This window comes from Anoplolepis gracilipes, chromosome 2, assembly GCF_047496725.1.
Source record: "Anoplolepis gracilipes chromosome 2, ASM4749672v1, whole genome shotgun sequence".
In the NCBI taxonomy this organism is placed as follows: Eukaryota; Metazoa; Arthropoda; class Insecta; order Hymenoptera; family Formicidae; genus Anoplolepis; species Anoplolepis gracilipes.
This window is the reverse complement of record NC_132971.1, coordinates 18,294,131-18,438,309: the sequence shown is the minus strand read 5'-3', so window position 1 is coordinate 18,438,309 and position 144,179 is coordinate 18,294,131. Positions and strand designations below refer to the sequence as shown.

Below are 144,179 nucleotides of genomic sequence, written 5' to 3'. Positions count from 1 at the left end.
CTTTCCTGATATTCTTGTTCACAAATAATAGATCAATGATTTTTCAATTACTAACAGCTTATTACAAATGGAAGTGATTTAATAATTGTCGGCGGATACCGATAAAAGCAAAAGGTTGAACGGATGTTATATGTCTTGAGAAAAGCTCGGTGAAATTGGCTATCTGCCAAAGAAATGAGACTACTGATTGTGAGAAAAATTTTTCATAAATCTTCGTTAACGAATACTAAATCGACATTTTATTAATTTTGAACATATTTTTCAAAAAGCGACCTAACAACCGTCATTAATAGATATGAATAAAAAAGGAAAAAAACGCATTCAAAAAACAATGTTATTTCTTTTTGAGAAATTTTGGATAAATCTTTTCTATTTTGCTGCAGAAACATATTAGTCATCTTTCCGATAAATATCATTTAATATTCTTGTTTTTCTAATTAATTCAGATATTAACAATCAGATTTTGTTATGTTATTATATTTTGTTACGTTACGTTATTATTTTATTGCTATACACTTATCAAATTACGTGAACATGACATTGTCATACAGTTGTCAAATTATGTGAACATGACATAATTGCGAAACATTTTCAAAATTATTGTAGACATCTAGGGCCTTCAAAAATTCAGAGCACATGCATTCGGATTTCTTCTCGAAGTTGCGACATTTTGAGCACGTAGTGTCACAGTTACGTGGATCGGCGATTTTTAGCAAGCTCTGCCCGACTTTGTATACCTCTCTATGTCATATACCATGCATATATGTACAATGTATAAACATTTACGAGCTTTCTAACAACATATGGTTTTATATATTTATATTTATGTTTTTCATATACAGAGAATATTGCAAAATCGTTTTTTATTTATATTTTTAATAATATTTTAGTAATAACTTTTGATAAATTTATAATTAGTTTTTCTCTTTAAAACAATTTTAAATACAAAAATATCTTATAAAAGGAAACTCGATATAATCTTTCGATAGTATTTTCAACGAATTTAGTCTGAGAGAAAAATCTTTTTTCGTAAACATTTAAATTGAAAAATAATTATGATCATCTCTAACAATGCTATATATTGGATTAATTAATATCATAAGTTACAATACAAAAAATAAAATGTAACGAAAATTAAATTAGATAATCGAGAAAATATTTAGAATTGCGAAATCTCAGTCTTCAAAGAAAACACATACACGCACTTTTGAAATTGACAAATTCCCTAATCTATTATAGAAATGATATATTCCCGATAATCGAATTAACCAAGCTATCGTCGCGCGCTCGATATATGCATATCTCAAACTTAGTGCCGGGTTAATACCGGAAATCTCTAGACATGGTTTATGCATGCTAGTAATAAATTCCGAATCTGGCGATTTGATGCCCAGCTAAGTTTCAGCCGTTTATTAAACGTACACTTGGTCGCGAGGTCCGTAAACACGGAAACGTAGTCGTTTACATATACGTAGGCAATTCAGGCCGGGGGATGTTAGACATCTCCCGAGGTCTCCATTAGCATACATCCGTAACACCGGTGCTCACCCCTGACTTCGCACATCTCCACTGCGCGTTGCGTCGTCCCCGCACCCCCCAGAGAGTTAAATTAACCCCCCTTCCCTTTAGGAGTCTAACACACCTGCATGCGTCCTTATTCTCTTGATTCAGACGGCAATATATATATATATATATATACATATGCACAGTGTTAACTCGATTTAGAAATCCCGAAGTGACGACAGATTCAACGCGTGTGCGCGCATCTATCGTGTCAATTAAATTCAGAATGACCAGAGATCTATCTTTCGTTCACGCGCGTCGATACGTACCTTGTGAATCTATGCAGCTTGCACCTTGTCGGAGAATATCTAATTCAGTTTCTGCAGTCAATAGTACTTTAATACAGATTCACTGCTACATCGTGAAACTCAGAAATGACAACGAGATTGCGAGCGTGCGCGAGGCATGAAGAGAATTCTGAAACCTAAAAAGAAAACATGAGACGCAGTTATTATGAATTGCAGAGTAAAATGTACTAACGATAAAATAAAATAAAGGCTGTATTAAAGATATTAAGATAACAGAGAACGACATGTATAATTCTTATAATACAATTTTCACAAGAAAATCATTTCTCGTTTAAAAATAAATTTAAACTGTAAAATAAAATCTCTTTTTTTTCGAGGCTTAGCTTTTAAAAAGTAAATATGCTGTAACATTAAATGTTTTAAAAAATTAATATTTCTACATTTGGAGCTTAAATCTATGTCATATAATATTTATATCGGGATTAAAACATAAAAGCTATTGCATCAGCACTTGTTAAAAAAACGTGATTTAATATTGTATACATAACTTTCTCAGTTTCTCAATTATTGTAAGGTATCTTTTAAAAGTAGAGTGGATTTTATATTTTCTTTTATTTGTATTATGGCAATTGCTATCAAGACAAATTTGATGATTCTTGAAGATAATCTAATTTTAAAAATGGGAGAAGATATTATTTTTCAATCTCCAATATCTTTCTAAAAGTTCAGCCTGAAGCAAAGAAAACTTTTTCTACATTTTCGATCTGTGTATTTTTATACAACAAGCATTGATTTTTCATTTGTATTACGTATTATGTTTATCGTACTAAAATATTTTAAGATATACATTAAAATACAATAATTTTTTTATTAATATTAAAAAAAAAACAAATAACTTTTATTAAAATATAAAATTATACTGTCTCTAAAGTTCAAATAATACTTTTAATTAAAAATATATTTATAATTAAAAGCATCACATCTTATATGCATTACATAGATTTAATCTCTTTATGTATATTTCTCGTAGCGTAGTATTTATAATTATATGTATATAAAATTAACAAATATCTGTAAATAGGATCTTCCTGTAATATTCTTTGATAGTCAGCTTTTAAGTATCAGCAATTTTTATCCGCAGTCATTTATCTTGTACAGGCGTTCTATTACATCGGAATCACGGCGTTTAATTTAATTAAGTTGTATCCATTAACGAATTCCGATACTTTGGACAACTTTGTCAATCGTTTTCGGCCACTGACGAGGTCAGGGCGACTGGCAATAGCTCAAGAATTTGGATCGCGTATTTTCTTTGCGCTCGGACAGTTATTGAAGTTCAGTAATGCAATAACGTTGTTCTCGATACCGCCGTTGTCCTTTTTGTTCAAGCGCGATATCCAATTTTTTTATTGTTTGAACGCCGCCGACAAAAGAAATCTTTGCGTAACCGCACGGTTGGTCAATATAAGCATCTAATGCACGGGGTGAAAAGGGGGAATGGGAGAGAGCATCGGGAACGACGAGTGGATAGCGAGTACCGAGATGAGAGAGCGTCCTCGCCAACCGCGCACCCTTTTCATCCTTTACCTATACGATGGCAGCCGGTAATGAAATTGCAAATCCGACGACATTACATGCCTCTTGGCAACTTGTGATTTCGCGCCCGGTTCTCCGCCAACACACGCCCCGTTACGTTCCCCATTCCTTTCCCTCTCTGGTCGTCATGTCGAGCGCGCGCGTCGTCCTTGTCGCTTCACCTTCCAATGCAAGAGTATCCGCTCGACCTCGCGTTTCTACCACTCTAATTTCTCTCTAGTCTTTCTATTTCTTTTCATTTCTCTTTCTTTCTCTCATTCGCGTACTTTCCTCTCTTACGTTTTTCTAGCCGGTTTTTATTAACTTTGTTATATATTTTTTTTATCTTCTGTTTCTCCTTCAATGTTTGTGACATTTTTCTTCTAATTTTTTTTCTTTCTCGTGCATTTCGTATTCTACTTGGTTTTTTTGCAATTCTTTCTTGATCACTTCTGTGATTTTTTAACGGTATTTTCCAAACACTTCGCCCTTTCTCTTTATTTCTTCCCCCCTTCGCAATTAGATAACTTTCCTTTTGTTTCTCTTACTCTTCTCTTTAATTTCATCGTTCTATGTTTGTCTTCACTCTATTATTCGACGAGGACTTGAATTAACTGTTCTCGAATCTTCGAACTAGGTGTGACTCAAGAGCCGGAAGAAAAAGACAAGATATTCATCGGACCTATCAAGCTTATTGCCCACTTGCATAAATGATCCTTTGTCATGGTCCTTTGGCACGCGGGGCATTTCAAGAATTGCAAGCAGGTTGCACATGGATGCGCGTATTCTGTTCATACTAAGTGTTGAATTTCCTTTGAGCGGTGCGAAGCTATAAGAATTCTTTAACAATTGAATAGATTCCTGTAGAATTACATTGTACTGTCGTCTCTGTCTGACAATCAGTTCTGGTTCCCTAACATTACATTGAAGGAAGCTAAACTATTCAGGGCAGGTCATTTTCACATACCCCCCCCCCCCTGAATTTCTCACTTTATGCCAAAATTTTACATCCTTATTGTTCGCGGACCTTATCATAAGCTAAATTATTTTATAATCATAATAGACCTACATGTTGAATTTTAAACCGTCGCAATTTTCTCCTACAATCTCTCGAAAATTATGATATTTCGCTCGGAATAAATGTAATCTTTATGACAAAATTACTTCCTTTCTCCCTTCTTCTCGTCTTGATTAGTGTCGGGCCGAAAATTTCCGGCGCAAATTGCTGACACATTTACAAGTAAAAAGATTAGTGCAATTTTATCGTTTCATTCTACGCATGATTTTATCCCGTTAAATTAAATTATCGCCGTTTCTATCTATATATTTGACCAAATTAGATAGCACGTATATAATGCTAAAGAGTGCTCGTGTTCACTTCGTACCAAGGGTTAAGTCAAGCATAACTGCACTGACCGCGCGCATAAGTTTATCACAGTCGTCTTCCGTATTACACACTCCATATTTATATAAGTTAACGAACCGTGTTATTGCTCCGTATTCAGAATCATAGGAGAAACTGGACAAGCAGTTCCACTATTCGGATAGGACCAGCACGTTCAAAATGGCTGCTTTGTGTTCACCCTCATCCGATTAGTTGTATCTTGATGATAAGAGCATATACGAGCAAGATATTCTATATATGTTCATCTAGGATCCTTCACATAATTACTGGAGATGCATTCTGCTCAGATAGTTTATAATGAAGATCAAATAATTGGAATTTGCCTGAAGTCGGTCTGTATAAAAATAAAAGAGAAATCTTTAATCAAAGATGGTTTTTAATTACGTTGTTTTTAGTTGAAATATTAAATAAGTGAATCTTAAGTTAAAATTTCGTTAAAATAAGAAAAACGAAATAATATTTTTAATATTTAATAATAACTCTAATAACTCTTTCTTTATAAACTAGTATATTATTTTTTACGCATCAATTGAAGCAGAGAAGTACAGTTGATAATTTTCAGAAAAATCTTAATTTTTTTTCACGTAATTTATATTGGAACTGTTGGGAGGATATTCACGCGTGCACCCTTCGAATTATGTTATCTCCGTACAACGGCTAATAATACAGGGGATGCAACAAATGCGCCGAGAACCAAGAGGATTACAGAGGTTACGATAAATCTGGTCACACGGTAACACCGTAAGATTTACAATCTACCTCGAACTCCGCGCAGAAATGATTTAGATTTCAGCCAAATTCGTGCAACGGGCATTATTCAATGACATTGTTACGACTTATCTTTCGCCGCCTGTTGCGCAGTAACACTCGCTGTTTTTCATACTACTAGTAAAAATTGCGTCAATGTCATGCTCTGAAATTTATGGCGCCTCGTGTGTCAGCTGCACGTAACATTTCAATGACATCGATGTACCAAAAATATACATTTCTGTGGACCTTTTCACACATTTAAATTTTTTATTACACATTTAAATTTCAAATTTTTCAAATTTTTAGCATATTATTTTACCTGATTGAGATAATTTTTTTTCTAGGCGTGTGTCAAACAATTTAAAACATTTATCCAGCTTTTAATGAAAAACATAGCACAAACTTTCTTGGTTATCTTTCTTGGATAACACAAATTCTTAACTCTTCTTTCAGTGTTCAGATTTTTTTTAAGTAGGTTTTTTGTAATATTTCTTTGTAAAAAAAATAAGATAAATAGTGTTTATTTATGTGCCATAATATTATTTATTTATTTTATTTTTATTTTTTTTAATAAGTACGTTTCTATTTGTTTTTTATTATTTATTATATATATATATATATATATATATATATATATATATACAGGGTGTCCTGAAACACCCTTAACAACGCTCGTGAGCAGGTAGGGCACAGTAAACTGAGCAAAAAAGTCTTATACCATTTTGCGATTTTCGCAATAATTATTAAAATATTAATTATAAACGCTTAGCGAACAATATTATACATATCTACAAGATGTCCGGTAATAATCGCCTCAACTCTCTAGGGCAGATAGAGCAGGTCAAACTGAACATAAAAGTTCCGTATCATTTTGCAATTAGCGCAATAATTATTGAACTATTAATTAAAAACGCTCAGGGTATGCTAAGCACTATATGCGGCGCGCGCTTATACGCGTTTTTAATTAATATTTTAATAATTATTGTGAAAATCGCAAAATGATACAGGACTTTTATGTTCAGTTTGACTTGGTCTATCTGCCCTAGAGAGTTGGAGCGATTATTACCGGATATCTTGTAGATATGTATAATATTGTTTGCTAAACATTTTTAATTAATATTTTAATAATTATTGCGAAAATCGCAAAATGGTATAAAAATTTTTTGCTCAGTTTACTGTGTCCTACCTGCTCACGAGCGTTGTTAAGGGTGTTTCGGGACACCCGGTATATAGAAGTAGTTCAGATCAAGTGGTACAAATTCACCCAAACTTTATTTTGAATTATTAAAAGATTTGAAGTACCTACAGGCAATGCGATTTATTATTAACCACTATAACAGACTAAATTTGTCTGTTTTCAAGATCAATCAGATTACATACAGTTAACTCATTTATATATGTCCTCATGGTAAAAGCAAAAGTTCTTATCTCTCAAACTTTTTTTTTTGTGTATGTACCACTTGACATGTGAGCCACTCATATATTTATTTATCTTTTTTATTTTCTCGATTTTTCTTTTTCTGTTTTTATTTTATTTCTAAATCTAAAGTAAAAAAAGTAAAAAAAGCATTTAAAATAAAATTAAAATTTAATTTCTAGGACGTATTTTCTCTCTGTATATGAAAAGTTTATCGTAAATAATCGCGCGACTAAAGTCGGGAACTCAGGAAACTGTGCGTGCTTTTCAGCTGAAAACCTCCACGGAATTCAACTCTTGTCCCTATAACAATTGGAAACGTTTATTGCTTCGTTTCGTATGGACGATGCCCCGGGGGCTCGTTAGTAGCGTGCCGCGGCATTTCTATATTAAAGTGGCTTGTTAGTCCGTTAAGCCCAGTGTGACTTGGTAGCTCGATCCGATATCTGGCCATTCCCCATATCTCATCCTATGGAGATAATTCATTCTCGCGAAAACATTGGAAAGATTATTATCGCTGTCACATAGAGTACGGTGAATGCAAATAATGAAACTACTTTGCTCGATCAATAACGGAAATTATGCAAAAACATCATACTCTAAAGTACTTTTGTTTGAGATATTTTTTTTCTTTTATAGCCAAATATCTGCATAATGATGTACGCTCGAATAACGTTTCTATTTTTACAATAGAGGCCTACGAAATATTTATCAATTATTATGGCAAAATTAAATTTAAACAATATCTTTATTTTAATTCAAGTTGTATTTGACATTTCTTATTAATTTGTTATTAATTTTGTGCATTAAAAATTTGAACTTAATTTTTAGTAGGTAGAGAGTAAATATTATTTATCGCTTGCTATATTTTTATACAAATTTTCCAAAGATAAAATGATCAATTATGCCTTTCATTAAAAATTTATTATCAAATAAATTTCAAGATTTTCGCAATAAAAAATGTATTAAAAATTTAATTAGCAAATTTAATCTGTACATATAAACAATATATATATTTACAGATATTTTACGGGGAGAAAATTGTATAGGATGAGATACTCATCTTCTTACTATTTTTAACAAATGTTTATCTCTCGCGTGCTCGTCTCTTGAGTGCAATTTATGCGCGATATTAAAGTCACAAATAGCACAACGTGCGTTTTCATAACAATCATTAAGTTCAAATTTTTAATGCACAATATTAACAACAAACAGGCGACAATATCACTTACGCACATTTGCAACAAACGCTCTAATAATTCTTTATGAATGGTTTTTTCATCACTGCTAACAAAGACAAGTTTGCACGATGTTACGAATAGAGGGTAAGTCGCCCTCTTCTAAGCGGCATATAACGAGAAAAAAATAAGACCTCCCGCAGCGTGAAAAGGAAAAAGTGCGGAGGGAGAAGAACGATAATAAAGCCAGGAAAAATAGTAGCCGCTATGGTATCTAAAGCTAAATGTTAACGCGAATAAATTCCTTCCTTGTTTTCTGTCACATTTGAGGTCGGTCGTCGAAAATTTATATCAGCGCCAGTAACGTGATCTTGTAAACAATATAAAAGGGGATTACCATCGTAATAAAGTCCGGTACACGCGTCAGGAATTTGAATTCTCAACTTAATACACGAGCAGGAGGGAATAACGATGCTCGCACGTAACGGATAGTTAGCATAATGTTTGTAATATGCAAATGTGGTTACGTCAAATTCAAATTGTTAGTAGCGCGCGCAATATGCGTGGTCATATCATATAGCGTTTGAATAGCATTCAACAAATAATAATAATGAGATACGTATATATAAACTCATATAATATCACATACGTGTACAGATGGCTTATTGAATATTCAATAGTACTAATCATGTCTTATAGCTATTGAATTAGCAGTTAGTTTCAATAGATGTGCAATTAAAATATAGACCGCGAAGATGTAGATTAAAATTAATAACAAGAAATTAAATATTAAATTATAAATACTATAAATACTATGTTAATAATACACGTTAATAAATACTACGTTAAATAATAATATATGACTAATGTTTTATTTAATTTTAATTTTTGTGAAAAGTACTAGAACAATAAAATTATAATTATATAAAACATAAAAAAATTACTATTAAAAATGGTATATTAAATATAATATTAATAAAAAATATCGGCAGAAACCGTCTGTATAAAATAGTGATATCTTCTCTCTTTCTTTATGACATTCAGAATCCAATTACTTAAGCAGTTTGTCACTTCACAATGTGCCTAAGGACGAATATTATATTTTTATTCAAATAAGATGATGCAAAAATTTTGATATAATAAAACTGTTGGATAAGTATAAAAAATATAAAAGTGACATCTAGAAAAACAGAAAAATTATATAAAGAATATATTTTATTCGTAAAATATTTTATTTGTGAAAATATTTCCTTTTTTTTGTAAATCAAAACAAAGCTAAAATAAGAATAAGACCGGTATTCATAGCTCGTTCTTATATTTAAGTCGTGTTTTATGTCGTCTTCAGACTCCGTTTAGTCAATGAAATAGCCGAATAAAATCTTAAGATCTTACTTAAGAAAACTTTAATATAAGAAGAATTATGAATACTGACTTAAATGTATTATATTTGTAACGAATAATTTATTGATTCTTTACAATATGCCAGCATTTATATTACATTTAAATTATTTTTGATAAATGGAGACAATACAAGTTACAAGAATATCAGATCATTCACACACACACATACACACACACACACACACACACACACACACACACACACACACACACATACATACACGAACTTTCTTGTTTTTGTGCAATATAAAATTCATATATTTTTTATATTACTAGCAAACAGCACACGTGAAGCGCGCTTTTTTTTATTTGGGATCAATTTTTTTCAATTTATTTATTAGTTTTTTCAATATATTTATTAAACAAAGAAAGAAAAAAATATATATTTAAAGTTACTTTACCAATAATCTAAATATCTATATACATATTTATTGAGAAATCTATATATTTAAAATTACTACTCTCTATTGCCGTTTATAATTTATTTCTTATTTTATATTTAAGAGAGCATTGTTTTATTAATTTTTATTTAAAATTACTTTAATTACTTTATTTTTTATTTTATATGTAATATTTGTATATATATTTTTTTATTTTTTTTATATAGTGTAAAAAGATAAGGTATTTTTGCACTCACTTATATAAAAGTATATTGTTTACATAAAAGTATAAAATAAAAAGAATTGATCAAAAAATTAATGATTTTTGAGATATATTATTGTTGCGCTTTTTAATTGATTTTAATCGATTTTGATATTCATTTTCGCAATGTCGCTCATTTACAAGCATTTACGCACAGAAAATGGCACTCTTTTAAAAAGTAATATATACATGTTAACTTTAATATGTTAACTTGAACTAACAATAAGAATACAAAACACAAGGAATAATTAATTAATAGAATGATTATAACCGTTTGAAAGATGAGTCCACAAAGCATTTTAGCAATTATAAGACGTTACAAAATTAGCTCTTTATATAAGTTGTTAATAAATAACTTGACAATGTGCTAAGAGATGGGTACATTAAGTTGACTTGTCACTTCGATACGGAACATAAAAAGGAGCGCAACATTGTCTTTCCTTTTCAAGTAAACGTAAAGTATAAACTGTCAAGAAATTGTCAACAAATTGAACTCGTCGAAATTAAGTATTTACTTCTCAACGTCATCGCCAGACACACAGAAAAAAGTGCAACAATATAAATCTCGAAATTCGACTTGAACACGCTTTATAGGTTTTTATCACTTTTTTTCTTATGGACTCATTAATTAATACAATCATACTTGGAAATTTTTATAATAATATTCTAATCAAATAGTTTAGAATATTATATGCGATAAATACGCGGATTGCATTTTTTTGTACAATTACACTTATATTTAGGTCTTGTTTTATTTTAAAATTTTAGTTTATAATCACACAATTAATACATTTATTCCACGTATATTTCACATTTATTTCTTCATTATATCTATTATATAACAAATAAAATACAATAGTCGTTCATTTTTCATTTGTAACTGAGCATTCAGAGCGTGTCACGATTTATTTTGTTCAGATTAACGAGTTAATTTTTAATACCTCGCTATAATTTACGAACTCATCTCTTAATGTTTATTATATGATGTTTGTTATAATGTCAAACTTAGAATATTAATTGATGAGTCTAATAATTTTTATCGAAATGAAATGTTGTTCTTGTTACAGATTTGCGAAAAATTTGTTGCCAATCGATAAAAGTAAAATACAAAAAATAGCCGACTAAATAAAAAAGTCGATGCTCTAATTTTTATATAACGTTTTAAAATAAATAACTGAGAAAAAAATCTATATATCGCAGTTATATTATACATAATTTTTCTCTTTGTAGTCCGTCTCTTTTGAAGTCGAGTTGCAAACAATATTTTACATTTTTGATATGCACAGCAGTTACACAAAATACATACCAGAAATATCTCGTCTATGATTCACAGCGGTGATTCATAACCGCGAGAGCGTTCGGTCAGCTGTTTGGCGCTTATTATCACGACACGTCATTTAGGAAACGGAATTATTGTTTATTACCCAGCCTCTCTCGCCGGATGCGGTGTAAATTCGTGACACTTGGCCAAGCCGCTTTGTGTGTGCCGCCTACACGAGCACTTGCTGCGCGCGCTATTTCGATATCATTGTCAGAAACGTCAATTACACGTTATCGCGTTGTTAACATTGACGTTATAGCCAGGCAGTACGCGCGCATTCTTGTCTTTATGAGATGTTATGTGAAATAATCCATGGTGGGATGAAACTCATTACTTCAATACGAGACTTGTAATTCGCGAGCTAAGAAAGTGGAAAATGCATCTTTTTCACGGTATCTAAAAGTTAGAATAAGTAAAAACTACTAGTAACCTGCTCGAAACTCGACAGTTTTTGCACTTCAAATAGTTTGATCGTACGGAAATATATATAAATCTATCAGAAAATTCGACTGGCAAACTTTTAAGAGAGATGAAAAGCGCAATAAAATAGATATATCTGGTAATTATAATTTTATATGTTGATCGTATTTATTTTGCATATTAAATCTGGTTAATGAGTAAACTGTGAGCAAAATTTTGAATGTTACAAAAATAAATAATTATTGTTAATTTAATATAAAAATCTGATTCATAGTCTCGCTCTTTCTCTCTAACCGTAATCCATGACACCTTTACCTTAATTTTGAAAAGTTTGTCAGACAAGCAAATTATGTAAAATAACGAAATTTTTAATAATTAATTTTTTAAAATTAAGAAAAATATAAATAAATAATTTGTTTATATATTTAATGATTAGTTTTTAATTAATTATCTATTTGAAATACTAGCTTTTTTAAAAATTTATCAATTTGTAAAATCGTATGTTTTTAACAACTATTTACGCGTGTAAAGTCAATATCTATCTTAAAGTACTTGTGTTAATTATTTTTAATTTTTTATGCAATAAAACATTTCTCTGTCTGAACTTGATATTTTATGTTAAGTTCAACAATTACAATTTTTTCCAAAATTATTGAAATAAAATATAGCAAATGTTATTGTAAACATTATTTAAATTAAAGATAAAATTTTCATGATTCAGACAAATCGATTAATTTTTGTATTTTATGATAGATCGTGTCTTGATTTTTGAGCTATTCTACATGTTTGAACAAGTTTGTTTATAGTGCCCATATGAAAGTTTAAGAATTAGAATATGAATTTTTATGTGATAAAGAGAAAGAAAGAGTTCTTTCTGTTTCTCTTTCGTTTTATCAATTTTGATCAAATAGGATCGAATATACATGCTGGCTGAAATTTTGCTATTTGGGAAATAGCTGTTGTCATATTCGTGCATTTTCCGTTCTCTTCTCGTCTCTATGCCATCGTCACACGAGATACACTCGGAAGAAAATTACCCGATGTCGTAGAAACGGACGAGTATGAGAGACTCGATACGATACAGATATCGAATCATCGAGCATCGGCCTTCTGTTGTGAAGCCAATCGGTTCCAACACTGTTATATCGCATCACGATTACTGAACCACTCATTGCATTGTGCATTGCCAATCACCACTATTCGTGTCATACTCTAGTTTTGATATGGTTTATTGTACAATTCGCATTGTAAGCGTTTTATATTCAGATTTTTAGATATTTTTTTAACCATTTATTTTTGAAAACAATAAAATTGAAGAGTTTAAATTGCAGCTCAAATTTTCATCTATTTTAATTTTAACAGAGAAAGCCATATATTATTTTCAAGATTTTTATGAATAAAATGGTACATATTTTCGGCTTGTCATAAGACTCAATTTTATTTATAAATGATTTTCCATAAATGGCATTGTTTACTATGTATATTATATTATTGGCTTATATTATATTGTTTGGCTTGTCTTATTGTTAGCTTTATTATTCATAGATACAATTTTCTTTTAATGTGTCTTTTATTTCATCATATTTTAATTCGAAAACTGATCCTTTATCCAAAAATTACGGTATCAATATCAAAAGCGTACATTGAAATATATTGTGTTATTGCATACATTTAAAATTTAATCTAACATTTTTTTCTGTGGCCACGCTGCGGCATTTGAGGAGAATGGGACCATATCTGCAATTTGAAATTCCAATGAAGCCTTTTTAATCGTTGTTCCGCAAATATATGAATATTTACGCATGCAATATACTCGATACGCTAAAAATATTATTTTTGTCAGCTTTCGCGCGCGATAACAAACGATCGCATTACGATTTGCTTCGTGGTCGGAAGTTGATTCCGGCTGCGTTCGCGGATATTCGGTGGTTTGTTATAACGCGGCTATTGTATCGGGCATAACGTATATCAATGCATTGTACACGTATTAACATAAATACAGCCAAAGGTACATACACGGTAACTTTTATCGCGACACTGGCCAATATTGATTATATTCCCGTCGACTGTATTGAATACGCCGAGTGATATTAAATCTGGATTATACATATCGCGTAATTCCGATATTCCGTTTATAGTGTAAATAACCTGTATTAACATGGTAAACTTATATTAATATTCATACCGTTTTCCAAAAATGTATGATTGAATGTAAAGAAAATTATTTAATGAGAATTATAGCTGATGACGAATGTTTGCTTAGGCACTTTGTCCGTAGCGTTTATTAAAAAACATGCGCTAATATGTGTAACTATAATCGTGTGATTGACATTAACTATTATTCAATACTCAAAATTTATATCTACAAAATATCACATCTTAAATCAAAATATGTATAATTTATAATAATATTACATATTAGCTGATAATTATGTAGTAAAATTTTTTTATAATTAACAGATTTATCAAATTATGAAGTCTTGATAATAAATCATCAAGATTAAATTTTAATACAATAATGCGTCGTTGCAAAACAGTGGAAGATTGGACGAAAAATGAATCTGAAAGGAGATCTTTGGCCTTGTTATATTTTCAAACAACGCGCGCGGAAATTAATTAGACGTAGAATTAATCGAACAAAGTCATGGTTGAATAGTCACGTTTGAATTACGTAAATTAGATTACCCAGGACAAGGGATAGTGTAAATGGAACTTAATTAGGAAGAGAGTTTCCAGGCTTAAGATATAAATTAATTGCCGCGCACCCAGGAAGTATTTGGAAATATGGAACGCTACAAAGTTGGTTATTATGAACGTGCCGTAATAGCACCGCTATTAGCTATAATAGCATATTGTTATTATTAATTATTTTGCCATTTGTATGCATAAATAATTTGTGTACAAAAACCATGGAAGAGAGGATATTATTCGTTTCTTTAATCTAATACTGGATCGGACAATTTTCACAAAATTAAAAGGTATATTAATGTCTTATTTTAAATAAATATGTACGTAATATAATATTATAAAAACGGAGTTTATAAATCAAATTTAAAGATCTTAGTATTAAATAAATTTTTTGTATAATAAAATCTTAGCGTATATAATATTTAATACGTTCATTGTCTTACTTCTTCACATTGTGAAGCGTGCAAAATGTATTATGTACACTTCAAGCTTAGTTGAATTAAAAGTAACTAGATTGAATGAGAAAATTGCTCGAATAAAACGTAGGTAATTACTTTCTTCCGGATTTACGTTCTTCCTTCGACTCTAAATAAAACTAAATAGCATTTCTAATTTATTAGAAAGCACATTTATTTTCATCAACTTCCGACCGTAAAATTTCCTTAGAAACATTGAGTTTATTGTATTTTAATAAGCTGTCAAAGCTAGAAGAGCACAGGCGACTGTTGACATTTAACTTGAGGCAGAAATTTAATTAATTAGTCAAAGTTGGTGATTTAAATAACTTCGCAAATTTAGGAGTTTTGGCTTACTGCCTAGTTTTTCCGTTCAAAAAGTAGTTAACTGAAATAATTATACAGCTCGGTTCCATTGTCTCAAGTAATAAGAAATATATAAACTTATTAAAATGCAATAAATTGTAATATCTATGCAAATATCTAGAATTAAATCGAGTCTTTCTTGAATTAAAAATTATATTGATCCGCACTTTTGGACGTTGTACCACACAAACATTCATGTATCTAACACATACATTTTACAAGTGGTCATTGAAATGCGTTGTGTTTGTATTTTACGTTCAAAGGGGCTAAGATGCATTTAATCGCCGCGGTTTACACGAGTAAATGCAATGCAATCTCTTTCAGAAAGACAGAAATTGCAATGCAGCATCTTATAATTATTTTCTTATGCAATTCAAAAACTTGTTGGAGTATTTATTAATTCGCGCTTTTGTGCATAACGTTTACACAAATAAATGTATAAATGATCCATACTGGTTTTAATTAATTAAGAAGTTGCTTTGAAGAATTAGTTTGTTATAACGATAGAGAACGGGAGATGAAGAACGGGAGATGAAGAACGGGTTTTTGAAATGGGCTCGTCTCGGCTTTGAAAAGAGACTCTTCTAAAGGACGTCACAAGGGTCGGGACGTAAAATTAATCTTACGTTACTCGGATAACGTATATTAAATATAGTTCTCAAGAAGACTTCTTCTCTCGATTAAATCGTCTCTGGGCTTTCAACGGAAAAGTGCAGCTATCTGTTATCACCATTGTTCGTTGCAACAACGATATCGTAAATACCGGATGTAATTCCATTCTTTAATTGACTTGATAATCTTATATTGTCTTCATATTAATTAATTTTTTTTTATAAAAAAGATATTAAAATCTATGTCATTTTTAGTTTAAAATTCTTCGTATAATTCAGATTTGATCTCTATTTTAAAAATATCATATGGTAAATATTCGAATTTTTATATATTATTATTAAATTTTTATGTTAAATATTTAATTAAAAAAGTTTAAAATTAAATTTCTGTCAATTCTTTGTTGATTAAATTATTTTTTGAGGATTTTAAAAACTTTTTTAATATAAATAAAAAATAGATTTTAATAGAAATAAGTGTAAAAAAAGTTATGTAATAAAGAGAGAGAGAGAGAGACAGAGAAAGAGAGAGGAAGAGAGAATATATATCTATCTTTTTAAACACAAAATTTTATATAATTTATATATTAATATTATAATTCTGTTACAAAGTTTACAGATAGAAAAAAATATTGACAAGAAATAAAATAATAAAATTACGTTAGTTAAACAAACAGAGAATTAAAATAAGTTGTTTTTTATCACACAATTAGATTTTATATTAAGCAAGAAATATAAATATTTATTTATCTTTATTGTTTATAAACAATGTTTTTAAGAAAAAGTTGATTGTAGGTGATTTAAAAAATTTAAGATAAAAAAAACTGCGCAACATTTAAGATAGTTTTCATATTTACTAATATAGCATTAGTTAGTATTTTATTTGTAATAAGATAAAAACTTATTTTATACTAACAATCATGTTAAAATTTGCATCTAAAAGTTTTATATTGATATTAATTTAATTTTCAATACTTCATGAATTACAATACGTATTTGGCTTCATCAAAAATCGGTTTTCATTATGACCTTTATATCGATATAAAAACATCATTGACGAGAGATGTTTTGCGCATGTGATGTAATTGTTTATTTAATTCAATTTTAATATCCTGTTTAATATGGCACAAGGTTTGCTAGGTATTAATAAATATGATACAAAATAAGCTACGTAATTAAGCACATGATATAGAAAATACATAAATCTGATCTTGATTAAATATTCTCTGCGCAAATATCTGATCAGTTCGCAGCGCCTAATTTAATTAATCAATTAATTTATCGCCGATGGAGCGCTGTTTGTCGATTTGACGGACGACGCGACGACAACGCGCGCCTGAATCTTTTCTGGGTGCGGATGTTAGGTGACCCGTAAATTTCTCCTTCGGGGATCGCCGTGTTGGAACGCTTCCACCGGCAAAGTACATTCGCAAAAAAGCCTCAACATTGGTAACGTAATTGGCTGTCGAATCGCTTCGCCGAGGACCGAAGATTTATGCGTACTTTTTATTCAGAGTCGCGTCTCTCCCGGCGACGATGAAGATTCGCTCCTGAATTGAGAATTTTCCATGGAAATTACAATCGCAATTAGGATCTAATATGCATAGATTGAAATCCGATCGCAATTGGGGCAGGGTCTGCCAATGTGTAAGTAACGAGAGATGACAAAGGAAGAGAGAGAGAGAGAGAGAGAGAGAGAGAGAGAGAGAGAAAGAGAGAAAAAAGAGAAAGATTGAATTCTCACAAAGGTCTTTAAAACTTTAAATAGTTGTTACAACAAGTGCAATTTTTTTGTAAACAATCTTTGCTAATGAGAAATTGGCACTTCAATAACTATGGCTATGAGATTTAACAATTGTTTTTAATTATGTTTCTGTTGCAAAAAATATTACAAAATATCAGATTGCGATAACTATTAGTTTCTGAATTATGAATAAAAAAAATACTGCGTTCGCGCGCATGCACATATACACATATTGTTATGTGTATTGCATCGAAAAAATTATATTCTTATCTTAAAAATATTTCACTATCTTTATAATATCTTTCTCTAAGATAAATGCCAAAAGAATCCTTTTAATTAAGAGAGAAATCTTCTAAAGAGTAGAGTAGTCAGATATTTTTAACATGTATGTAAGAATATATTGAATGAGATATTTTCTTATCATTATATTATTTAATATTTGGGATTATTAATCCTAATGATATCAAAGGCAATTTTACAAATAGACATTTGCTATTTTTAATTTACAAATAAAGTATTTCAAAAAAATATCACATTAGAGAGAAAATATATATTTATTAAGAATATCTATTAAGAGGGCTTTTAGAGTATATATTTTAAGAATACAATTTTTTTATATGTTTATTAAAATAAGAAAAAAATTAATATTTATTACAATTAAGATTATTTAGCACTTTTGTTCACGTAGATTTTTCTTACCATTATTTTTGTGATCTGTTTTATGTTTTAATGCGGTCTTTTATAATCTTGAATTTTTGTTTTATTATTATATGTTTATTAATATTTTTGTAAATATTATTATATTACCGATATCACTATAATAGAGATTGTTTAATCTCTTTGTAAACGTTTGTGAAAATCCTGAAGTATTTCTGTTGTCATGCAAATCATCTTCAAATGGATCCTCGTATACGATGCTAACGACTCTGCATAATATGCGACGCGATAATTAAGAGTTTTTTTGCATACCGTAAAATGTATTCAGTCGGAGAAAATCACGAATGAAACTGTCGGTAGAACTCTGATGACGATGGGACGGAATCGTAAGGTGAAAAGATTTCCGTGGAAAGGATTGTAGAGCGAACGAAGGACCGCAAAGGAAGCGATTTCGACAAAGGAAGTAGAAAACAAAAGAGCCTTTTCGACCGCACTCTTCATGTTGTGATCAGCGAGACGAGAGAAATAATGATTCGGTACCATTCGACGCGAAAAGTCCTATGATCTCGAGTTGGAAAATATATCTGTAGAAGAACGCCATAGCTGTCTGCGTGCCCGCCTTGATGTCGATTGATCTTGATAGCAAGAGAAATTTGATGGATTGCCTCATCGGTAAAATTTCTTACGCCACGTCGAACATTCAGATTTCTCAAAGTACCTTGAACGTTCTATTAGTTTCCACGCGATCTTCGATTTGTATTGGCAGAGCACTTTTAACAACCTATTCAATACCATCAGCTGATTGTGAGAAGGATTCTAAACTAAAAAAAAGACTCACAAAATAAAAAGGCAAAATGTCGTAACTCTCCCTCTCTACGATTTTTAGTTCTGAAATCTGAGTGTATTGGCAAAAAGGCACATACACGTACACATGAACACATATATATATATATATATATATCCATACATATAAGACATTTCCTTCATATTTTACTCCTTTCTCACTTTTCACAAAGAAATGACATAGCAAAGAGTTGTTTAGAACGGAACTGCCGCCTCGAAACCGTGAGACGAGCATACGACGAATTTTTTTTTCCATCACACTTCTTGTTCAAGATATGCAAGTTACATCAGACTTTTACGGGCGATGTCGCACAAAGGCACGTCACTTCAATCAACAGTTTTTGTGATATTACTTTCTAAAATTCCATTTTAGAAACTTGACTCGTTTATTAAATTTTAAATCATACTAAATTTTATTTACTACGTCTACTATTGTCAGTCTGTCTCATGCAAAATGCTTCTCGTTAAATCATGGACAAAATGAGATCTAAGATGACAGAGAGAAGAGAGCAGCTTATTTCAGTGCCAATTAGAATTTATTGGCTGTTCTCGTTACTCTTTTGCAAGTCGCGTAATTAGCATAAGAAAATGCCGAAGAATGTAATTTTACCTTGCACATCAGTAGATATTCTTAAAAGGACTTCCTTCCCTTTTAACTATGCTGTTTTTTTAAAAAAATTACTAATACTATGTTTCTAAATTAGCACAACTTTTTATTTAACTTATGATTATTTACATTATCTAAAATATACAAACACACACACGAGTGCATTAGTTTTATTAGCTACATTAATAAATTTTGATTAAATATGCTTGTATAATATATTTATTAATTTAATAGAAATATTTTATAAATTAAAAAGAAATCTAATTATGTTTCTGTAACATCTCATCGTTTTGTAATATTCTTAGCATAATTTTCTACATCTAAGTAAGTATCCTTTTTTTTATTTATTTATATTACCAGAATATATTTAACAGAATAAAGTTACTATTGCTGTAAAAACTATATTATATACTTAAAGTTTTGTCTTATTATTTTTTATATAAGTTTTTATTAATAGTATCATATTTATAAAATGTTAAAAACACAATTAAAATATAACAGATTTTTGAAAATTGTATTTTGTTGAATTTTTTAAAGATAAGAGATAGTTAATAGATAAAAACATGTTGAATATAAGAATAAAAAAAATAAATTATGTTAGTTTTTGATGACTAAAAAATGAACCCTATTTATATAAATAATGCACAAAATATTCTAGAAATATACTTTCATTTATATTAACACTGATAATCTGACATGATTATTAATGACGACGTCTATATAAATTCTCGAGTGATTTTACTCCAATGCGAAGCGTTCGCGCGATGGCACGGTATTACGCTGATTGAAACAATGGAAACCAAGAGTGGCGTATTAAACGACGAAGAGAAATAGGAGAGTAGAGCATAAATTCACTGGCGAAACATGTCGGACAACACACGGGATGCAATACTTGTTTGTTGCAGCCTACGTGGATATAACGTTGCGTTTGCTTGTACGCTTGTTTCCTAAAGCGACCGATTGGTCGAAATTGAAACGTGATATTTGTTTTTCAATTGGACTAATATTTTTTTCATTGTTTTCCCTGTACAACGTTAGGAAGAGAAAAAAGTTTTTTTACATACAATTCTTGTAAAAAAAATGTTCTCAAAGTAATATAAAAGCTTACATAAAAAACCACTTATTGTAAAAACAATATACTAAGATAAATATTTTAATTAACTCAAAATATCAGAGTGCATATAATATCTACCTATTATTTTTTTATTTAATTATAATATTCTCTCTCTCTTTAATTTATTTTTCAAAAAAAAAGAATATTGCTATAAGTCATCTTAATCAACAATATATATCTTTATACTTTTAAAAGTGCAAAATTTGAAAACTAGATAATATATATATATATATATCTCTTATTATGTACAGCAATAACATTATTACAGTTAAAATCAAATACTAATATTTTAAGAATTTTTTTAAATGCAAGATGAGGTAATTTTGTATTTTATTATAATTATATTTATGATAAAATATCAAATGTGATAAAATCGAGCAAATAACTTCAGATATTATACGGAGTTTCAATAACGCTCGGAATATTACGTTTCTGATTTGCCATTCTCATACATACGGTGCGGCATAAAATTCCAGAAGACAGCGCTTACTTCCGGAGCGAGTACGTTGTGGTCGCTACGAAAATATTTTATACGTCACGATAAGGTAACGATTCTCTTTCGGGGTTTTCCAGCCAAGACTAACGAAGTTCTCCGACAGTCCGGAAAATCGAGTGCCCAAATAGCTTTTCGTCGTCTTTCATCGACCTGAATTTGCGTCGTCGCAGGATTGAAATTCAAAAAGAAACAACGCGAAGTGCGAGGATTTGCGAGACCGGCTCAAATGTCTCCAGGACTAATGATTTCTCCCCTTCACTTAGATTGGTTTCGTTATTTCGTTTCAACGGTAACAAAATACTTACTTTGCTTTTACTTCTGTTTTGTCGTATTGACAAAATGCTTTTACGTTTGTGCATTTTAAGTTACAAACTCCAGATTAAAGATCTGGAAATTCTTCTTTATTAGCTCGTTCTTTACTATAATTGAAGAATCGGAAACCATTTTATTTGTTTCAAAGCACAGTACTCGCGACTTTCTATTTCGTACATTTTCTTTATACAATTTATAAATTTTAAAATTATCAAATTTAACATTCTTTTAAGAATCGATTCTCTGGCCAATTTAGAGATAATTTTTCTTTAAAATGTTGAAGAATTAACAATTTATGATTTATAAGTGATTAAAAAAGAAGAGTTTTTCAAAATTAAACTTTATAGACAAAAAGAAAGAGAGGAGAGAGGAGAGAGAAAGAGAGAGAGAGAGAGAGAGAGAGAGAGAGAGAGAGAGAGAGAGAGAGAAACTTAGAAGGTTAATAAAATTACATTCTTCAGTAAATTTCAGATGAAATTTACTTTAATAGAATTTTAATTTGAGGCTTTGATGTATAATAGAAAAATTTTGATATACTTTTACGAAGGAAATAATTTTCCTCGACATTTTAACGCTAAGAAAAAATTCTTTCTAAAATAATCACAAAATCTATTATTAGAAAACATCTGGTAACTCGGAATATCTTATATCGAAGAAATTTATATTATAATGTTTGTTAAAAATTTTTTTCGATTAAATTTGATGTTTCTAGACTTTATTAATTTTACTAAATTATTTTGTATTATTTCTTTTATATTTTATTTTGTTTTATTCACTTTTCAATTCAGTATTGCAAGAATTAATTTGTTCTATATTCACTCTGGAGTTGAATTTGTCAGTACCAGTTTGTTCCATCTCCATAGAGCTATCAGAGTATACTATATAGATAGTATGACCCAGTTCTTAAGCTAATTGCCTATAATGAAGTCAAATGTTATAAGAAACGCTAGAAGATTGATTTATACTGAAGATAGCTCGCACAGCTTTTATTTTACATTTTTTACTTTTTGTAGTGCAATCTTTAAAATTGATATTTAAATTAATTATGAAAATATTTTTATATTAAATAAAAGTATACCTATATTCTAAATAGTTTAAGAATTTAAAAAAAGTTTAAAGAAGAATTTATATAGATCAGCGTCAAAAGTTAATAATATATTTAATATATTTCGAAGTTTATGAATTTGAAATTGTGTGCAAAGCATATTTTTTTAGTCTTTTAAAAGATTTGCCCTGTAGAATATAATTTAACCTCAAAATCGTAAATATTATATTATATTGAATAACTTTTTTATAGTAACTATATGATGAAAATTTTATAATAATTATACATAAAAATGAAAATTTTAATTTTACAGCATAACTTTTTATTTTAATTTATAAATTAATTAATAATTTTATATTTTAAAAAGTGTTTTACGCAATGTCAACTTCATGAATCTTGAAATATATTAAATATATTAATTTAATGTATGATATAACTGATCTGTCTAGTTCTTCCTTAAAACAAAAATTATAATTAATATTTATTTTTTACAAACAAGCAAATTAGAAAACTGAGCTATTAATCGCTTAGTTTTCTAATTTGCTTGTTTGTAAACATTAAAGAGTTTTATTTTCTCAGTAATTGATTTTTTAATTCTAAATTCTTCTGTTAAAACATTTTTTTAAATAATATCTAATAATTAATTCTTGTAAAAAAAAACTTCTTAGGTATAAAAAGCGAGTCCATAAAATTACAAAACAAAGTTTGTCATTATGTGATTAGTATATAATTCGCCAAACTTTTTCATTTCAAACCAACTTCTTTTTTCATAAACTTGTAGAAAATTCTTGTATCAAGAGGAATCATCTACGATACTTTATATCTTGAATTGAAGTTATTTTTGCCACGTTATTCATAGCCAGATCGATTTCGCACATCAATGTATGAGAAAATTATAATTATATCCGATCAAAATAAAAATAGCATTTTAATCAGAGAGCATCGCGAGATATTGAATCGATTTGACAGCTATTTTAATTAGATCAACTTATTCTCTGGTAATTCTGTATTCATCATTCATTTTCATGAACGTGCGTGTTCGCCCGTTAAACATTTTTTGATTAATTATCCGCAAAGATCGCGTGAGAAATACGGCCTGTTATCTAAATTATCTTTCCACTAATGAAACACTCGCCAACGATGAGAACTGCAATGGTCGAAGCAGGAAAGGGGCGAGCATTTCGGTTTCAACTGTGGTATTGTTTCACTAAGTTGCCAAAAGCTTGCTTACTATTTCCCCCGCAGTTTGTCTCGCTCTTTTTTAAAGCGCTTTTTTTTTAGAGAAAAGAGTTTCGAATCTTAAAATGTAGGGCAAATTTATCAAGTGAAGCCACAAGCGTTTCGAGCTGAGCTTTCGAAAATAGGATTGAACTTTCTTTTCGATGAATGGACAATCTGTGAAACATATTGTGTCTAAAAATTTTCTTTTTTTCAACTTATCTTTTTTATTTTTTTGATACAAAGTTAATTTTTTCGTAACTGTATTTAAAAAATTATTACGTAGTTTATGAATTATAAATGGAAACATTTTTCTTTTATAATTAAAAAAAAATAGTTTAACTATATTTAAAACAGAAGAAAGGAATTACCTTATAAATATTTTGACAAATTAAAACTAATGAAAACTAATGTTCTCAAATGATAATTCTACAAATGGCAGACGTTATATGATTAACGCAGAGCGCACACGTACTTGGAGGATTTACGATGTGACAACATACGAATCTGAGTTTATATCAACGGCGGCAGCACCTCGACAACGTGTGTCTATGCAAACAGCAAAGTTCGCTCTCTTGCGGGTTACCCAATTCCATTAAGCACCAAAAATATTGCACTTACAAATCTAAAAATAATATCACGTTTTTACAGTAATTTTTACTCCAACGAGTTGATTTTTATTTTTGATTATTTTAGTTTATGTATGTAAAAGAGAAAAAAGTTTAATTGTTAAAATCTCTACTCGCAAATTTTTAGTCACGCAATGTAAAATATCTCAAATTGAGACTTCGACCATTTATACGCTTGAATAAACTCTTCGTGGGATTTCGATAAAGTACTTTCCGATTCACATAAGAAACCGTGGCGTGCAACTGTTCCATATCGCATCGATAAAGCCTAAAGTAGAGGGAAGTAAGTAAAAGACGATAAAAAATAAAGTAAATTCTGCATATTTCCATTATGTCAAGAAAAAGAAACACGCATGACGGTTAACATTAGCGAAACACCGACGACATATTGTGAAGCAAGTGACGATAAAATTATACGGGTCACAAAAACAGGGGTTAGAGGGGAGGGTTGATATCGCGTCGTCTCGGAAAATGCACGATGTCCACTTTGCACGTCTATTACATCCTGTTATCGCTGACATTTCCGTTGTCCTCACAATGCAAAGCTGGGGCCGCTGCCATCACGATAGAGTTTAATTTCGTTACTCGTCATTTCATTCGCAGTTATTTCCCGTCGGCGTCGACTATGGATGCGCGAGCGTATACGTTGACGGGATAAAATGGAGAAAACACCGACGAGTCTCTTTGGCGGATTGAACGTTAACGTTAATTCGCTGCAACAGTTATCGCGGACTTCAAACGAATCCAGTCCACGGGTTTACATCCGCGAGCTCGGTTTATCCTCGAGCTATGTGTCGTGTAAGGCGCAATCCAAACCGCGCCCGCCATAGCACTACCGCTTCTATTAAGGCCGATGCAAACGTTGCCTTAACGGAGTTAAGGATAAAATTGGATTTTCTGTTTCTCTCCGGCAACGTTAAGACTGGCTCAAGATAAATTTATGGCCTATTAAGTCTTCTACTTAGTTCATCTGATTTTGATAATAAATAAAAAAATTACATTAATTATTAAGTAATATATTAATAATTTTATTAAGTAATATTAATATTAATGATTATTAAATAATAAACACGTAAAAAATAAGAGTCTTTGACGAGTCTTTGATGATTTCTTCTACATATTAATTTTAAATGTATTTTGCTCGCAATATTAATGGTTCTTGAAAATAAAGCATTTTTAATTTACGTTTGTTTTTGAATCGCGCTATGCATTTCTTGCTTATACATGTATTTCGCTCATAATTTGTTTCCTCTTTCTCTTTCTCTCTCTCATTTTTTTTCTCTTTCTATTCTTCTGTCTCGCGAATTTCTCTGCTGAAATGATTGTTCTTTTCTCTATTGTACATATGACCCCGTCAAGATTCATCTTTCTTATAGCTAATTTTTCTAACAAAAACACCGTTGATGCCATTCTCGCATGAAGCTCGGATAGTCCTATTCCATTTGACGAATGACTCTGATGAGATTGTTTGCGTTCAATCGAACGGAAATGGAAAAATGCAGCTTGTAGGTCTGATAAATATTTAAATGCGACAAGTTGATTCCATTTTTCTTGTTATAAAAAGTTTTATTAAAAAATAACATTTTATTTTGTGTAATTATATTATTTTTGCTCACTTATTTAAGTTTATTCAAATCCAAAACTAAGGTTTTAATTAGAAACATAAGCATAAAATTGTTTTTTTTTTTTCTTTTAGTTTTTAGCGAAATTTACTTATGAATCTTTTATTTTTAATAGAATATCTTAGAAAATTAATCAAAAAATGCAAAAATGAATAGAATAAATAGAAAAACTGTTAATTAATCGATAAACAAAATAAGTATACAATTACAGAAGCACTTATTTTGATAAGTAAATATTAATTTGCACTTATTCTGTTCGCAATATCGATCACATCGATATGATATGCAACACATGCATTATTAGTTTCTTTCGTTATTTCTATCTATTAAAAGATATACACTTAATATTTGTTGCTTATTAAGTATATTAAAATATTTTATTTTTTAACTTATGAATAACTATTTTCACTATTGTGTTCATTTTTCAATGTATGTGTAGATGCTCCCATATCTTGCACGAAATTTGTAACGAAATTGCCTCGCAAACAAAAATTTAATTCGCGTTTATACCTGCAGTTGAAAACCAAAAATAAAATTGAACGGAGAGGCGATACATACGGGAAATTAAAGCACCACGAAACATCAGGGGACGTCTCACATGTATATATTACGTGTGTGTGTGTGTGTGTGTGTGTGTGTGTGTATTCACATGCATGCATTTAACAATATTGGCACGGGCATAAAAATAATAAAAACCAAGCACTTTAGAAGAGAAAAGTATTTCTAACACTAAGGTCGAGCTATCAAGAGACACAGTCGCTCCAATTGTCTCGTATCAAGTCACACGAGCAACAGCAACTCGAACCATATATGCGAGAAATCCAGTTATATCTTAGATAAATATCAGATCTTATAAAACATGAGCCATAGGATTAAATAATTAAACAAAAAATCACTCTTTCATTTACTAATTGTTATATAATTAATTATAATAATTTTTAATTTGTAATTTAAGAAATATAGAATAATATATTCCATATATATGTATATATATATTGTATATACATATATTTTAGTACGCGTAAAATATTTTAATAAATTAATAATAACACAGTATTCAGCCTTAATAGTATATAATATTCTTCTCTTTATTTACTTTATTATTATTTGTGTGAGCAGTAAATTAGTGATACGAAACGCTTTGTATATTGCTAAATTTCTTTTCAAAATTTGATTGTAACAAGTATCAGAAAATTTTACTTTAATCATGCTAATTAGTTTGATGATTAATTATCGATAAATTAAACGTAACTGCGATGAGAGATATTTATCAAAGTGCATATTTTGCTTATTATTTTAAATAGTCAAAAGCAACAGAGATAAAAGTTATAAATTATTGTGTTATTAGGATTATTAAATTATTGTGTTATCTTCACGAATAATATTTATAATGCATTTAACTCTGGAGAAGGTCAAAGATATAGTTAGTTCATTCAGGATCATTGTTCTTCTGAAATTCTACCTTGTTAGATGATCTGAGGTAAGATGGTAATTCCGTCAAAACTTCAAACTAACAAGTCGGTTGAGGTTGTGATAAACTAAAGATAACAATAGATGGCATTTAACTTTTAACAATAAACACACAGCAGTGCATTGTATACACATTGTACAAACAATTAGTTAAAGATTATTATACAATCTGTCCTGCATATATTATCAGAGAATAAAATGCAGTTTGTCTTACTTTTTTACGCAACAAAAGTATTACAATAACTAAATTTACAATGTAACACAATTGTAATACAATAACAAATACTACCATAATAAAAAAATAACAATAATTTAAATTGCAATATAAAAATTATAAGTAAAGATAAAAATTCTAGAAGAAGAATAATTGATCAGATAAGTGTTTTATTTTTTATCTTTACGAGTTATTAGACAGAGAGAGTGCGCAACATGTCCGTATAATCATTTAAATAACTTTGTGTATACAAAAGTAAACTTATACTGGTGAGGTTGCATACGAAAAGAAACAGAGAGAAGAGAGAACAACAAAGCGAGTTCTTTTTGTGTGCATGTTTATCCGTCATAATGCACGCGTAGCGATAGATAATCTATAAAAAATTACCCATTTAAAAAAAAAGATGCCAAGTCCAGACGTTTGTTGTAATAAAATTGTTTTGTAGGACAAAAGATTATTTTAATTGAAATAAAAATTATAAGAAATAATATTGTTGCAAAAAAATTTTCTACAAAAAATAATGTTATTTTTATAAAAGTAATAATATTAAACATGAGTAAAATTACTATATTATTATAAATTAAGAATAAAAATATTTTTCTAACTTTTTTAAAAAGATAATTTTCTTACAAATTGTTTAGACGCAGGTCAAATAGTATTATAGTTATTTTATTTTTTTGTTCCTTCAGTTTATTGTTTGTCGTTTCATCTTCAGAAAGCAACAATGGAAACGTTTTAATTTAGTTTACCATACGTCAAGCGGAAGCATACTCGAAGAATATGAAAAATGATGCGCAGAGAGCAAGAGAGAGAGAGAGAGAGAGAGAGAGAGAGAGAGAGAGAGAGAGAGAGAGAGAGAGAGCACAACATATCTGACGGAACTGCGTTTCATTACTTAACTCTGTATTTCCATATTGAAAACATTCATTCATTTCATAGCATTCGAACAAACCGGTTTAAACTTTGATGTTAAAATTTTATGAACGTGCTGATGCATATTAATAATGCAGCGTCCAGCTTCCGGAACTTTTAGTGATAACATTCCGTTGTTGACTCATTCGTGTTGTACCGTTAATTGATGGTATCTCGCGGAATTGCACGCACGTTATGGGAAAGCAATGAAAAGTTTTTGACCCGAATCCGCTTTCAGATGGTTTATCGGTTCGGAAGGCTTCTCGAACAACGGCACCCTGGAGAATGGGTCAGCAATGGCAGGGATGCCATCCCTCGTCCCTCTTGTTATCGCCAGGCTTGTCTAGCGAGGCAAAAGATGCGAGTGTACCCACGAGACACTAGGTAAGTTCTCAATGAGCCAAAGTCAGCACATCAGGGAAGATTAAGCTTCCTAAAACCTCGAAAGTCTGCCGCACGAAAGACAGTAATCGACTAAAATGAACGAAATTGGCCCGAGAATAATTTTTGGAAAAGTAAGCGGGAAGACCCTTTTAATCTTAAAGCTTTTATTTCATTGTAAGAAGTGCCTGCCGAATGCGGTTGCTAATCCGTAATATCAAGAAACAACATTTATTACATTAACAATTAACAATAAGTTTTTAATCGACTATAGAAATATTTTGTTTAGATCTTAGATTACTAGGATATAAATTGTAAAAAAGTTCAATTTAGGCAATTATTTCTTTTAAGAATTGTAATTTAGAATTTTTACTATCGTAAATATTACAATTATCTCTTACAATTTTAACCATAGACTTTTCTAAATTTTATGCAAAATTAGCAAAGATTATTTTAATTATCATTATAAACCGAAATATTCATACAGCGTTTTTTTTTTTTAATAAAACGGAAGTATAATTAAAGCAAATATTAAAACAAGACAAGTTGGTCAGTCGGACTTGCAACACTAGTACCAACAAAAATCAGTGAGAAAAAGCGTGAGTATTGAATTCATAAATTATATTGGCGACGACGGGTGCGACGTTTGGTGTGTTGCCGGATACTGTTCACACAAATAAGAAAATAAGAAAGTGAATAACATTCCGCGAAGTTTTCGAGCTCGTATGTTATCCACCGATTTGTCTGTCCGATTACCCACCACAACCGTGGCTTACCGGAACCAACTTTCTTTCGACGAGAAGGATACTTTGATACTTTGAAAGACAGTTGGTAGTTGCATGCTTGTTGGCTTACTTGCTACATTACACATTATGGAAAAGTTTAAATAGAATATTTTCATTTTATATAATATCTCTAGTTTTTAAATTAAAAGATATAATTTTATTATAACGAAAGCTTGTGGAAAAGTTATGATAAAAGAAAATTCATTTAGAAAAATTTATTAGATACTTTGCGAAGTATAATGTAAGTTTAGCTTAAGAAAAAATCAGAATTTTATCTACAACATAAAAAATAGCACAGACAAAAGTAAATAATCTTCTGTGCAAATCACAGTTATAAATTTAATAATAAGAAAATGTTAATTAAAAATATATAATTTCTGTCTGTTAAAATTTATTAATTAATTGCACACAATATGTGATGTAATATATTGCTACATTTCTTATTTCAAGTGCGGTAGAAAATGACCGAATAAAAAAAAAAAGGCTTTGATCGCAAAGAGGGCTGAAGGAGAGGATTTACGAGAAAGAGAGTGAAACGTGCATAAGACACTGGCGGAATTTTGAAAGTTTTGCGTTACGACCCACTTTCTTAGTCGGAACTTCTAAAGCGGAGCACCGCGGAGTACGACGTGCAAGGTTTTTAAAAGTACAAGAATATTTTTCTTTCATGATTTTTCTGCGCAAATTATTACCGCGATTCAGGAGAAAGGGCAATTTTGTATATCGACTTCTACGAAAACGTAATTTATGGGACGGAGTAGAAGAGAAGAGGATCGGAACGATATGTAATAGTAGTGAAATATATGTATATGCATGCCGCAATTGCGCAACGTGGTCTATAATCGTAAAATTCAACATGCCGCTATCTTCCACTCTGGAAAACAATTTGTTTTGGGAATCACTTGATTTTTTTTTTATTCCTTTCTAAACTCGCAGTTGGACGCGCGCGATGGATTAGCTCTGTGTGTGCGCGCGTGTATCACATTGATAAAAGAGAAAGAGAGGACAGTTTAGAAACGATCCGTGAAATAAAAACTATCAATAATATTTATCAATCCCATTGTCATTATTTTAACTGACAATGTGCTTCGTTTTTCTCGTGCAGTTGGATCATATGGACATTTCGCGTTTGTTACACGTACAAAAATATAAAAAAGAAAACACCAGATATATCTTTTACAAAATAATGAATTTTGTCATAATTGCATTTGGGATTTATAAAGGTAAAATATGACAAGATATAAAAATGTATGAAATGCAAGAGCAAATAAAATGCAAATGATAGTATAATGCAAAGAGCATGAATTTGAAAATGAAGAAATTATGTCATTAACAAGATGCAAAACTTAACAATGAACAAAAAGTGGAAGTAATATCAGTTTAGTGCAGAAAATATTAAAAAATCATTCAAAACACACATTGTTTTTCACAAAAATTTCAATATTTTTCAAGTATTTCATTATAGAAATTTTTAAAGAATTAAAAATTCAAAAAGAGAATACGCTTATTAAAAAATATTATAGAGACATATTTCTTATGAGAGTGTATAAATGCTTTTCATAAATAAAATATACCGGGATCAAGTTTGACCTAATTCTAGTAGTGATAGAATATTATAATGCTCAAGGGATAAATAGTTTAGTTTAGAATCTCGTTTATTTCGTAGGAGCAACGAGAAGTCGCCATGTGCACGAGCTGATAAGCTACTAAGTTTATATTTATTTCTTCAAACAACGGCATAAACGCTTTATTATTGAAGAAGATATGATGAAGCGCTACGAATATGACTGTAGCGCTACATTATTTTCCATTGTATCACTGGTCTGATTAAACGCCACAACTCAACTGGATTTCGGGCAAAACATGATATGGAATATAATTCACAGTTTAATTAAAAGTATGCGATTTTTTGCGTGTGTAATTATCACAGAAACATTCGCGTATGAATATCCACTTATAATAATAAAGCATTATAAAATTAAAATTTAGTTATATAATATTATTTTCACTCTATATATAATTAATATTATTATATAATATTATTTACTAAAAATATAAAAAAAATATATTTCAAAAGTTTAACGTATTTATATTTAATATAATATCAATAGTTTTTTTTACATATTTTGTTTTGTTATATTTTTTAGCCTTTTGTTTCTTTTTGACAATAATTTGATATTTTATTAGAGATCCTTAAGTAGTCAAACATAGCATATGTACAGACGCAAATAAGCATCTTATGTTCGAGCTGCTTTTATATGTGTGTGTCGTATCAAAGTAGACATTAATGTCCTCTTACGGACGATTTAGTGCATATTGTACGATCAGAATAATATATGCATGTCGGTCAAAATAGCCGAAATATCGCAACATATTTGAATGCACGAAATATAATCTTTTGAAAATTTAGAAACTTTATTGTCGATTTAAAAACCTTCTGTTTCTTTTTTCTCATGATACTCTGCTTACATAATAATTAAGAAACATATAGCGTATATATTTTCTTAAAAATTGAAAATTTGAAACAAAATATCATTAGTTGATATTTTAGAATAATGTATTTCTAGAGAATAATTTTTTCTATTTAAAATAATAACCGTTATTTTTGATATACATGTATCATAAATATTGCGAATATTGCAAACTTTGAATATTTTTATCGGTTATTTTTATTTTTCATTTAACAAACAGAAGATATCAAAGAAGATTTATTAACTTTTTATATTATAAATTTTTAGTAGTAATATTTTGATACATATAATAAATCACTTATAATCATTTTCAAAGCGCCAGAAATCGCGCAAAAGTATTTAAAAAAAGTACTTTTGTTTCGCATTATTTTTTATATATCTATAACAACAATCGGCAAACATTCAAATTAATTGAATCAAATGATTTTATTATGTTACACAATTGAATTTCATGATTGAAAAATATTTGGCGATTAAATATGATTTTTATTTTACATATAATATATAATTTCATTATAAAAAATATTTGAATTTCACAATATTTGATCAGATTGTGAAAGGTATTTTGAGAGTCGCGCGTATTCAATTACATGTTTAACAGCTTGAAAACGAAATTAGCCTCATGAGAGCGACCGCGCCCAACGGAATTCGGCTCGTTGAAATGCATTCAAAACTCGTCCACATCGCGCCATGTATTTTGGCCTGCACTTTGATATCGTTAGCCCCCAGGCGCGTTAAACATTTCAGGAATGTTGGCAATACGTATATATCTATGGCTGTGACACATGTTTCTAATGATTTTCGTATGTATTGAGGCCCGCATATTGGCGAATCATATACGCGAGAAACGGATTTCTGTCACTAACGATACATTATTTATACGGTCAAAAGACTGTACGATATTTCAATATATAGTTCAATTTTAGATTGAAAATAGTTTCGTTTTTGTTAGTAAAATTAAAACTCTATTTTCATAATAAAAAGTAACCGTACTTTTATATAAAAAAATAATTGATGTGATATACATTACAAAATAAAAAAATTATACATATGAGTTAAAGATCTATATTGTATTCCATAAATTAATTCTTACATACGTTCTTTCCTCATTTTTTCATTATTCTAGTCTCCATTATTTTATGCAAATTTTTTGAAAGTGATATCTAAAAAAGAAAACTAAAAAAATATCTAAAAAAAAAAACTGCAAATTACCTTATAAAATCGAATTGTTTAATTATGAAAAATTAAGATAAAAAATAAGATAAAAAAGGAAAAATATAGGGGAACGTGGGGTAGAACGGCCAACCTAAGCATTGAGCAAGTTTTCAACATATCAAGAAAAAAATAAATTGATCTTTTTTTTACTAAAAATATTCTTTGGAATATCCACTATAAGAAAAAACACAGGTTTATTATAAAATAATAGTTTAAATAGACGAGATTATTGATTTAGTAAAAGCCTAGATTTTCGTGATATGCTTTCCATGCGGGGTATAATAGACTATCTCCAAAACTTGTTTATTTCATTAACATTGATGTCTAAAACTTCTTAAAAGTTGTTTATTATAACATGATATATAGAACATAAGAATATAGATTTATATTTTTAAATGATAACTATAAATTAATAAATAAAAACAATTGTCTTGTTGTAATAAATATTTTTCTCTTTAAAACATGGAAAAATATCCTTTAATGTAATAATTTTTGGTATTAATTTTGAAAGACAGCATCTATGTATACTCTCTTTCTTTCTCTAGTATAAAAATAAAAAGTACAACATTTCGTGGGCTAATATTTCATTAAGCCTCAAAAAGTATTTTTACTTTTGATCATATAAAAAATTATAATTAATCAATATTTACATAGACATAGTATGAAATTAATAAGAAAAGATCATTTTAAAATATAAATATATTTACGGTAATAAAAAATAGAATTTTATCATTGTTTACCTTATGTAAATATATCGAAGAATTACAACTCAGTCGCAGAGAGCACAGCAAGTGCATTAAATAATTTATAACAAGTTTCAACTAAATATTGCGACCACTGATAACAGCACGCAGAAAGAGACACCTAATAGCAATAATTGCAACATATTTCATGACATGGTAGCATCTCTGTAAAAAGATATCGACACTGTACCATTGTACCCTGCGGTGCCGTTCTACCTCACGTTAGAGAAAATATAGCGTTAAATATTTTATAACTAGCATATTGAATAAATGCATCTTAATGAATGTATATAACGCAAGAAACCTCAGATCTGTTTAATAATCTAAAAGAAGAGCAGGATTTCTTGTGTTTCCATAATGGTTTAATAAAGAAAAGTCTCTTCTAGCTCTTTTTAATTATTCACCACGTTTGTCCGCATTTCATGTATAATTAGAAGTTAAAAGGAAACTCTTTTACGATCTTTATGCTTCTTTAATTTATTTGTAAAGCTGTACAAAAAAAAGACAGAGCTGTATAGGACTGTCAAGTCGTTTGTAAACCAATGAATCTAAAAATATTCCGACGTCGGGGGAGTCAGAGACTCATAAATTCGGAGCCGGTACGATAAAATTCGCTGACACGACAGAGGCCGTAATTGCTCCGAGAGAGAGAGAGAGAGAGAGAGAGAGAGAGAGAGAGAGAGAGAGAGAGCCTCGTAAAGCGCGCATTTATAACAAGCATATACATATTCCGTGAACGTCGGTATGTCATTGTATTCAACTGAGCAAGCGGAGTTTTTCGCTAAATTTGTCGCCGCGTGTAAAGGCTTTGCATGAAAACAGCCGAGTTTATGACATAGCGCAGAGATCTTTCACGCAGAGGCGTTTAAGATACTCAACAACCATCTACACAATATTAACTATATAATATTAAATTTCTCGAAGTTTCTAATTTAAATTTATCATCTTGATCATTTATACTCGAAATTCCTTAATTTAAACTATATAAATTCTTCTTATTCGAGAATAAAGATATCATTATACTTTGAATTAAATAAAAAATTTCCTACAACATCATCTTTCTTTTCTCCGATTTCATAATTGTATGAAAAATAAAAATCTTAATCAACGTATTTGAAATTATTTTATTAGAAAATTATTTTATTAAAAAACACACAATCATATTAATTTTAATAAATTAAAGTTATGAATCAAATTTGCTACTTACTTTATATCGTGATCAATTGATATTAGGGTAATAACTTATTTTCTGTTTTATGTATAATATATAATATTTCATCTAATAAATATATTTTATATGTAATAATATAATATTATATCTAATAAATTTATTTGATAAATATTAGAACACACACAAATGTTAGTTTGATGCAGACTTATCTGCGAGATTTATTCCAAAAAATATTCGATATTTATTCAGTGATATAATCTTTCATACAAGGATGATTGTGTTGTGGATCACAACTACATTTTAGTTGGATATTGTTAATCCATAAAGCATTTAATAGTACCTAGTAACACTAGGTATATTTGGACTAATCACAAGATGGACGCAAATGGTGATCGTTGCGTTTTATCGTGAGAGATACTGTTATATTTCAATAACTATACTCGCAAAAACAATTTTCGTCAGACGTAGTCAAAAGTGGTTTACGCGTTTTATTTGTCTGCAAAATAAAACGTATTACTCGTACAATTCATGGATCAACGTTTTCAAACCAAACTTTTGTTAGATATCGTAAAAATATTATTATTTAATCGTAAAATAATAATTCTTCAATTTTTAATTGTTAAAATAATTATTTTGATATTTTTTAAATATATATATTTAAAATTTAAGAATCTTAAATATATCTCAAATATATGTACATATATACATATATCATCTTGATACTTGTACATTTGACATCTCGACCGATCTAGTTTATTTAATAAATAAATATTCTAATAATTTTTACACGTAGAATCCTTTTTGGAAATTAAAAGTGATTACAGACTGACACAAAATCTCATTGAAGTCGATAGTATATAGTAATATGTATATATATTCTAAATACAAATTTAAACTTACAATTATTTTATAACTACTGGATTTTACAAGTATCTATAATAAAATATTATTCAGTAAAAAATTGCATAATATTAAACTTAATCTATATAATATAAAAATTACTATGTGTGTCGAAACTTATCAAGCTTAATTTAAATTTACATATAACTGTAAGCCATTTGTATCCTCTGCAGCTCTCTAATTAATGGCTATATAGAGCATATTGAATACATTTCCAGTGGATAGATCCAGGTATGAGATAAGGTACATTAAATCCACGCTTAGGCTTGCTTAAGCTTGCATTTGACCTCGATCGTAATGTGGACAGATCTAAGATATTGTCAGCATATTGATTACGACCTAATCATGACAATGTAATTTCAATGCAAAGTACTTCCGTCATTGAGGATATTACAAATCAGTATTATCAGATTCCCGCATTATGCATCAAATTATGAAAAAAAGATATCGATTAAAATTTAAATAAAAATATAAAAAATAATATAAAAGGGAATCTCTCTTAACAATTTTAGTGATTTTTATGTAGAATAGGTAAGTAAAGATTTATTCACCAAGCATTATTCAACCTAGGAAAATGACTTGCCAAAAATACATGCAAATATAATTAATGAAAAACATTATTACGTTGCGGAAAGAAAAAATGTGAAATAAAAAATATATATATGTATATGTGTATATGCATGTAAAGTACATCGCCATTAATATCGATACGAGCAATGGCGGGTAAAGAGAATGAATCAGCGTAACAGACAACTGTCAAAACAGTGCCATTTCTCACGCAGTTATGCTCAGTCCGTTTAAGAGCCCGCACCCCTATACATTTTGCCTCATCTCGTTTCGCACCACTTCTCGCACCATTTTATATCCGTGATCCTTTATCGCTTTGAATTGGGACAACATCGTTTTGTGAACAAATAAAATAATCCGTCTTTCCTCGTCTATATTTTCCGTCACTCAATCAGTAGTTAGTTAATACCTTTGAACAAGCAAAATACTTTGAATGAATGCTAATTTATTACAGTTAAATCTCGTAAAAAATTATCGTAAAAAATATATAGAATAAATTTTTTAAATCTGTGATTAATTATTCTTTATTAATGACAGCAATTATATTTAACAAATTGCATCAATTTTATCAATTATATTAAATTAAAATTATGTCAATTATATTAAAAAATTTTATATCAATTATATTAAAAACTGATTACATGTGTTTAACGTTTTCTTAATGAGTTAGATTAGGTCATTTTCATAATTGACTTCATAATTTCAAACGCAAGTAGTGAAACGAGGACAAATTTACGAAGGCATAAAGTGCCATACTCCAACGCGCAAGACTAACATTTTCCCGTTGATCTATATGTATCCCATTAAATTTTCATCACGCTTTCAATAACACTACTTGTATAACAATCAATCTGCGAAGACGGGCATCCAATCAAGTGCGTCGGATTATCCGACAACGATGTCGATAGCTATGAAGAACATAGATGACCGTGCTTCTATATTCATCAGTTTCTGTATCCTTTCCATTTGAACGCAAAATTGAAGCTACCTCAGCAACATAGGATCTCGCTTACGTATTCTGCACAGTCGACAGTCCTAATTACGCGGAAGTGTTACAACCGAGGGTTAGGATTGCGCACAATGCGCTTATGACGATTTGCTAGTCGGATGGAAACGTGCGCGGAGCCAAGTCACGAAGTTGTATAAAAAGATATCGCTATACTTTCTTAGAAGAAATACGCGTTTACAGGATGTCTACTCCCTAGAAAAACATGGAAAATCTAAAATCCGCAAGAATTTCTTTTGTACCTGAGAAAATCAGGAAAGTCTTACGGAATTTTATTGGAATTCAGAGAATTTTTTCGAAAATTCTCTTTCTGATCATTTTCTCTCATATTGTAAACAATGCGCCGTATGTGTGAAACTGGCATCTTATTTCGTGGAACCTCATTAATTATTGAGAGTTCTGACTTTATGTTTAATAATTTTAAAGTTCTTGATATAGATTAAACAAATAGTTTTAGCTATTAAACAAAAAAAGATAGCTCGAAAAAAATTGAGACGCCAAGTTCACGCTGTCTTATTTTAATTTTTTTAATATTTCTTATCAGATTTTAAGCTTGACAGTTTCACAATAGTTTTATTTCTACAAAAGTTTTATACGTAAAAAATATTAGAATATTAATTCAAATTTCCAAACACTGTCATATTTCAATAGTTCTATCGGTTAATGAGCTTTTATGATATTTTGCAATAACTTTTTAATTTCTAAAGAGAAAGAAAGAGTTCTATACATAAAAATTATTAAAATATTTATTAAACAAATTACATATCGTCCAAAACACCAAACGTACAAATACCAAGATGATATACTGATCATATTTCGATAGTTCTATTGACTTTAATGATATTTCGTGTTAGTTTATAATCACTTTTAATTGTCAAAAAGGGATTTATGCGTAAAAATTATTAGAAATATTTATTAACTAAATTAGGTTGGCTGAGACACCAAACGTATAAATACGATAAGACGATGGTCATATTTTATTGCTCTATCCACTTTAAATGAAATTTTGTGTTACTTTTTTTGGGTTTCATACACATCCAATTTTCTCGAAATATGCTATGCAATATTCGCGATAAAAAAATTAATTTCGCAAATAATATATAATAAATTATCTTATATGTAATTAATTATCTGATTGTTTCCACAAAACCCAATGTCATCCTAGGCCTGCTCATCTTCTCTTAATCCTTCGTTGATACATCTTCAAAAGCATTCACAAAACACTCGCGTGACATTTTGCATGACATTCCCGATTTCGATACTATGTTTATTGATACACGAAATCAATGTCGGTATCTTTCCGCTTACGTGTCACCGCACGAATGATAACAAAATCAGCGCGTTACATACAAAAAATTTGATGTGTACTTTTTCACAGATTAATAGATATATATAATGAAATGAACCTTTCAATTTAGCAATCCCGTTTTTGCCGACATTCGTTCGCGCGCGTTGTTCACTCCTTCTTTCCACCCTCAAAATCTGAATTATCGTTTCCCATGAATTCGCGATTGTTAGACACATTCCTGCTGCGTCTCTTTGTCCTTTGACAATTTTTTTAGCATTCTTGCCATTTTAAGCTTAAGAGTGTTGCAATAGTTTGACAAGAAGTTCTACATATGTGTAAAAATTATTAGAGTATTAATTATACAAATTGGATCGACCGAAACGCTGAATGTAAATGAGATTTCGTGTTATACCGACGCCGGCGTCTTGATATTTAATTTATTTAATAAATATTCTAATAATTTTTACGCACACTTAAAATTCTCAAAAAGACTAAATGATTGCAGAATAACACAAAAAAATGACACAAAATTTCACTTAAAATGGATAGAACAATCAAAATATGACCATCGTCTTATCTCGGTACTTGTATATTTAGCGTCTCGGTCAATCTAATTTATTTAATAAATATTCTAATAATTTTACGCATACATAGAATTCTTAGAAAGTATAAATGATTACAGGATAACACAAAAGAATAATACAAAATTTCATTTAAAGTGGATAGAACAATCGAAATATGACCCTTACCTTACCTCCGTACTTGTACATTCGGTGTCTCAGCCAATCTAATAAATTTATATTTAATAAATTTATTTAATTTATTAAATAAATATTTAATAAATATTTACTAAATATTTCTATTAATTGTTAATAGAACTCTTTCTGGAAATTAAAAATGATTTCAAACTGACACGAAATCTCATTAAAGTCGATAGAAAAGTCTATCAAAATATAATCAGTGTCTCATCTTGATATTTGTACGTTTGATGTTTTGGACAATATCTAATTTGTTCAATAAATATTTAATAATATTTATGTACAAAGCTTTTTCTCTGGAAATTAAAATTGATTGCAGATAATATAAATCTCATTAATTAGTAAAACTATCAAAATATGACCAGCGCTTAATTTAGTATTTTAATTTGTATAATTAATATTCTAATATTTTTTACGCGTAGAATTTTTTGTAGAATTATTGTAAAACTCTCAAACGCTTAAAATCTTGCAAGAAATGCTTAAAAAATCTTCAGATAAAGTAAGACGCAGCGTGAATTTGGTATCTCACAAGTTTGTTCTGAACAATTTTTTTTTTATTTAATGGCTAGAACTATTTGTTTAATTTGTGAAGAACTCTACAACTAGTAAAAATAACACCAAAATTTTGACAATTAGTGAGTTTTCACGAAGTAAGACGCATACATCAATTAGCCAAACAAATTGTGCGTTTAAAATATATTATATACATAATATGTATATATTTCTTTTTATATGTTCAATATCTTAATATAATATTAAATATGAAATACTACATTCTTTGTAATTTTTAGATAAAGAAATAAAAATTTTATGTACGTAAAAAATGTTTCATCTTATGAAAGTTATTCAGTTTTTATTAGTACACTTCTAGTGTACTTGTGAAACATAAAAGATTCTATGTTTTTCCTTTATATGAATGAAAAACATTAAAAAACACGTAATAAAAATTTATTGTAGAGAAAATTGTGTTAAAAATCTTGAAAATATTCTCTTTACTTGAAATTTTGAACCATAAAAACCATAAAAATAAAACATAGAACAACCATAAAATTAAGCTATAACAAAAATATGTAAAATGTTGTAGATATGTATGATCATGGATATGTCATTCTATTTCAATATTGAAATAATCAACTGCATTAATATTTCAACAGGAGCGATCATTCACGCACACACATATACACAATCTAGTATTTCTATTAAATGACGTGTCTCGCATAACGTATCCATCGTTTGTGTCAATGGCGAAGATCTAAGCGCAATTTCAGGATTGTCGGGTCGAAATGTCGACTTCGCGAAATTATTATCTGCAGAACGTGGCGCGATTGGAAAACAAACCCTTGAAACTGTCTGAATGATATATCGGCGTCAATGAATTCGCAAGCAATTTCCCATTTATTTCCTATGATTTTCTTATCTCCAAGAAGAGGAGATGAGAATATTACAAAATGAAACTTACATAACTTGTGTCTCCATATATAAAAGGATCTAGAGTGTGGAAAGTGTCTGTCAAAATAAGATAAATAAACCATTTTAACTGAATCTTTCGCCCAGTTTAACTCCACTTCTAAAGAATAGAAATATAATGAAAAACTTTAAGAAACTTGAAAATACATTTTACCTGTAAAGAATAAATTATAGAAGAATTGGTAGAAAAATCTGACAATGAGTAAAAATGACTTAAAAAATCTATTGTCAAAATAATTAATTAAATATAACCAGCAAAATTTGGTGTTTATGTGATAAATCATGATTTATCGCAATGTACAAATGTTAGCAAAATTAGATTGTTTTTAATTTTTGAAGAGAGTTGAAATCGACCCATTTTCAAGTATTCTGGCGGATTTCACGTTAATCTCTTCCTATCTCATAACGCGCCGTTAGAACTCAGTAATTAAATTTCAGTCCCAGGCCAATTGCTCGTGATTGATTTGAATCGTTAAGTGGATACGGTTATCATATTACATGCACATTTGTTCTCTTTCCCTTCCTAACATTTTCGCGCTCGTATATATCAAATATGTATAAATAATTTATAATAATCGCGCAAATTTATATGTACTTTGCTTTTATTTCTTTCTTTTTACAAAGCAATTTTTCATAAGCTTTTAAAGAATTTAAATAAGGCATTTATTGTATTCGATACTTTTATTACAGTATAAAATAGTGATAAAATTATTTATCGAAAAGATAACTATTCTAATGAAAGTTTTGATTTTCTTAAAGAAATTTTATGTAGCTGTTCTATACTAATTTCACTCTAGATTTATAAAAATGAATATTTCTAACAATAAGTTAAATAAAAATACGTAATGTTAAATATATGAATATACATATATGTATAATTTAAATTACTATAATCATATTAATTATCAACATATCTCTCTCTCTATTTTTTGCTTCCATGACAGATATTGTCAGAATTAAAAAATTATATATATGAACTAACATATATATAAACAATAAGTATTTATTAAGTGTTCATTTTTAAAATGTGTAAAATATAATTTAATTCGTTGATTGTCAGAAAATAATCTTATGATTTAAAGAAGATATTCGCTCAACTCGACAAAGACGTATATAGTTAGTTTCTGTCGGGTAACATCTGCTGCTAATTACTACCGGTCTAATTATCATCTGACTCGAAACAGCTCCTGCAATTAGTCAACACACGCATCTTTGCATACCAGACAATCTCATTAGACTCTTAGGTCTTTCTTTTATTAGATTAAATTTACATAAAATTATATAGGTATACTAATAATGTTAATAATATAATAAATACTTATTTAAAAAATATTGGTCAAAAAAATTAGGGTCAAAAATTTTGCAAAATATATTATTTATTAAAGGAATAAAAATGTAAAAATATTTACATTTATTTGCAGTACAAAAAAAATTGTTTACAAATTAAAGAAAAAAAATAAAAACTAATTACCTATTTTTCATTGAATTTATTTATATATATTTTACGATATTCTGGAAGCGTAACAAAATCAGCTGCATATAATAACTGTCATTTAAATTGAAGACAGTCAAACATATTTGCCAATTAATTTATTTCATCAGCAAAATGCATTCATAGAAACTCTCTTGACAGCTTCCTTTTATATTTATTAATTCGTTTTTCTATATAAATTGTTTTAATGTGCAATAATCAATATTCAACAACAATATCCATAATATTTGATTAGTTTATTAATATTACTGACAATAATATGTAGTCTCGGTTAATAATTTCTCATTACACAAAATATGATAAAATAATAATTCATTATGGAGAGAAATAATTCGCAAGTTTTGAAATAATTTTTTTAATACAAAACTTTTTTTTTATCTGCGCGATTGACGGTGACATTTGTCACCAATGCGTCTATGCTATCGCGAGTACATAGAAGCAAGTATAAACGAAAGTTTGCGTCGCACGGGAGAAGAGCGAGATGGTATCAATCGTCAAACTGTTTTCGAATTTGAAAGCTAATCCCGGGTAACCGACGATGAAAGAAAGTATCTCGAACGAAAGTATCTCCGACCTGCTTTCGCGGAGCCGGATCGATGACACCGAACTTGTCGCTGCTACGTATATAGCGAACCGGGCTACAGACTCGTTTATCCCTGCCAAGGACATTCAGACGTCCATTTACATGGTAACATGGCACGACGTCGACGTCGTGTAACTGGGCGAGTTCCATCCGGCTGCCCGACAAAAGGTTATTAGGTCCTGATCTCACTCTCTCCCCCTTCTCTCTCTGTTTGTCTCTCTCTCTTTATCTCGTGGCTCACTTACACGCGACGTTATGGCTCCTCGGTCGACTCGTCGAAACAAACTTCTGTCATGTATTCGGAGACTTGGAGACGCAACCGTCGTCGCGGCGCATGTCATCAGGAAGAATCCCGCAACGTGCCGTCACCAACCAGTACAACGACATGCCGGAAGTTATCGAGAAACATGGAATGTATAGGGAGTATGGTTTACCTCGGTATATATATCTTGCATTTGCGCTAGAACAAAGAAATGTTGACAGCTTGAGACAATGCATCACGCGGAAGCAAGACAATCGCACCTGTGTACTTGTCTCATCGTCATCTCGTGATTCTTTTTAGAAAGTGTTAAAACACTTGTTTTTTTAGTACATATATCTGAGAATGAAAAATTGAGAGTTAGAGCGAGATATTGCGCATTGATTTTAATTTCCTGCGACAAATGTGTCGTAAATCATTCATAATCCGATTTCAAATTGAAAAAGTAGAGATTAAGTAAAGATTACTATAATTTTTCCTTTTTTTCACTTTTATCTATTGCAATCTCCTTATCCTATTAAACGCGCTTATCATATCACTTTTTCAATATAAGTAAAGCACGAGAAACTGATGTGTGAGATATCGCATGATTCTCTATCGGACATATCGAATATAATAACTGCATAAATTGTTCATGCATATTTGCAAATATGTGAGAATTATTACACTACACATACACGCATATGCGTATAATCGAAAGCTGATCAAGACGGTCGAGCTATACATAACGATGAATATATCCTGTCCACGATCCGATTCGAGACTGAGTATAACATCTCGTAATCAATGACAAAGTGCGTATTCGTAGCTATTAGCAATGACGAATTGATTGTTGTCGAAACAACATCGTACCATTTCCTCTCGGTAAATCAAGCTTTAGAGTGATTGCCGCCCATCTCTCTTCCTCTCTTCCTCTAATCATCCTCGATGTTCCCGAAGTGACGTATGTGAAAAGATGATATCTATCCTCGTCTAAGTTTGTACCAAAACTTTGTTTTCATCGGATTGCCTAAGGGCTCGTAAGCTTGCTCCGTAATCGGCTCCGCAAGCGAAGTCGTCAGAATCTAATAACCTTTTGTTCGGAGAAACTACATAGCGGCCTTACATAGCGTGCCGTTACACCATAAACGATCGCTCTATTGTGATTATTCGTTCAGAGGCAGGTAAGCCAATATATGTAGTACCTACAATTTGAATTCATTGTCTTATTTATATAAGAAAAGTGAAAGAGTGAAGTAATGTTGTTTCTCTACACAACGATTATTATAATTTGCAATTAAAAATACTGATAAGCGAAGCATACTCACCGATTTCTCATGCAACTCGTTGTAACGTTGTAACGTATCTCTTATTGGCTGGAATTATATATGTATATGTGTTATACAATAGAATTACAGAAATTAAGATATAATGAATTGTATTATTATTGAATTAAAATAAAAAATTTCTCAATGGCAGTCATTGATATAATCGTTCGCGATAATAATTTGTTGTCAAGATTCAAGTTAAAAACTTCAATCTAACATCTTGATCCGAATCAGATACGTGATTTCAAGACGTTGAATCGATACACCTTTAGCGTAGCCTTTGCGAATCCACCGGCTTTACTATTGCCCATTTATCTTGATCCTATCACTTACTTACTTATTTATGACCTGTTCTATCAGTAATTTCGCGAAAGTAAAGCGTGCGATATAAAAATACGTAAACGTTAATCTATGAAATATATTGGCGGTATATATCAAGAAATATATTGATTTAGCGGTCGGGATATAAACGGTACTGTGTGATATTGGCTCTACGTTCTGTTTAGATGCGATTACTGTTATATATGCCGTTGTTTTTATTTTGTGTTACAGGTCAAACTTTATTATTATAACATTTTTTGCGCTTTCTAAATAGAATTTTATTTTAACTGTAGCAAAAGAGATATTAAAATCGAATAAAACAAAATTTGCACGAATAACATAATTCGAGAAATAAAACTTTGGTAGAATATGCATTTGAAATAAAGTTTATTATAAATTTAACACAAATGCTATGAAATATTAATCTGCTAAAAGAATGGTAAAAATTGCTACACATTCAAGTATTAAAAAATTGTATATTTATATTTAAATTGTTATATTCTGCAAAAGTATAAAATGTGTTTTCTCTCTCTCTCTCTCTCTCTCTCTCTCTCTCTCTCTCTCTCTCTCTCTCTCTCTCTCTCTCTGTTTTTACAAATGCCAAAAAGATGAGATATTATCAAATTATGTAAATTATTTAATAATATTTTTTTTTGTTCAACATTTAAATAGAATAACATGCGTGCTTTCTGGCCATGTTGTTTTATACTTTCGCATATTTGCTATTATATAAAAAAGAAATGCATACGGGCGTACATACATAATATATCACGATTGTAGGGGAAGAAGTATTGCGATTATGGCAATTAAGTTAAGTGGCACTAGATTAAACGAAGAAGTTACACATCCAAGATACCGGAAGAGAATTGAAATGATTTCAACGGTTTCTCGCACAAGAGAACTTATGCAAGCGCAGCACTGCATTCGGGTTAATGAAGTGGAGGTCTTGGGGACTAAAGTTTCCTCGTGAACGGCCTAATCAGCTTGCGATCATATCGCGGCGGATTTTCCCGTCCCGCTTCCCTAATCGCCACGCGATGTTCCTCCGTAAAGTGTGGTGATTTTATCGCGACAGATCTTACGGCCACTCGTTGTCGAGCAGAGGACAAACTGTCACAGCTTATCCCGTTGCGTGTCACAGACCTCGGCCCTCAGAAATCGTACTTATACCATTCCCTCGCCATGAGCATGTTTACCGGAGTGTTAGAAACGGATTTTAATGGAAAAAGTGTATCTGCACAACGGGTGTCTGAACCGCAAGAGTAGTGCCGAACATAGTTTCTCTATCTTGTTTATTTCTTTCCCTACGTTCCGGACTATCTAGCTCGGGCTATAAAACGCTGCTCACCCCGTCCACCCTTTCTCCCTCACCTCTTTTAACCTTCTCTCTCTATCTCTCTCTATTTTTGTTTTTACATCTCTCTCTCTCTCTCTCTCTCTCTCTCTCTCTCTCTCTCTCTCTCTCTCTCTCTCTCTCTCTCTCTCTATCTCTCTGCCCGTGCATCTCTAATATAAACGTACCGTTTTACAGCGACGTTAGTAACCTTCTCTCTGTTTGACTCTTTCCTCCCCTCTCGATGTCCTTAGCGTTCGACCGTTTCACTCGGGAGCCGTAAAGTCCGAAGCACAAATAGCGAAATATTCGAGGCATGTACGCGGAAGAGCGGCGCAGTTGAACTGATATTTGTAGTAGTTAACCGCAAAACAGGACTGAGTGTTTCTCGTTCTTAACGGCCGCGCTGCAAAGCGATAAAGTCACTTGGATAAAAAGGGTTATACGGAAATGTACGTGTATAATCGTGCTGCACGTCGAGCGCTATTTCCGACATGTTATTCCGACTGAAATTAAAGTTTTTTGTATCATCCCCGTCATCCGAGAGGACGAAAGAGATAGTTCTATGCAGCGGAACGCAAATTGTCGACGACGTATCCGCATTTGTGCGAAAACTGATTCACCGCGCGCCTCAGAGTTTCTCTTTTGAAAAGAGAACTAGAAAAATGAGAAAAATCGGAGATCTCTTTTGCAAGAGAAATTGAGAAATGTTATTATTTTATATCAGAAGTGTTCTTAATTTTAAAGCATTGCTATAAAATTCATCAATTAAATTAACAATAATTATGTAATTATTATTACTATTGTTTTACACATATTATTATATACAATAAGATTTTATTATTTTACACATTATTATTATGCATCACAAAATATTTTTATTGTTTTATTGCATCTCGTTAAGAATCAAGCCGCGTTTTCTTGCTGATCAAGTAGATTTATTTACCCTCTTGTATAGTCGGTATCGATTTTTGCAAAGTTAATTTCATTAATTCTCCCCTGCCGTATAAATTATGCGGATTTCGAGAAGCTGTCTCTTAGAGAGCTTTAAGGATAAAATCGTTGATACGACGAGTTAATGAGCCGATAAGTCGAGCGATTCAGCAGCTTAAAATAATGTCATAACTTAGAAGGCTAATATAACAATGAAATAATATTAAAACATATATTAAAGTGGATAATTAGATATGTATAAGTAATGTATAAGACATTAAAGTTTTGTTTACTTGCCAAACATAACTGCTTCAAAACTTCTCATAATAGTGCTAGTATATATTTACTCTTATATATTTACTCATCAATTAAAGAAAATATGATTATGTATTAAAAAATTATCAAGTCAAGAATAATTAGTTTCCCGATGTATGTATTTACATATATTGTCACTATAAAAAAGTATGACATATTTTATTCTAATCGTAACTGATTAAATAATTTTTTTAAGATAACTTGCTTATCGTAAATTTGATAGGTTTATAAAGATCGCTCTTTTTTGAGGTGTAAAAATTTATTATCAGAATTAATTAGCAATTAGAAATAGCATGCTTATTATTTTTATTTCGCCTTTGGTCTCTTGTACTCACTTGTACTAATTGTCTTCTAAAATTATCTGCGCCATCCCATGTTTGCTTTGTCTCGCTGTCAGTCGTAGCTGGCCGTGCAACGATTTTCGCGGTTGTACTTCGTGTTACATCCGCGCCTCGTCGGAGTTCGTCATGTACCTTTGTAGCACATACTCAAGGATTGTCATGTCCTTCTTCTAACCGTGTACAAAGCATGACACTTTACTGCGGAATCCACAAAACCGCGCGGCATCTCGCGAACCTGCTTCTTAGGTATTTCATGGAGAAGAAGCGTCCATCACTTTGGCTGCTGCAAACGTTGAAACTCGACACGCTGTTAGGGAGCTTTGGCCGGATGCTCGTTAACTGTAGAGGGATATTGCGTTACGTTTCGTCGAGTCGAGTCGAGTCGAGCATTTGTAAGTGGATGAATGCGAAGTGATTGATCGCAGTCGATTTAGATGTCTCTCACAAATTGGGAGAGAAATTGAGGGTGCTTGCGCGAAAGATAAAGCAATGAGACAGGCAGAACTGAGATGCTAATGAATACTGAGAAAACATATGGAATAGCAGATGAAATATGATATTATGTAATAGAAAAGGAAAAGTAAAATTATAGAATGTTATTTTATTTTTAATATTTCAACGTTTGAACGCTAAATTAATCTCTAAAATTTAATAGTTTATATAAAATGGTACAATATGCAGATTCAAAATTTTATTTTTTTTTTCTTGTATAAATGTGTATAAAGAAATAATGCGTCATGTGTACAAGTTAAAGTCAAATCTGTATGTTATTTTATTTTATGTATTTTTATATAATTTCTAATAAAAATAAACTAATTCTAATTTCTAATAAAAATAAAATAATTGAGTTTTTAATATCCACGATTGCACATATGCAACTTCATTCTTGCAGTAATTTTCTACTAGTGGAATGACATTGGTACAACTGCAGCATTTGCTACTCACGTTTTTATCTTTTTTTTTCTTTGATGAAGGGAAGTACGCTGAAATTTTTAGTGTAACGAAAACTTTTTAGGAAGATGTTTCACCAGTAGCCAGTTACCCTTAATTTGGAACAACGCCAGTGCGCCGTTATTAAAAGTTGATGAGCCACGCGTATTGTGGTAGTTAAATATTCAATTTTCGTAATCTTACAGTCTCATACCGATTCTGTTTGCAAAAATAGTAGAAGAAAGACAACGATTGTGTCAGTATTTTATGTAAACTATATATATGTATATATATTTTTGTTTGTTTGTTTGTAACTTATTTAGTCACTCGCTTTCTTAAGAACAAACTAAAAAAAAACTTATAGAATAAAATTTCTTGATAAACTCAAAATTAAAAAAGACAAGTTATATTTAATATATTTAGCTTTACATATTTATCTTTTTTTTTAAATATTCTTTCTTTTATATATTTGTTAAAAGTAGTGATATAATTACTTTTCAACGCGACGTTTAAAAAATTGATGAATCTTCTGTTCAGGAACGAAATTTGTTAATTTTAGTTAACAATAAGTAAAATATGCCTTTGTTTAAAAACAAAAATAATTGTTTACAAAGGAATTACGTAACGTATGCATTTGTTTGACTGTATGCTTTTCTTCAAACAATTTTAATTAACAGAGAGTAAATATTTCGTGTTCACCTAAACATTTTTTTCATCAATAGTACCTAAGTAAATAGATAAAATATAAAAGAGGATATTATTTTTTATTTAATATTTTAATATTTATGAATATGCTTTTTCGTGTCACGATATATTCTTATGTTATATTGTATATTAAATTCAATGAATCTTATATATCAGACTCTATTGTAAAACAAATACAAAGAATTAGCTTTTTACGTATTTGACATCACATATATGTATGAACAGTAGACACATGAAAGTGTGCTTTACTTTTTTGAGTCTTCTTTTAATTCATCGTTCCGTATTTCAAATACAATCATGCGATAGAGTGTCAGAAATACCGCTCGACAATGTTCTCTGAAAGTCGTTAGTTACTTATCGTTGGCAAAAGGAGCGTTCTCGATAAAAGACTGTCGGGACAGGGAAGACGCAGGTCTTAAGAAGTAAAAGGATTTCTTCGAGAATCTAGTCGTTTCCACGACTGCGAGATGTCTCTCAAAGGTGGAGATTGTAACAAAGGAAATACTCTCAAGCCGATCGTCTAAAGGTGTTACGATGTCACCTTTGTAACGAACTTTTTCCATTTCTTTATCGCATATTTATGTGAAAAACAAGTAAAATCAACCTTGCGAATCAATTATATATGTAAATATGATAACAAAAAATATTATTAATATAATATATTTTGTTGTGTTTATTAAATATGTTTATTAAATATCACATATAATTTGTATTATACATAACACTAATAAAAATAAATTGAATAAGAAAAATTTATTTTTTCTGAAGAGACGCTGTTTATAAATACATAATTTTCAGTCTCTGGGTTTGATGATCCTGAAAATTTCTTTCGGACATATCAGATTATGAATCAATAACAGAAAGAGATTAAACATTATGTTAACAAAAAAAAGCAATAAATTTTATATGTACAGTACTATGAAATAGAATCATTATATTATTGATAGTGAAAAGATCGATGGAGACTTATCAGGGAGCATTTATTTTTTTTAGGATACGTTATGTACATGCGGCTCTACATGCTCCATCCGAAAGAGCAGGCCACTCCACTTCTTCTCTTTTAACATTTTTATTTAGTAAACATCGTAATATCATAGTATGTACAATAATATACCTATCTATTTCTAACGATATCACTGCGATTACGGATTTCTTTTGTGTCCACTTTTTTTTTTCTTCTTATCTCATACGCTTGCATTGTTAGCGAAATCGTCAATTAGGATCTACGGCTCGTCGAATTCCAGTCCGTCGCATTTCCATTTCGTCGGAGCAAACTCTCCAAACAATTAATTCACGATCTAGTTAATGATTAGTTTCTCACTCGGCGCTTATCACCTGTCGCTGTTGCGAAATTTCGCGAGCGTTTTCGTGTCCGCAATCAAATGCGTGGCGCGCACAAATTGGACGCATTTTCGTAATGCGAGCATGCGGATGAGTCGAGAGAGGATGAGCGATGCTTCAAAATCTTTCTGAATTTTCTTTTACAAAGAGCGCTCGCACTTTGTGCAGCTCTGCAAATCTTCGCACCACAAGCACTTTTTTTCTGTAAATGTCTTTCCTGTACAAATAGTGTACACAAAAATACAAGTATAACCGCAAGTGCAAGTATAATCGCAAGATTTAGATGTCACAACTCCAGAATTTACGCGAGAACATGTTCCCGATATATATATATATATATATATATATATATATATATATATATATATATATGTGTGTGTATGTGTGTGTATATGAAAAAAATTCGTGCACGCCAATGCTAAGGGAAAAGATAGTCTGGAAGTGAAGACACTGAAAGGAAAACGATCGTATTGAAGTTCGGAGATCAGGATGAGGATGTGAGAGAGTTTTCGCGGACAAACTAACCACGGACTTTGAATTGGATTCCGTTCGCGCCTGGAATTCAATTCTCGACACGGTCGGCCACGTGGAATGAACAAAATTCGAATTCGTTTCATCTTTCCGAGCTCGGGCAACGTGCCGCGTTTACCTCATTTCGCGGCTCGCGGAGTCGAGAATTCGGAACGTGTCCGCTTCTATTCTACGCACTGTATAAGGTAAAACCCTTGCTATCACGAGAAACGCTTTAATTTATTTCGAGAGAATTTGTTTTTTTCCAGGCATCTATAAGTTGCAAATAATTAATGATGAAAAATAAGAAATTACTAACAAAGTTTAAAGAAGAAAAATGAAGGCCATGACTTTTCGGTTATTTTAAAATAAATTTTATTTGCATAGAATTGTAATTTGTAGTTTTGTTTTGTTAAAATTATATATACGTAGCGTTAAAAATTGAGAAAATGTGAAATAGGCTCTTGAGATATTTTTGGAACATGAAAAAATTATTTCCAATTGAAGATTCCAAAATCAATGAATAAAATGGCATTCTAGTGATTTTACACATATCGTATGTATATAATTATAAGAAATTGATAAAAATTACTACTCAGAACTATTCTGCAGTTATCATTCCTTGACAGCAAACGACATGATGCTTAAGTTGCTTCCGTTTCCATGTATAGGCGAACCCTAGTGCAAAACCACGCGATGCCTGGTACGATATTCAGTCACGACACTCACGGTCGGTAGGATTTCGTTCGCGTGATATACACGTCGCGTAATAAAACGGGTGTTCCATCCAATAATTCGTATTATTAGGAAGTAATATTACGCGAGAGAAGGAGAGAAGAATTAATCTTCGAATGTGTGTGTATATGTGTATATATATGTGTACGTGTATGAAGCAGTTGCCGATAGTTTCGTTTAGATCGGACAATAATTTCTCCCGCGTTGCATTCGAAGGATGATGAATGCCTCTTAATGGCTCACGCGAAATTGCGTCTGATTTTGAATTCGCTCCGAATGGCCCTGTTAATCGTTGCGCTAAAGGAATCGAAGTTTATCAAAGAATATTGGAAAGTAATGGACCGAATATATTCTCGCAATTAAAGTTACAAGAGTACCAACTGCGTTACCGCTACATTTAGCATGATTCCTTTGTACAACTAACAAAATTGACATTTTTACGCATCACAGATATTTTAGAAAAAAATCTCTCTCATATTTATCGTATAAATTGTATTATAATAAAGGATGAAAAAAGAGAGAGAAGAGAGAAAATTTGATATTAATATTATAAGTTACAAAATCACAGCCAAATTGTATGTCCTTAACTCTAATTTATATTGACATTTTATAAATTATAATCAAGCTTAAATTAATATATATGAAATGTATTATATATATTGTAATTATTAAAATGGAAAACAATGCATATTTTATACATTTTAGAAATATTTATGTTAAAACTAAATATGTATATACATATACGGTATATATAACAAGGATAATTTTATCTACAAATTATTGATTATTTCAACTAATATAAATAGAAAAAATAATTTATTTATTTTTAATCAATTGCGATTTCAGAATATCAGAATATCCATTTGCGATAGGACATTAGTTTAAATAGCATTATCAACGAACAGTGAGTTATATAATAGGATTAGCGTAACATAACATTGAATTTCAGAGAAACGGGTAAATGCTGTATTACATTCCGGTTCATGTAAATCCAAATTAGGTAACACGTTCATTTCATTTTCGGATTTACTCGATGTTGATAGTGTTTGCTAATCGTAGAAATGCCGAATGCTATAAAATTCCAAGACACGAAATTAACTAATTTATTTACATTCTGGTAACTGTTTTTATAATTCAGATGCTATTTATATGTTTATATATATAAACATATATTTGCATTAAAAAAAAATTAACAATAAATTGTGTGAAAGTTAAGGGTTGAAAGTGGAAGGATGTGTTTAACGATTATTAATAATATATATATTTATAAGCATTCTGAGTTTAATCGGAATAACTAGGACCATTGATACGCCTTCCAAACATCCCCACAGTAACGGGAAAATCGATGCGACACGCATTGCGGACCCGGTTCCGCGACTCAACGGCGCGCTTCCTATCTCTTACACCCAGTTTCCGTCGAAAAGAAAGAAAAATGCCTGCAAACTTTTGTCTCGGCCTCTGACGCTCTCGTACCCGCCCGAGCAATTATTTTTCTCCCAATTTCTCATTGTATTCGAGCATCGTATATTCCACCGCCGAACCACACGTATAAGCGTGACTCTAGCAAGTTCGGTCTCTTGAGAGAACTTTCGAAATATTATCTTTCTTATTCTTGCACAATTTCGGAATTATGTGCTTTTTCTATAGACACGTGGCAAGATGCCGACAGATTCTGCTTCGAGATTTCTTTATGAGCCTCATTTTTCTCTGCTTTTTATTTCTTTTTTTTTCCTTTCAAAACATAATACATTTAGGAGGATGTCAAGAAAGCATATGAATAACTTCGAAAGCAGTTCTGCGACAGAGAGATAATATTATTGTTACTGTAATGGTTCTAAATATATCTATTTTTTTCTGAATATTAGATAATTAATGTAAACATTTGTGAAATTTTTTAAATCTTTTTATTTGCACAATTCAGTGAGCTTAGTTTTCTTGATTAAAATAGAAAACTAAGAGGAAAATTTTGTTTATACTTTATTAAGCGATATAACATATATACGAAAATAATTGCGCATACCTTTCGACTCGCGACTCTATAAATATTAATCTTTCTAGCTATCAATTTAAAAAGCGTAAAATCTCAGAAAAATTTCTTTAGTAAACAAATTAAAGAAATTTTGAAAATTTTTTTGCAATCAAATATCTAATACTTTCATTATATATATATATATATATATATATATATATATATATATATATATATACACACAATTCTATTTTCTGGAGTCATGACAACACATATTTCCACCTTTTTTCATCGCTCTCTCGGCTCATCGCGTTACATAAATCGCCTCTGACAAACAACCATCGGTACCATGCTAGAGAGTTTCTTTTCAGGCAGCCTTGTATTCGCGTAGGAACGCAAAGATGCAAGCGACTTTGTTTCATCAGGCGCGGATGACCCGAACGATACTTTCGATACTGTCTGATTGCACTGGCGAGCAAATGACAATTTCTTTTATCGGCTTTCCATTTTCTTGTGACTTCCATTTCCTGCGGATGCGCAAGCGGCAAAGAAATGACGTGTCTTATTCATGCATTGTTGCACTTATTAAAATCCGTCTTATCAATATAAAAATTCTCAATGTTACAGCTAAAAATAAGACAGATATTTTTTTAGATTTATTTTAAACATATATATATATATGTATAATAAATTAAAGATTTTTCTGAACATTAAAAAATTTTTTTATTTTATTAATTAATAAAGGTGGACGTGAATTTTAACTTTTTAAATGGATAAAAGTCAAAAACTCTATTTTATATTAGCACTTAATATATATATGATATTTTATAAATTATAAGTGATAAAGAGAATATTTATATATTTTTTGTGAAAGCTTCAATTAGTGCATTTATGCTTAGAAACTTTTCTTTTATCCAAATATATCCTAGAAAAAATTTCTTCTACTTAAAAATTATATATTAAATAAATGTTAATTATGGTATTAAAAAGCCATATTGTTATATTTTTTTAAATTAATAAGGCTAATTATATATAGAATCTTAGTATAGAAAGAGATATTGTATTCAATTATTAATTATATTCATACTTGTGATGATAAACTATTCTACATATAACAGAACAAAATTTAAGAAACTTGTAGAAAATGATAATGAAAAATAAATGATTATAGATTATTCTTTTCATAGAAAGTAAAGCTTCTTCTCGTCAGACAGATCGATCGTCGCTCGTCAGCGCTATCCGGCAGAATGTCACATCGAAATATACACAATAGAAAGTGAAGTCCTTCTTTCTCTCTTTCTCCCTCTCTCTCTCTCTCTCTCTCTCTCTCTCTCTCTCTCTCTCTCTCTCTCTCTCTCTCTCTCTCTCTATCTCTCTCGTTCGCGCGATTAAAGAATGATTTTTCCGCAAAAATTCGCGATTGTCTGGACGCGTCCGAGAGTGAGGGGAGAGATCGGCTTGCGTCTAAAATTTCCAAGATGTGTCAATGTGATGTCGCACAAGTTATGATACAGACATTATGTACAAATTCGCGATTTCGTATGCTGATGCTAACGCCGGCAGAACGTTCACTGAACGGCAAAACAGGTCGGTCCGACGCATTCGTCGCATTGCTGATTAGGGCATCGCCATTAGGTTTAATCCGTATGTAGATGCGCACGAAATACGTGCCAGCGAGACATTGGTAGGTTTGGTGCGTGCGTGTTATCACGGAACGAGAGTTTAACACGTGTCCAGTAAACGAGCTAACACGCGTGTTTCTACAAGCTTGTCTTTTAATCCCCATCTCACCAACTATTTCAGTTCATCTGTCCATGTCACTATATGGTTCATTTTGTCTGTACGGTTACGTATAGATCGTTGGGTTAACAACGGTGACGGAAGTGCTCGACGTTTGATTTGTTACTTCTCGTTTTGACAGTAATAAACTAATGCATTCAAAATTATGCAAAATTATGCCGATATCATTGCATTGATACTTTGATCTCAAGATCTTTACGTAATCCTCGCTCTACTATAGTATTGTGTAAATTTAATTATTAGGGTAACAATTTACACGGTATGCTTTAAGCATAGCGTGTAATTAAATATGCGCTATAAAACAACATTTACTATATCTATTTAATAATTTATAGTAGAATCATTATTTTGATAGGATAATTGTTACAAAAATAACATGTTAATAAATACTATTATATTATAATCAACATTTTGCATTTAGTGCATTTGTCAGAAATTGAATAACAATAATGGTTCGCTATCGTCAAGTTGTGTTCTTCTAACAGGTAATTCAATTCTGTATTGTTTTATTCATAACCATGATATAATAGAACTTAACACGATATTACGATCATTGAATATGTGAAATGGTCATAACTAAATGCGAAATAGAAACAAAAATACATAGAGAAATAATCGTGCAATGTATAAAGTTTTTTATGGCTAACCAATGATCGATCTACACAGAGGTAAAATTTAAAGCGCGCTTCGTTATTATTTCCACCAATAGCATGCTTATTTATGCGTAACCCGCAATAATCGCTAGCGATTATTGTATCAAACTGTCGCGCACACACGGTGAACTTCGATTCGATTATTCAACCGTTTCATTCGCGTTTATTTGCGATTATAAGATTAACTTCCATGCGCGTATGCCGTGTTTATTGTTATCTGTCCACGCTAATTGCTTTTTACTGGTTCTTGATCATGTGCCGTTAAAACAAGAGTATTGTATTATTTCTTTTAATTTTGCTTATTGTCTTAAAATAAGTGTGATTATTATTAACGCTCCTACCATTGCATTACAATTATGTAAATTTTGATGTATGTATTATCGCTGATTTTTAAACTTGCTTTTTTATATACAAAATATTTGTTTATATATTGTATATGTATATCTAACCAATTTATTTTTCCATTGTGTGTTTCTAACGAATTACATAGATTAATACATAAAAATTATTAAATTATAAAAGAGAGAGAAATAATTTTAAAAAATTAAATATTTTTTTATATAATTTCTTTTCCGTTATTCTAATTTTTTATGAGTGTATATATTTATTATTCTTCTTTATAAAAATCGGAAAAAATTACATATTTCTTTAATGCATTTTATCTTCATATTTGTTTAAAATCTTACAATTAATGATTATTAATCTTGTATGTATTTCAATAAGACACTTCGAAATATTACGTGTGTCCAGATAATTTATGTTCATGCTATTCAACATTGTTGAAGCCTTTAATTAACGGCTAATCGTGGACGATAGAAAATTAGAGCATAATTAAAGCCTTTACAATGAGCTACTTAAGCTGATTGTGAGTTTATGCTGATTGCATTCAATTAGTGATTCTCCATGTTGCGAGTTCAATCATGAATTGAACGAACACAAATTTAGATACGATTTCATGTGTGAATCAATGTATACCGTCTCGTACTAAAACGTGTCTTATCAGGTATCAGTATCTCATTACATTGTAAACATTTGCTAAAATTTATTTGAATGAAAACATTTTTACTATCATATCAATGGCTAATTGTTCAAATTGATGATTTTAGAGTGTGTATAATTATAAATAATACGATTGATTTGCAGAGCGGCTACATAATACAAAGATGTATGCGTATATTTGCAGCAAACAATAATCTAAAATCAATATTTTCTTCTATACTTACTTACGTACTGTGTACGTTAAGATTTATGTACTGTTATCAGTATCATTTTTTAAACTTTTTATTATATGCGTAGAAAAATAAATAATATACTCAACGATCAATACCTTTTGATATAGCAGTACTTTCGAATTATTTGATTATTGGCAATGACATATTTTCTATATAAATGTTCATTATTTGCAGCTTCTGCTTGATAAAAGAAATAGGGACAAATTTATCAATGCATTGATCTATGCAATGATAAATATCAGAAAAAAAGAAAACCGAACGTCAAGTTGATTACAAAAACTCTTCTACAAACGTTGTAAATGTAAAATTTATTGTATAATGAAATTATCCATTAATATCTTATTTTGAAAAATCTTATTTTAGGACGGTTGTAACATTTATAAATTTATATTTTAAAGCAGGGACTTCTTTTCTTATTTATTTTTTAATGTTAAAATTCGAAAATTTCTAAATGTGATAATTAATCTCTCGTAGAAAAAACATCGTGCAAAGATAACTGCACTATGAATTGTAATAAAATTACGAGTAACGTCATCGAACTAAAGAATAGTATTGCAAAGAGTACATTGAGGGTTTTATAAGAGTGTAAGCCCGAAATTGTAACTTTAATGGAATGAAAAAAAAAATGATTCAAAATTCGCTTTGATATTAAGAAATACGTCTAAATATTTCTGTATTTATTTCCATATTTATTAGGTCAATTAATATGTAGTGTTGTTATAAGATGCAAAATATATATATATACACACGCACACACACACATACATATATATATATATATATATATATATATATATACATTATATCGAGCTTTTATACCTTATTATTTCTTATTATTAAAAAAAATCTCATTATTTAAAAAATTATAAATGGCCTCTATGTTATAAAACCCTCGATATGAATGTATCGCATCGATTATCGCATGATAATTTTATGAAATATGGAAAATTATTGGGTCGAGCACTCCAGTCACGTTTTATTTTCCATTGAATTCACGTAGCATGCATTTCCAAGATTCGACCGCTCGTAAAACGTATCGTAAAGGCAATTGCTTCTCGCCTTTACGTTTCTCGTAAATCGGTTTCTCCCCGATACGGATTATCTAGATTATCGAGAAAGTCCAGCGGCGGCGACGACGGCAGCGGCTGGCGACCCTTTTCTCTATCGTTAGGTGAGGAAGGGGGCTTTTTATACACCGGATTTGCCACGAAGCGCTCGCGCTTCCGGTATTAGCATCGACGTTTACTTAACTAAATGCCTTTCCGCTGAGAAATACACACACGTACACACGTGCATACACACACATTCTCTCTCTCTCTCTCTCTCTCTCTCTCTCTCTCTCTCTTTCTTTCTCTCTCTCCTTCCGTCGCGACCGCGTTCACATCGATAACACGCACGATTCCATCGCGGCCGATCGAAATGCGTGCGACAAAAGTACACGCATTCCTGCAGTCTCCATTTTGATTTCTCTATGATGTCAGTACGAGGTTGTTATTAATTAGTGATGCATGGAGAAAGTGACGTTTCTCCTTGCGCGATAGGAAGAAATCAATCAATTCGGCAGTAACTCGATGTGTATCATTGTTCCTTTTGAGATCAGAAAAGAGAAGGAATAGATTCGCGTGATAGCGTTTATGTTTCGCGCATTCTTGCTTTACGGCATGCATCTTGTAATCTGATATATCGCTAATAAATTGTTATTCACAATGCTTTTGTAAGAGACGCAATAATCAGCTGAAAACTGCGGTTTACGGGGAGAAAATTGCTTTTTTTATTGGCAGTTTTTTTTTTCTTTCTAAAAACATCGTGAATTACAATGCAACGTATTAACTAAACATACTCTCTCTTAATCATTTTATTTTTCGGAAACTCTTTACATCTCATACAAAAAAAATACAGTATCGTCCCGCGATCACATTTATTAAATGGAATACGTAGAAACGCATTGAGGAACGTACCGCGACGGATGTGAACTCCGAGTCGTGATGCCATTTCCATTTCCATTTACACCGAGGATATGTACAAAATGATGAGGGACACCAATAAACAACTCGAGGACAGTATCGGTCCCGCGGTCCCGGTCTGCATCGCTTCCGGTCGCTCGCCTGTAACACGAAGAGCAACCTTACTTGAGATCGCTGATCTCTTACATATAATTGCTGATGACATTTTATTTTAATATTTTTATCTCACAATCAATATCTAACATAAACATATATACAGGGTGTCCGGTAATTGGTGAAAAACCTGTTAATGGCATTCTTGAGATTATTTGGAGTCGATTTTTCCTCGGCAAAAATGTCGAGAGACATCATCATTTTTTGCAATTTTTATCTTTGTAATTAAGGCTTAAATTAAAATTTTATTGGAGTAAGCTCTATCTAAAATTAATTGAAGACTATAGTTTTGGTAATTTTTAACTTCGAAAAGTTTAGTTTGCGAAAAGCGCTTTTTTTCAATCGCTTATAACTCGGAAATTATTGATGTCTCGATATTTACGCTGAGGAAAAATCGTCTTCAAATGACCTCAAGAATCTGCCATTAGCAGGTTTTTCACCAATTACCGGACACCCTGTATGTATACATATAAGAAAAAATATTCTCTCTATTTTCTCGCGCGGTTCCGTCTTTTATCGTGTCACGTTGGCGTTGAATTATCCTTCCAACTGGAACTCGGCTAACCGGCTATACATTTTTATTACGTCACTCCTGCTTCTGTTACGCGGTAAACCCATTATTACGAGAGGTTCTCGGGGGTTTATGCCAGGAATAAATAAACCATCCATCAATCTATCAAGTCTCATTCAGTGAATATAATCTACTTCACGCGAACCGGAAGCAGTGAAGAAGGGAAAGAGGGAGGGGGCGGGGGGGGGAGAGAGGGACAAGAAAGAGAAGGAGGGACTGAAACGACCGGGATTGCGGGTGTGATCCGGATAACGAGGGCTTACTATACAGCACGTGCCACGGATTGGATTTTTGCATGGAAAGTTATTGAAATACTAGTGACGTGTACACTGCGCGAGGAAAGTTTCTCCGGCCAATGTGACTGGTTGAAATTAATTGAATAGCGCGCGCGCGCGTTCGTTCCGCGACGCGAAACTTTTTAATGAATTTCAACTGCGAGCGCGCGATACATTCGGGATAAATGATCCCATTTTCTGGCGGGCGCAATTTGCCGGACTATGGCCGGCGCGAGATCGCCACCACGGTTGTTTGTGTGTTTGGAATGTTGATCGCGGCCGATTTCGCCGCTATTGTAAAAGTTCCGGTCGTGGAGGGTATATACGAGCAGCGTGTATTATTAGGCCCGTCCTTCCTATATCCGACGTTCCATCGGATATCGGTCACTTCGTAAAGCGAATCGAAGTACAATTTCCGGAGATGCGCGCTCGTCTCGCCCCTCCGCTTTATCCGTATAACGCCGGACGCGAAATTTTCCAGACTCGGTCCTCGTAAATTTCCCAAGTTTCGTGCCCACGCGAAACTAACTTTGCTACGTTCGCGGCGCTATCCGCGTTTCTTATCACAACGCAAGAGATTTCGGAAAGACATTCCTTCCGACGGAATTGGGGAAGAAGCGGGGCGGGGGGAGGGGGGGGGGGGTAGGGAGGGAAGAAGGTAGGAGACAAACTTTCTCTGAAATTGTTTTTAACGCATTGTAACCGGAAACTCGGAGGAATTATTCTGGAATACGGCTAATAGCAAAGTTTTCACGCCAAGTCGGAGACCTATATATTTCTTTCGACATGGAATATCGGTCGCACCAGCCGTATGAGCGCGCCGCTTGTACGCATGTACGAATCGAAGAGTAATTTCCGCTCCGTTCAAGCCGTATCAAGCTAGGTAGTTGTAAATTTCTGCGAGCTTTTAAGATGTCGTATTCTACGGATGGGTCGGGATTTTTCGACAGTAAAATTTTTAAGAGCGTGTACTCGAGAAATATTTTTAGCCGTTGCAGTTTGTATTTTCTGCGACAATACAAGCATCAATCGGTGTTGCAATATCAAATCGCTGCGATAGATTCCGAAGCAACATTCCGGAAAGAGTTTGGGAGATTAAAGATTACGGAAACTTACTCACGGATTTATATTGTACTTAATATATTTTAACTCTCATGATTCATATTAAAATTATATCAATATAATATAATATAAAATAAATACACTTTTAGCATGAAATGTAAATGTTTAAAAAAATGCACTGAAATTGGCAGACATTCTATTTCTTTAGACCCTAATTGAAAGTGCAAAATAAAAATTGATACTTCAAGATTTATTATAGAGATTGCTCCCTATCGAATTGTACCAGTTTTGATAAAAAAAGTATTTTAAATAACTCTTTTTTGTGAAGCAGAAAAAGTAACGGAAATTTTTATAAATATTCAGTTAGTTTTTTATATTTTTATTAATGGAATTTCATTAATAGAGAATTATTGGATAAATGGCTTTTCTTCGTATATCGGAATATATCCAAATATATAAACTACCTGTATATAAAAAAAATGCTTTTTTTATAACGTTTTGCAAATGGTTGCTTGTTATATACGATAAAACACGTATATTAAAATATGTTCGGATTATTTTTGTGTTCCATGTGATGTCCCACTTCACGATTTACAAATTCCGATAACCATAATACGAATATTGGCGAACTGAAATTTGTTTTCGCGCGATGTTGTAGCACGAAAAACAGATCGGGATATATATATAACGAATGTATAATTCATGTTTTCCGCACGCGTTTCATTAATAAATTATTCAAGCTGGATCATCGTTCGCCAACTCCTTCGCTCTTCGCGAATGACGAACTGCCTTATTATACGAAACTGGCGCATTCGTGTATTCGTGCAGACACTCGCGTATTTGTACGCGCCAACTTCGCGACTGCATAATTACTAGGAGTTGATTAGAGCGGCAAGTTTCGAAACCCAAAGCTGGGAAGGGACAGCTGCGAAAATATACCTCGGACTGATATTATTTTTTCGGGATACTGGTACACCTGAGATCACACGATGAAAGTAATAAGAATGCGAGAAAATATTTTTATCTTTATATATATATATATATATATATCTCAGCATTATTATCGTTCGATTTCTATTCAGCGGATTTGTGAATAACAAAGCCATTGTGCGTTCCGGAAAACTTTTTCGATCTACATCGGATGCGAGAAGAGATTTTAACGATCGTGGTCACGAAATATCTCGAGTTTACGAACTGGCTGTAAATAGTTAATGCTTAGAGGCCCCGCGAAATCCCCGAACACAGCGGCGACCAATAGAATTATTCTGCACGCTGCAAAACGGGGACCGACGACAACTTTGGGAATTTGTGGTCCGGAAATTACAACTTACGGAATGAATAGTCCATTCGGAGTTCCGGCATCTCCTCTTGCGCGTTTCGAAACGACATGATGCAGTCATTGCACGACGAGACAGAATTACCTTAACTCTATGGAATTACATGCACAAAGTAGAATGCATTTGTCAGTTTGATAAAAGTACATTTTTATTATTTACTAATTGTCTTAATAGTTTCACAAAAATTCGTCAGAACGGAGCAAGATACGAAATTTTTATATATTGTAATATATATATATATATATATATATTATTATTCGATAAATGCAATTAAAAAATTCATATTTATTAATTTATTAGATTTTACTTAATAATTATTCGCATTATTTGGGACTTATTAAAAAAAATGTTAGTAAAGGCTGTACGCATATAATTTGACAAAACAAATCCGAGTTTTTAAACTTTGTAATTTGAAGATACTTCGGTAGGTTTGACTGAACGAGAAGAACCAAAATTTCTACGCGAGTGTCTGCTCAGTGCACGTGACCTTTCGCGACCGTTGTACTCGCGTCGCTCGTAAAACATCGCCGAGAAGACAAAGCTGGCGGGGACTCACAGGAGCAAAGACTCACCATTTAGAACATGAACCCTGATGGACGCCGTATTGGCGTTGCTGGGCTTGCAGCTGTACTCCCCGGAGTCCGAGGGCTGCGCTGTCTGAATAAGGAGCCAGGAGGTGGTGACGTCGCCACCCTTCTCGGTTATCACTGAGACGCCGCCCCTGGGACTGTCGTAGCTCAGGACGTTGTCATTGTAGTACCAGAAGATGTAGGCTGGTGGTTCCGAACTAAAGTGTATGGCGCACGTCAGGTTTATCGTGCTGCCAGCACCGACGTACAGCTCGGGTCCGCCCAGTATCGTCGCCGTAGGTACTGTGATAAAGAAGAATTTTCTTTCGCTTTCCTCTTTCTCTTTGTCTCTTTCTTTCCTTTTTCTTTTTGCCGCCCGTTCCTCCACCTCCTTACTTCATCCACTATTTCTTACCACATTCCTCTCTCGCTCGCTCGACCCGAATAACTCCAGAGATCGTGAAAGCTCTTCGCATGAAAGCCTTTCGGGAATAGTACTTAGCGAACGAGGGAAATGAAAGATCTTTAAAGTCGTCTCGTGATCTGTGAGAAGTAACGAGGTGGAGCTTCTTAACAAACGCAAGGTCGGTTTAATTGAAATAATGAGCGGGCCATCGACGTTATATTTCCTACCGGTGTCGAAAACCTTGAGAGCTTCACGTTTAACGTTTAACGTTTTTAATCGTCAAGCATATCTGTTTTTATTGAATAGATATACAGGGTGTCTCAGAACACCCTTAAAAACGCTCGTGAGCAGGTAGGGCACAGTAAACTGAGCAAAAAAGTTTTATACCATTTTGCGATTTTTGCAATAATTGTTAAAATATTAATTAAAAACGCTTAGCAAAGAATATTATACATATCTACAAGATGTCCGGTAATAATCGCCCCACCTCTCTAGGGCTGATGGAGCAGGTCAAACTGAACATAAAAGTCCTGTATCATTTTGCGATTTTCGCAATAATTATTAAAATATTAATTAAAAACGCTCAGCGTATAAGCGCGCGCCGCATATAGCGCTCAGCATACCCTGAGCGTTTTTAATTAATATTTTAATAATTATTGCGAAAATCGCAAAATGATACAGGACTTTTATGTTCAGTTTGACCTGCTCTATCTGCCCTAGAGAGTTGGGACGATTATTACCGGACATCTTGTAGATATGTATAATATTGTTTGTTAAGCGTTTTTAATTAATATTTTAATAATTATTGCGAAATGGTATAAGACTTTTTTGCTCAGTTTACTGTGCCCTACCTGCTCATGAGCGTTGTTAAGGGTGTTCCGGGACACCCTGTATATACATATATTGTTTCAATTTTAAAATGAATATTTTTTATTTATTTACATTCAAAATAATTTTTTAACAATATGACTCAAAATTTTTATCCACAATCTATAACGCATATTTTATAAATCTTGGTATAGCTATTCTCAAGTGAATATCTAATTTTTTATGATTATGCATCCCCTTCTTTGTTGATCATGCAATACGCATTTACTAATTAATTATTAACTTTACTATAAATATATAAATAAAATTAAAAAAAGAAAATAAAAGAAAGAACACTGATCTTCTGGACCGATAGATAGAGATGTTATGCGAATTGAGAGTTAAATACATTACAATATTTTTAAAAATATTATTAATGAGAAGATACAAGAACGACGTAAGATTAAATGTGCGAGAATATGTGTAAAACTTACCAACGACGTTTAAATGAAACTGATACGACTTGATAGGTATGGTGGAAATCTGACATTCGTAGATTCCCTGGTCTCGCTCCTGTGCCCATTTTATGCAGAGAGTCCACTCGGACCATTCGCTATTGTGACCCGTGTTTTGTCTATGTAGTGCTTGAAATCGCTGATCGCTCGTGTATGTGTATGCTCCCGCCGTTAGAATGTGGATATCTCTGTGCCTGACCCAGGATACCTTTACAAACAAAAAAGGCAGTAAAGATGATAAATGGTGATTAAACAAACAATTAATATATTACACACAACACTCGTAAAATATCTTGTATGTCTTCGTTTGTGTTGTGAGTCTTCACAGTTGTGAATTTATTTCAGAAAACAAAAGTAATTTTGATATTTTGTATTATTATTATAATAAATAGTATTATTAATATAATACTATCATTTACATTAACAAAATTTTATTCTGCACATTTTCAACTTATTTTTAATCATCCCTTTTATAGTTATACAACACAAACATCTAATAAATACTAAAACGCAAATTTAAAAGAATGTTATAAATTTTCGTATCTTTATAAAAGATAAATCTTATAAAATGCTCTCACCTATGCTTCCGACATTTTAAAAATTTAAATTATTCTTTAAATTTTGTCTTTTAAAGCGAACGCATGTACAAATGGGAAAGTTATTTCTGTGACTTATAAATTTTATACGTCACCTTAAGTGATTTTTTGCAATAAGAGAAATTCGCACTTTTGTAAGAATATATACTCTCGCACTGGAAGCCTCAATAACTTTGAATCTAACCCGCTCGACTGTAGCACAGTCTAGCATCACGAAGTGCTTCGTATATAGTATCTGATTTTATTGCGATTCCGCAATGGAAGGATTGAACGGGAGAATCTATTCGTCTATTTCCGCACTCGCGAGGATCGCCGAAAAGCAGCGATCCGTGCGTGAGATGGTAAGGAAAGTTGTGAAGAAAAGTTTCCCGGAGATATTTTAGCGTTCCCTTCTTCTCTTAGCGCACGCAAAGCATCAGATTCACAAACGCGTGGTGGTGTCAGTGTGAAACTACGAGGGTCTCCGACGATTTTCAGGGAAAGCCTTCGAACGGAAAATAAAAGGATTTCCGCGGAACGAAACGATCCAGCAGGCGTTCTCTTACATTCGAAACCCTTCTTCAGAATTCTTTAAAAATAATATTATCCTAGAAGCCGCACCCTTTATACGAATCTTTTTGCATTTCTTTTACGCGACTGACTTTCTATCTACTGTCTTTTATCTTAATTCTGCATCAACGATCTTATCTTGAAGACAAAGTTAACAAAGTTGCAATACAAAAAACAAAATCAATACAATTATTGACTTGGATTAACAAGTCAAGTATAAAGTTAGAAAATAGCACAGATTTCCATAAAGAATCGATTTGTATGGAATAGAATTCTGCTTTTTGTCATAGATAATTTAACATATAAATTAATCAAGTTAATACATTATTTATTCAAGTAAGATATCAAGTAAGAAACTGTAAGAAAATCTTGAATAGTTTTCGATCATAAATTGTAATGAAAACTATTCAACAGGAAGACAGCCCCGTCTGTTTAAAGAAATTTTAATTATCATTTTAATTACATGAAAGGAACAATAAAGGCCTAATTTAATCGCAATTTTCTTCCTTGCGTGGAATAATAATACATCGTGGTGATAAGTGGACAGGAACAAGAAATTAAATCTTTCTAATGAGGAAAGTTCGGTCACTTAAAAGTTAGACCGTAAGAAAAGGCACTTCTGTACGCTCGTCGAGGCATACCGACTGTTTTAATATTTTCAAAGACTACTCCTCAAGCTCTCAATAAAGTGTATACATTTCTATTCCGACAAAGCAAATATTTTTATTCTTTCATAATTTCGAAATATGCAACATTGATGAGGAAGAAAGAAAAACCTACAAATTTCCATAGCGAGAAAATAATTTTGTAATAATAATCAAAATTCATCTAATAAATAAAACAACAACATTCTGTACGAAATAGTCAAATAACATTATTTATATTCATATTTTTATATTAAATTCACAATATCAACTAAAAAGATTATTATTTTCTCAGATGTATGCATCGCTAAGTTATATTAATACCGTTAAATCATAGGGTCCAAAGAATCGTATGTGCGAAATAATATTCGTGTAGGGATAATTTATCGCTGCCATCTGTCAGCCATCCATCCCGAAAGCAATCGCAGAGCAACGAGCAAACATTGGAATTCGCGGTGTAAGTTCGACGCGTATTAACGTCGGGTCTTCGCGCGAAGCGTACATCCCCCAATGCGGGGAAATTTCAGAAATACATCCCTCTGTGGGTGGTCTTTAGCAGAGTGAGGTCGGAACTTGGCTGTTCGTCGATATTTTCACAGTGTCCGACCTCGTACATAAACCAAACGTGGAGGGATGATTGTGGGTCGGTGCACACGTATGTACATACTACTGTCGTCGACATATACATATATGCATGTCCCGCCGTTGGCATCACTTAGCGTATTTACTCGACGAAGTTTGCGTCTCTCGCGACGTCTGGCTAGCTGGGCAGCTATCGCACGGGAACAAAAGCAGTTTAGCGCTTCCTAACTTAACCATCGGGACGAATGGGGCGACTCGCAGACGGAGGCGAAGCACCGGCACCCGCGTGAAACTACAAGGAGACGTCGGGAATGATGTATGTCGAACGTTAAGTGAAACTCGTGCGAACATAACAGGAATGTGGCAAATAGTTTCTCATATTGTCTGCAATGTGAGTTTTAGCATGTACATTTCTGTAAATAACGGTATAAAGAGATCCACTCTTTCAATCGCGATTTATTAAAAAAATAACTCATGCTCATATAACGCGCACAGATACATTTAGTGTATAAGAATTTTCTAATCCTACTAGTGTTTATATTTGAATATATATATACACTTTCTCTCTCTCTCTCTCTCTTTCTTTCTTTAACAAATTTATTTTAATAACAATATATTTTAAAAGTATTATAAAAAGTGTCTTATAATTACAATTAATACCTGATCTCTCCTAACTATACTATGTGTATAATATTATTTCTTTAAACATGTCTCTTCTAAAATTTCTCTTATTTTGATTATTTTAAACAATATATCATAATATTTATCTTTTTTTAAATATCAGCTTTGAGTAAAATTTTTAGTAAAAATTTCAAAACAACTTTTTTTAAATCTTTACATTAAGAGTTAGTAGTCTAAGAATTTATAAAAGTCATTCGTTTATATTAGTTTAATCAAAAAGTAATGTTCTTTTGACAATGGATAACGTTTTATGTTTTTCAATATAAAGCACTGTTCCTAAGCTATAAAATATATATATAATGTGTATATTTTATTTTTTAACTTAAGAACAATGTTTTATATTGAAAAACACAAAAACGCCATCTATTGCAAAAAAGACATTTTTTTGGCCAACCCAATAATAAAAAAATAATTTATATATGAATATCAAATACTTACAAGAGATACTAGCCACATTGTAATAAAATATAATACTTTTTCGGTTTAGCAATCAATATTTTTATATAGTCGAAATATTACTAGCAATATTAGTAATCATTATGTAAATGTTACATGTTAATTTGAAGTATTACGTATCTTTATTGCAATTTCGATAATAAAAAAGGCATAATTGTTAGTGGAGTAAAGTTTCTAGTTAAAACAAAGATAACTACTTCTACATTAATACCACTTTGTCTAAATTGTCTTGTATAAACGCGTCGCAAATAAACTTTATATTTAATTATTTTATTTGCAATCGTTCTTTTTTCACGAGCGTCCTTGCTCTCAATCAAGCACACGAAATATCGATCCTGTTAGATGATGATCTTTCCAGTATTCGTCCCGAATGGTGTTTGATCGTTTTATTTACCATAAAATATTTTTTTCGTCATGTATAAATGTTAAATGTCAACTCGTTGCGACATCTGTGTAGTGATTGGTAATGCATGTGCGTCAATAGGATATGTAGTGTGACATGTGTCAAAATATATTTTCAGTTTCGATAACGTCGAGAAGGTCCTTTATCTTCATAGTATATTTTATTCGAAATTATTCGAAATTTGTTATGAATTTAAAAAGTTTATTCGTCACAACAATTGTGAGAATAAAATATATAGTGCAATCTCATGACACCAATATTTACATTCTTTTTTTGTTAAAAAATACATATTTTTATTTATAGTTTGTATTATTTCAAAGTATATATCTTTTAAACTTTTTTTTAACCCTTGTCATTTGCTATTCAAAATACCATGCCAAAATTGACAATTAAAATTTATATTGTAAATATATGATATATAAAAATTTATATTGTAATATATAATATGTAAATATATATATAATAATATATAAATTAAAATTTATACACATATATTATACATGTATCGAGGGTTTCATAATATCAAGGCGTCAATCCAAAATCTATTTTTACATGAGAAAAGAAAAAGCGGTTTAAAATTCGTATTTGATACATTAAGAGAATAAATATTTTCTACATTTATTTCCATAATTATTAGGTCAATTAGTACGCAGCTCTGCGCGCGTGTGTAGAGCTTTTATATATTAGTATCTCATTTTTCAAAAAATTAGAAATATGTCCTTATGTTATAAAATCCTCGATATATATTATAATAAAATTTAAATATTAATACTTTTTAAAATCCAAATTATTTTGTCAGTTATACATAAGTTATACATAAGTTTATCAAACTTTGATAAATAAGATCTAAAATTTTATTGCTTTCTTGATCTTTAGATTGTTATCATAATTGTTGATGAAGGAGAATGAAAGACCAACGGCAATTTCCGTGTTACTATGCGGCACTGATTTATTCAGAAGAATTTTTTATGATCTTCCAAGCTTTTGTACAGAATTTTAAAAAGTGAAAGAGACTAATCGCCGTGTATTAATTCTAAGTATGCCGCTACATATATATATATATATATACTAATGTACGATCACTAATGGAGTTTCTATTAATAATAGAAAATTTCTTGTTTAAAAATTCCAACATCTAAACGATTAGTAGCTTTTTGATATTTTTTATTATCTTGATGACGTGCATTATCGTAGTAATAGCAAGTTTCGTTCATTCCGAGCAGTCAAACACAGACGTGAACGTAATAGTTAAGTAATTTAGGGGTCTCAAGTATTCTGTTTCTAACAGGGATCTTGCCACAAAATCAATCCATATTTGCTGAAACTATCGATTTCTATCCTTTCTCTATTAAAATTAGTATTCCGTTTACCCGTATATATGAGGCAACCTATTCTGTTATAGATGCGGAAATTACAATGAGAATCTGTTCATGTTGTGATTTGGAATGCGACCGTATTATTCGAACAATAATCATCTTGGATAACGCGATAATTAAGGAAATGACGAATAATTTCGTTACCTTTTTCATTGTTACCGAGTTTATAATAAAAACTATATTTGTTTTTCTTTTTTATTAAAAAATATAAAATATTTAAATGTCCGAGACTTATTTCTTTTTCTAATTTATTTTATATAATATTTACAGTTTAATATTTAATATTTAATATTTAACTTGTCTATTTTATCTATTTCATATATTTTATCTAATCTTTTATATTCTAGACTAAAAATCAATGTCATTATTATACAATAATGATATAAAACACGAATATCTCAATTGAAATAACATAATCTGTTATTTAAAGTGACAATGTTTATAGATTTGAATAATAAATGTGAATATGATTTCAAGCTCGAAATTTTTATCATGTATAGATTTATTGGCAAAAAGATTTGTAACGCAATATGAATTTCTGTATTAATAATACATACAAGTTTGACTAGTTTTCATAACGCTTCCATTGCTTTAATATTTTGCGGAATATTGTATTTCATTTTTGTAATATTTCCCCATTTTATTTTTTTTAATATCTATGACCGGTATTGCGTGGAATTTTGTGTTATTTTTCTCTCGATAATTCTGCTATCGCACTAATCAGACGGGCGTTTGTGTCATGAAATATGATTAAAAACTCTCTCTTTTAATATGCGTGCCACATGAAGTATGTATTGAAATTTAATCCATTGACGTTAAATGAAGATAATTCCAGTATTATGAGTTTCCTGAAATATTCAATTGTACGGTTGCCTGTAGTTACAGAACATATAAAGTATGATAATATATTTTGCGTATCTATGAAAATATACAGAATATAAACTCTATAAATATATTGTATATGTTATATAAAATTTGTGATAAGCTGTTATAAGTTGTTCAGATTATTTTACAAGGAAAATCGTTAAAATCATAACATTTTTATGTGATAGAATATGGTCTCTAACCACTTAAAAATGGTAATTTATATTTTATATTATTTTAATTTTTTTTAATTACGCATAAATATTCTTTTACATTTTTACAATAATTATTAATTACAAGCAATATTTTTTTGTATTTATTAGTATATAATTAATTAGTATATAATTAAAGAAATATAAAACAGATATTATTTTTTATTAAAAATACTTTAAAAGGACTCAAACGTGAAATGCATCAATCAAGACTAATACATATTGCAAATTCAAATCATTATTTTATCGAACAGTTAAAATATTAAATGTGTTATATATAACAAAATATTTATAATAATCATTTGCAAACATTATTTCTAACATGAAAATAACATCCCTGCAATTATTAATGTAAAGGTGATACAAGTTTTTACTTTCTCTTCTATTGTAACGGTAATTTAGCCATTTAATATTTTGTAATTCCATAAAACAAAATCCACACAGACTAGTATTATGTCTGGTTTTATGTAAATTTCAAAATTTGTTTATTTCTCTCTCCCTCTCTCCCTCTCTCTCTCTCTCTCTCTCTCTCTCTCTCTCTCCGTCTGTTTTTAAATTTTATACATTTATTATATTGCGTATAAAAATATAATATAAATCTTAAAATCTTAACGAAATTAGAATATTATAAAAAAATATTTTTTTCTTACATATTCTCATGTAATACAAACAACAAGATATGAGTCTTAATTTTATATAGTTCTGTTATATTCGGGCTCAACTGGCGCGCTATTGATGTAGACAGATTGAATTTTTATAACGCTATGAGCAGAACGCCAAATTATAGCAGTATGCAAATCAGTGAATAAATCAGTAGAATTAATTCCAGAAGAATTATATATCAGAAATAATATTAAATTTCATAGGGATAAATTTTTGAGAAAATCATTAAAACATGATACTTTGTTCGTAAATGTATAATATATTGCATCTCCGTTAATGAGTTTATTTGAAGCATATTTTTTTGATAATCACTTGTGATATTCCATTTAATCTAACTTATTTATATTATTGCTTTCATTAAATTTTATAGAATGTTTACTAATCGAGTTTAAATTGAAAAATTGTTTAATTTAATTTTATTTTATTTGACAAAATTCATAAATAGTAGTTTAATAAAGTTGTTTGTATTTTTTCATCAAATTAATTTTTTTAATCACATATAATTGTGTTGATAACCCGTGAAATTTAGGGAATAGGGAAGAAAGTTATTATATCAATTTAAAATGATATGTTAATCTAAGATTTTCAATGATTTAATAATACTTACAGTTATTTCAATAATATTTACTTATATAACTATATTGTATATTAGCTTTGCAACAAGCAGCCTCAGGCGACTAACCAACTCGGTTCCGCGTGAGACAGCTTAACCACTAGTGCACGAATAATTAAATTGCTTTGTGAGAAAGCAGAATCGCGGAAAAATTTTCGAGCAAAACCCTGATCTATTATTAAACGCAATTACCACGTAACGCCGTGAAACAACTATAAAGGGGTGCAAAATCAATTTTCAATGTTTCTTTCATCATGTAATATTACATCCGACGTTTTTGCAGATGTTACAATAGCTTAAATTAAGTTTTTGTAGAATTTTAATTATTCTGTTATGGTTAAAATAAAAGATATATTTTCAAGTAAAACAAATTTTGTGTACAATATTGTATTTGTTGCTTGCATTTATAATATACATATATATATACATAATATTATATTGATTTCTTTTAATATAAAAATTTAGTTAAATGTTCTCTGTTTCTTGTTTCAAATTCTTAAATTTAATATTAAAAATTTCAGTGATTTCTTTGAAAGGTGAGAAACACACATACACATTTTCTAAATTACTCTATATAATAAAATCTATTTATATAACTTTTGTTATTTTTTATATTATTAAAAAGAGAAAAATTTAAGTTATGAGAAACAACTTTTTATGTATTTCTAAATTTTCAAATATTTTCAATATTTTTTAAAAATTATTAGAGCGACTTTTTTATGTGAAAAAAATTAAGTTTAGCTTAGAAAAAAATGTATCAGAATTTATCGAGAAAAAAGTGCGGTAGGCAACATTTTATGTAACATAACTGATTTCGTCAAGTACTTTTCTCGATCTTTTTAATTACTTCATAAAGTCTGACATGGAGTTAAATTACCATTGTTGTTGCAAGAATCTTTATTGTCATCGTTAGAATAGAGTAACTGAATCTCTCCTTGTATCAAGGAAAATACTAACCGCGAAAGCGACAAGACTATCGTTTATGATATTCAATATGAGCTATTAAAAATAATCAAACCGGTAAAATTACATATATTTTAAAGAATGTTTATGTATTCTCATAAAGAATTATATTCAATAAAAATCTACACAAGATGAATTTAATTATTCAACAACTCTGAAAATTTCTTTTGAAAGAGATGTAATACTACATCTGCGATAATATTGAGTTTCCAGTTACTTCTAAAATCAATTAATGTCCAATCAACTTTGTACAATTCGATTATATCCTGCAAATTGTTTTTCTTAAGATGGATCTTTTAATAAAAAGTGAGAGAGAGATGTTTGTTTTTAGTTTAACGCGCGCGCGTCTTTAGGTATAAATTGACTGTATATAAAAATAAATAATATCTTATAATAAAAACATGATATTATTGATCTAATATTATCATATGTATATTAAAAGTTTCGTATTATTAATGCCTCCTTAAAAATGTAATATTATTAATATAACCAGATTAAGTGCAGAATGATGTTTCTATATTCAAATTGTTTATTTATGCAATGCTGAAATATAATTATTTTTACTATACCTATTATTATAAAGCTAATAATAAATTTATAAAAATTGTTAATTTCAAGTATTATTATCAAATAATAATTCTAAATGCCAAATTTATTGATGCATGTATTTTAGAATAAAATATATAATTATATATATAATTATACATGTATGGGTGCGTATGTGTAAAACTAAAACTTTCGCATTCTTTATTTAGGAAAATAAAAATACTATAGAGATGTTATCAAATAATTATTATAATTTACAATTGTAACATTTTAAATAGTAAGAGTATATTATTTTCAGATGACATTTATATTTTATATTTTTTTACAAACAAGCAAATTAGAAAACTGAGCGATTAAAAGTCAAACGCGGATGTTAAGTACGTCGATTTTACAGAAAATAATTTTTCTGCAAAATTGATAAGTGCACAGGGCACATATTTTACACGGTGTATTTATCAAGATTTAAATTCTCATTTTTGAGAATTTTATAAACCCCTCCTTACCCCTCTAAAGAGACGGGCGAGAAAAATTCCCGATTCAGCGACTTCGCCCCGATATTTTTCTCGCCTACGTCTCTTTTGAGGGGGAGGGGGGGGGGGTAAGGAGGGGTTTATAAAATTCTGAAAAATGAGAATTTAAATCTTGGTAAATACACCAAGTAAAATATGTGCCCTGTGTACCTATCAACTTCGCAGAAAAATTATTTTCTGTGAAATCAACGCACTAACATCCAACTAACGTTTGGCTCTTAATCGCTCAGTTTTTTAATTTACTTGTTTGTAAACATTAAAGAGCCTTATTTTCTCACAATCAGTAATTTATTATACTTTTTTATTTATAATGATTATATGGACAATGTATTATGAAAAAAACTCTTACGATCTTGTTGCCCAAATTGCGAACTCGGCATGTGAGGTATGCTGTTTTTCCAATCAGAGCCGTTACGTTAGCATTCTGCGAGAAGTCGAAGGAAGGTTCCTTCGTGTCCAGTGCGGGAGGATCCAGCATTTGTTGTCGTGGTTTAGTTTGAATCGCATGTCTGTCCATGTTATCTATCGTCCGATCTCCTAGGCTCAGCGTATCTGAAACAAAGAAAAATTCGCTGATTGAGTATTCAAAAGTTACAACGTCGAGTGATCAATATCAATTGCAGTCCATGATAATAAATTTTACGTACTATTCTCTCTTATTAAATAATTCTTATGTATAATATTTAATAAAGAGATTTCAAAAGCTAAGTTTTAAGCTGCTATTGAAAGTGCTAACAAATATTTGAATTTTTTATTATTGTTTTAAATAAAAGTCATGAAATATATTTGTGATTGACATTTCCAATTATAGAATTTCAATTTGTACTAGGCTATATGAATGGAATATTTTATCTATATCATTTAATTTACGATTGATAAGGCAGCTTTTAAAACCAGACAAGCGATTAGTGAGATTTTCAATTAATTGAAATCTCCAATGGCAGCTATTAAATGCATGAGCGAGAAATAACGAAGTTCTGAAATGCCAACGTCCAAAAACGTTTACAACTTTTTGAAAAAGTACGCAATATTCTCCACAACATATTTTTTCTAGAATTATTCGTTCCAAGTTCCAATAAAAACTATCAGATCTTTTTGTAACTTCAAAATCGATTTTTTATCAATTCTCTCTCTGTTTCAATAACTCGGAGAAGCTAAACGCAGCTAGCGATAGTTTCATACGCAGGCGACGATCGTAGTATTCATCGAAATAGAGAGCGATTGGCGTTTCACTCGACAAATCGAGGCTATTGATTCCGTCTATTCACTTTTGCCGCATTCGCCACTATCGCATGCATTTGTATCTTTTCTTGCACGTCATTCGCTCATGCGCGCGCAATAATTTTTGTTATATTTTACTGATTCTTTCGGTGTGTATATGCGTGTATGTACGGAAGCTTTATTACAGTAAAAGCTTTAGATTTCGGTTAGAATTGCAGCATAATCGACTTAGGGATGAATCTATGTGAAAGCTAATGACATCTGAACTTTAAATGTTTCTAATTATCAATAGATACGGTGTAGTAACCAACAAAATAATTGTTTTTTTAATAAATAAATAATAATTAAAACATGTAATTATTTATTAACTTTCTTCTGATCTATTCACAGCTATAAATAATTTTAACAATATTAATAACTTTTTATATTAATAATTTGAATAACTGTTTTACTTTTTATTACACACTGCATTAAGATATAAAATATTTAAAAAAATATTTTTATTAATAAAATATTTTTTGTAAAATAAGATATAAAATATCTTTATTCTAATATTTTTTTGTTCAATCATACGATTGTGTTATAACTTCCAGTTTTCATATTTTGTCGAAAATCATTATCTGCACTTCTAGTCAATTGCGGACCATTGATTTTCGCATGGTGAATAATAATACATAAATATCAATTTAGGAAACAATCGCATGATAACACAAATATCGTTAAAACACAACAAAATGAAACGATCCAATTATATCTAAAAAAAAAAAACATTCTTTATAAAGCAAAGAAAATATAATTTGCATCATAAAATTGCATTATAAAAGTACACTAATATAATTTTATCAATAGTATAAATACAATACGTATATTGAGTAGAAATTTAATATTATAAAAATCACGCGTAAGAAAATTTTAATATCTGATTTTTTGTTAACTTCTATGATTCTCATAAACGTAATTTATTGTAAAGAAATGTAATGTATTGTCGTTTGATTGTTTTGTTCTCTGTCAAGACTTCGCTAAGAATGTTACAAATAGTAAATTTACATTCTCTTTTCTTTTACTCTTCTTTTTGACATTCTTTTTCCTGAAATTATAAAACATAATAATTGTAACGTACTGTGTATAACAAGTAGTTTGAAATTGTGAATTATTAAACTATTCACCTCAAAAGTTTTAACGTTCTAAGTAATATGTGCATGTTAACTTTTAATTAAAGTTATAAAAGTTATAAAATGCACTCATTTACGTTGCGATATTTGAAGTAATGTAATTACAGTCAAAAGAGCAATAGCACAAAGTACACTTTAAACATTTGAAATATGTATAAAAATAATAATTTTTATATAATTTAATTAATAAAATGTAATCAACTATTGAGAAAATTTAATGGGATTATTCAAGACCTGTGTAGAGTTGTGTGTTGAGATGCTGCAAAATGGTCTGTAGCACTCGTGCACTTTGTGCACTGTAAGTTGTTGAGTTAGAAATGCACTCAGGAACAGTCGATATATGTTTCGAAGTAGCAGAAGTGTTTGCTTAGTGTTTGAAACTAACTCTGCTGCATATTCCGGATTTAATGGCGAAAGATATATCTTACACTATCGTACAAACTCCATATTTAAAACATTTTAATTGTTTTTGACATTTTGGCTTTATTCTAATTATAATATGCTAATGTGTGTGTAAAATATTGATATCTTTTAATTATGACGCGATAATCAAATAACTACATAATAGCCGTTAAAATATTTTATCTGAATATTTTATCTTTACATATCTCTTTGTATATTATTGATATTCTATTTTATCTTATTACAGTACGAAAGAAATTTCTTAATCAATATGACCATTGAAAATAATAGACAAAATAATAGAAAATGAGAATTCTGAGAAAATCTACGATTAATTGCGTTTTTTTTTTTTAACGTATAAATAGTAGAGATGAGTAACTATAACAGTCAAATGAATTCAAAAGTATCTATAGTTTAGTAATCAGAGAACTATAATAGCTGTGGGATGTAGCTATAGCCGAAGGAAGATTGGATAGAATTAGATTAGATCAGAGCTCATTACGCTTCAGCTTAAGAGTGAATTAGGTAAAGAATGGATAAAGGACTCTACTTCAAGCCAAGATAAATCTTTCTTCCTTATTGTTTTTCCTATAATACATCACGTGGATGATAATGGCACTGCCATCTTGAAGACAATGCGATGAGCCGCAATGTAGTAGTATCTTGTCTTTCGCTGAACATGAATGCTGGACTTCAAGACGCCGATATAAAGCTCTTCAGCTTTGGCATCTTTGCAAGATCTGATAGATAGCAAAGTAGCACATTCTTCGTATTTGTAATTTTCTTCGATTTTAGCATTAATCTGTGTGTGTGTGTGAAGTTGGCGAAAACTTATTAATGGTTGAGAGTTCTTATTTTATTTTTAATATTTTTAAAGTCTTGAATAAATAAATATTTATGGCAATTAAACAAAAAAAAATAGCTCGAGACAAACTAAGACGTTAAGTTCACGTTGGGTTTTTTACGTTTGTAGCATTTCTTACCAAATTTTAAACGTTTGAGAGTTTTACAATAGTTTTACAAAAAACGTTTTACATGTATAAATTAGAATATTAATTAAACAAATTAGATCGCTCGAAATACCGGATGTATAAGTACCGAGGTGGGATGCTGATCGATACTGCGCTGATGAATCGCTGGACGTATTTCGATAGTTTTATCGACTTTAAATGAGATTTAGCGTTATTTTATATATATAAGATATACAAGAATTCCGCTCGTCTGTAATAAATTAATTGTGTATTATACATATTCATCTACAAAAGCTATAAATTATGTATAATATTTTAGTGTCTATCCTCTGGAAAAACATGGAAAACTTGGAACTCTCAGAGATTTCTTTTGTATTTGGAAAAAATCAGGGAAGTCTCATGGACTTTTTTAGGATTCAGGAAATGTTTTCAAAAATTTTTATTTTGATTTTAATTTTGCTCTTAATTGTAAACAGTGTACATAGGGAGTAGATCGAGGTTTAGAAACGAGCCATAGTCTCAAGACAAATTTGTTCCGCCCCATTTATCGCGATCTTTGAGATTATTCGATCCTGCAACTTCGTCGTTTCGCCGCCATGTTCTTATATACATTGTTTCATTTGCGCGTATTTCGGCTATTTGGTTAACCAACGAACGTCGCGAGTTCTGTAACATTTCAAAGTGTCGATGGATACCAGCGAGTATCAAGGATTATGTCTAATAATTATAAATTCGTTGGACGCGGTGATTTGGATTGTGGGAAGAGGAGGACAGGAAGAGGAGAGTAAACATTACGCGCAAACAAGTGTCGAAAGTCGAAGTGTTGAATTGAAAAAACGGACGTTCGTTTCATTGTACATATTTATTAATCCGAAAAAGTATACGAATTTTTTGTATATAATGCACGGTGATTTTGTTGTCATTCGTGCGGTGATACGTAAGCGGGAAAAGACCGGTCTGACATAGATTTTGTGCATCAATGAACATAATATATATCGGGAGTGTCATGCAAATGAAGGATTAGGAGAAAATAAGCAAGCCTAGGATGGCACCGGGATTTGTGAAAGCAAAGATAATTTATTATATATGAGGTAATTTATTACTTATAAGCGAAATTATTTTTTTTGGCGCGATTATTGCATAGCAAATTTTATTTTCGTACAATTCATGCATTTTATTATCATTAAAAATTATAAAGAATATGTATTCCATATTTAATATTATGTCAAGACATTGAATATATTGTATAAATAAATACATATATATATATATATTTTTTTTATTTATTTATGTTTATATATTTCTGTTTATATATTCTTCGCCTTAATATAATATTGAATATGAAGTATTCATATTTTTTGTAATTTTTAATGATAAAGAAATGAAAATATTATACAAGAGAAAATGCTTATCCTAGAAGAGTTATTCAATTTTTTAATACACTATAAATCTAACATTTATAATTTAAGAGGCTTTGTTTTTCCTTTGTATCAATGAAAAATATATCCAATAAAAAATTTATTTTAGAGAAAGTTGTATTAAAATTTTGAAAATATTTTCTTTACTTTTTAAACAAAATTATCTAGAAAATTAGGGAATTTTCAGGGAATTTTTTTGCAAGATTTGAGTAGACACTTTGTATTATTTATTATTTGTTAACAATTATGTATTTGTTTGCGCATCAAAATATTTGAATAATTGCAATATATATATTTATATATATATATACTTTCATAAAATAATATTCGTACATATAATATTCTTAATATTATTATTCGTAAAATTATTATTAATTGAATATAAATATAGTGGATTTATCTAATTTTTAATTATTACACGAGATGTTATCGCGTTAAAAAATTATTTATTAATGACTTATAAAAAGAATTACAAAGTGAAAAGGGAAATGTTTGTCGCACACGTCTTTCTCGTCTCACATCTACTGTTCGACCTCTTCTCTTTGCCTGTTCGTTCGTTTGCGATTTTTAATTTGCTCTGTCTTTCGAGTTCGTGTCCTTATTATTGTAAATGAGACAGTCGCGTACACAAATATCGTCATCGGGAAAACATGTGTTCGACGGTCGAGAGTTTTAAATATAACAATCGATATGACAATACGTATATATGTACAAAATAAAATATATCCTTTACAAAAATTTCTTTTACACAAAAAGTAATTCCCTACAATATAGCGCGTAATTTTTTGTATAATGTTAATATATTCCACAAATATTATATATTGTAATTTTTACTATAATATTTTCTCCGTGACGCGAGCTCACGTTGTGTTACAAACAAATTGCGTTTACCGTAACGAGTACTTTCAAGATATTTCGTCAAAGCTTATGCTGTTATCTCTATCTCTCTTGTTTAACCATTCATATAAATCTCTCGCACATTGTGTCCGTGCTAAATATCAAATAGCAATTGTTGAACGATCAAGACGGTACGAATATAAACGCGTATTTTGACACTCAATGTCATTTCATGTTATTGAGCCATCATGCGTACGGGAATGCGGAGAATAAATATTGGGCAAAAAGTACAACGCAGGTGCGTGTGTTTTTGCGAATAATAGTGAATAACATAAATGTCTTGAGCAGATCAGCACACATATCGTTAGGAGTGCCGAATAAAAGTGTCAAGGAGATATAATTACACGACTGCCGTGAATATATATATCGGTAGTCGATTTTCGATTGAAAGTGCGTACGTCGTTGCGCATGAGTGTCAGTACATCGCGAGTTTTGACTTTCGACATCTTTTCATAATATCTATATATAAATGTGCATCGACAGTATCGAAAAAAGTATCGTGCGATTGTCGAATTTTAGTATCGCGAATTTGTAATAATTGATTACTCAATTGACTGTTTCAGTTGCATGTGCGATGCATTATCAATTATCAATATTCAGAGGCCTTTAGGATAGAGAGATGGATGGTTAAAGTCGAGAAAAAAACAGCGGGACTACGATTGGTAAGTCTTAATTAGATATATCATATTTAATCTCTATGACGAATTAGATTAAATTAAGTGTCAATCTATCAATGAGTTATAATTTTACGATTGAGTAAATATCGTTATTTTATGAATACATGATTGGAGAATATTTATTAATAATATGTAAAAATTATTTTAAAAATATAACATTAAATGGTTTTTGCACATATTTTTTACAATCTTTATACATTTATTTACATGATAAGCATGTAAATAATTAATATATACCGTGCATTAAATATTATATTGTAAAAAAATGCACAGAATTTATCTCTTATGAAATGTAGATTTAACAAATAGAAAATTTGATTACTACACATTAAACACTAGTGTAAATGGTGTGTATGACTCTGGCGTCTCACTTCGTAGAAAATCATTAATTGTTGAAAGTTATGGCTTTATTTTTAATATTTTCTAAAATTCTTGATAGATCAAACAAATATTTCGGGTCATTAAACAAAAAAATCGCCTGAAAAACTGAAATGAAAAGTTCACACTGCGTTTTACTTTGTTCTCCGATAACTTTTTTTAGTATTTCTTTGTCAGATTTTAAACCCTTAAGAATTCCATAGTAATTCTACAAAAAATCCGTAAATATGCGTAAAAATTATTAGAATATTTATTAAATGAATTAGAACGCTAGAAATTAAAAGTGATTACAGAATAACACGAAATCTCATTTAAAGTTGAACTATCGAAATACGGCCGAATCGTCACCTTGATAACTCGATAACATATATGTTTAGTATCTCGAACAATCTAATTTGTTTAATAGATTTGTATTAATAATTGCTACTTTTTGTTTCTAATAAATTTTACGCATAGAATTTTCGCTAGAAATAAAAAATAATTACAGATTAATACAAAACCTTATTTAAAGTTGATAGAATTATCGAAATATGATACATATACATCCGGTATCTTGAGCGATTTAATTTATTTAATAATCTAATATTTTTACGCATAGAACTTTTTGTGGAATTGTTGTGGAACTCTCAAGTGCTTAAAATCTAACAAGAAATGTTAAAAAAATCGTTGAATAACAAAGTGAAAAGCAGTATGAACTTGACATCTCAGTTAGTCATTTTTTTGGCTTAATGGTTAGAAATATTTATTCAATTTATCAAGAACTCTAAAAATATTAAAAATAAAATTAGAATTCTCAATAATTAATAAATTTCCATGAAGTGAGACGCCAGTTTCATACAATCTTTTTTTTATAAATTCGCTCATTATTTTTAACTTTTTCCACATCTAAAAAAATATATTATTTTGAATATAATATTATAATACAAGCTATGAAATAAAAGTATACTTGTTCCAATTGTAAGTATAAAACTTGTTCTAACTTATTATAAAAAGTATAAGAAAAAATGTCATTATTTGTTTAAAATTTTGAAATATAATTATTCAATTAAATTGAAATATAATTGTTTATAAGTTTAGTTTAAGAAAAAAATTATGAAAATAACAAACATTTTTCTATGTTCTTTAATATTTATTATAATAATAGAAAAAACATGCATGCATTTACACACATGCACTTTATAAATGAACCAGATAATTGCACTCCTTGTTTATTTCGACTTTGACGATAAAATCGTTGAAGCTTCGTTTCTCGTGAGACAACAAAGGGAGTAAGTCGAGTTGTTAGTTTGATGTCAACGCACTCAAATGGAAACGTTAGATTGTAACCTCCCTAATTAACGCGGACGTATCGCAACAAGCGAGTAAAAGCTGATAGTCTGCGTGGAAAACTTTGCACTTCATTAGCTTTCCACTGTGATACGCCTCAGGTGCAGCAGTCTCTTGCTTTTAAAACTTTAACAATGTGATATCCGTAGAGAAATGTATATGTATTTGTGTATGTGTATTAGTATTAGTAGATGCTTGCTTCGAATCTCGATATACGAAGACAGCAATGATGATATAGAACAGACAAGCTCAGAGAAAAGCCAAAGAGAAGGGACTCCCCGGAGTGCATGGAAAAGCTAGTTATAAGCTCTTCGGTCTTTTAGTTACTGCTACAAAATTAATTAAAGCAAGTGCTCACTCAGGCGGACACAAAATATCAAGAAATGTCTTTTTGTTGCACAATAGTTCATTTATATCATTTTGTCAGAGACAATGAGCGACGGATTTTCTCAGGTATGTCAGAGTACGTTTAAGACTGAAGGAAAAGATTATTATTATAAGATAAAGATTAAATTACACGTCACACAGCTAAAACCCTAACGTTGTTGGGTGTTCATATCTTGTTCGTCACCATTGTGGCATCGCGTGGCATACTAATATAGTGGAACAGTTGCGCCTTGCGTGCATCTCGAAAAAATATACCGTGTTACAGACGTCGCGGAACTCTTGTTTGAACTTTGTCAATTTATATGTTTTATACTCAATAATTATTATTACAAATAATTTGTTCAAATTTCCACTAATAATACATATATTATTTATATTTTTAAAAAGAATATTAAAACAGATGTGTTACAATTAGATAGTACCAGAGATCATTAATGTATATAATTCTAAATAATTAATACTTTAGAATTTTAATTCTACAATATTAATTTTTTATAAACTATCAATTCTAAAATATGAAATTAAATATGAAACATAGAATATTAGAATTCTTAATTTTTTATAAAATATTTTCGAACGAAAACGTATTATATATTTTTGCTATTTTGTGACTGTTAATTTGTTTAACGTAGACTGTTCGGCAAAAATAAATCTCCCGGAACGAAAAACAACAAATTGTATTCAATAGAAAGAAAATCATTCCTTGAAGTAAAAGATTATTTGCGAATAGATTTGTAATATAACTCGAGCAATTTTCATCGATTTATAGACGACTAGCCGTTCAGCAAATTACGAACCATTCGTTTTCAGTGAGTTAAGGAAAAACTGGATTTGTCGGCGGGTTCATGTCGCGCTTCCTTTTTTTCAGAGAGACTTCTAGTAATTGTGCTCTCTGTCACTTTGACGTCATTTGACATGGATGGTTACTCGCGTTATTACGGTCGCGTCCAAACTCATAGATTTATGTTAGGTGCAATAGAATCAATGCGCTTTTAGTTGCAGTTATATAGAAAAAGTATTAATGATTTATAAATTAAAATGATGGATTATTAATTTTTGTATACTAGTTTTTTTGAGCTTCAAAAAAAGTTTCGAGCACAATTAATGTTTATCGATTACATATCATGCATATATTTTATTGTTTTTTATACAATTTGAAATAAATTTAATATTTCAATAAAATCGTGATGTAAAAGTAATATCAATGAAAAGAGATATCAAGCAAAATCAATGAATATAGGATAGTTTTCCAGAGAAATCTGAAACAAGGTGAGAACATTGATTTTTAAAAGTGGCTTTTTATGAAAATTGAATTCACAGATTTAACAAAGGTTTTGTCCTCAATGCAAAATTTTTATAATTATTTTAAGAGATAGTATACCGTATCAGGAAATAAGCTTAAAAGCTTTAAAAAGAAATACCATTCTCATTTATACAATTTCTCAATTAGTTTCTCGCCAATTTTGGTATTGTGTGTATCTTAGCGTGTTATTGTTTCAAGTTCCGTTCGTCATTCACGTGGCCAGTGGCGAACCCGGAATTCATTACACCGGAAAATAGTTTGCGAAACGGTAGCCGCGAAAAAGAATGGCATATCCAATGAGTTATCGACGCGAAAGTACCAATAGATATTGTAACAGCTGCAGCGGCCGCAGCCGTATCATAAAATGTCGATGATGGAGGAGGAATAACGATACCTCCGGCGGGCACATATTTCTCGCGTTACGATATATCGATCGTCACAAAATAATCTTCCTCATAGCGCTTCCCGCATGTTTTCTTCCGGAGCATGTTGGATGGAAAATTACTTTTCGCGCCGACTTATTCGACGCCAACTGCGCGTTGCCGCACGTGACCCAAAGGATTTGCGCGCGAATCGCATCGGTGCTTCTGGATTAAGGTATTTAAACGAACACAGATCGCAGCCGCGTCTTTGCGTTGCAATTTCCTGCTAGAGAGAGAGAGAGAGAGAGAGAGAGAGAGAGAGAGAGAGAGAGAGAGAGAGTGGAAAAGAGGAGTGAGAGAGATTCCAAACTGGCGCAGCATCGTAACCCAGCGATCTGAATATTTAGATCGCTCTAGGGCATCGGGCGAATGACCTTTGCAATAGTGAGAAGATCGTTTTCCGCCTCCATGGAAGTAGACGGTAAAAGTTACGATCTTATTTCGAGCTCATCGCAATTTGTACTCAGGACTCTTCGCCTTTACGGTTCGGCTCCGTAACTACAGCTCGACGAACCGAACGAAAGGGCTGAGAATTTTTCTACGAGCGCGGAAATAGAATATTCAAATCTAATCGCGTTTTTGCGCTGGCCTTCTTTTTACATGTAACTAGAGTAGATTAATTTACTTTTAATATTTTTTTACAGAATTTTATAGAATTATATATTCAATTTCTCAACAACTAACGAACTATGCTTACAACCTAAGAAATTGATAACTATAAAATAACTTTTATTTTTTTTTGCAATAAATATTTTATATATTTGCTCTCTCTCTCTCTCTCTCTCTCTCTCTCTCTTTCTAATACAAAAAAATGTTTGTCGTAAAACTGCTGCACATCTGTTTTTTTTTATTTTAATTTTATTTATAGATTGTTTAACAATATGGAATTGATTTTTTTAATGGAAATATTAATTACTTAACTAATAAAAATAATTAAAACTAATTGCAAGACATATGTATATGTTTGGCGAAATAAGCTTTTGAAGAAAAATGATGAAAATATTAATAAGGATGGAAAATTATATTCTTTAATCAATTTTAAAAAGTTTTAACAATTTTAACTTGAAATTTAGATACAAAAATAGGCAAAAATTTAAAAAAATATATACTAATGTAAATACCGATATTTTCTACATTTTTTATTCTAGAAAAAAATTAAAAAGAATCAACTGAATAACTCTTATTATCTAAATTAATAAATTCATATTAAGAAAGTGAAAATATAATTAATATTAAATATATAATTAAATATTATACATAAAAGTATAATTAAATATTTAAACTTAATAAGAACTTGTCATATATTTTAAATTAATGAATATAGAAGCTATTGCGGCAAAATAACTATTATAGATATATTTATTCTTTTTAATCCAATTATTTCTTTTATTAATAACGAATCTACATATTCAACTATTCAGATTAGATTTGTAACAGTTTTAATTTCTGATACGTATTTCAGAAATATTTACCTATTTTGATTTTAAATATTTTTCTCTAATTTATGTTTGCGTCTCGCAATAAATTTTTCAGTTAAATAAGACCGCGCAAACCTTATTAATGCCCTTTGCATGTTTCTTGCAGCCACAATTTTTTCTATTATTTTTGCAGCCATATTTTTTCAACATCTTTTATTGAGTGATTATTCATTAGGAGTAATAAAACTCAGTCTTATCTCGCATTTCATTCATTATTATTTAGCGTTATATTTTCAGTCTGCCTGGGATCATACCTTAATCAAAACTCACTTTAAGGTATCGCGCATTATTTATCTGGTTTGTAAAAGTGCCCTCCAGTCGGATATGTATCACGATGTAGTAAACGAGATTGAACATTTTTCACTCTTTACCCGCGAAGAATTATTGGTGCGCGAAACTTGTGCGTGTCGCATGAACGAATTTATAAAAGCACGCAGTTTACAGTGAATTACCACGCATTTGTTGCAAAGTTCACGTTTTCGTAAAAATTTATTCATAAGTTGGAAAAAAAGATGAAACAATTTTCAAATATTCTATCAAATATTCTAGAAATATTCTATTTTAAACTACAGAATGCACAAGTTATTTGAACAACATTTCATACATTATTTTACGACGCGCGATTGTTTTATTCTTTCTGAACATACACGAAATCTTGCTTAGAGGCATCGAAATTGTTTGCAGAATTTAATAAAATCCCACGCAAAAACCCACGTTGCCAAGATTTACGACCACCGGAACGCGTACTCTGCGTGCCACTTCGTGAAAATAACGGAAACGCCGAAACGTAATTCTGTCGCAGCGGTATGTGTGTCATTTCTGTGTCTGTGTGTGTATGTATGTATGCATGTGCGCCGTTATTTCCTAAATTATGCATCTATGATGCGCGAGTAGTGAGGTGGGGGCAAAATATGCAAATTTAAAATAAATCGACAACGAGAAGCTCGAAACTCGACCGTTTTTCAACGCTCGCTCTCGAACGGCTTGTACTTTCGATAAGTAAGTCAGATAAAATCCCATGGTTTTCTTATCTTTAAAACAGGCTATGTAATTTAATCACACCGGCGCGCAGTCGCGTGACTCCCACATCACGAATTTGTCTTCCATGAGAGTCGTTGCGTCGGTGCCCGATGTTATGTGCCCGCGCGAGAGACGCGTTATTTTTTCACGTTGCCCGAGATTGCACGGAAATAAATCGCGCCCGCTCGTACGCGCGCTGCGAGCATAACTTTTGCGTGTAGTAACGAGCGACATAAATGATTTGTGGGTAGGTATACGAAAGCGAAATAAAACGGGCGCCCGTTGCCTGATACTATGGCGTGTGAAATGCGCAAGCGTATATTTTTTTAGTAACGAAATTAGATAGTTACTTCTGAATTCGAGAAAATTCGAAATGGTGTGTGTACGTATGATATGAGAATTTATCTGATAAAACAAGGAATTTTTATCCCAATACGCAAATCCGTATCTTTACACATTTTACACAAAATTGTAATCTACTAAACAAAAATTTGTTTGTAATTAAAATAGTACTATTACGTAGCATATGAGATTTTATAGTAATAAAGTATTGAATTTATATTAATAAAATTAAATATTTGTAAAAATACAAATATGTATATCTGTAGATATTCTGCAAAAAATATAATTTTGTTAAATATAAATTTATTTTTAAAAATAGTGTAACATATGTGAAAGTTTAATAAAACAAAGCATTTTTTATTTCTAAAAACAAATATAGATTTTTGCATTTTATAAAAATTGGAGTTTAGTCAATAATATATATATATATATATATATACATATATATGTATGTATGTGTGTATATAATTATTGTTTTTAATTGTCTTTTCAACCAATTAGATTTTATTTTTATAAAAATAAAAAAATTTATTTATTTTTCTATATTATTTTTTCATTATAATTTTTATCATATTTCTATGTATATATAAACATAGTTTATATATCTTTAAATCACATAGAATACATTCTTATTTTAAAATAATTAGATTAATGAAATTTTAAGTTTATTGTACAACTTCATTTTAAATTATCATTGATTTCAACATGTCGTATTCAAAATCGTGCAACATTTGTGCATGACAGATCTACATTTGCCAATTTTGTTTTGATAACAAATACAATTGTCATATCTCCAAGTTATCTGTAAGATATATAATATCTATAGACTTAAATACAACGCATAAATGTAATACAATATCTATTAAAGTTAGATCTTATTGGGGAGGAGAATCATTTTGTTTTCTGCTCAGAAATTCAGGAATTCGTAATTTTCTGATCAGATAATATTACGAAAGTTACAGTATATTAGAAAGTTTTGAAAATGTGAAGTAGATATTATTATGCTTATTATTATATGCATGTTTCTAGTCCGTTTAGTTGTCTCGTTAATGCCGTTGTGCGGCCGACATTTCCCCTCAAATATATTTAGTCATGACATTGCAAGTGCGTTTTGCAATCTCCGAATTTGTAGTTCGCGTCGGTTTTTTCGAGATTATTCATCCTCGTTGCTCGTGTCGCACATTGCATCCAATGCATCGTCGCATAAAATTTCCCTCGCTAAAAACTGCACAAATTTATGACAGGACATTACGATATTTTAATGCGAGTTTTAGAAAAGTATTTTGAACCGCAAGTCTCGGAATATTTTCACGTCCACTCATAAATTTAAACAATTATGATTTTTATATACGGAAACCTAAATAAAAGAGAACGATATTTCGTGAAATTGAGAGATTATATATAAAATAATTCGATGATAGAACATAACGAATGTATTTTATATGTAGGATGTAAATTAATCGGCGTAAATTGCAATAAATCCTTTTTGCAATAAATTTTAATGTTCTCTGTTTATCATTTGATTTTCCGTCCATCGCATAAAATGATCCAGAGTATCACGCATTAAAATAAAATATGTATAGAAGAATACAAACATTTATTATTATATGTATATTGTGACGTGACATTTTTAACGTCCGTCACAAGGGCCGAATGGTCCGGCCGCGGACGGTATATTGGGGCCTACGTCCTCGCTGTTTGCAAGAGAGAGAAAGAGTTCCCGTTCGATATCTCGAACCATTTTTATCTATTTGTGAGTGTATTGGCGGTCGTAGCAGTTGCAAGGACAGAACATCGACCGGAGGGAGATACATGCGGATGAAGACTCGCCGGAGAGCGGAGGCTAGTTGTCAGGAGTACGCTAGGTGAAACACCCTTTATTTTTATTCTTGATATGTACTCTTCCGTATGGAACCGTCGCTGTCGCCCAAAATTAAAGCTGCTCCTTCACAGGTCCAAGATAGATGCGGAGGGCCGGAAACGACCGGACATGGGGATGGCCACTCCGCATGCGTGAAGCATGGGAGCCCCCAGCACGGAGCGGTGGGTGGACGCCCGGACCTAGGGCCCGACAGATAGAGGTTGTCCAGCTGAGGCACCCTCGCCAGCTGCCTAATTGTGCTTAATTCGTGTATGGCGAATATTTCGTGTGTTGGCTGCCGCGATTTTCGTGTGTAAAAATTCGCGTATTGTTAGCGCTACTATTCCTTCCGTCTGTAAACGAGTTCGTATATCACGTGCGCTCACGGGCCTAGCGCGTGTACAGCTACCGCTCGCCGATATCGTCCGGCTCTTTTTGCGAACTCTCTTTTCTATTGTATTATTCATTAATAGCAACCTGTCATTTCATATATTTTTAATATAATACATTCTTTATACATTTTCATATCCAAATCAATGTAAATTTTTTGATGGAGACCTCGAAATCATTGTTCCTCGTTCCGAAACGCGCTCCCGAACCACCCCTTCTATCAAGTTACGTTGCTAGTTAGCCGGATTGTTGCCGTCGCGATTACCTCGTTCAATTTCGCGACTCTTAGCGATTGTTTTACTGCGGTGCAGAACTCTGTACCTGGCGCCCAACAGTTCGAGTATCATAGCGGAACGAGATTATCGTGCCGAAAGTGTGCCGCGGGCCATTTCATCGGTCCCTGCGACTTCGCAGAGTAATCTATCACTTTTTAAAGAAGTCCAACGGTCACAAATTGGGGTAATGCCCAGTTTAGTGATGACGATAGTAATCATCGGACATTGCGGAACGGCATCCCATTACATGGGACGACTCATTCTGGCCGTAGGCCAAGTTTGGGAGTTCCATACCAGCCTCCTTGTCTTTGGACCGGATACTAAAGGTCTGATCAAGGCAGGAACTGGCAACAATCATCGCCTTATCGCCGACACCGTACTCAACACCATGGACACTGAAAGCTTCATTCCCTCCTCGTACTACTATCGAGGTACTCTGGACCGATGTAGCTGCAAGGCAGGCGGGTATCCCGCCTCCGCCCACATGGCTGCACTCCACTCCAGTTTCACCAGAGGAAACCGCTGCCCAGTTCTCAAGGGCCGTCACGGAATCAACTGGCTTGTCCATTTCACGGTGATTTCCGGAAATGCTGGTCAATGGCCCACAGAAGATCGAAATCAACTGCGGGTGGCTATATTGCTAGTCCTGTTGTCCCGGTCCGGGCTTCATCGGCAAGCCGACCGACGCGCAGCACAGACTATCTGGTGCTCGTATCCGTCGTGCCCTATCCGGAACCTGCCTGCTATGCTGCGAAGAACAGTCCATACCGTTCTCCAGCTGGTATGTAGGAAGATAGATGGTGATGTTGAATTCTTCCACTCTCCCCTGATCGAGCCGCTTGGGTCGGATGTTCTGACCATAAGCGACTCGGCAGTTGGGGGTACCATCATAGGAGTGGAAAGGTCTGGGAGCACCAGCTAACCAGATCTCGCACTGCCCGTGTGGCATTGCCCCAATTTGTGATCGTTGGACTTCTTTAAAAAGTGATAGATTACTCCGCGAAGTCGCAGGGGCCGGTGAAATGGTCCTCCTTCGCGGCACACCTTCGGCACGATATCTATCGCTATGATACTCGAACTGTTGGGCGCCAGGTATAGAGATCTGCACCGTACTACAACAATCGCTAAAAGACGCGAAATTGAACGAGGTAATCGCGACGGCAACAATCCGGCTAACTAGCAACGTAACTTGATAGAAGGGGTGGTTCGGGAGCGCGTTTCGGAACGAGGAACAATGATTTCGGGGTCTCCATCAAAAAATTTACACTGATTTGGATATGAAAATGTATAAAGAATGTATTATATTAAAAATATATGAAATGACAGGTTGCTATTAATGAATAATACAATAGAAAAGAGAGTTCGCAAGGAGAGCCGGACGATATCGGCGAGAGGCAGTTGTACACGCGCTAAGCGCGTGAGCGCACGTGATATACGAACTCGTTTACAGACGGAAGGAACGGTAGCGCTAACAATACGCGATTATTACACACGAAAATTGCAGCAGCCAACACACGAAATATTCGCCATACACGAATTAAGCACGAAAAGACTTGCGAGTCCACACGTGGCACGCAGAAACTACGCGAATCACGCTGGCGGCACGCGATGTACGAGCTCGCTTATACACAAAAAACGGGAGCACTAACGACAATGCGATCCTTAAACAAGGAAACTTGCGGCAACTAATACATTAAATGACTGCCGGTGGCTTGATTGAGAAAGAGTTATATCGTCCGAGATCTATTCGGGCAGAAATCGAGGCCGTTCACAAATATTTCGCACATATTCACAATGTGGGTCCACGCGGTTTCTAAGTCGATTGATCGGCAGCAAATATCTCGTTTCGGCCCGATCCACCCGAATCGATAAGTTACCAGGATTAGCGATCTTACAAGATTCCTCGTCGTCTTCCGATCCGATCGTCGGTCTCGCTCGCACGCTATCTCGGGCGCTCGGCTGGATAGGTCTTGCGTCCCCAATGGCTCACCGCGAGCGGAAGCTTTTCGGAGATACGTCGGCGAATTACTTAGACTCTGGGCCACCTGTGGCGTTTTCGCGGCCTTCAGGGCCGTTCTCTACGCTAGGTGATTCTTGCGGCTCTCACGGCCGTATTTCCGCGTCCTGCGCTCTGGCCTTTGGCGAATTTTTGTGTCCTTCCGACTTGATGTGGGCTTCTCTCGGCAGCTGGCGCGGGTGCCCCAGCCCGACAATCTCTATCTGTCGGGCCCCTAGGTCCGGGCGTCCACCCACCGCTCTGTGTTAGGGGCTCTTATGCTTTACGCATGCGGAGTGGCCATCCCCATGTCCGGTTGTTTCCGGCCCTTTGCAGCTGTCTTGGACCTGTGGAGCTTTAATTTTGGACGGCAGCGACGGTTCCATACGCAAGAGTACATATCAAGAATAAAAATAAAGGGTGTTTCACCTGGTGTACTCCTGACAACTAGCTTCCGCTCTCCGGCGAGTCTGCATCCACACGTATCTCCCCCCGGTCGATGTTCTGTCCTTGCAATTGCTCCGACCGCCAAAACGCTCGCAATCAAAGCGCTTGAGCACTATTAGATGTCAACAGAATGTTTGTGTAAAGATTCGTTTACATAATAAAAGGAAGAAATGATTTTTTTCTGTTAGTAAAGTACTGCACTTTTAATTAAATTGTTTGTATCTATATACTTAATAACATTGATAACGAGCCATTTTATCGTCATCAATTTCAACGCAAATTGATAAATATTGTTCGAGATATCGAACGGACGCTCTCTCTCTCTTTCTCGCAAACAATGAGGACGCAGGCACCAATATGGTCGGGCCATTCGGCCCTTGTGACGGACGTTAAAAATGTCACGTCACAATATATATATATATATATATATATATATTTTACTGTTTAAAGTTTCGAATATTATAAATTAACATTTTTTTTAAATAGTTATATAAAAGTATTAATATTAAAATTTAATGTAAAAATTAGTATCACAATATTATTAGCTAATAGTACTAAAATACTGATAAATGTCAATATTAAAAATTAACATAACATGCAAGACTTATTATGTCTTGTATAAAGTGTAGTAAAAAATGAAATTAAATTATGAATATTTTATTTTTTCAACCATTTTAAAGTATTTAACACATATTATGTGTGTATATAATATATAAATTTTTGTTTTAAAAGTATTAAATTATATTTCGATACAATACAGTATTGTCTCATTTTAATTTGAACTAACTATTCAGAGGTCAATCATTTTCTGTTTAATTCTATAATAAAACGTTGGATTCTACCTTTTAAAACTGTTTTATAAATTTTTCCATAGTAAAAACAAGAGTTTATATTTTTGTGATAACAGAAAGTGAAAGAAAATAAGAACAAATATATAATTTTTGGTATCAAAGCGCTTGAGCACTACTAGATGTCAACAGAATGTTTGTGTAAAGACTCGTTTACATAATAAAAGGAAGAAATGATTTTTTTCTGTTAGTAAAGTACTGCACTTTTAATTAAATTGTTTGTATCTATATACTTAATAACATTGATACGAGCCATTTTATCGTCATCAATTTCAACGCAAAAGAGAAATCTTAAGTAGACAAAAAGTTAAATTTATTGACGTATAAATCTCGTAGAAACGCCCCTCATTATAACCGCTAATGATCTCACATCATACCTCGACGCTTCCGCGCTTTTTTTTCTCACTCTTCAGAATATCTTCCCTAACTTTCCTCGTTTGTTACGTATAAAAGGAAAAAAAGGAAGTTGCACTTTCGCGGGACAACAGAGTAGTATAATCAATTAATTACAAACATGTGGATTTATATGAAGTTCGAAATTTCTTGACTATGTGACATATTAAATGTAGGACAAGCGAGTCGCGTTGCAAAATAATGACGGTCATGATTCCGAGTGTTTATCGTTTACTGTCACGTGAGGCGGAAATGCAACAAAACTACAGGAACTGCGTTTAAAGTAGGTGAAAGCACTCGCACTTGGTCTCGTAATTAAAACACGGAGGGAAACTAAGGAAACTTAACGGTTCCTTCCTTTCGAAGGTTCGTGAATAACAATAAAGTTTCCCCGAATCTTGTGCAATCTAGTTTAAATTACGTTTTGCATCGTGTGCGTGACGTCATTTGCGAATTGCATGCGAGAGGTATACGAACTCGTAGAGGGGAGAGATTGGAATGAAATGCTTTATTTGCATAACGCAGTAATATAATAACGAATCTCGTTACAACAATTTCTGAACCTGAATTTAAGTTGATTGTACTGATATTTGGATTGCATTGAATTTTCGCTACATTAATGTAGATATTAACTAGAGCTTTATTGTATGTACTCACGAGAACAAACTCGATAAAAATATTTTCAACGAGATACGTACGATAATGAAATAATGGATGATTTGTGTGAGTGTATTTCAACAGTCCCATGTATAATATTAATCTCAAGTATATTAAATCGTTGTAAAATATATTTTCTTTGTAATTCTACAATATAATGAATCTACATACACGCGAACACGAATTTCTATTGTAATATCACAGAATAATCTTTTATCTTCTCAACGTTTGTTTAGAGTAAAAACATAATTAATTATCATGTAATGGAACGCTCGTTAATAAAACTTTTTTGCGTTCTATAATTAGCAGAATTCTTCCATGAAAAATTGCAAAGCACACACGAATAGCGGCTATTATAAGAAAACAATGTTTAATGACAATCCTAAGGTACATCGGTTGGTTCTTTTACAAGATTTAAAGGAATTAAAAACTCTCGAATCATTTTCTCTTTCTCTTTTTTACTTAACTAAGTTTATTTCGCTACCATTTTGCAATTTTCGTTTATTCTCGCCCTGTGTAATACTCCCCAGCCATCATCTTTTCTATAATATCGAGTCAATTGAGCGCAACTCGAGCCGCCCAAGCGACTAACGGTGTTACTTTTGGAACGAACTTTGCAGTAGCTAGCAGGTGCGCCGTCAATCTCGAGAATTTACCTGCTAGACTCCATCCTAGAATCATTTTATTTCTCTTTCGCACGCGCTTGAAAAGTATGATGAACCTTGAAATAACTTCTCGCAATAATAAAACGAGAGGAAAAGAGAGAGAGAGAGAGAGAGAGAGAGAGAGAGAAGAGAAGGAAGGGGGGAGAGAGAGAAATAGTAAGCTCGACTAAGTTTGCAAGCACGGAGTTCCTTGCCTTGGTAATGCCTTCGGGCACACTTGGTTACTCCGGTACTCGGAGATCTCTTTTTAGAAGAGTCTCGCGTATATAGATCGGCGAGAAAACTCGAATAAGAATAAAGTGCCCGGTAATTATTTTTCACGCCGTACGCGAAACTCTCCAGTTTCCATTAAGGATTCGCCTGGCAATGCTGCGCGAAAAAAAAGACGATTCTTCCAGAGATTACGCCGGATTCAGTGGCATTCCGCGTCGCGAAATGATTTCCGCTCCACTTAATCCGCTGCAAACTCATCGCGGATCGAGATTTATATCTCACCTACGATAGTAGCTTCACGAGATTTGAATTTGTTGAATAATACGGTCAAAGATATTTTGAATCTTCCCTGAAAGTAATAGCAAAAATCAGTCATCATTGATTGTATCTTAAGAATGTATAGATGATATATGTTGCGAAATTTATGCAGAAATTTTGCTGCCATATAATGACTGCATAAATAAAATTTTCAACTTAGCAACTGTTTTATTATACAAATTATTACCATTGTACTACAGTTATTTACAAATGCCGATTTCTTCTACAAATATTGTTAAAATTGCATTAAATTTTAAAATTCTTATTCAAATCAACTTTTTGAAGTACTTTTGAACTTGAAAATTTAACACTATTTAATTTCCATGCTATTATTCTATATCAATGATAATAGAAAAATATTATAATAAAACAATATTTATATATTTGTTACATTAACATATTTAAGATATTTTAGAATGTATGATATTTCTTTTAATTTATATTTCTTACAATAACTCTATTAAAATAAAAAAATAGAATTTTTTTGACATTTATTTAATTACACAGGGCGAGAATAAACGAAAATTGCGAAATTTAATGTTCATTTTTTAATTCTTATAATAAAATTTTATGAAATTAATTCTTTTATCTGTATTTATGATCTGTTATTATAAATTGGTAGAAACGAAAGCCTTTCATGCAGACATACACACACACACACACACACATATTTTAAACTTGAGGAATAACCTTTTCGATAGTTTTATACTAGTAGTACTTAATTAATAAAGTTTTGCTTCAATCGCAGGAGAGGAATAACCTTTCTCGTTTGCGCAAACTTTTAGAGACAGTATAGTAGACTTCTTCAAAGAAATGCTATCGTTGGAATAATGTAGAAATATCTTTATTTAAACTAGAGCTGCTTAATTATTCTTATTATACCTATTCTTGCAATTAAACTTATTTTATTTATGTGGTGTAGCCAAAAATAAATAAATAACTAAATACATTAATTTGCTGATAATGTTTTATCAACGTATTATAAAAACATATGAAAATGTCTCAATTATCAATAAATACTTGCGTAATAATTACGCTATTAAAGTTGCAATCAAATTGATTTTTAAATTGATGTTTTGTCAAATAAATTTCTGTTTATTTACGTAATAGATTGCCTTAACAATGCTAATTAACTTCATGTGCCCTACTTTAGACATGCGATGCTCTGACGACATCATGACACAAAAGAATTTGTCCACGTATTAAAAAAAAGATTTGTTTAATTTTAAATTTATTAAAAAAACAATATATTTACAGAAACAATTTACAGAAACAAAACGTGTTTGATTTTGATACTGTAAAATTTATTACATTTGTAAGAAGTTATATACATCTTTAAAAGCAATTTACTAATGACAATGTGCTAATAATAGGACGCTTTATTTTTTATCTTGTTCTCACCAATAGAAGATTTTTTCATAATTATGTAAAAAATTTCTTGCAATAAATTTTATGAAAGAATTATTTATTGCGAAAATATGTAACGTTCATAATTCATATACTGAAAATTATGTGAATTAAAAACATCTCGTTAATTAAATTTCAATAATGTGTAAATAGGTCATAAAACCTCATTTTTCAAGTTAGTTTTACCCGATTTCGTTTTAACGTCAATTTTATCGGAGACTGAATCGCGAGCATATTAAATATTGAGAATAATGAACTGCCATCGAATTTTCGCAAAGAAAATATCGACTTTCGAGTCGATAAAAGTGTCTCTCGTTAAAATTTAATATTGCGAAGCTACATGGCGAGAGCATCGCACTATACAACGAGAAAACTGGTAGCAAGATCCGAGTTGCTCGGAACAGCGGGGAAGCAGGAAATTTCGATTTATCGCCGAGATAGAGAAGGAGCAGGACCCGATCTCTCTTTCGAACGACGTCGGGTCATATTTTCCAGAACGAGCGCGCCGTAAGCTCCGCGGCGACAAGCCGGTATAATAAGATGAGATACGTGGCCTGAAAGTTTTGTGCTTCCACAAGACAGTTCGAAACATACCACGCCTGCAAAAGTGCACCACTGAGAGACTATAACAATCATTTTCCACTGAGTAGAAAGAAAGAAAAAAAAAAGAGAGAGAAGAGAAGATTGACACATATAACATGACGAAAAATTGTAGGTTCGAGAGATATAGGTTCGAGAGGTTGTAAGAAAAAACATCGCCAACGTTCAGTTTTTAGTGCATAGAAGATATTTCGCATAATTTTTACTATCTTCATCTCGTGATCATATCTAGACCGCGTCATGAATAAATATTTTGAAGTACGGCTTTAAAATCATAATCCCTGACGTAACGTTTTTTTAAATATAATTAACACCTTACAAAATATAATCTTCTCAATCTACATGAGATTTCATAAAATTACCTTTATGTGCGTTTGTATGCATATATGATAAATATTAATTTATAATATTTGCTACCTTCTATCGTTATATTAGAAAGAATATTTTGATTCCTTATAGGTATTTATATATAAATTGCTATATTGCTATATTTAATTATATATTGTTATTTTATTACATCTAATTTTCTTATGTGATTGAAAAATTTATCATTTATATATTGTTAATATTATAATTACATAAAAGTTTAAACGCTTTTAAATAAAAATAAAACTATTTTTGATTATATAACATGAATAAGTTGTAGCTAGATATTTTCATTTGCAGTTGTATTGATCTTGGGTTATATGTCAAAGCATATGCTCTTTCATCGATAACTAATGTCGTTTGCGGCTTTGATTACAGTCATCGAGATCAGATGTCAGGAGGGTGTCAAAGAAATAATTTATGATATGAGAATTTCTCTTTTTTCTGAAAGCTCAAGTTATGTAAGAAATCTAATATATACTCATTTAATGTAAAATCAATTCTATAAATATATGTATATGGATGCCCTACAAATAGCAATTTTTAACTTTAACAGTTCTTTGTTACAGTTTCAGCTAATTTCTCTACAGTAGAAATATTGTATTATTTATTTAACATTTTTAATTTTCAATATTACATATTTTTGTATTTTAGCTTTAAATTATAATTTTGTGAAACTAAAATCTACCTGAAATTATCTGAAAAATACAATTTTGTTATTAATTTATTTATATAAATTTTGACACAAAAATTCTTTCATCTTTATTATTTTTAATTCAAAAAGTTATTAATGCTTCTTTTAATTATTTTATTAAAGAAAACTTAAACTCAAATTTATCAAAAACTATGTCATTGAAACAAAAATTTATGTATTATGAACACTATATAGAAATATTTCAGAAATATGATTTGAGCACATTATATTCATTTAATATTTTTAATTTAATTTATTTATTATGACTCTAATCATATTATCAACATATTTTTTTATAATACGATTAATTGTGAGATACAATAACATATTAAAATATTAAAATTAAAATAAAAAAAAAAATAGTAATATGTACAGATAATTAATTTATTAAATAAACTAGGATAATAATTGTTGTTATAGAAAATAGAATAATTAAAACACATTTCAAGAAATTTTCATATAAATTCCTAGATATTTAAAAGTATAATTTTAATTTCGCAATCTTTGTAGAAACTTTGAAATTCAAGCTAGGCTTTTTCACCTCTGATTGTGAATGTAACTCGGCTTAAAATGTCATCATACATTGCGCAAAGTGAATTATGATGTGCATTTTTTTTACACTGAGACACACTGACAATGAAACAACCCTAAAACTATCCCAACGCATCAACATTCTCTGGGTTCACGATAAAATTTTTCCCCGTGCATATGTATAGCTATCGATAAGCCACACGCACGTCGCTTTTATTGCAGGTTCAAGTACTGTGGGTCAACGACTCGCGTTCTCACGACTGATGGCATACACGGTCGACCATTTTTACGTTAGTAAACGCAAACCGTCTATAGAGCTTTATAAGCTATACTTTCCCGTCGTTGTATCCGCGACGTATCGAGATGCTAACTAGGGTAGGACACTTTGTAGAATATTGCTATGCACTAATTAGCGTATATTAGCACTGGGTGTGCGACATCAATCATTCTCTTTCGCTCTTTCTCTCGCGAAACATGCACGACATATGTATGCAATGGGGAAAGAAATATCGCTATCGTGCATTATTATTTAACGTTAAATGTACAACGATGTTTATTCCGTAAATTTTATCTTAACATTGGCGCGACGCTTACGTCAACACGTTATTTCATGCTTTTAATAACTGTGAAAGTTCATCATTAATCTGGTAATAATCCAATCGACGAATCGCTATTAATGCAATACGATCTTTAGAGATAAATTATGATTTCTAATATTAGTTTTATAAATATGTTGCTTCAAGAAAGAGAAAAAAACCTGACATGTTTACAAATTCGATAAAATGCATCGTACACGTTTCTGCAAAATACAAGTGTCCTGTTTTATTTTTAATTTGTATGAATAGTTAGAGCAGAGTAAGCAGATATTCTAAGAATGCTCATAATAAAGCACGTTGCATTTTGAATAGTAGCGCATTGAAATAGCAAAAGAGAGAAATAGAAAGAAAACTGCAAGATATTCAAAAGTTTATTTAAGCTATCTGCTGACTCTGAAATGTCCGGAAGTTTTTGTAAGCTTTGCAAAGCTCCGTGAAAATGATAATGCAAACATTTTTGTGGAGACTTTTGGTATGCATTCGGCTAACAACGGTCGAAAGTTCAGGATTTGCAAGAGTTTTGCAAAGAATAAAGTAGGAAACTGTATCATTATACAAACTTCCGAGTGTAAAAAGCTATGGTTTCTCTATAGCCTCTTTAACAGGAATATGTAAATATTTCTTAAAAGAAATAGGCAGCAAAGTGTATACGATTCAACATTTGCTAAAAATTTGCATAGAATTAATAATTTGCGTACACTAATTATGAAGTCTTTCAAAGTCTCTTTGACGTATGTATCTTTTAAATAGCTAAAGAATACTTATTATATTTTTGCAAATTTGCTTAACTTCCCTTCATGAAACATTTCTAAATTAAGAAATCCTATCAACTTAAATTAAGACACGTGTAAACTGTTTGTGTAAAGCTTTTGTCTACTTTTTATGGCATTCTTGGAATCTTGCATAAAACCTTTTTGGCCCCTTCAGCAGTCCTTTCGTGAGAATCTGGAAATCTCTTGAAATGTTTGCCAAGCGTAAATCTGTTAAACCACGGGTGCGTTTCCAGAAGATTAAGTTTGCTTGATCCCATAATATCGTGAGATCCAACACGAAACACCTTCGCTAAGAATGACTATCTCGCAGCGTCTTACCCAATTAGCATGTTTTAGTCCGCTTAGAACAGTGAAGAGAAAGTTTCAAAGATTACGAACATGCGGACAGAGACTTTATATATAAATATAAAAGAACTTATAAATTGTATAAAAACAAAAATCTTTGTGACACGTAAATTATGCACAGTGTGTATATTTCTAGAAATCTTATATTTGATCTATAAAGTTCCCGCAAAAATCTGACCACAACTTATAACATTTGATTTTTTAAACCTTAGATATTTTTATAATTAAGCTTCAAGCTACAAAATTTGGTAAAAAATAATCTAATTATATTTACATTATGAATATATAAAACTGATAAAAATACAATTTTATCTATATATATCCTTCTTACAATTTATAAAAATTCATAAAAATTCATAAAAATTTCTTAACATTTTCCTTTATTTATATTTCGTGAACTATTAATGCTATAATATTTTCTATAAAAATCCCAATTTTGATTATATACTTGAATAAAGAATTAAAAAGACATGGAACGAGCGTTATTGTTGCTGACATTAATATCGACGAATGTACAACAAACAAATATATTCGGAAACCAAGAAAATACGTCACAGATATTTTCCAATTTGTCCCAAATTAGATATTAATTTGATTAATCTTCAAACCTGTGCTATTGTTAAGTTCAGACGCTGCAAATCAAAAATAGGTTCTATTTTCGTGATAGGATGAAAACGTAATAGTGGTATAAAATATAGTTTTGTCAATCTTTGTGCAACATCAGAAATCGAACCCATCGAAATTATAGCGATTTTAATATCTGCCTTGCTAAACTTTTAACATTCCGGCACTTTTGCTTGTCCACTTCGGCCCATTTTGACCTCGCTACTTTTCCCTTGGTGGTGCTCGCCTTTTATCATTTTGCACCCGAAGCGATGGTAATTGCTTGAATTTCCGAGGCCCTCTAGCGCGACTGAAGATCGCCGAGCTAGGCATCGTGAGCGGAGACAAGCGTTTAATTTACCTGGACCAAGTTCGCGCGCCAAGTCCTTGTCGCAGTCCGTGGCGCCGAATGAAATTGCGAAAGTTGTTCGTCTAGAACGACAATGGCGCAAACGAGGTGTGAAGCGAGGCTATGAAATATAACGGCACGACGACGACGACAACGATGACAACGACGACAATGACAACGATGACGACATTCCAACCTGCCCTCAGAGGCCTCTCGACGACTTTTTACACCGTGCGTCCGTGTAATATATGTATTTCAATGATCAATATATGTCCCGCGACATTCCTCATGTATGAGAGATCGATATATGTATACATCGATGTATATTTGAAAGGAGCAACTCTTTACCTGTGGGACGCGCGAACACCATCGCTGACAGCATCGGCCGACTTGGGCCGAGTTATGAATTATGCATGCGATAAATTTGCGTCGCACGCATGCAAGCGCGCCGGTGTAATTCCATTAGCTGTACCGTTTTATCGCCCGATACCGTGGATTCAATTGAGTAACTCCTTTCACGCCGCCAAGTACCATTCCATTATTTCCTACGACCGCCCTGCGCCACGACAGTGTCGAAGGGTGTGTGGTACGTGTGTGATCCCGATATTTCTCGCGCACGATAAATGTCGTGTGGCATGTTAACTAGTTCATTAACGTCTACAATTAATTTTTTTTAGTACAAATACGGTTATCCCATTAATAAGTGACATGATGAAAAATAAACAAATTATTTATCATTAAAGTTCTAGAAAGGCACAAACAATGATTTCTCAGTTATCCAATTTTTTAACTAAAAATCATAAATAATAATATGTACATACACATACACAAAAGAATATAGAAAATATATTTCACTATGTAAAGTTAACATTTTATTTTTATAAATTTATATATAAACACCAGAGATTTGCCTCTTTTGTAAACGTGTTCTTTATGAGTTTTAAAATTAGTTTTAACAGTTACGAACACAAAACCGAAAATAAACAATTGTAGCATTATTTTAGCTTTTGGAGAGAAGTTTTGCGTGATTTAAAATTATTGACGTCACTGTTCTTTTTTTTGTTTTTTTTTGACAGAATTAGTAATAAGAAAGATAATTATATTCTCTTTGTATGAAGAGATTTATTTTAATAAAATCAATGAAACTAGATTATAAATAACAAAGGTTCATTTTTTCATAACTTTTCATAATTATTTTTTAATTAATTAGGTTGTCTTACGCTTCAATTATTTCAATATTGTTTATAATATTAATATTATTTTTAATTACTTAATGGAAGATTTTCATTATATATTTATTAATAATAAAAAAATGTATTTGAAAAAAAGCGATTTATGTGTTTGTTCATTATATTTAATTATATAACACATCAAAAAGAAAATAAATCTTCCATACTCTTTGTCATTATTAAGAGAGAGGAGAGTCATATTTTTAATTAAAATTAGTATTTGGTTAAAAGACACATAACAATTACTCACACAAGCAGAATTATGTAAACAAATTTTATAACATATTTATAGTTTTTTATTTGTTTAATACACAACATATTTTGTATTATATAATACAAAAAATAACATTATTTATATTTTTTTCTTGATTAATAAATAATGTGATATGTAATCATGTAATAATTATATAATTACATGCAAAACGCCCAAATTAGAAAAATATTACAAAGAAAATACAGAAATAATAAGGTACATACATTTGAAAAAATTTTTAAATATTATAGAATATACTTTATAAAATTAAAAATAATAAAATCAAAGTATAAAATGTGACTCATTATATTTTTTTAAACAACATGGTCTTTAGTGAGCACATCTATTCTACTATTCTAAATAACATAAAGAAAATAAATGCCATAAATGTACGTTAAATTTGTTCAGTGAATTTTCTCGTGTTTATACATATATATTTTTTATAGTTGATGTTGATAATAATTTATGTGTGTCCTTTACATAATATGAGGTGTTATCTCATTATCTTCATTTGTGTCATAATTTAACCGTCTCTTTCGTTTTTTATAAGACGATTCATTAATCATTCTAATTAATTGACGAAACGATAAGAACTATGTACATACTTATATTTCTTCCGTCGCTTTATATAACAAGCACCATAATCGGCTTTCTAGCATTATGTAACATATTAAATATCAGTAGCAATTAAATAACGTTGTAAAAATATAGAATTTAAAATAATTGAGGATTTTTATTATTTATTTGATATGTGTCAAAGTGTGTGTGTGTATGTGTGTTATCAAAGTAATATGTTATTCATTTTTATTTATTTTGGCGCAAATAAATGCATAATAATAATATCCACATTTGTCACACATATTAAATTATATTGTAAATCTTGTAATATGAAATGTTTGAATTAGTTGTTATATGTTATTCATATTAACTTAATAAGTAAATAATTGAATATTCTCTGTCAACGTTGTAAATTTAATCTTTTACATTATTTCATTTAAAGTCCTATTTGAATTGTTTAACCTCAATTTCAGCCTACAATCTATTTTACAATATATATATTACATATCCTAATTAAGTAATTATATAAATACGCATACATTAATAATATTAATTTCTTTAAACATTTCTAATAAGTTGCAACTATTATATTCTCTTCATTCTTTATCTCTTTATTTTATGAGAATTTTGTATTTTGATGAACTTGTTAGATGGTTATTAATTTTAATAACTTCTTCCTGCTATTGAATATTTAGTATTTTCGTTATTATATTTGTTTTCATTAATCGGAAGTACTTTTATCTTTATTTAATGACAATGAAAAGATATACGAAGCAATTTAACTAACTTATGTGAAATTTCTCTTCTTATATAGAGTATATTAAAAACTTCATGCACAGAAAATTTCTCCTTCAATTCAATTAAATATACTTATATTATTAATTTAATTATTTTATAAAAGAGAAGATTTTTTTTATTATTTCAGAAGAAATTGTAGCTTTCGCACAAACGAAAAATTCTTGTTTTTACGTATATATCAAATTTATCATTATTTATAAGTTTTATTTTAATATGTATGTATAAATAAATGTTCCCACGAAAAAGGATATACTTTATGCGATATTATATGTCGTATTACATGTCTTTCTCTTTTATGTCGTAATTCTCATTTCTAGATGTTCATCTATCATAAAAAAAATTTAAATTATAAATCATCTTCTATTTTCAATTTACATTGACCGTACATAGTAAAGGAATTGTAGGGGTATCACAGGCAAACAGCAAACAATCGACTTCCTCTGCGTTTACGAAGCGCAAACATGAGCTATAAATCTCTACATTTCTTTCCCCTACTCCTCTTTCTCTCGCTCTCTCTTGCTTTTTGACTAGAACAGCAGTCGTAAATCTCTCTTCCTTTTCGAACAGCAAATGTCGCGTTGCAATTAACGTAATTAAACTGAATCTTAATTTTCGTGGACGATAGTAAATGGGATTTTATCTGCGTCGTGAAATACCGCTTCGCTGCTTCATATATGTAGATATATGTAGATATACGTATCTTTTTTTTATACTAAGAAACCCTATTTTTTTATTTTTATCTTATCATCATTATTATATTTTTGTATTAATTATATTTTTTTGTTAATATTAATATTGCAAATAATTATATAATAGATAACAATAATAATTCGTAAATAAGAGACAATCTAATAATAAACAATATTTTACAACGATAAATTTATCGTTTTGATATCACAAGAAGGTCAGTAGTAAATTTTTTCCGTTTATTTATATGTGAGTATGCAATAAAAGAGATAATTAATCGTCAATAAGAGACGATATAATTATAAACAATATTTTGCAACGATAAATTATCGTTTTGATATCAAGAAGGTCAGTAGTAAATTTTTTCCGTTTATTTATATTTGAGTATGCAATAGAAGAGATAATGTATCTAATTATAATTTTAATCATATACAAACTCTTATTTTAAAGCTGCTGCTTTAGCATGTTTAGAATTTTCAAAGATCTATTACAGCTGTTAGGAAAAAGGAAACAATATTAGTCGAGCATACGATAACGTTTTTAATTATTAATAAACACTTAAGATCTTGAAATTGTGCGCAAACATGGATGCATTAATAACTATTCCAAGATATAGTCTCGTTTCTCCTTTATAATCCGAAGTACTTCTTCACGATTTCCCTATGGTCACCTAATGTCGCGAATGCACGGCACGGATCATCTTCTTTTCTCATCGCAAGCAAGTAGGCGAGATCATGCAAGATGATTATAAAATAGCAGAGTAATTAAAAGTTACCTTCTGTGCACATGAAGAGTATGGCAGCAATCGAGAGGCTCGCTTGCCATCTCAGAGCCATTTCCGTAACTATTTCTTCGGCTTGCACTTGGATACTAAAATGATTCACATTCTCCACCCGTGATTGCTACTATCACCATCCACTCACTGACATGACACACCAGGCGTCGTCTTATCACTCGTCTCTTTCCGACCCTTGCACGCTAATTAACACACACAGTTCACAGTCGCGTCCGAACGTTTCCGAAGGAAAACGAAATGAAGGCTGATAGGATTTATTCGAGATTAATTTCGAAATATCAATTAAAAAGGCAAATGAATTATCATGACGGTTGACAGTTTTATCAAATCCGGTCCGTCGCGCATTCATACGTTGGTCATCCACAAAGTGATATCTCCTATATGATGGTTACGTAGACGATAACACGCGCGGAAATGATTATTACAAAATTTCCGACGGGCGGCGTGCCAGGTATCCTATGAAACTTTTTATCTATATCGTCGGCTAAAGTCTTCGCTCTTCGTCGCGTTTCTTTACGCGACTCGATAGAGTTTGAATCTTCTCGGATTCCGAGAGAAACCCGTAAACTGTCGTTGCAGTCGCTGAGGAACTCACTCGTTTCACGACTACACTTACGAAGATTTGGAAAATTTCCCCTTCGCGATCGTCGAGCAGTCCTTTCACAGGACGGTTCCAGTTTCCGTCGCGCGAACGCGCGAGGTCCTCATCGCCGCGCGGAGAATCCTGAGAATCAAAAATTGCCGTGGATTCGTAAGATACATAATCAGAACTGTTTCGAGATACTTTTCGATCGAAGCGATGAAATCCTGGGCGATCGACGCTGGCGCGTCGGATCTCCTTTGGAACAATCGATCTATCGCGCGCCACCAGTCAGCTCCAGAATTAATCCTAAACGCAATCTCTTCCTCGCCCTCGCTCCGTCGAAATTGTTCGAATGAGCGATTTAGTCGCAGGGAGGTTCTTCGTTCATCGCATAACCGCATCCATTTATCAATCCTTTTTTTATATCAAATCACTTTTTAATAATTCATGAATTGAAAAACGTTTCTCGGATTTTGCAGCCTCTTAGACTCCTTTTTATTTCCCAGCCTCTCGCAATTCCGCCTCTTTCCGTCGTCTCCGACTTTACGTTTCGATAAACAACTTGGAACTCCAACCGCCGCTTTCCATGTCGATGGTATGGCCTCGCGAGCTGTTACACGCGGCGCTATTTTAAGAAATCGTCACGGCGATCGTTCGCGTACGCGACATTGTATATAGCATAACGACACGCACGCACGTCTTGTTTCGGTGGCAGATTTACCCTGACTGGGGAGATTCTCGGCCGTGGGAGCATGCGCGTTTCCGATCCACCCCCTGTGACGATGGAAGCGCGCAGAGGGTCTGCGAATGCACACGCACACACGTAAAGATCCAACACCGACGCACATATACTCTCCCTCTCATTCCATGAGGAAGTACGTCGACACACAAACATTCGTCCAGAGGGTGTACACACACTCATACAATTATATATGTATATGCGTGTGTGTAAAGGAAACCTCTCCCTTTCTCTCTTCCTCTTCTTCCTCATCATTTCCCACCCTCTCTCTCTCTCTCTCTATCTCTCTCTCTCTCTCTCTCTCTCTCTTTCTCTCTCCTCACCCTTTCTTCTTATCCTCAGGACGTACGAGACTGTGTGTCACGGACAGAAACTGTGGCAAGGCGTGCAAGGAGTGCAGAATCAAGGTATGAAATCTACGGTACTCTTAGAGATATTGTGATGGGCTTAAAGATTTACTCGCGTCTCCACGTACTTGTCAATCCAATATCACGAATATGATCTTTGACTGTCAGGTTTCTAGATTTCTCTTTCCCAGAGAAAATATTAATTTATAATTACCTAAGCAAAAAGTTAGATCAAAATTATGATGTGTAACAATAATTTTTAATATAATAATAATCATTTCAGTGAGAGTAAATATTCATCTTATTATTCAAAAAAATATATTTTTTATGTTTGTCAATTTTTACTTTTTTGTAATTTTTTCACGTTTTATTCATGTTGTTGTGAAATATTCACAAACAATAAGATCTGAAACTATCTTGATTCAGGAATACGATTCTCCTGGAATGTAAGTAGAACTCTCGCAAAACGACTAGTTCGACTAAAGGTAAAAGGAATACGAATTATAAAGGAACGCGTAACGTGAAGAAAACGTACTAGGAATACCATAAAAGTTTCGAAGTGTACTTAAAAAGCCATGCGCGATACGTGCAGATCCTATCGCAGATCATGAAGACACAAATGTTAGTAGATATATAAAAATATATATTTTTTTAATTTTCTTTTTCGTTATATACATTGTATATAATTGACTGTAATACATATTTCATTCTATTATTATCAAGCAAACATTGTTGTTTCATAATTTAGTATTTCATGTTTTATGCATGCAATATATAAAATTAATATGATAATTTAAGGAAGGCGCATATTATAATTATAACTACTGGATAATTATATATTATTACATAATTGAATTAAACCCTTAGAGCATTGTAATATTTTTTAAATTAAATAAAATTAATACTTAATCAATATAAATTTGATTTTGTCAAAATTAGAAGTAATTTTCATTTTGTAATTTTCAAAATTCAGTTTTGTTAGTACGTTACATATGAATTGCTTGCTTTTATTACATGTTCTAAACAAAGCCTTACGTAATCAACGAAATGTGCTGGACAATGAAATATCACTAATGGAATGTCTATTCTGCAAAATTCATAATGCTATATATACATACAAGAGTAGTGAAATTAATCATACTATCAAGGATCCAATTGATACGGGCAGGTACGTCAGTCGCAAAGTATGTCAACAGTACATGAACTTTTTGCATGAAAGTGTTATTGGTAATTTTGAAAATTGCTCGTATTTTTATTTCACTGACTATATCGACCCGAGTTGTGACGGGCGTTATTTTTGCGTGGTAAAGTAATGCTAGAAAAAAACCAGCGTAAATTTTTATTACAGAAAGGTATATGTAATGGATATGTGATTCAAATTAACAAGTTGATTTTTAAAACATTTTATTTTAGATATTAATAAATTTGTGCATATGTCTATAATGTCTATATGTAAGAATTAATAGTCGTTTAAGTAACAAGTTTTTATTTTATTATTAAATTTTATAAAAATGAAAGAGTATGTTGTCGATATATATAATAATGCAAAGGTTTAATCCTATTTAAAAAATTGTGAGTGAAAGATACAACTAAATATATTGTTGGAACTATGTATATTTATTTTTACCACATTTTTACTATATTTTTTAAATTTGTATTTAAATAAAAACACAATAAAATTGAAATTTGCAACAATTGTACGAATAACATATCAGCGGACAAATTTCTCGTTTTACTCATTGAGTAAAAATACAGAATTATTGTCTAAATGCTAAAGTGCAAATTCAACATTTGTTTATGTGGAACGTGCACCCGATTTACGCGTAAATTTGCCGCGATTCAAAACTTTTAACCGGTTTACTGCGTCGCGACAAAATGGAAGTAAATATTGCGGGAGATTTTCCTACCCCCGTTATTCGACGCGACTTAACACGGCCAAACTGGGGGAGGGAGGAGAGGGAAACGAGAGGAGGAACCATACATTGAAAATACTCCATCGTTTGATTTACGTTTGTATGTATCATCGCTTTTAAGCTGCCAGCAGTAATCAGCCGAACACAGGCCACCATTTCCCTCGATAACGCTTTTTCACGGTGGAAACGCGGTAAAACTTTTACTTCCGTTCGACGCAGATGGAAATTCTGTCATTCTGAGTCCCGTGTGTAACAAACGTTAGCATTCCCAACTGTCGACAGATTTTTATGCCGTTTGTAAGATACGTAAACATGTGTCTTTAATACTATTAATACATTTGTAGATTTATGCACATGTTTTAAATTATAATTTTAAAAAATTTAATATTTTATTTGTAAGTTTTTAACTAAATAAAATGAATATAGTGTACATGTAATATGTGAAAAAACATGACTGCTTACTTACAAAAATATAAATTTATTTCTCTCTTTCTTTCTTTCTATTGCTGTCTTTCTATTTATTAACATAGATTTTCAAATAAAATTAATATTCTAAATTTCTGTTGCTGATTTTATCATGAATATCCGAAAATTTATTAACAATAAGAGTCTAAAAAGTCTGTTACCGATTTACGCATTCATTATGCATTATGCATCATCTCAAACATGCGATAAATTAAAATAAGTAATAAATTTTCTTGTTACCTTGGTCATACATAAATAACAATATAGAATATAAAAATATTATAAATTTGTATTTTTTCATTTGAAGATTTTTTACTCAATTAATAAGTAAAAAAGAGAAAGAAAGAGATAAAATTTGGTACTGAGAAAGTTCAACTACGTAGTGGATCACCCGTTTTTCGTTTTTAGTATGTCTTGTTTATAGCTCGATTTTCCAGTCCATCGCAATAAATCGTGTTCAGGATGGTGCATAATACATAATGAATGCGTATAGATCGGCAACATTTCTGGACCCTTAATAAATATTCGGACATTCATGATAAAGTTAGTAACGGAAGTCTAGAATATTAATTCAGGTCTTTATTTTACATGTCGTCACGGATACTTGATGTTCTGAATAAATCAATTGTGCAATATTGACGCGTGTCAATGATTGGAATGTAGAGATAAATCAGCATATAGTAACATATAGTAATACATATCTTGACACGAGTAAGTGTATGTAGTGACATTGGTTGTCAAAGTAAAATACAGTAAAGTACACTAACATTATTAATCTTGTAAAATAAATACTCTACGATATATATTTTCTTGCTATTTTCGTCAAACATTATGTCAGTTTAAATCAAACAAACTAGTTACATAATAAAGACAATCTCAAGTAATTGCGATTTATATATATAGTCTTTAATTATAAATAAAAATATATCTATAGTGATGGAGACTAAATTATATTAAAATTATTCAGGATAAACATGATTAATGCAACATAGATCAAGAGTATAACTTTACTGTAATTCAATCTCATCACTATGCATATGTTTTTATTTATCTGTATGAAACGTGCACGCTTTAACAATCGCAATTTGTTTTCTAGTGTCTCAAAAATATTACAAGCAAAAAATAATGTTAATCCTTTAATAAAACAACACAACGTTAACGATTATTCTAAATTTCTTCTCAAACACCATTTATAAAGTGATATATATTTTATTTAGCTCGACATGCGCTAATGAAGAAAGCGTACGTAATCAAAGCGAGATTTATATCGGGGGCCATTTGGCGAGCGAATCGACGCCCTCAATTTGCCGTCATTATCGGTAAATAATTAAACGTTTGCACACTGCGAGGGTTGACGCATAGCGCGACCGCGCGGCTGGCAGGCATATTTTCGTTCGTTGGCTGGTCGTTTGCGTTGGTCATAAAGGAAGGACAGAGTGCGCGTCCCATTAATCTCTCTCTCTCTCTCTCTCTCTCTCTCTCTCTTTCTCTCTCTCATCAGATTGTGTGCGCTCGCCGCGAATTCAATTCGTGAAGACGGCCGCGACGCGATACGCATCGCGACGTATATCGGATACGAGCTTATTTCACCGGCGCTGAGCGCGCGAAGGCGTAACCGCCACGCAGGTAAACGTGTGCTCGAAAAATGAATTTAAAAAAAGAAAAAAAAAAAAAAAGAATGTGTCCCGCCTCGCCCGATGACGTACAGACCTTCCATCCTCCACCTCCGCCTCCGCCTCGGCAGGGTTATAAATAACGTCTCGCGTGACGGGCCCGTACCTTGGCTAGCGGGACCATTCATCAGCCGCGCCTCGCACGTGAACGCTCTGATAACGACTCGACTCGGCGTGGCGCGATCGTTTTACCTGAAAGACATGCCGATCGACGAATATCCGTCTGCCGTCGCCACGCGACGCGATTCCGCGCGCGATCTTTCAACGCTCAGGTCATTTGGTGCGGTTCTGCCGATAGCGCGAGACTAGGTAAACCAGGTTCCTCGCCGTTAAGATAGCGGTGCGAATGTGTTTCCGTTACATCCCCGGGAGATGAATGATGACGATCACTCCCGAAGATTTTGCTCTTGACTACATTTCTTCGTCATTACGTCATCGTGATCCTTCTCTTTGATCATGATCAACTCAATTTTTCTTTTTTCTTCTTAATCTCTCGATCGAAAAATTGTGATTAATTTGATAATTAAGTTGATAATATATATAATTTCAGTTTTTCTATTAAATAATTGTCTCTCATTCAGGATATTAGAATACATGATACGAGAACATTTAAAGTTTCAAATCTAGCTTTTATATTACAATTTTTATTTAAGAAAGATTTATTACTTATGTGCTGTATGTATCTAGAAAAGTGTTTTAATTAATTATTTTATTTAAAAATAATGATTTGTAGCACGTTATTTGTACGAAAATTACGAAATTACAAAAAAAATTGATTGTGTCTGACTTACACAAACACTAATATGATAAGGAAAAATATATTAAACATAAAAGTAACAGATTAAAAAAAATTGTTGCAAAAATTTAGTAATACCTTATAATTATCGTGATAAGTAATTATTTATAGATTTTATGTATTATCTCTTTTTGTGTTGACAAAAGACAAAGTGTTAAACGTTCTAAACTACTATAGAAGACACTGACTCTGATAGTATTACCGTTGAAATGTAGCGACGCACGTAATTCGATTTCGCGTCTAAAGCTAATCAGGGCTCTTAGACTTCGTATAGTCGACGACTGATCGAGTCGCATACAATATATGTGCACACAATACGATATACATACAGAAACATAGTAACCAATTTACTTTAGTAATCTGATATAATTAAGGATCATATCCCCTACATGAGCTTTCAATCACAGAGATCCGATTAGATTTGTTAAATCATATAAAAAGTTAATTCAATAAGTTTTGCTGAAAATATAAGATGTTGGTTCGATATCCAAATTTAAATTTAGAAAAAGGTAACAAATTTAAGAAAAGATAAGAAAATAAAAAACGATATGGAATAAGGAAAAATATTACGTAACAAAAATGCTAAGTAGAATATTCGATTTATTCTTTAATAAATAAGAAATTGTAATAAATCTCATCTATATACATATATATATAGAGTATACTGCTCATATATATATATATATATATATATATATATATATATATATATGAGAAATAACTTATAAAAATGTAAAATCACTTTATGTTTTGATAAATCTCAAGTAAGTTAATAAAATTTTTAAAATATTTGAGAATTGATGCAAAAATATTGAATGTAAAAAATATATAAGAAATTTAAAAAAAATATTTTTGTCGCATGAAGAGAAAGCAATTTCAAAATTGATTTATGGAATACATAGACGGCTCGTCAAGTGTCCAAAAGAATCTATATTTATAAAAATTTCGTTAAAAATTATTAAAAATTTATATTAAACATTTTTTTTTTGACAAAAGGATATAGATTTATTTTCTAGAATATTCATATGAAAACGCCTTTTATAACGGCATATTCCTAGTCCTTTAACGCTCTTGAAAATTATTCCACGAGGCGTGAGTAATCGGACGCAGTAACGAAGTCGTTACACCCCCGAAACGCCGCTCAGCCGTCGTAATCGTTCGGCTGATTCATTCGCTGCGGGAGCACCCGCTAATTTCGCATCGTACCACGAACGCGGCTACGACGATTATACCCTTTAAAAACGAGATTAAAAAACTCGAGGAAAAAAGATATAAAATTCTACCTCGCGGAACTCCACACCTCGCAGATAAACTCGAGCGATAGTTGTTTATGTCGGCATGTATGTTAGTATGTGTGCGTCGGGCCAAGTTAAAGGGTAGACTTGGTATGCTCACGACATCGGCTAAACGGCGTACGTACTCAAAGGGTGATGTATAAAGCTTGTCTCTAGCTCAAGTAAACCGACCTCCTTTTTTCGCGAAACACGACTGTAACACGCTAAGATTTCCGATATTTCGAAATTGAAGCTGATAACGTACGCTCGATGGACGTGGCGCGCAGGACTGTTCTCCTTTGCTTATTCACGTGTTGTCTTATCGGCGCGCAGTTGAGTCAATGGCTTTTCCGCGAAATTGAAAACATCAGCAGGAGCGGAAAAATACGTCACGCGCCGCGATAAACGATTCCGCGCTCTGGGGATGTTTATACTCGCTTATTTTGCCAGACTCCCTCGGTGTTGCGCGAGACCGATATCCCGAGATGAATTTTAAGCGAAGCATTTATGCATTAACCGTATTCACACCGGTTTAGAATATCGATGCTTTTAAATGGAATACTGTGAAACTCGTGTATTGATAAAAAAAGTTTCATGTATTGATAAAGATCAAATATTTGCTCAAATAGGTAACTATTTCAATGGGCTGAATATACCTTTGTTGGATAAAATATTCTTTTCTGTGATATATAGTATTTCTTTTCAATCGGAAAAATTGTCAACAATGTGAAAATAAAGCGATCGGTGAGGACTATGCAAGATATATTACACAAAAAATATGCTATCAAATTAAGCTCTCTTAAGCTGGTAGGACCAAATCAGCAAAATCAAATGGGACCTAATGGTTTATTTAGTACTTATTTTGTACTATTTTGTATCGCCAAAAATAATTGTGTACCCCATGCCAATTCAGAAAAAATCGTGGCGCTGCTAACTTAATATTAAGCTAGCAGGACCAAAAGAAAAAATTAAAAAAATAAATAAAACAAAACAGATACAATTAGTATACTGAATTTGTACTAATTTGTACCACCGAAAATAAATTTGTACCCCGTGCCAATTAAAAAAAATTGTGGACCTGCTAACTTAATATTCAACCATCGTAATAAAAACCATTAAAAAATGAAAAATAAAAATGGATCTGATTAGTACTGAATTTGTACTAATTTGATTTTGTTGATTTGGTCCTGCCAGCTTAAGAGAGCTAATTTGTATATTATTATACGTTTAATCTGAAAATGATTGGAAAATTACATTTACATGCAAATCGGAGGAAATCTGAAAACGTATGATGCTAAGTATGTTTAATTTTTATGATTTTCATCATATCTAGTATCTAGTTGCGATTCTTATTTCGAATATATCATAGCAATACTTCTCGCGATTTCCATTTAATATTATTAACTATTAATTTTATTATTTTATTACGGGCGGTACATATTTCTCTAATAATAATCTTTAAATATACCTTAGATGCTTTTTCGCGGATTGAGATGATGTAATATATTAATCATTTTCAGATTGAGATAATACGAATCGCAGGATCGAATGATGAAGCGAAAAATTGTAATACACTTATTTATTAATAAAATTAATTTGAAACTCGAGAACGAAAGTTGTTGTAAGTAAAACTAGTTTTACAAAAGAATCAGATAGATCGTATATCGAAAGCTACTGACAATGAGGTTTAAAAACTTTATTGATATAAACGACATATGTATGTCGAATACGTACTTGTTAACTCTCGAGCGTTGGCTGAACGATAATAATTTTTTCGTCTCTCTGCTTTCTGCGCGACGCGGCGGTCCTTTCCCCCACTATGTCCTATGCCGTGTCTTCCTACGTCACGCATACCAAGGATACAAACAAGGACGCGTCACTATTTTTTACAAAGGATATTCGGCATACCTACGTATATTATTTTATAGGCATAAGGAATTTGTTATCTTACATCGTCACACAGTGTTCGGCGCTCGACCTTTACAGACGTAGCGCGCTGTTGCTCTTGTCATATGTACGGCGACATTCGAAGGAATAGGTATGCGTACTTCGTATATACCGTATTATTCTTTAAAATACGATTAGCTAATGATAATCTTTATAATTAACAATTGTTAACATAATTGATTAACTCTTATGATTAACTACACGTAAGAATATCAGCTCTCTTAAGCTAGCAGGACCAAATCAGCAAAATCAAATGGGACCTAATGGATTATTTAGTACTTATTTTGTACTATTTTGTCCTATATGATTATGTTTATTATTATTCAAAATTTTGTTCTGTCTTTCTAAATTAGAATCCAACTTTTTACGCAACTCATATTGGCTGGCTTAACTATATTAGTCTTCTAACCACAGCGTTTTAATTTCATTTTATACATTAACGACTGAAGAGACGCAAATAAGCGTCGAAACCATTAATTTAATAAATACGACCTACATGTTATTGTCATTATGTGAATGATTAATAAACTGACTATTCATCTACAGTTTAGCTCGTAATAGGCTATTGAATATTCCTTTAATTTGAAGTTTATACTAACGAGATTTCTTTCTATTTTTAATTTCCATTAACAGGTCTCTCACTAATTACAGGACACCCTCTTTGTGTATATCAATACATATATTATATACACATATGTATATTATGTATTAATATTATGTACATGTATATTGTGTATCTTTTTTAAATAACCGATCTGGAAATTTTATTTGTCTTTCTCAATCTAGTTTGGTTATCGCAATACATATTACTAAATTTTATTGTATAATATTCACATTTTAGCGAACACGAAATTGAAATGTTTCATTGCTTGTAGGGTATTTTGACTAAGTTGCCTGCGTACTTTAGACTAAGTCTATAAACTAAACAGTCAAGTTTGCAAGATTATGGTCGGAACATGCGATCCTCGTAGGTTAGCCGTGGGTGCAGACTTAAGTAGAGATCTTGCTTGAATCGAAAATTTTGACACTCCCGTTAAGATGAGGTAGTTATGTACAGTGCTTGAATTTGCGGCAATGTTAAACATAGTTTTGCATTACGTCGGAAATTAAATTGCGAATTCTCATATTTATACAAATTTAATTTAACATCTTGATAAATATTATAAATTACGCTCTTTCTTCGGAATTTTGTATAAAGTGAAAAAATAAAACATTTGACTTTTTCACTAAGTATATATAAAAAATGTGAAAAAATAATTCTTAAATACATAATTTAGAAAATAAAATTGTTTAAATTTATGGAACATATATTTTTAACAGTAAATTTCTTTTCCAAAGTTTTAGAACTTTTATGTATGTTATAATGGTATAGTGTTTTAAAATAATATTTTTTTTAATTTTTCAATAAATGTTATTTCATTTTTGTTATGCTCTGAAAAATGTGCATTTCGAAATACTTAAGAATTGACATTAATATAATTTAATATTAATGCAATTAATACGTTAGATTGATATAAAGAAATCTAGGCTACTAACAATAAGAATAAATTTTTTTAATATGACCTGGCAATATTTTTACAAAAGTTATGTTTTAATTATTATTTAGTTATAATTACAATTAATTTTAATGCTCAGTTAGTTATAATAGTGTTTCTTAATTGCCAAAACTTTTATATATAATTAGAGTTTAAATTTAGATAAGAGGTAATATAATCGAGATTCGCGATATGCTTGTTACATACAATATATCAATTTTTAAAAATTTTCTAAATTATAATCATAGATTTGAGATAGAACAAATAGTGTTTGTAAATATTCCTATTTTATATTTCTAATATCTTGTTTATCTCTGCAGAATAAATGTGTTTTTTTTATATCAAACCCCATTGGAATTGAGGCAATTAAAATTTCATCAAAAACTAGGGTGTCGTATGATTAAAAAATATGAAATTTCGATTATTTCGAACATAGAAAATACTTAAGATATATCGTCAAAATCAGTTGATCGTCAATGTTAAGGAATATCAACCTGAGGTTATTGTTCCGTACTTAGGACAATAGCCTTTGGTTGATATTCTCTTTTGCTTAGTTGAGCGAACGGAGCGAGAAGAGAGATAGAATTTCGCGGTTACAATGACCCGCTTGTTACCAAAGTTACGACACGATAGATTTATTCCGCGTATGTCAATTCGCAAGTTCACGGGAAAACGTAGCTCCTACAGTGTGATTCCATCAAAGGGCTGCTTATTTAAGAGAAGTTGCTTCCCGTGGTGAATTCCACCGTTACGATTCATGCTGGTTTGACCGGGCACTCACTTGACCGGATCACGGTTCAAAATGTTACGCGGGTATTCAGCTTGTTAACCAATCAGGAGAACTCGCTGAGTAGTTTGCTTCGCTTTCTGCGTGGATTCGGCTCTTTAGCTGAGAATCGATCTTTTGTACCTTTGTATAGCTGTATTATACTTGTTCATTGTGCGGTTGCGTTATATTGACATTGTGAAAGGAAAGTTAGAAAAACTTTTTCTTGATTCTTTAATCAACTTATTCACGTAAATATATTATGTTTTTTTATAATATATGTAATAACTTCTTTCTTTCTGTTAATAATACTCGATTGCTTTGGAAATTTAATAAATGCTTGGAAAACTTACTAGTAACTTGTCAGACCATTTTCTGTTCTCTAAGCATATTGAAAGAAAGCAATAACGTTCCAGTTGTGTAATACAGGAAAAATTAAAAGCAATTACAGATAGAAATAAGGTTTCCATTTAAAAGATATTAAATGATAATTTAGGTATTCTTATTTATATTTTATCACAAATTCAATTTAAATCTTTCTATTACTGAATATTATAATAATAATTTTTATGATAAAATTTATATACATAATTTTATTATAATTATAGTAGAATAAAAAAATAATACTTTTGACATTATACATAATTATTAATAAATATTATTTATAAATATATTTTTTTATGTTTTTTACTGTATTATTTTTTTATTAATAATAAACAAAAGACAGTGATATTAAAATCAAAAACAAAATAGTAATAATCTTTACTATCTTTACTATCAATATTATCATTTTATATTATAATTATTATTTTTGAACTAGAATTGAAAAACAAAAATAAATAATTTATAATAATAATGTTTTTTTTTATTATTTTAGTTTTGTTCAAATAACGAATTTAGTCTAAAAGCATTAAGATAAAAATAATAAAATAATCTTTTATTATTTTTTGTTACCTTTAGAATCTTAAATTTGCTTTTTTGCGAGAATGCCTTTGAAATACAAATATTTTTAATATATTTACACATTTAGTTTATCTTTTCATTTCGTGGATCTTGTTTTGTGCGTTAAAGTGCAGCAAAATACTTAATTAGTAGCGAAAGAGGGAAACGCAAGCGAGAAAAGCACAGCATAAATAAAACGAGGAGAAAATTGTTACGCGATGACAGTCAAACCCCCGTCTGCATACGTTCCTATTTTAATTTTGCTACGTAATTACTCGTACGACGTATACATTTCAACGTCGTGCGGCAACGTAAATCCTGGACGGTTTTAAGGGTTTCAGTGGCACGGTAATTTTCAGTTAGCCTGCGGCTTGTGGCTTGCGGCGATGAGGCGAGTACTTAATGGGGCTGGCTCAAGGCACAGCAGGGCAAACATTCTTGCGCCGGGATGATGGCCAACTTTGCGAACTTGCGTGTATAAGTGTGCTCCGCCGCTGCTCGTATTTCGGATGATACTTTTCCGCCTCCAGAAATTCTTGCGGTACCTACGTACTGACAAAATAAATGCTGCTTCGCACATTTGTATCTTTCTATAAACATTTAGCTGTGCGTTGTACAAATAAAATTGCTTTCCAGTGGCTGTAATATGTAACGTAGAATTCCGACGAGAGCACTAACGAATATAATCAATTTGCGTAAATACAGCTAAATTTAATCATCCACATGGAATTATTATTTTACATTACATCGAACAAGTCATAATACGGCAAAAACGTTTGTTATCAAATAGGTCGAACCTGTAACAAAAATTACAAGTCACAAAATAATATAGTAACATATATATAAATTATTTTTAGAGAGAAAGATAAAGATAGAGAATACGTAAAAGATAAAATTTATTAGGCAACGATATTAGAAATGCTACTCAATCCTGAGAGAGATAATATATTATAAATTTCTGTTTTTTTTTTTTAATAAAAAGTTAAATTAACCATGAAGAATAACGTATAATAAGGTTAAAAATAATTGAATAATTTTTTATGTGTCGACACAACCTTTATTAAATTGTCTATAATTAACACAAATTTACATAATCCTACTATATAATCATTTAGTAGGTCAAATCATGTTATATTCTATTGTTAAATATGATCAAAAGATTATGTAATACAGAAAAATTGCTACTGGATGATATAATACAATTATTTTTATGACGTAACAAATAACTACCTCTTTTTTATTACTCTCTTTTTCTTCATTTAGTTTTTATTTATAACGGATACATCCAGTATTTCCGAATATCGTATCAGTATAGTCGGTGTGTAATTTCCCCTAAGTTCGACCTTCGGTGATTTCTGACCGCGCCCACACACATCTTGCCAGTTTACTTTCGAAGCTTCGATCTTGTTGCTTATCTCGCGCACAAGTTCGCAAAAACACACACATCCGCTCGCATTTCGTATTCGGCTTTTGGAAAGTCCCGGCGAAATTTTGCCGGTTTAACTTTTCGCGGAGGGACGAACGAGGGTCATAAATGAAAATTGGAAATGTCCGTGCACACGTTAACGACGTGCTAATACCTGAAGAGCGGCGGACGCGTTCCACGTTCTATTTTCTCCCCTCGCCTTAATTCTCTTTATTTGTCTCTTTTCTCCTTCGTCTTCTCTCTCCCGTATATCGAAGTCCAAGTAGCTCCGTCGAGGAAAGGACGACCACGGCTTTGTTTCGCGAGAGAAATTTCTCGAGTCTCGTCTGCATTAACAACTATATTTCTTATTTCTCCTCCCCCTTTGTTCTTTCTTCTTTCTCACGTTATTCCCACTTTCCCTTCGTTATTAATATTGGAGTACTATAGACGTATTTTGCGCTACGTCAACTATCGCTAAGTATCGAGCTTGTCACGAATGGTCGTTTTCTTCCCGCGATGGATTCTTCAAGCAATATTAACAATCTCGTTGTGCTGGGCACTCTTTATTTCTGTCTCTGCGATCAATATTAGAACGTTATTATAGATACGTTTCGTTATATTCTTTGTCCTATATAAAGCATGAGCTTGTTTCGTAATAAAAATATGTAAATTGGTACTTTATATCAGCGTTTTAGTCTAATTATATTTTATTGTCAGAGTATATATTGGATATTTTGGTTATTCGGTACAAACAAAAAAAGAGAGAAAATGAAAGAGAGAAAGAAAATAAATAAGCTTTTTAAGCTCAAAATTTTATTTTATTAAAATATTACGCTATATATAAATTTGTAAAATATAAATTTCGTTTTTTTACAGATATAACAACACATGCGATAATACTTTTGTATACACGTGCTTATACATATATTATATCATATTTTTAGCAAAATTTTATCTATCCAGTTTATTGCAGATGGCTGTCATACATTATATAGGTTTTTCTACTTATCTAGAAATAAACTATTGAGAAATAGAATATATTTAGCTGATATACTAATATCTCAATATATATTACTATTTGTTTTTTTTTTATCTCTACGATTAATATCTTTGAATGTAGTATTTCCCTTGGAAGATATTTCCCAAAGAGAAAAAGAGATAGAGACAGGTTTATTTCTCTGCTTTTTCTTTCCTGCTTCGTAGATGAACTGGTTAGAATTTCTTTGCGAATGGATGCCTTTGTTTCGTCAAGGATTCCTCAGCTCAGCGTATTAACATCTTTGTTTATTTGCCCACTATTTCCATCTGACAACTAACATTGAATGTAATCTTGGATACATTTTCTGTCTCTCTCTCTCTCTCTCTTTGTTAGAATATTATATTAAATCACACAAAAACATTAGCAGCATCTTCCGAAATAAACAGATATTGTCTCTGATGCAATATTATTCCTAAAGATCTGACAACGCTAAGAAATTAATACTTCTTGTGTGAATTGAAAAGATTTACTACATCTAGAATTTTTTATATATAACAGACTTAATATTGGGAAATATAATTATCTGAAAATAAGAAAATTTGCAGCATTAAAGTCTTTTATCTTTAGCTATTCTTCCTTTAATATAATTTATCACGTTTTTATATTTATATTTTAATCTTGCTCTTTATTTGTCTTAATAATGATTAATTGGAATTATTGTACGCGCTGATTTAGTCCTGTTTATTTATAATTAGTATAATCTGCGATTAAAGCACACTTTATATTTGCCTTAATGCGTCATAGGGGATATTTCACCGCAGAATTTTTCACTGCAGGAAATAAGTCATGTTAGTAACGGCATGTTATATTATTTAGTCAATTTTCCGCGAGCTTTGCGGTAGAGAACGATTCATTTATTTATGATATATCTTCCGGTTCTCCGTGTCCTGGTTTTCTCGCAAACTTTCTTGTCTATCGCCAATGTCATGCTTACTTGATCTCTCACCGTAAATTTATTATCCTTTCTGTCATTTCTTAAATTTTAGAACTCAAATTTCTTCAATATTTATGTACGGTTTACTACGCCGAAAACATATTTACTATAATATTTTGTGTTTTATATGCCTCCATATATTTCTTTAAAAAAATATTTTCTACGATAATATATCAACATAAAATTAAAAATAAATTAATTTTTAAAAAGAATAATTTTACATGATTTAATAATAATTGATTATAAAATGTTGTCGAAATGCTTCTAGCGGTAATAAATAAAAAAAGAGAGCTTAGAAATATACGATAAACATTTCAAGTGGATACATAAAAGCCATACAAATTCAATGCTTTTAGAGAAATGTGTCGTACTAGACGCGATTACGATATAAATACTATTGACGACACGACAATAAATTCTGACGACATTAATCGATACCAGAAGCGTGCCGATATTTCGATATTTCGCAACGAATTTATCCGTATCGACACACGTCTCGCTTTTTCTCCCTTTCTCTAAATTGGTGCCTCCTCTCTCGTGCCCGTTCCCTGACTACTCTTTCAACCACTTGTCCGGTTGCGTTTCTAGAGGAGCTATTTATTGCGATTCTACACCGCGATAGTTCCTCACTCCCTTGTATCCCTCTTTAAAGAAACAGTTTATCCGGTTGTTCGTCTTCCACCTCGATGTTCCCCGAGGTCTTTTCCGGTTTCTCTCGATCGTCCCTTTTCCCTTTCCATCCCTCGATGTCCCCGTCACATTCAGCAGCGAGTCGCGCACACGTCTCAATTGTTTTCCGATTCGACATTTGTCGAACGTACGTTCACGCCGAACGCAGCGTAAATTTGGTCTTTTCGTTCTATCTTTGCTTTCAAATTTCCTCCTCCTTCTCATTTCCTTCTCTCCTTTCCACTCGTTATGCTTTTATAATTTAATCTTTTCTTTTGCAGAACTGTGACTTTCTTAAGATTAACAATTTTAAATGTTCTTTTAAATGAAAGTTATTACAAGTAAGAAGATGCAGTAAAAATATGTCACAGACCTAATTTCTATCATTTTTTATATTTGAGTTTTTTATTAATTTGCAGTTGAATCTTTCTTAATAAAAATATTGAGAATATAATAATATTTAAGATATAAGAAATAAAAATGTATATATATATATATATATATATATATATACATATATATATATGTATATCTAATGAAATTTTCAAGAAGTTTTAAATAATATTTACTAATAATCTAAATAATTTTTTCCAATATTTAACGTTAAAAATTATTAAAGAAAAGTTACAGGAAATGTTAATACTAATTGTAAGTAAAAATTGACAATTCAAATTAATGTTAAGTATTTACAGACGAGAAAAATCTGAGACATACACTGTGATGCATAAAGGAAAGAAAGAGTATGCATAATATTATACATAAGATAAATAATACTAAAAAAATAAGAGGAACTAAATAATTTTCGTTTAAAATGAGAATCAAAAGCTTCAATTCCATTAGCTTCATATTCGTCTTGGATCTCGATGTTTTTCTCTTGTTTTTCTCGATAGACCATTCCCTGCGACGCGACGTTGCATATTTGAGAAACGGGCAAAGTGCATCCGTATACGCTCGAGTTTAAGAAAACAACGTCTTCGATCACGTGGAAAGATTCATTCGAACTCTGGAAGACGTTGCAGAGAGGGGATGCAGTTGTCTGTGTTTCTAGCTCACGATGTGGCAATTCTGCGATGGCACAAAATACGATCATGGGAAAAGTATTTTCTGCGTGGCTCTCTTTCGAGATGTAATCGGTGATGATGATAGCAGTGGTAGCAACAGCGATAATCGAAACGAAAATGTGTTACAATATTTGCTTGCTTATCGCAGCTACCAAAATATCCTATCCGCTCATTTTATCAAAGTAGTTTAAGTTACGAAAACAAATTGGAATTAAAAAAAAAAGCAAATAATGATAAGTAGAAATAGAAGTAAATAGAAATAGCAGATCTAGGAGAATAACAATAATAATGTAATCTTTTTTTAATTTTAATTTGAGCCAAAGTTAAATTTAATTACGTTTATGTGTTTGTCAATTTCTTCAAAACTTTATATTTGTTTTTTGCTATTATCTTCTCTTGTAGTTTATAGATTTTTTGATTAAATTCTACGGACTTTAAATTAATTTTAACAATTATTTTAGAAATTTTTATAATAAAAAAATTCTAAAAACAAAATTTTAATTTTTTTGTTTCCATTCTACTGCATAAAAGCGTTTCAATAAAATAGTAAAAGGAAAATTTACAACAAAAAGAGCTTTTCTTAAGTCAACATTACACGATATATGTTATTCTATATGATTAGCTGTATGTTGCTTGCACCTGTGCATGCTAGATGTCTCGGTACATTGAACGCAGCATGTACGATTTCTGTGTTTCGTCCGGTGCATTATTTGTGTTTGCTTTCTTGCATGCACCAATTAGTGTGTCGGAAATTTAACAATTTTTCAAATGAGGTATTAACTGTCATTTTAGTATAGATTAACAAGCATATGTCAATATGTCTTGAAATGAATATCAAATGATAATTGTTTTTATACAGATGTATAAAAAAGAACTCGCATTATATGATATAAAATATTTAAATTATTATCATAATAAACACACTTTAATTGAAGATTGCGTCAAATTTCCGACACATTGATTGGTGCATGCAAGATAGCAACCACGAAATAATGCACTGAAGCAAACAGAAGTCGTATGTATGTACATGCTAACCTGCCGCGCTCAGTGCACCGAGGCGTCTGACATGCACATGTGCAAGCACAACAGCATACAAACTAGCATACAGATAATCATACATGGTGTGACACCAGCTTTATTCATCTATATATTGTATTATATTAAATTATTAACACAAATTCTAAAATGTAAAATTCTAAATTTTCTATATATTAATTTGCTTTTAATTTATTAAGCTATATTTATGCATTACATTAATAAATATTTCGAATAAATAATAACATTAATAAATGATACAACATTTGAACTTTATTATGTTATAATATATTAATATTAGACTATCAAACTATTAATTTTCTATGCCATTTCTATGCATTTATTTTGCAACAGTTCATTGTTATTAAATTCATGTTTAGAAAGTTTAAATTGTAAAAGTTGAGCTGTCTCTTTTATGATCGATAATAATAATTGCTTAATTCAACTTTCTTAAATCTGCAAATTGTGTGAAATTGATTATTTTCAACTGTTGACAATAATTGTTTATCTGATTATAGTAAAATAAATATGTTATAAGTCTTAGATTGAAAATAATGCAACTTTCTGGAGATATCACAGTCCTAAGCAAAGAAATTTAATATGATTGCTTATTCAAGTTCATCATCGATCAAGCGTACATTTTGTCATAGATGCTTGTTTGATGCCGTCGCTGCGTTATAGATATTGGTGCATTTTAAATTTTTACAAGCATAAACGTCAAACGTCATCAGTAGCCATGAAGATGTCGCAGCGCGTATCGCTACCGACAGTCTCGAATTTGAAATGAGCAAAATTGCAAGACGTAATCAATTAAATCTGCATCAGAGCAGAATGTCGCTCGTTACGCGGGCTATCATAGCTTTCCTGGCAGGCAGCCACGATGTGTTACAACGTCGCATTCGGCAAGGCCGACTCAAAATTGCGGACCATTCGTCAGATCCTCGAGCAACTACAATCCGTTCCTCCCCCTTTGTCCTTTACCTCGTCGCTTCCTCTCGTCGACATTAATAATTAGAGCGGATAAAGGGATGTAATCGAATCAGTGCCTTAATTAAAAATCGCAATTAGTGTCTTCGCCCGGCCTCGGCTATCTACCTTACGTAAGCAAAATTGAATTAATACACCGTCTGGTTCGGAGATGGCACTCAACGCCATTACTTAATACTAGTATTACGAGATGCAGAGAGAGAGAGAGAGAGAGAGAGAGAGAGAGAGAGAGAGAGAGAGATATTTACAGCAGCAGAGTGAGATGGAATCCGCGATGAGGCTAAAATTGCAAAGCGTTCGCGAACATACCGATGATAAATGATTGCTCAATTATGGATATTTTTTTTTGCAATATCAAAATATATACTCGCATTCGGCATGACTTACTACATGCAGGTAATCAGTATCCATTCTTCAGATCGTCGTTGTTATTCTCTCCACGTAATCTTACCTGTAATATGAAGTTAGTATGCGTTCGCAAAAAGTCAAACAGATTATAGACTAAAGACATGTTTACTATAGAATATATTATACAATAAATAGTTTACTGTCAAGATGTTCAATTGTTTATTTGTTTTGGTCTGCTGTATGTTTGTCTACATTCAACCAACTAAACTACAGAGCAGTAAATGCAGTTATGCTGCCATCGCAAGTGGAATAATCTCGCGGTGTAGAATTGCTCAATGTTAAAACTAAAAGCATTTGAAGAAAGTGTAAGAAAATGTATAGAAGAACAAATATAAGAATAAATAGCAAAAAAAAGATTTTGCGGATTTTTTGTTTGTCCAGATTTATAAAAGTCAGAAGACTTAATATTTACTCGTATTTATATCTTTCGTATTTGTATTTTATTCTGTTTATTAATGACTTTTTTAATTTTATTGTTTTGTGTGTATGACTGACTTTCCGGTATTTTTCTCTTTATTAATCATAAAAATACGCTTTATATTAAAATTAAATTGTAAAGAAAAAAATTTTTAACTCAATTTTGCTGCACGAAAATAAATAAATTTTCAAACCGTTGACTTGTATAAATCCTTTGTACACAGTCAGATAAAATGCTTTTTTCTTTACAATTTTGTCCTCGTAGGTAAAATAAATTTCACATTAGGAGATTTCAGGATTGTACTACAAGTCAAATTATAATGCACAGAGCAATTACTCAAGTAACTGCATATTACCGTGCCATTACATCATGCATCCACGTTAATTCTCACGCGGGTTACGTGTCGCCAATTAACCAGAGGCGTGATCCACTAGATATACTTCAAACGAACGCGTTATGCAGGTCAATTGCATTGAACTGCTAAGGTGTTAATTACACGCCGTTGAGATCGCGAGATAACTTTGACGTGGCGACGTACGTATAATAACGATTACGAAATATTACATTATGATACCATGTCTTGCATGCATGTGACTGTTGGAAGACAATAATTAGTCTTTTAGCTAGTAATTGCGTCGCGGCAATTTTTTTTATTTTATCCGGAAGAATGTAAAGTTTAAAAGTAAACGTTGCAAAGATGTCTGTCATCTGATGAAATGTATACGATTCTCTTACTCGCTTTTACATTAATTATACATAAATAAAGGATTGAGAGAAAAATTCATATAATTATTAGCATTGTTTTGATTTATACATTTGTAATTTTTATGTTAATTGTGCTTTATCGAGTGTAAATTATCTTGTCTATTGAAATAATATTTTTAAATATGATCTCAATTTACCAAAAGCTAGAATAATTTTCATAACATTTGCATATTTTTTACTGGTCTTAATCTTTAACATTACTGAGCAGATATTTCAAAGCATATCAAGTGTAATGTACGTATATTTGAATCGTGCTATTTTTTAATCAGTTTAATATTAATATATATCAAAAGTAACAAAAATATTACACATTATACATATTATTATACATATTAAAATCGTTATCTAATATTATGAAAATTGTTAAATAGTATGATAATTATTATTATTATTAGACCAACTTTAATGTTGAGAAAAATTAAGTGATAAATCAAGAAGCAGATTCTCTTTCTCGCTTGTTCTTTTTATTATATGTAACTTTATTGACCAAATTCCGTTCGAGACATTGCCCAATTGTTTCTGCAATATTAGGCGTGACACTAATTATAAAAGCGTATATGAAAGAATTTCCTTAATATGCATGACACTGATTTTTTTAAAACTTGTCACGCGTATACCGTATTTCTTATTGTTCCCATTTTAAAGAGTGTCTTTTTTCCGTGTCGTCCTTCACGAAGTATTACGATCGTGTCGCCCGGTATATCCTCCAATAGCACCCACTTCACCTATTGTCGCCGTCTCTTTTCTTTCTGTTCTCCGTGCACGAACTCGCTACTCATCATGTTATACAGTCCCACTTTGCGTCCTCCGTGTATCGCATAGCATGCACCCGCTCATTATTCTTACCATTATTTCTTCAATAAGTCGGGTACACAACAAGCACGACCTGGCAATAGGAAGAAAGAAACGCTTTATTTATTGGTGCTTATATTTGTTACTTACGTGTGTTTCAATCTTTACAATAAAATTGTAAATAACTTAACTCTTTTTTTAAAAGGAAAAGATTTTTTTTATAAGGTTTACTTAACATAATATTAAAAGACAAAATTTATTTTTTTATGTAGTTAAACATATAATTTTTCATGTTAAACAAAAGCAAAATACTCTTGTTACATTAAAAAAAATATAATTATTTATATAAAAAAAGATTGTAAAAAAATAATAACTTTTTCATATATTTGTGTTATACTGAATAAAATAATTATAACTACTGGATAAGATAACGAATAAAAAATCAAATAAACATTTTTTATTCTTCTGTAATTTTTAACGTAAACATTATTAAATATTAAGAGACATACTTAAAGTTTTTGGAAATAACAAAATTAATATTATTAAAAAACATTTATTACTGATAATCAAAATTACCATTAAACACATAATGATTTACCAATATGAATTAACTGTGGCTCGTATATTAAGATAAATGCATTTATACAGACGTATATGTAGGATGCAAAACGGAACATTCTGTGTATTACAGGCGAAACGTAAGTAGAACACTGAAAGCCTTTGTCGTATAACTCGCGCGCTCTGTAATTATACGGAACAAATACCGGGCGTATTTCCTATGTCGTGTTTTTATCCTGCAGCTTTACCCGTATACTATTGAGACAAGAAACGAAGGGAAATTCATGAACGAATGCTTTTCTTGCACTTATCGAATTATTGTCAAATCCTTGCCGTGAAAAAACGTTTGATTAGCGATGTACGAAAATTTTAATGCTAATAAACTTGAAATATTTATTATTGCATTTAATGATATACATATTTAATATAAAATTGTACAAATTTATAAGTCTATAATGCATAATGAAACTAAAGACAGAGAAAAAGTTTCTAAAAAAAATAATTCCCGTAAACTTTACTTATTTAAAGAACTATACTATAACTATTAATAAATTAATTTATCATTATTAATTACCCTTTACTAATTAACATTTAATCTAATTACTCTTAATGAAGATGAAGTAATTATATAATATTCTCATGAGAATATTTCAACCGGAATCACGATTGCTCATGGCGAACTGCGTTTGGTTGCGATGCCAGAAGGGTTGCGCGCCGAGCGAGTATTCGGCGCGGTTTGCATTGAATTCATGTGACTAAGGTTTAATTCGCCGTATTGGCAAGCTTCGAGCCGGAGCTTGCGAATACTCGGTGAAATTGGCCGCAAGTGCAGACTGGTTAAATGATGGGCGGCCGTTGCGGCGGACAGTTGTCCGATTTACCGAGAGACGATCGACCTAGCTCTATCTTGAAATTCTGGATGCTGCGCAATCTCTCAAGGCGATACGCTTAGTGAATTTCTCGCGGGAGGTACATGAACGGAATACATATATGTATATATATATATATATATCTATACATACACGTTTTCTTTAGATAGACTCTGTAAAGATCGGTCATATTCCAATTCTAACTTTGCTTTTACGACTTGTGACAGAGAAAAGTGTGTGTTTGAATTTATTTATTCTCATATTATATATTTATAATAAAATGTCCTGCCAGAAAATAAATTGCAGGTATCAACTTTAATAAATATGTTACATTATAAATATTTTAATAAAGAGTTATTTTAATAAAATGGCTTGTGTATTATCAAAGAATAGTCTGTATTTAAAGCCAACTATACTCAAAGTAAATTATAATTAGTTTGCTTCATCAACTTATCTTGTAATAGTTTCACAACAGGTGGACTGGCTTCTTGAATTATATTTTCAATTTTCTTCTATAAATTAAGATACATTATACAAAAATATTATATAATAATTATATTAAATAGTGTTTATATGTTAATTAAAAAAAACTGTACGCATTACATGTATTTATAAACCATGTTTCTCTTTGAAGAAAAGCCTCCAGAGAATATTAGCTTGAAACCTCTAAAGGCACAAATTGGCTACTGAGAATACGTTAATGACAAACCCGTATTCAGCACATGTATACCAACCACTCGTAACTGAAATCATAGTGTGTATTCCAACATTATTTACCGACAGTATATGTGAATGTGTGCGTGTGTGTGTGTGTGTGTGTGTGTGTGTATGTATGAATCTACACCAAACTTAAGGGAACATTCGCGAACATTTCGATTGACGCTAGCCAGGTTACGCCGACGGCATGAGTAAGAGTAGAAAGGCATCGTTTAGGTCTCTTTGTCGAAAACAGTTTCGACGAGGGCAAGTCGTCCTGGCGATGAGCCAAGTGAAGCTTCACCGCTTGTTTCTCAGCGAGAAGAGTGAGCGCGGGCCACGCGCACCCTTCACGGGAGCGGACGGATTTGGGGCTGAAATAAAATGAGGGAGTTGCGAGATTTTCGCAGAAAATAGAAAGTTACTACGGTAGCGCGTAAACATATAAATCTCGTTGACCGGGCGACCAGCAGGTTAGCTGCAGTTAGAAGTTAACACCACTTCTATCACATCCTATCCTCTCTGTGCGTCCTTTAACTCTCGCTCGTTCCAATCGCGAGCCGTCTCTTTGTGTGTTTCTTTATCCCTCTTACAAGAATAAACGCATTCTACAACGTAGTTACAAACACTCAACATCGTAAGAATGTCCGAGTACACTCGTAAACAAGTGTGCCACCGTTATAACATGAATATCTCCGTCTTTTTTTTTTCGCGTGAATTTATTGATATATTATTATTTATAAACTAGCGTAATTTTTTTCATTCAGATTTTAAATTTTGTTAATATTTTAAATCAAATAATGTTAACTGTAACAAAATATGTAGGAATATATTCTAAAATATAGTAGAAATGTAAGAGAAGTAATTTACGTAATTTGCGTAAGTAATTTGCGTAAAATTTTGATGAACTCTTTAAAAAAAAAAAAAAAATATAATATATATATATATATATATATATATATATATATATATATATAATAACTTTGATATGTATAATATGTAAGTAATTAATGTTATATCTCTAGAACGCATGCAATTTTTTATTTATAAATGTTTAATTCTATAAATTAAAAAATAATACAAAGTACATGAAAGATATATGAGAAATAATACAAAATATATACAGAAGAACAAATAATAAATGTTAAAAGTTCCTATGAAAAAACATCATTAATTTTTTAATTATATATCCTTGTAATTATATTTTAAATTAAAACTTATTATTAGTTAAAATAAATCTTATTTTTATATATATATATATATATATATATATATATATATATAAAATTAACTGAAACATTAATTGAAGAATCAACTTTTGTTATCAATTTGATTCCGTAAAATCTAGTTCGCAAAAGACGCTTTTATTTTTAATCGCTCACAGTTTGAAAATTACTGATATTTCGACATCTTTTTCGAAAAAATTTGATTTTAAATTGACTGAAGAAATCTGTCATTACAATACGTGAAAAATGAGATATCATGTATATAGATTTTTCTGATTCACATTATTTTGCGCTCATTATCAGATAGATTCAAAAACTTATATAATCATATCTCGTATATTTTATTTTTTTCTTATCTATTAAATTACATTACAATTATGCAATGATGTGTACGCGTTATGCCTGATACAATTCTTTGATAATTTGTTTATGCAAAAAAAGCAAAGAGAGAGAAAGAAATGAAAAGAGATAGAGATATCTATTCCTATGCTATATAATCCTAGCTTGGATATTGAAAACGATTTTCGATTAGATCGTCGTTGGATCTATTCTGCTATTGGTTTCTGTCATTTCCGCTTGATACGCGACTCGATTGTCGTTCTCCGGAAGTGTGCTTAACACGAGTGTAGGAGAGGTGTGCACGCGGAAAAGAATTTTAGTATACCAATGCTCGTAAAGTACAGGATGTAGTACAGGAAAGACGAAATCACTCGGCGTGCGCCAAGAGACGCAAATAAGAGATTAAAGGAACTCTCTCGTGAATCCTGTTCCAAGGCGTGGAAACGTTTTCGCAATTGACGAGCTTTCTTCTGCTAGAGATTGTTGTTTACGCGTGCGACAGGACGACGACAGGAATCCTCTTGTCTATGTATTCGCTTAATGCGAGAAAAAGACATTTTGCAAAATTATCCTGAACAAAGTTAGTATTTTTTAGTATTTTTTATATCATCTTGAGTTACATCGTCCATTCATTGTGCACACTACGATAAAAGATCCTTCATATATCTAATAATATCGCGTCAGCAACGGTGTTTATTGAGTTTGCAAGAAATCAGCTTTCATCGACGAGCTTTCAATCGCAAGAATCACAAAGTCGCGCCGTAAGATAGATCCTCTTATGTCATGGCAAATTTTCTTGTAAAGAACGAAGAGGAGGGGACGAAGAAGAGGTGCCGCGGCATAAATGCCTATCTGTTTGCTGCTGTGATAGAGCTGCTCGATTATAGACCTACATTATCTACGCGTGGAGACCGTTTAACGCTGCTTTATAAAATACCTATTCATATTTCTTCCCCTTTTCTTCTCTTGGCTTCCTTTTGGCCAAAAACGGAATCGTTTCGCGGAATATGAAACTCTATATAAATTTTTCGCATAAACGATTTTACTGCTCCAAGTTAAAGGTTCGCTCGGCTTCACACGCGACCGTAACATCGCGCTTGTAAAATACCGATAAGCTCTTGTCGCAATTCGACGCATCCATGTGGTCTCCTGAATTGTCACGTTTATTGCCCTTAGACGCGTAATTGTATCACCGATAAACTGCTTGACATTTCTTTTCTCTGATAGTCGCCAACGATATTCTTCTGTCTTCTCCCTTTAATGCCTGTCGAGTGTGCGAGAAACGAAGTGGCAAATCTGTGTTCCGCTGTTGGAAAGAGAACTGAAGTAGATGAAACTAGACGATGAATCGACTTGTTGAAATTATCTAAATTATTTCATGCACCGACTGAACTTTATGCATTATTTTACGATCGAATAATCAAAATTCGCAGAATTATATAATCGAATTGATGACAGTTTGAAACTAAAATGAAATGGAAATGAGTAATTTTTACAATATAAGAAAAAGAGAAAGGAAAAAGTAAAATGTTATATAATTAAATAATTTATTTAATGAGATATAAAAACCAGACCTTTCGTAAAGCATTTATTTTTCTACATGACTTTATCTTAATGAGATATAGATTAATGAGAAGAATCGATTGATGTAAAAAAAAAAGTTATTGTATAGTTAAAAGAACAAGAGCGATATTTAAAGCTCTTAGACGTCTCTTATAAAAAATTATTTTTTTATTACTGTGATATTCTTTCATATCCTACATTTTTCTTTTATATATTTTCATACATCTTTAAAAAAGAATGAAACTTAAGATACAAATGTCAGGTTATTTTTTCTGTATATTATATAATGGATAGACATTCTCTTAAAAAAGATGAAATATATGCCAATATTCAATGCTAAGAAAAACGCTTATAAAGTTCGATCATTTTTCGTGACTATCTTGATATATTTAGGAGTTGTCCTTATTCGGTGAAATAGCATAGTTTGTGAAAAAATTGAAGAAGAACTCGAAGGGCACGTCCCTCATCATTCCGCAATAGATGTCCTGTCTTTTGGCAGGATTACATGACATTTTTAGTAAATCGACGATAAAAAAAGAAGGATAAACTTATGGAATTTTTGAAATCGTACTTCTGGATCCATATGTCGGTCATGTAGAAAGTAGGTTGAAGATACCAATGAATAGTATATATAGCAATGGTATATTCTGACAACTTTAAAATTTACTGATAAATTACGGAATCACTGCATCCGTCTGCTCATTGCACCTATTATTGATTAATAGATTGATTTATTTATTAATGTGCGTATATTATATATTTGCATTTTTTTAAATAAAAATTTTTTAATTTGTTTTTTAAAAGATAAGAAACAAGAATACAAAGTCAATTAATATTTTTATAAAATCATCTTTATTGGTAAACACGCATTTTTTAATAAAAAAAAAATAAAATGTGTTATTAAAAATATGTAATATTTTTTCAGTAATACGTATAAAGCAACATATATCAATATCATTAATATAATAATAATTTTTATAGATATCTAATATTGAAATATTAGAAATGTATCCATCGTACATTATTTCATATTTTCAACACAAAGTTATCTAGTCTGTATTATTTTACATGATAATTTTTATATTATTGGCAATTAAAAAAAATATTTGCGTTATATGTAACAAATAATATAGTCAAACTTGTATCAAACTTTTCAGTCAAAACCAAATACGATGGCACTGTGATTTTTCTTATAAATATATGTACAAAATTAATTTATTTGTGCGTCTAGTTTAATACAGTTTCAGCTTATTCGGAATTTTTGCATTAATTACATTAAACTTATCCCATATAATAAATTAAAGGAATTATTATAATCGTCCTCAATCTCATGTCATCAAAAGATTATTACTCTAAATTCTTTTTACGTTTTCTAAATTCGTTGTTCGCGCCGATGATATTATTCTCTTTAAAGTCATGCAATATTGATAGTCTTCCTATTGAGAAAACTGCAATGTACGGGTTTAGTTACGTCGATCGAACGGTCGTAAAATCTTTATCGTTATTTAATCCCTTTTTCCACCGTATGTTCGTGAGAAAGCGTCTATTCGCCGATGGATGATCGTGCGAAATATCGCGTATTATAGAAATGCCGATGTGTTGTATATTCCTGCGGGAAATGCAATTTATTGGCAGGTCACGCAGAGATGTTCCATTAATGCCTGATCACGGGCGTATCCACGTCAGCACAGTCAAAACTATCTTTTATATTTTATATTTTTATGTGTTACATATAGCGTAATGGATATAATACACAACAGTAAAAATTTTTTGATATTTATCTTGAAAAACTTGCATATTTTTAGAGAGATGTATATTTAGTTATACTACCGCATTAGTATTTTTAGAATAAAGTGCTTATAAAGTCAACTTTTATACCTCTCATTAAAAGATTACTAAAAAAATTATAATACCTGTACTAATAAAGAATGAAATCCGTAGTATTGAGGTCGGGTTTATAGATTTTACTTTTATATTGTAATACTTCTCAAAGAGAATAGGAAATATCAGTACAATATTTTTTCTATAACTATTAAAAAAATAATGTAAAAGTTAATATATTTTATATTGTGCCAAAATAGATGAAGTTGAAACATTTTTATCATGTTCTGCAAGTTTAATAATTTAATTTTAATAACAAATTTTTTAACTATTATCAGCGAAATTGCTTTTTCCTTAGCGAAAACATTGACGTAAGTCATTATTTATCGCCACTTTTTTTAATTTCTTAATTTCCATATTTTGTACTTTTAAATTCAAATTAAAATTTCATGTAATTTTAAAATAATTGGAAACTATATTATTTTTTATATTGCATATAATTTTTTTTTTAATAATGTGAAAGCTATTGATTGATATTTTTCCTACAAAAAAATTTCAATTTCTTAAAAGGGACTGTCATTAATATCAAGGTTAAAAAAATTATCATCCACAAGACTAAAGTAATACCTACAAAGTGGATACCTTTTTTGTCTTGATTGAGTATGAAATAATGTACGTAATGAAAAACTTTACATAATCGTGTAGCCGTTCTTACAAGTATTTTAACAGATAATATACCGAAGAGCTATTCGTTATCTGCGAGAAAACCTTCGATAGAACTCGTGTTATTGTAATCGCACGGCACGTAACAGCCGTTTCAATGCCGTTACCGCAGTTATTCTGTCGTACGTTCTCGTTAACGTTCGTCAAGATCGTAATTTACTCGCCTCCAGACACTGTGACGGCGACCGCGGCCATTATTAATGAGAGCCCAAGCCTTAATGTCGTACCGGTGACGATGTCTCTCAACGTAGGGCTGTTTTCGTTTCATCCCTCCAGTCAGTCCAACGAATCCATTATTGCGCCTCCACGGGCCACTTACTCAAATTACGATCCCGATACCTCGGACGATCGTGGTCTGTAAATTGGCTTTCTTGCGATCACGTCTCTCGTGACTTTGTAGTCCGTACATCATCTCGGAATACGACTTTGTTTCAGCAGCAGGAGGTCAGTCCGTTATCGTTTGCGGTATTTGTTCGATTGAATAGTGATGGACCGAACGCGATAACATTTAAAAATTATTTATAAAGATTCTTTTTCTTTCTCTCATTTCTACGATGTAAAGATAATTTTCCATTGAAATAAATATGCTAATTAAGATGTTATAAAAGCATATTTTTCTCTTTAAACAATTCATTAAAACAAAAGAAATTCTATAAACATAAAATGTTTGAAGTTTTATTAAAAAATATATATATTAAAAAATATATTAAAAAAATAATAATAGTATTTTTAAATTATTGCAATTAAATATTTGTAACAATAATTTATGGCATTCACGTATTTTGGAATGGTTTAAAACAAATGACTTCGAAATGGGATCAAAGCTCGTCCCAAATAAAAATGCACGTTCTCATGGTTCGAGAGAAGAAAGTACTTTAACTTGAAGACCATAACTATAAATTCACGCTCTCCCGTTTGTTAGTTCAGTTAACCAAAAAGAAAAACCGTAACAAGATAAACATGATACAAGCCATAGTTCTGGCAAACTGCTGTTACGCTGCGGACTCGTTTATATATGAACGGTGCTATTACAAGCTCAGCAAATGTAAAGCCGCGCTTATGTATTTATTTGCAGATTCCACGCGCGCGCGCGCGAGAAAAGCTACGTAGCCGGGAGCCATTTTTGGATGTTGCCACGGCGAGAGAAGGTTTGGCAAATAGAGGCTAAAAGGTTCGAGAGGGGTATGTTGAAAAGGAGTGGTTGTAGTGGATTGCCTGTTAAACCAGGAAATATATCCGCCGTGGAAACAAACTGTGTAATTTATTCGACATCCGCGATCGCACGCCCGCGTATCAGAGATTTTTCTTCTTTTTGACGGAATAAAACTACGAATACGCGGTTATGTTTATTACATTAGCCGTTTCTAAAATATCATGGTGCTATAATTCTCTAATAACTTTAAACAGAATTCGCAGCCGCTGATATTCATAAGGTACAGCTACAAGATGTTTCACGAATATTTGCAAATTATACATAATTACTTCTTTTTTAATTAAAGAATAGATAGCTGGCACTGCCTTAAATCAATACACGATAAAGTCGACTAAACACAAAGTTAGTTAAATGTAACAGCACATAATACATAAATATTTTAATTAATTAAATGCCCTACTCAATATATATTTTGCGGTATAGTAGAAACAATTTTTACACAAAAACACCAAGATTCTTTTTATTGTAAAAATTATTATTTAATATATATTATATTATTATTATATTTATTATTATTTATAGAAACAAAATATATATTCAAATATAATAAAAAAAATTTTATCTTTCATGCTTCTCTAACTCGATATTTATGTTGTTAAAATACAATATATATTTGTAAAAATTTATTTTATATGAAGATTGTGGCAATTATGCATATCTTAATATATATATATATAGGATGTATTTTACATATGTGTGTATTTTATTTCTTAAAACTTGTATTGTACAAGAAACATACATAAATTTTATAAATAGATTTGTGTGTATGTGTGTATGTTCCAAATTTTTATTATAAAACAGATTTAATCAAAATCCTTAATATAATATGTATCTAGATGAATTTTAAATTTTAGTATTTTTTGTTTTTCTTATTCATAACTTAAAAAAAAGATTTTTTACATGCAAAAGGATGCATAAGATTCATTAATCTAATAGTAAAAAGCATTAAAATTTAGATAAAACATTAAATAGCATAGATTTTTCAGCGATTTATTGCAACAAATTTGCGATAAAAGCTGCTATTTACGTAAAAAATATTGCTTATAATAAATATTTGTTCATATGTCTTGATACTAAATCGCATGTAATTTACTGCGTATATAGCGCAGCTGCAACGGTATATCTACTATAAGAAATGCTCGCCCTTTGTATTCGCCACGATTCGCTGATGGGGTGTTGTTCTCTTGCACTTTAAAGCTGCATGGTTTTTGCAAAGAAACCTAGTAACACGTCACGATTCTGTGTACAGCCAGATATACGTGGTGGGCAATAAATATCTTTGTATATGGTTTACCAAAAATATGATAGAAATGTTATTATTGTTTAATCGAAAATAAATGCGGCTAAAATTAGAAGAAAATAGAACACTAAATTTTACGATTACAGAATAATATAAATTATATTTATATTAATAATATTATTTCTTTTTTTAAGACATAATATTTTTTTAAGGTAAATATTTTTTTAGAAATAATATTTTTTCTAATTATTATTATTCTCGATCGTTTTCTTGTAAAATTAAAAATTACACTTCTTTTTATCTCTCGAATTTTTGATTGTTCATTTTTAAATTAACAACTATATATAAAGTATATCTTTACATAAGAATTTGATTTATTGAAGCTCTACGTTTGAAACTGTCTGTTATTATTGTCTAAAGCCACTCTGTATATCCAGAGCGAGAAGGTTATAGACGGTGTGTTGAAATTGCTATAGTTCCATCGTGAGGTTGGGGTTTGCGCATACACATACGCATACATACATTCATGTCAGCACACGTGAGAATGTGCAGGTCAGACTTGAGAAAAGAAAATTCAACCGTAGATCGTGATAGCATTAGCGAGTCAGTGAAAACTGCAGATTACTTGTCAGTCGACCAACCATGAGAGCGGACGGAAATTGCGTAAAGCTGCAGTTTCTTTCTTGCCACGAAAATTATGAGTCTAATAAAATCATTCGCCGAATAAAACCTATGTCATCTATATCTTCGCCGCAATAATATGAATCTTATGTTTTTTTTACAACAACGGAAGTTGTTGGAAGATTTCAATTCCAATTCTAATATTTTCATGACAAAAAAAATATATATACACACATACACATACACGCACTCACACACACACACACACACACACACACACACACACACACACACACACACACACACACACACACACACACACACACACACACACACACACACACACACACTCACACACACACTCACTCACTCACTCACACACACACTCACTCACTCACTCACACACACACACACACACACACACACACACACACACATATATATATATATATATATATATATATATATATATATGCACATGTGTATACATAAGCGGATCTAAATCTAAGTTTTTTAAAGTATTTTTTAAAGTATTTTTGGCATGAAAATATTAGAATTGGAATTAAAATAACAATTAATATATATAATTTAATAGACTATATACATATACTATGTATATATATATATATATATTGTTTATAAATTATATTGTTTTTTTCGGATTGATAAGAAAAATATGCAAATACATATTTGTTTTGTCATTTTTGTTCTGTTACATAATTTATATTTTAAAATAATATGAGAAATTATATTTAAAATAGTAAATATATTTGGAAACTTAAAATATATTTCTTTAAATATTTTAAGTTTACATTATTTTTAATAATTTTTACAATTATTATTTCATAATTTTAATTACGTTTTAGAGAAATATTTGGTATATGTATTTGCATCTGCATCATTTTTTTGTATGCGAAAAATACACACACACACACACACACACTCACGTATATATATTTTTAATAAAAATATTTTATATAAACAAAATTATTTAAATATTTGATATTTAATTATCTTCAATAGTCTGCATTTGAGAGAAATATCTTTACCACTCTTTAGATATTAAATTTTTTATCTGCGTCAGAATAGCAGTTATAGTGATATTATTCATTCACGTTTCCTAAATAAGAACAATCAAGTTTTGTACTTTTCTCGCCGGCCCATGCATTTTCTATTATGCCGTCTTCGTATTCTTGTCTTTATCTCATTCCATTCATTTTCTCTGACGATTGTTAATCTTCGCAGGCTCGTTCCAAAGTCTAACAAGGCAATCTACTGCAACTATTCCACTGTTTGCGCCTCCGTTGTGCGTCGCGTTGCTTGCCTCGCTCTTCGACGACCAAATCAAGAAAATAATTCCTCACGATAACCGAACTCGTAAAGGGAAGTTTACCATGGTAATTTGTGCAGTCTAGCATTAAGTTTGCAGTCAGATTACGATTTGCTTTATGAAATTATACGAAGGAGTAGATTAGAGAAAGCTCTTTCTCGGAAGCGGAAGCAGCGACTCGATTGGACGAGATAACGATGGAACAACGAAAAGGATTCGCGAGTTTCGTTGTATTCGCTAAAATAAATCGTCACCGACGTTATCACGTGTCCACGAGTGCGATAGTCGTTCCGACTATATACCTTTACATTGGTATGCATCGAATTTATCCCACGTCCGTCGGGAGCAATAACATCTCTTACGTTATCTTCGCAGTTTCCAATTTAACAATAGCTTGTAAATCGCCTTTAAACTTTAAATATGCGACCGTTCGACTATGGGCTGAATTTACACAGTGCCGGATTAATTTTATTTTCAAGCGCTGCTTTTGAAACGCGATAGCATGTCTTTTGAATTGCTAGCGCGGAATGTTTGTGGAAACACAAATAAAAGATAAAAAAATGTCAAAAGCAATTCAAACAAATCTAAAAAGGAGAAACAAAAATCTCTTTTCATTTTAAATTGATTACAACAGATCGACAATTAACTTTCTTATCATTATTACACATACTGATTTTATCTATTATCTTTTATTCTATATAAAAAAAAAAGATAAATTTTTTTCTCGAAAATCTCTTTTTATTCTTAAAAAAAGAGAGATTAATTTAATTGAATGTTCTAAAAAAGATAATCTATAATTTTATTAATATTGTAATAAAATTTTCATTTTATCGTCTGATTTTTTTTATTTTGACTATTTTTTGCGAATCGATCTTTCTATCTTCGATTTCCGAGATTATTAAGCAATGTCAACATCATGACATTTTGCTTCTAAATTTTCCATATCTCTCGCCATGGTCAATAATATTTCGATTTCTCCTAATCTTGACATTCGGACCTGAGGGAGTTGAACGACAGAGAGAAATATGTGCAATAGAGAAATATCTACAATAACCAATAACCTACTACGATAAAATACAGTACTTGTCAAAACCATAGAATACCTATTAATATAATATGTCTTAAAATACTTTTATAGTTTAAAGAATTAGATATATCTTTCTGAAGAAAAATGTTCTATACTTTAATCTAATCAGTTACTAATACTTTTTTTTTCTGAATGGTTTGTTTGTATATATCAGGATAAACATAAAAAAAATTCTACACATATATTCTTGCTTTTAATAAAAATAAAACATAATTTGATATGAGCTGAAGGAAATTTTGAATGCTTATTTTTCACTTTATTTCGACGTCGTATTATAAAATACCAACTATTTTGTTCGAAATTTCATTCGTGAGCGTGTAGTCTGATCAATAACCATCCACACAGTAAATTTCAATGAAAAAGATAGTACATACATCAATTTATAATGGGAGTTGATATATACTTGTGTGCACAACGAACATACAAACAAACAGGTTCGCAAATAACCGGACTTGCGATCGAAATAATGTGGAATGGAGAAGGAAAATTCTCCCGCTTTGCCATGCTCGCGCTACGCAAGAAAACTAGTCGCCAACCATTTATTCCGAAGTTGCCGCAAATATCGCA

At 31.3% G+C, this 144,179-nt stretch overlaps 1 protein-coding gene and 1 long non-coding RNA gene across 3 annotated transcripts; both read right to left on the bottom strand.

Moving 5' to 3' along the window:
- Positions 1–43,434: 43,434 nt before the first annotated feature.
- On the bottom strand, positions 43,435–45,894 carry LOC140663052 (uncharacterized). The gene is made up of 3 exons (XR_012046211.1): positions 45,651–45,894; positions 45,314–45,361; positions 43,435–45,190 (listed from the first exon to the last, which is right to left on the bottom strand). It is a non-coding gene; the product is annotated as an uncharacterized lncRNA (long non-coding RNA).
- Positions 45,895–57,839: 11,945 nt separating this feature from the next.
- Positions 57,840–109,150, bottom strand: LOC140676063 (zwei Ig domain protein zig-8). 2 transcript variants are annotated; one of them, XM_072910720.1, is made up of 5 exons: positions 107,810–109,150; positions 76,118–76,320; positions 66,070–66,298; positions 64,366–64,665; positions 57,840–60,536 (listed from the first exon to the last, which is right to left on the bottom strand). In XM_072910720.1, the coding sequence occupies exons 1-5, from the start codon at positions 107,868–107,870 to the stop codon at positions 60,436–60,438; spliced, it is 894 nt and encodes a 297-aa protein (XP_072766821.1). In that variant the 5' UTR covers positions 107,871–109,150; the 3' UTR covers positions 57,840–60,435. The 2 variants fall into 2 exon arrangements, with proteins under 2 accessions (XP_072766821.1, XP_072766822.1); XM_072910721.1 differs by lacking the exon at positions 57,840–60,536 and adding an exon at positions 62,042–63,884.
- Between the last annotated feature and the right edge of the window lie 35,029 nt (positions 109,151–144,179).

What these genes read in the sequence shown, in the direction of transcription:
- LOC140676063 (XM_072910720.1), bottom strand. Translation starts at nt 107,870, where the DNA reads ATGGCTCTGAGATGGCAAGCGAGCCTCTCGATTGCTGCCATACTCTTC. An exon ending in GCAATTTGGGCAACAAGATC is followed by an intron (nt 66,299 to 76,117) that starts GTAAGAGTTTTT and finishes TTGTTTGTAAAG; the next exon opens with GTATCCTGGGTCAGGCACAG. An exon ending in GTTTCATTTAAACGTCGTTG is followed by an intron (nt 64,666 to 66,069) that starts GTAAGTTTTACA and finishes TCTTTATCACAG; the next exon opens with TACCTACGGCGACGATACTG.